This window comes from Eschrichtius robustus, chromosome X (genome assembly GCF_028021215.1).
Source record: "Eschrichtius robustus isolate mEscRob2 chromosome X, mEscRob2.pri, whole genome shotgun sequence".
Taxonomy (NCBI): domain Eukaryota; kingdom Metazoa; phylum Chordata; class Mammalia; order Artiodactyla; family Eschrichtiidae; genus Eschrichtius; species Eschrichtius robustus.
In genome coordinates, this window is record NC_090845.1 from 129,924,531 (window position 1) to 130,068,709 (window position 144,179).

At 40.3% G+C, this 144,179-nt stretch overlaps 1 protein-coding gene, 1 non-coding gene and 2 pseudogenes across 2 annotated transcripts; 3 read left to right on the forward strand and 1 right to left on the reverse strand.

The window, feature by feature from the left end:
* Positions 1 to 14,053: 14,053 nt before the first annotated feature.
* Positions 14,054 to 75,573, forward strand: FMR1NB (FMR1 neighbor; the record flags this gene model as incomplete). The annotated part of the gene is given in 6 exon segments (XM_068532708.1): positions 14,054 to 14,183; positions 17,716 to 17,856; positions 19,230 to 19,326; positions 30,490 to 30,638; positions 74,172 to 74,248; positions 75,469 to 75,573. Coding segments are annotated over 6 exon segments (699 nt in total), but the record flags the coding sequence as incomplete, so codon positions are not given.
* Positions 75,574 to 87,187: 11,614 nt separating this feature from the next.
* On the forward strand, positions 87,188 to 87,614 carry LOC137756465 (non-histone chromosomal protein HMG-14 pseudogene; annotated as a pseudogene).
* Positions 87,615 to 99,495: 11,881 nt separating this feature from the next.
* Positions 99,496 to 99,602, reverse strand: LOC137757555 (U6 spliceosomal RNA). Its single transcript, XR_011072395.1, has one exon. It is a non-coding gene; the product is annotated as a U6 spliceosomal RNA (small nuclear RNA).
* Positions 99,603 to 109,362: 9,760 nt separating this feature from the next.
* On the forward strand, positions 109,363 to 110,771 carry LOC137756949 (tubulin beta chain pseudogene; annotated as a pseudogene).
* Positions 110,772 to 144,179: the final 33,408 nt, after the last annotated feature.

Genomic DNA, 144,179 nt, shown 5'->3' on the forward strand with positions numbered 1-144,179 from the left:
GTCAGATTTTAGAGTCAAAAGGGGACTCTGAGACAATGCTGTCTTATTTTACACGTGTTGCACTAAGGCACAGCAGAAGGAAGGCACTTAGGGCCACCCAATTCACTGGTGACAAATGATGGGAATCAAATCGAAGTGATCTGAGTCACTTTTTTGTGTTCCTCACACACTCTTTGTCCTCATACTGTCCTATTGTTTCATTTATTTGTGACTCAACCTTAAGGTCTCCGAAGGCAAATACCATCTTGTTCCACTTAAGAGCTCCTACCACAGTGCAGCAACCTACTGAACATCTACCATATTCACGATCGTCACTCTTCACGTCCAGTGCTGCCCATCACAACTTTCTGCCGTGATGGAGATGCTCCTTTTTCGCCCCGTCAGATATGGTCGCCTGAGCCATGTGTGGCTACTGAGCACTTGATATGGGGTTACTGGGACTGAGGAAGAAGCGATTTCTTAATTCCATTTAATTTTAAATAACGAAAATTTACATTTAAAAAGTCACATTTATCTGGCGGTGCTGCAGTGATTGCCTGTGGTGACTGTAGAGGCTACAGTGGTGTCAGAGGACTGAATTTGAGGAGGAATTAGCAGCCATGGCTGGAGTATGATTCCAGTCCCGCTACTGGCTCAGGCCTTGGGGGCCCCGTTCATTCATTCGACAACGTTTGACAAACCCTAGAAGGGTGCAGGCCTTGAGCGGCGCATGGGCACAAGCCACTAGAGCCGGCCAGTTACGAAGGGGCGGGGCCTGGGCCCGGCACGACAGCCGCACGTGCTGCCGGGGGTATCACGTAAGCGTCACCGCCCCGGGGGCTTCTGGGTACTGGGCGGCGGACGGAGCGGCAGCCCCTCAGCTTACCGGGGACCCTGAGGCGTGCTTTTCGAGGGGCGGTTGATGCTGGGGAGGACCTGGTCGAAGACCCGGGCGTTGCGGGGGTCGCGCTGCAAGCTGAGCAGTTGTCGGGCGGGGAAACAAGAGAAGAACCTGGCGATGGGGTGGTCCACCAGCGGCAGTACCCCCGAGCGCCAGGCCATCACGGCGGACAAGCCTAAGCCGGGCCCGCAGGGGTCCCTGCGCGGCATCCAGGCCGAGACGCGCCACTCTCTGGTGAAGGTGTGGGCCCGCAAACACTCTGGGCTGCTCTTGTTCGGCGTCTGGGTCCTGCTGCTGCTGCTGCTGTGCTACTACTACCTGAGTGCCAGTGAGTGCCGCCCGGGGTACACCGGGCGAGGGCCCCTCGGGGGGACGGGAGGGTGAGGGGAGGGCGCCGAAGGGCGGGGCTCTGCGCGGTAGCGCGAAGGCCATCCGTCTCTCCCACTGCGTCTGCCCTCCCGTCCGACGACAAACAGCTTCCCTTCTTATCTCCCTTCAGAAGCACCTTCCCTCCCTTCCCTCCCCACTTGTCCTCACAAAACCCTACCCCCTCACCTCCCGCCTTTTTTTAAAAAACGGAGGTGAAATTCTCGGAACCTAAAGTTTAACTATTTGGTCGTGAACAATGCGGTGGCATTTAGATATTTAAACGTTGAGCAGCCACCACCTCTATCTCAGTTCATCACCCCGAATTCAAACCCACACCCACTGAGAATGCAGTTATTCCTCATTTCCCAGCCCCTGACCCCCACCAGTCTACTTCTGTCTCTCTGGATTTGTTCTGGACATTTCTTATAAATGGGAACATAGAATATTTGTCCTTCCTTGTGTCTGGCTTATTCTACTTGGCATAATGGTTTCGAGAGTTGGGCATGTTGTATATGTATTGGTACTTCATTCGTTTTTACCGCCGAATACTATTCTGTGGTATGAATATACTGCATTTTGTTTATCCGTTGATCAGATTGATGGGCATTTGGGCTGTTTCCAGCTGTTGGCTATAATATTGTTATGAATGTTCATGTACAGGTGTTTGTGTCAGTATGTTTTCAGTTCTCTTGGGCATATACCTAGGAGTGGAATTGCCGGGACGTATGGGGATTCCATGTTGAACTGTTTGAGGAAGTCCCAGACTTTTCCAGAGTGGTTGAGCCATTTTATATTCCCACTGACAGTGTTATGAGGGTCTCCATTTCACCAGTGTTTGTTACCACCCCCTCTTTTTGATTATCACCATCCTAGTGTGAGTGAAGTGGTATCTTATTGTGGTTTTCATTAGTATTTCTGTAGTGACTAATGATGTTGAGCATCTTTTCATTTGCTTCTGGGTATTTGTATATGTTCTTTGCAGAAATATCTATTCAAATCATTTGACCATTTTAAACTGGATTGTTTGTGGTTTTGTTATTGAGTTGTAAGAGTTCTTCATATACTCTGGATATGTGATTTGTAAATATTTTCTCTCATTCTGTAGGTTTTCTTTTCACTTTCTTGATAGCTTTTTTGATGCACAAAAGTTTTCAATTTTGAGGAAGTCCAATTTTATCTGTTTTTTTTTTTTTTTTTTACTTCTGACACTTGTGCTTTTCATGTCATATCTAAGAATCCATTGCCAAATCCAAAGTCATGAAGATTTATGCCTAGGTTTTCTTTTAAGGGTTTTATGATTTTAGTCCTTATATTTAGGTTGTTGAACCATTTTGTATTAATTTTTGTTTATGGCATATGTTAGGGGTCTAACGTCATTCTTTTGCATGTGAATATCCAGTTATTTCAGTGCCATTTGTTGAAGAGACTATTCATTCCCCATTTAATAGTCTTGACACCCTTGTTGAAAATCAGTTGACCATAGACCTATGGGTTTATTGATGGACTCTAAGTTCTGTTCTGTTGGTCTGTGTGTCCATCCCTATGCCAGTACCATACTCTTTTGATTACTATAGCTTTGTAGAAAGTTGAGAAATTGGGACATGTGATTCCTCCAGTTTTGTTCCTTACTCATATTGTTTTGAACATTCAAGGCCTCTTGCAATTCCATATAAATTTGAGGACTAGCTTTTCCATTTATGCAAAAAGGCCCCTGGAGTTTCGATAGAGATTGTATATTTTTTTAAAGCACTTTTCTATTTATTTATTTATTTGTTTGTTTGTGCCGGGTCTTCGTTGCTATGTGCGGGATCTTCAGTTGCAGCATGTGGGGTCTTTTTAATTTTTTTAGTTGCAGCATGCAAACTCTTAGTTGTGGCACGTGGGATCTAGTTACCTGACCAGGGATTGAACCCGGGCCCCCTGCATCGGGAGCGCGGAGTCTTAGCCACTGGACCACCAGGGAAGTCCCTATAGAGATTGTATTGAATCTGTAGATCATGTTGGGCAGTATTGCCATCTTAACAGTGTTAAGTCTTTCAATCCATGAACATGGCATGTCTTCCCATTTATTTATATCTTCTTTAATTTATTTCAGCAGTGTTTTGTAGTATTCATTGTACAAGTCTTTAACCTCCTTGGTTAAAGTTATTACTAGAAATTTTATTCTTTTGGATGCTATTGTAAATGGCATTGTTTTCTTAATTTCCTTTTTGGAATGTTTATTGCTGGTATATAGAAGCACAACTGCTTTTTGCGTGTTGATCTTGTACCCTACAACTTGCTGAATTTATTAGCTCTAGTAGGTTTTGTTGTGAACTGTAAAAAATATTCTGCATATATAATTATTTGACCTGTGAATAGATAGTTGTATTTTTCCTTTACATTTTGAATGCCTTTTATTTCATTTTATGTTCTAATTGCTCTGGCTAGAACTTCCAATACAATGTTGAATAGCAGTGGTAAAAGTGGGCATCCTTATCTTGCTCCTGATCTTAGAAGGAAAGCTTTCAGCCTTTCACTGTTGATTATGATGTTAGCTGTTGATTTTTCATAAATGCTTCTTATCTATTGAGGAAAATCCCTTCTATTCGTAGTTGAGTGAGTGATTTTATCATAAAAGGTGTTGGATTTTGCCAAATACTTTCTCTGCACCAATTGAGATGATCATGTGAGTTTTCTTCCTTCATTCTATTAATGTGGTGTGTTCCATTGATTTTCTTATGTTGAACCATCCTTGGATTCCTGGGATAAACCCCACTTGATCATTTTGTATATTCTTTTTAATATGCTGTTGCATTTGGTTTGCCAGTATTTTGTATCTGTATTCATATGTGATATTGGTTTGTAGTTTTCTTGTGGTATCTTTGTCTGGCTTTGGTATCAGATTAATGCTGACATCGTAGAATGAGTTAAGAAGTGTTCCCTCTTCTATTTTTTGGAAGAGTTTAAGGAGGATTGGTATTCATTCTTCTTTAAATGTTTGGTAGAAATCACCAATGAAGCCATCTGCTCCTGGACTTTTCTTTTTAGGGAGGTTTTGATTAGTGTTTCCGTCTCTTTACTTATACTAGGTCTTCTCTGAAAGGTCTTCCTTCCCCAGCCTCCTTTCACAAACTACTAAATCCCCTCACCAACTTACACAAATGCCCTCTTTCCCTCATGAATGACTTCCATCCCTCATTGCTCCTAAGGCCTTTTTATTGTTTCCCATCACAAAGTACTAATTTCCCTCACCGCACCACTCGAAGTGCTGACCTCCATCACCTCCTCTCTTAAAGCTCTTCCACCTCTAACCTCACCTTACTAACCCTCCTTACCTCACCTCTCAAATTCATTTCCCCATCACCTCCCTTCTCAAGGACTTTCCTTGCTCAATTCCTCTCACAGAGGCCTTCCCTTCTTTCATGGTTGCCTTCCCTGCCTCCTCTACCCTCGCAAATGACTTCCCTTCTTCACTTGTTCCCCTGAAAGACCTCCTTCCTTCCAGTCCTTTCACAAAGTAGGAAATTCCCTCTCCTCACATAGTACTAAACTCTCTCACCTCCTTACTCAAAGAACTTTCCTCCTTTACCTATGCTCACAAAGACCTTCCGTCTGTCACCTCACTTCACAAATCCCTTTCCTCTCTTACTCTCAGAAATGCTTTCCTTTCTTCATCACCACTCCAAAAGTTCTTCTTAACTTTCAGTCAAGGTCCTTTCATTCTTCACGTCCCCACAATGACTTTCCTTTGCTCACCTTACAGGCCTTCTCTCCCGTCACTCAAAAGCCTTTCTTCCTTATTTCACAAAGCCCTTTACTCCCCTCACTCAAGGTCTTCACTCCCTCACCTCCCTTTTATTTATTTATTTATTTATTCATTTATTTGGTTGTGTTGGGTCTTAGTTGAGGCAGGCGGGCTCCTTAGTTGTGGCTTGCAGGCTCCTTAGTTGCGGCAGGCGGGCTCCTTAGTTGCGGCTCGCGGGCTCCTTAGTTGTGGCATGTGAACTCTTAGTTGTGGCATGCATGTGGGATCTAGTTCCAGGACCAGGGATCGAACCTGGGCCCCCTGCATTGGGAATGTGGAGTCTTAACCACTGCACAACCAGGGAAGTCCCCCTCACGTCCCTTTTAAAATGCCTTCATTCTCTTACGTCACATTGTCCTCTCTCTAACCTACCTTCACAGAGCCCTTCTCTTCCTCAGTCAAAATCCTTCCCTTCCCTTCTTATTTACCCTCCTTGAGACCTTTGCTCACCCCCCTCTCAGATGCCTGTTTCAGCCCTCCAAAGGCCCCCCATTCTCCCCACTCACAGGTTTCTCTTCCCTCACCACTCAAAGCTACTCTCTCCTTCCTCAAAAGTCTTCTTTTCCTCCTTCTACTCAATGCTCTTGCTGCCTCACTTTCCTCACTCAAAGTCTTTCCCACCTCCTCCTCCAGATCTTTTTTTTTTTTAAATTTAATTAATTTATTTATTTATTTTTGGCTGTGTTGGGTCTTCGTTTCTGTGAGGGCTTTCTCTAGTTGCGGCAAGCGGGGGCCACTCTTCATCGCGGTGCGCGGGCCTCTCACTATCGCGGCCTCTCTTGTTGCGGAGCACAGGCTCCAGACGCGCAGGCTCAGTAGTTGTGGCTCACGGGCCTAGTTGCTCCGCGGCATGTGGGATCTTCCCAGACCAGGGCTCGAACCCGTGTCCCCTGCATTCGCAGGCAGATTCTCAACCACTGCGCCACCTGGGAAGCCCCCCCTCCTCCAGATCTTTCTTGCCCCCCACTCAAATACTTTTTCTTTCCCTGCAGCCTTCTCTCCTTAGCTCCAAGATAGCCTTCTCAAAAAAGGGCCTTCTCTACCTTACCTCCCTTGGCCTGCCCTCCCTCCCAGTTACCTCACAATGGTATTCTATCTCCTCCTCTACATAAAGAACTTGGCTTTCCCATAGTATTCCTCCCCCCCTCCCTCCCTCCCTCAAGCTCCAGCTTCAAGCCCAAAGACCTTCCATCATCCCCACCTCTAATCTCAATGACTTCTCTCTCCCTGCCATCCCCAGAGGTCTTCCATCTCCTCAGCCAAGGTCCTCCCACAGTCAAAGAAGGAAGCAAAAATTGGGCAGAGGCATTGTTAAGTAAAATGAACAGAGACCACTATATACTGTGTCACAGCTGCTTGGGGATGAAATTCAGTGTTAAATAAAGTATATGTTATGCATTCTTTTATCAACTATTTTAAATAAGTTAGAAAAATATTCCTACTCTTTGAAAAACATTTTAAGATGCCTTTTAAATGATCATCCACAAATCATATTACTTCGAATTATCCATATTTATTTTTCCTACTATTCATCTAAAATACAATGTATTTCTGAATTAGTTTTACTGTATTTATAAATGTTAGTTACAAATAAAGCTGGGAACCTTACAAACAGAGCTTTTTCATTCTCTGAAAACGTAATTTAAGAAACAAAACTATAAATTGTACATGTTATTTTCTTAGTCTGTGAGTTCTTCATTTTCTACTCCTATTTTGAGTAGAACTGTCATAAAAAGAGAATACTGTTATTCAGTGTGATTTCTTTATTTCCATGAGGACTTTTTCCAATATAGGTTTAACATGTTTTCTCCTAAAATAATCCATGATTCATTCTTAATGTTGTCAGATGTCCCAGATTCTCAGGAGGTAATATGTGACTGGATGGATTAAATATCATTTTGTATTTAAAATGATTTAACTTAATTAATGTAACTAAATTCATTGTGGTATGGGTTGAATTGTGTCCCCCCCACAACAAAAAATGTTGGACGTTTAACCCCTAGCACTTCAGAATGTGACCTTATTTGGAGATGAGGTCTTTATAGAGGTAATCAAGTTAAAGTGAGGTGGGCCCTAGTCCAGTATGAATGGTGTCCTTGTAAAAAGGGGAAATTTGGACACAGAGATAGACATTGTTAGTAGAAAGACTATATGAATAGACACAGGGAGAAAACAGCCATCTACAAGCCAAGGAGAGAGGCTTTCCCTCACAGTTCTCAGAAGGAACCAACCCTATTGGTTGATCTTGATTCTGGACTTGATTTTGGGCTTCTGGCCTCTGGAATTGTTGAGGCGATAAATTTCTATTGTTTTAAGCCACCCAGTTTATGGTGCTTTCTTACAGTGACCCTAGCAAACTAATACACACTGAAGGGTAAAATAATTTGGCCATGCCCCTGGAGTATTGCAGTGAAAGCAGGGCATCTGGTCCCAGAGCTAAAATTTCCCTTCTTTCTAGATAGACCTTTCTGAGTTCTCTTAGATTTAATGCCACCAAGGAGAATTGAGGTTGAGGGATCTGAATTAACTCTGGGAGAGCTCCAGGTTGTATAGTCTTTTAGACCTTGTTTTTAAGGTTACTTTTACGCATAAGGCATATAGACTAGTGGCATACAGGATGAAGAGACTAGTAGATCAGGACTAGGAATTTGATCCCACCTCCTCCACCAATTCTCTGTAACTTGTTGGATCAGTCCTTATTGCACATCCTTTTTGGGGAGATTAAAAACGAGAGAGAGAAATAAAGATTGACTAATAGGTAATATTTTCAGAATGCTTTAGCTCCATAGGAAAAAACCACGTGACTGGTTTCTATATTATTATATTAATACTTCATTTATCTGTTATTTTGGGGAGTGAGTGAGGCAGTGCACCTAGATAGGTCTGATTGACTGCCTTGTACCACACTAGGCGCCAAGTTTGGTCTTGCTTTAACCATTTGTGTATGTGGTGTAGTTGGAGGAGCCCTGATCTAGGAGTTAAGAGACCTGAGTTGTCATGATTCTGCCACTGACTTGCTGTGTGACTTTTGATGAGGCATTTTGCCTCTTTAGGCTTCAGTTATCTTGTCTAAAAATTGAGGAGATTTCACTAGACAGGTGTTTCTCCTGCCTCAGTCGTTTGTATAACACCTTCACAATTCTTTGTTATCTTAATGCTATCAGTTATTCATATTTTTCTTTAAATTGCCTCACTTTTTAAATAAATATATTTATTTTAAAAGGAAACTATAGCACCGTTATAAATGGGAAACTGGTCATATTTGCGATTAAGAGAATTATTTATAAAAATAAATATCGTGAAAACAAAGTAATGTTATTAAATTTAAAATTAGAAACAATTAAAAAATGAAAGATATATGATAAAATATTTACTCATTTTACATTGTACTAAGCACTTTGTGTATGACTTCATTTAATACTCACAATTCTTCAAAATAAATATCATTCCCATTTTGCAGATGAGTAAACTGAGGCAAAGAGAAGTTTACTGATTTGCCCAAGTTCACCAGCCAGTATGTGGCAGAGCCAAGATGCAAATTCAGGTCTATTTGAGGACAAGGCCCAGAAAAGACTGCGGCATAGGTAGACCCTCAACTTAAGTCTTAGCAGAATCCTCTTCAAGCTGATACCGTTAGCTACTGTTCGCATTCTGTCTCTTCGCCCTTTAATTCAGTTCCTCATCTGAGAGACCTCACTGCAGAGCAGGACTGGAAACATGATTTGCAAAATGAAAATGTGGGGGTCCCTTGTTCAAAATGTATTATGAATCTCAAGATGGTAGCAGAACATTAAACCAAGTGTGGAACCGTTTTAAGAGCCACATTCTGTACATTGCATAGGTCACATGCCCATGAAGCCCACAGCTTTGAGTCTGCTTTTTTTTTTTTTCCTTTGAAACGTAGTTAGGTTTTCAGTCTTTTTTTGGTAACAGGGAAATTAAAAAATAAAAATTCTTTGTGACAGGGAAACATAATTGGTTCTTTACCATTTCTTGCTGCCATTTAGGGATGCTGCCTCCTAGTCTTTTATTTGCTGAGCTTAATGAGTGTACAGATGCAAATTAGAAGCATAGGGGATGGAATTATTCTGCATATGAATAACAGTGGGGGAGGGGAAAGAGGCTGGAGCTTAATAAGGTGAAGAGGAAGCTCTGAAAAGACCTGGGCACTGGCTGATGGAAGATTTTGGAGAGAGGAAAGGACAGTTGCTTCCAGTAATGAAAGAACAGGAATGTCAAAGGGGATTTTATAAAGGTTTGCCATATGGTAAATGATGTTTGGTGTCATGGTAGTTTTGATATACTAGTCATGTACATTTTTTCTACACTTTTCATAATAAATACCTAAATAGCGAAAATTAAATACAGCCATAAATATTCAACTGTGTTCCACCTAAAATCAGCGCATGTAATGCTGATGGTACTTATGCCACACTTTGGGAAATAGTGCTCAAGTTAATTTATAAATAATTGTCTTTCAGAGTAGGGAAGAAACCAGTGGTAGAGAGCAAGTTAAACATGCAGAAGGCTTTGGGTTCAGGCTGCTGCTGATGGTGCTTTTCTGAGTAAATGTTTAGTTGCCTCCTTCTTTTGTACCCATCGAAGTGACCAAAAGATCTGTAATAGTTGAAAACCCAGAGAACCAAGAAGGGTGCTATTTTTATTTTATTTTTAAAAACATTTTTTTTAGTTAATGTGTAGTTTGATCCTGTTTTTGTTAATTTTAAAAATTATTTATTTATTTATTTATTTTGGCTGAGCCGGGTCTTAGTTGCGACACGCAGGATCTTCGTTGCGGCGTGCAGGATCTTTTTAGTTGCGGCATGCGGGCTCTTAATTGCCACATGTGGGATCTAATTCCCTGACCAGGGATCGAACCCGGGCCCCCCTGCATTGGGAGCACGGAGGCTTAACCACTGGGCCACCAGGGAAGTCCCAGGTGCTATCTTTATTGATACGCTAGAAATTTGGAGGGATTTCTGAAAGATAGAAAGAAGGCCAGGCCAGACACTAATGAGAGAAGTCGCAGCAACCCGTGTTTCACTTCAGCTAAAGCCAAGCCTGCCTGGCAGGGTCTAGAGGCTAGGGTACTTTGAGTTGGAGATGAATCTCCATCCTAGAGGGACTCCAGAGAGCACACCCCATGCAGAAGATAACCTAGTATGGAGACTCAGGTCACTGTGTGCTACTGCCAGCCAGTACTTCCTTCAGATGGCATGTTGACAAGAACAGTCAGTTGTGCAAGGGGGGCACTGAGTGAGCAAATGGCAGTACAGAACACAGGTCCTGTGAAGGCTGCTTCCAACTGTAGCTCCTTTCCTGTATAATGTAGGGCAGTGAGCCTTCTCATCTGGCAAAGTATGGCTGGCAATATTAGTCTCCCCGCTTGTTCCCTGTGCTGGAAGCACTCCTCCAAGCCCTTTGTATGGCCAGTTTCTTCTAATCTTTTTTCTTTTTTTAAGCTGAAATATCATCTCAGAGAGGCCAGCCCCTATTTAAAGTAGGTCCCCTGCCTTATATTGTATTGGTCTCCACTTTCCTCATAGCATGCATTACAATTTGTAATTTTTTAATTTGTTAGTTTACTTTTTTGTTTGTTTTCTCCACTATATTGTAAGCTTTATGAGGGTAGGGATCTTATCTGATTTGTTCACTGATGTATCCCCAAAACCTCGAATATAGTAGGCATTAAATACATAGTTATTGAACGAGTAGGGGTTAGGAGAAAACAAACAGGAAAAAATGGGTTTTGTCAAGATATTGTCAAGATATGTACTGCACAATGAAGATAAAACTGTAATGAATGAACACTTATGCATAGTGTTGAAATATATTAAAAAATGGTTTTAGAACTTCAAGTAGAAATGGACAAATCTACAATCGTAGTGGGAGACTATGATACATATATTTTAGTCCTTGACAGAAAAAATAAAGATATTGACCATTTGAATAATACAAGTTAGCTTGATTTAACATGTATAATAAAGTTCATATTCATATAATAAGTTCATATTATAATAAAGTACCCTAACAGGCTGAGAATACACATTCAAGTGTTTATGGAAGTTGGTCTCATTAAAATAAGAAAGAGAATATTATCATTGATATAAAGGAGATTTAAAAATGATAAGTGAATATTCTTATGATAGCATATTCATAACATAACAACAAAATATGTTTGACATATGGAAATAAGTGTAATAAGAACGGTACAGGGCCTATATGAATGCAACTATAAATCTATACTCAGGGAGATAAAAAGAGACTTGAATGAGTGAGATTCTTGGGTGAGATAATTTTGTACTGTTATCAGTTCTCTCCAAATGAGTCTACATTTAAGTAAATTCATGCCTAGTACATGAGGCACACAATAAATGTTTTTTGAATGACTGTTAAATAAGGAACATAATTACCATAAAAATATTATTAGGATTTTTTGATTTGACAAAATGATTCTAAGTTTCATCTAAAAAATTCTTCAGAGTTGAGAATAAAATTTTGATAATGAGGACTAATGAAAAGATTGCCAGATCCAGTTATTAAAACATATGATAATACAAGGTAAATTATAACAGTGGTATTGGTGCATGAACAGATAGATTAGTGGAACAGAATAGAGAGTCAAGAAACAAATCTATGACTAAGGACTTAGAATATGATGGTGATGTCATAAGTAGGAAAGGATGGATTTAATAAATGGTATTAGGAAAACTGGAAAACATGTGTCCCTACTTCATAACATACTCCAAAATATTTTCGAGGTGGATTAAAGATTTAAGTATAAAAAGTGAAACTGTAAAAGTGTTAGAAGGAAGTATTAGAGTGTAGAATGCTGTCAACTGAAAATATGCACAACCTAAAATTTGAGAATTATGTTTTATTTGGCTGACTTTCTGAGGACTTAAGCCCAGGAAACAGCCTCTCAGATAGCTCTGAGGGACTGTTCCAAAGAGGTAAGGGAGGAGCCAGGATCTAGGAGTTTTGGCAAAAACAAAACAAAAACAAAAAAACACCCAGATAGTCAAGGATCAAAAGATTTCTTCTAATTAAAGAAAAACCAGACATCTCAAGTTAATGAATTTAGCGCTTTTCTGTGTATGGGAAGATGCAAGAGTCTGGGCTTATTGAAATCATTCCCTTGATATGCATCTTAACTATCTAGGGCCAGTATCCTGCTTTTCTCCATCCTGAATCCGCTCAGGGTGCACCGTCTGTGGCGGCTCAGTGACTTATGGCTTGGTGGATGTGGCCGGCTACATCCTTTGTTTACTGTAATGGCAGGTGACATTCTTTAAAAGATCAACAATGCCATTTAAAACATGACCTGAAAGGCAGAAATAGTAATGGAAGAGATTGATACATTTGATTACATAAAACATTTTAAACTTTTGAATTTCTTAAAACACCATAAAAAATACAAACGTAGCTGACTACCTTGAAAACTATTTACAATATATGTGGCAGATTAAGGGTTAAGTTCTCTATTACACAACAAATATATGAAAGAGATCAGTTCACTGATGACTAAAGGTGCAAATTAAAACAAGGGGTAACATTAGTTTGGCCATCAAACTGACAAACAACAAAAAAGGTGAGGGTCCAAGAATATTGGCACTGCCTTCACTGCTGGTAGATGTATACCTTGGGGCAGCCTTACTGGAGGGTAGTGTGACCAAGGTCAATAGCCATTCCTTAAGAATTTATCCTAAGGAACTTTTCATGAATATCTGCAAATATATAGCTACAGTGATAAATCATTGCATTGCAGAGTTCTTTATTTTTTCTTTTTCTTTTTTTTTATTGAGGTATAATTGACGTCTAACATTATATTAGTTTCAGGTGTACAACATAATGACTTGATATTTGTGTATATTGTGAAATCACCACAATAAGTCTAGTTAACATCTGTCACCATACACAGTTACAAAATTTTTTTTTTCTGGTTATGAGAACTTTTTAAGATTTACTCTCTTGGGACTTCCCTGGTGGCCCAGTTGTTAATGCAGGGGGCCCGGGTTTGATCCCTGGTCAGGGAACTAGATCCCACGTGCTGCAACTAAAAGATCCCGCATGCTGCAATGAAGATCCCACATACAGATAAATAAATAAATATATATATATATATATATATATATATATTTTTTAAAAGATTTGCTTTCTTAGCAACTTTTAAATATGCATTACATTATCACAGGACTTATTTAATTGATAACTGAAAGTTTGTACCTTTTGACCCGCTTAACCCGTTTCTCCCACCCCACGCCTCTGGTAGCCACCAGTCTGTTCTCTGTATCTATGAGTGTTCTTCTAGGCAGTGTTCTTCATAATATCAGTAAATTGTAAAAAACTTAAATGTCTTTGTATGGGGAAAATTATTAACTCATTTATAATAGAGCCGTATAATGTAATACTGTAAGGTTATTAAAGATAGTGTTGGAAAATATTTAATGATATGGACAAATCCATGTCATGGGAATGAGGATGGATATCCTCTCCTCTTATATAGGAGGGAATCATGCAAATAAAACTAAAAGCAAGTTGGTTGAAGTAGTGAGGAAGGATAAGGAAGGTTTACAGTGTCTAAGGCCTTGATTTTTATTCGTAAATAAAGAAGCCAACATATTTGCCAAGAGTTTCTGTGATGGGGCCTGATTTAGTTGGAATACATACTGTTTCCAAGTTGTTAATTGATTGGGCCTCCGAATGTCAAGACTGTCAGAGGCAAGTTCACTATTGTACGTTAGTTTACAGTGTAACAATGGGATGTGTCGGCCTACAGCTTAAGCATTTTGAAATTTATTTATTTTCTAATTAATTTATTTAAACTTAATACTCAATTTTTCAGTTTCACAGCAAAAACATATTCTGATTATTAATTGTACCTAAGCTGTTACGGGTTTTAAATGCAATGTCTGTTAGCTCTTAGACTTTCCATATTTAACTTAAGCACAGGTAATTACTTTTAAAGGGTCAAAGAAAGTGATAAATACGTTATATGTTGGGATTAATAATTTCACTTTTCTTAAGGGTTCTCGAATTCTGTGTCTCCAAGTGAATATATTCTGTGGAGCAATGAAAATGCTAATGGACAACCTCTGGAAGAAACTGCTGCCTGGGAAGCTCTGTTAAGTTTTTTCTTTCCAACAAGTAAGTTCCTGTTTTATTTTATTCCTCCCAATGTCCTTGTTTTGAAAACAGTAGTTAAATGCTTAGGAGGCAGTGTGGTCTATTGGCATTGGAGTGAGACAAACCTGAGTTTTAATCCTGACTCTGCCCTTTGGCTTAGGCAAGATAACCTCTGAACTTCAATGTCTTCATCTTTAAAATGAAAATATGTACCAGAAAGAATTGCGAAGATGAACTGAGACAGTATTTTAAGTCATTCCATAAATATTTGTTACTCTTTACAGAATACTTTTCCTTTACAAATCTCTAAACCTTTCAAAATGTACCTTAATGGCATTGCTTGAAATTTAGTCACTGATCCGGTATTGTGAAATCAATGTCTTCTGTGGCATTAATCAGGGTACTGTGTAGCTCTAATGTTATGGAATATACCAGATGTTTTCCCATCTGTTTTAATGATAAAAAGTTCAGGTTTCAAGTCACATCATCTCTGTCTTTTTGTGATTCTGTATATAATGTGTTTATCAAGCACGTGACGGCCCCTGAGATTAACCACAAATAAACACATTTCATTTTGTACAGCATGTGGTGCCCTTTCAAGGAGAAGGTTCAAATAAATTGACATATGTGAATTATAAAGATGAAGCTTTTATTAAAAATCATGCAGAATTTATTCTAATAAAATTTGATGTACATATATAAGCACAAAATTGTATCCATTGTTTAATTCCGACCCTACCACTGAATTCTTCTGATTTTGCATAAATCGCTTCATGTTTCTCTAAGAGGTTTCCAGTTCAAAACAAGCATTATGACATCTGCTACCAATGAGAATAGCAAAATAAACGAACTCCTTAAATAATTTATTTAAAAATACTGCCATGGTCAAATCGATTGGAGAAAGAGAAGTCTGATAAGGTGGTATGTTGTGAAGCTAAAAGAATAGTGAGCACTGGAGTTCGTCATAAACAACAAATGATGATTTAAGCTTTAGGGCTTGAGAAGATAGCAGATGTAAACTGTCCCATAGCTACCTATAATAAGTACATTATACAAACACTGAAGCCACCTTTAAAAATAGTCTAAATAAGATATCTGCATTTCTGAAATACTCCTCCAACCTGGTGCAGTACGTTGAGTCAAAATCAATTTATGAGATGACGTTTTTGCCCCAAAAAATCAGACTGTTCCATTTTAAGAGAAATATCACACCTAGGTTGGTTCAACTCTTTCAACAGTGATTAAATATTTATAAAATATTATATACTGTATTCTTGAAAAAGAATAACTACAAGTTCATAAAATGTGAAGTACTTTTAACCAATTTATTTCCTCCCCTATATAATTAAAAATGAATATTCTTCCCACTTAAGCACTAACAAAAAGACCGTCTTCTCATCATTAGACTGTTGTTAGTAATAGATTCATCTCTTGCAGATTAAAATGATAACCTTGAGACAGACTGGCAGGGAAGCTTGAGAGGTCGCACAATCCTTCTCCCTTTGGATAAAGTCATACGCTTAAACCTGATAGAAATTGTTCTACCCTTTTTATTCTTCAAAATTAGTAATTTGAGTCTAAAAGCTAATTTTAGTATCTGGCATAAAGTCCATCAGATGCGATTTAGGTATAAAATAACAGAAGCCCAGCATTAGAAGGGACCTTAGAGATCATCTAGTCCAGTCTCTTCTATGATTTAAAATCTCTTCTTGTATGATTTTCATTCCTGGAAAGTGGTCTTTGAACAATATCTATAGTGAGGAACTCAGCACACAGGAAGTCCATCCGATCTCTGACCAGGGCCTGACAATTGTCACCCTTCCCTGAGTGTGTGATGTCCAGGACTGAACATGGTATTCTAGATGCAGTCCATCCTGGGGAGGAGAGTCACTGTGGGCCTGGCAGAATTGAAGAACAGATTGCTTAGAGTATAACAACAAAGTAGGCTAAGCTCTCACATGTCTAAAATGTTTGGGAAATGAATATCCAGGCCAACTGGTAATGCATTAAATTTGTGACCTTGCGCAAGCTACTTTGATCCTTTATTTCTTCATTTTAAAAATGGAGGTTGTAAAACTAATTTTGAGAGTTTGTTGTGAAGATTGGAAATAATGTGCGTAAAGCAAGATACCTCGCCCAAACAGGTGACTAATGAATGGTAGCTGTTATTATTTTTACCTGAGCTTCAGGAATTGCCAATCTTTAAAGTAGAGGAATATAAAAAAATATACCAAGAGGTAATAATATACTTATAACCATTCTATTATTCTTTGCTGATGTTGAAGTGCTTCAGAGTGATCGTAAAACATCATTTATTACTTTTCTAAGTCTGTAGTTGTTGATAGTATTGGAGATTGAACTGAATCTATGCTGGCCTTAAGCCATACTGTAAAGGTTTTCTTTTCAAATAAAAATCTGATATCTGCCTTTTTAGTTGTCACTTGTTTTTCATATAAAGCAGGATGTTTAAAAAATCAGCTGTTTCAGCTTGTGAATCTTACAGATTCAGATATGCATGAATTTCTTACAGTTGCATGAATCTTGGTATTCATGCCATAAATCATTGCCTATTCAAAATTATAGAGTTGTAACTTAAGGCCAAAAGGAAGAATCTTAAAACATACTGCAGTGCCAATATGATTAAGTGTTCACAGAAAGTAGGTCAATGCCAATAGTATTACTTATTTTACTCTCTAGCAGTAAACTGTGTGAATTTTACTTACATTCAGTCTCATTGATGGATTCAGTGCATTTCTGTAGCTTAGTAAAATTGAGTGAGAGGGTATCTGTGGTATTCTTTTAACAAGGTGTTAGTTTTAAGGGCATTTGGCCTGTTCTAGTTATTTAGCCCTTTCTGTGTTATATTTGTATCACTACTCCTCAGCTTATGTTTATAGTCATTTTAAAAGTACCTTACCGGGCTTCCCTGGTGGCGCAGTGGTTAAGAATCTGCCTGCCAATGCAGGGGACACGGGTTTGAGCCCTGGTCCGGGAAGATCCCACATGCTGCGGAGCAACTAAGCCCGTGCGCCACAACTACTGCGCCTGCGCTCTAGAGCCCGTGAGCCACAACTACTGAAGCCCGCGTGCCTAGAGCCCGTGCTCCACAACAAGAGAAGCCACCACAATGAGAAGCCCGCGCACCGCAAGGAAGAGGAGCCCCCCCCCCGCCCCCGCTCACCACAACTAGAGAAAGCCCGTGTGCAGCAACGAAGACCCAACTCAGCCAAAAATAAAATAAATAAAATAAATAAATTTTAAAAAACCAAAAAAACAAAAACTACCTTACCAATGATCTGTTAACAGTTTATATTTTTCTGCAGTTTATCTAGAATTGGAAATGTGTGATGTTAAGTAACTTTGTGGTAACTTTTAGTTTAACTCTTATTTTTTCAGCATTTATTACTATTTGTATATGTCATTCAATCTTTTCTTTAAATGTACAAGCTTAAGTGTTTGTTTTTCTTTTCTTTTGTCTTGCAGTAATTATTTAATTAGGGAAAGTACTTAATAACCATGCTGAATTCTCTTTCTTGCATTTTGTTTCTAAAAGCATGCATTCCAAAGGAGAATCAGGTGGTAAAGCCTTGCAATCACCTGCAAGATCTTAGCAAAAGTCAATGTTTGGGATACAAATGCTGTTATTCGTCATCTAGGACCAGTAACTTCAACTGTTTTGCCCCGCTAAAAGACAGTAAGTTAATCCTTTTACATTTATTATATTCCTGTTTTTAAAAATTGAATAAACAGGTCACGATGGCATAAGTTTAAATTTGGGTCTCTCAGCTTAACATTGAAAGGAGGCTCCCAGCCCTAGAGCAATACCATCTGTAGAAAGTCCTGAGGTGGTCAGGCCTCTATTCATGAGCCGTTTCTGCTTAGTCCTTAGGTGTGACTGTGGCAGTTTGAAATTAGTTTCATCTTTTCTTTTGCTTTAGTCACTATCTTGTCCCATAGATTCCAGGCTTTATGAGATGTAACCCTCAATGCCTGGGAGAAGATACCAGTCAGGCATGCCTTAGCTTACTTTCTCTTCCCATCTTTTCTCCCTGAGTAGAATTCTTCTCATTTATCTTTTCTTCAGCATCTCAGTATGTAACAGTAACTTGAATGTTTCCTGTTAAGTCTGTTTGTCAGTTTCTCTCTTTGTTCTTTTGTTTTTGAATTAGGTTCTTCTCTTAAGATTTTTTTTCTTTACAATGTTTTGAACACTAGACCATCTGTTTTTGCTCCTTTATTTGGATAGTGGGGACATATTACCAGTTGGTCCCTTTATGGACATATTTGATATGATTAACTACCAACAAATGGTACAAAAAAGATGCATGCAAAACAGTGTCTTAGGTTAATATAGTCCCTATTCAATTTACAGGTCTTTGTTGAATATCTAGTATTAATAATGGAAACTGAAACCTGATCATGAACATAGTATTACAATTTTAACACTGTCACATGGTGTTTATAATTCATTCATCAGTTTAGTCTTTATATTATGTGTGAAGAGACATTTGGTTCTTGTAGAGGGAAAAATTGAACCGTGACTTACAATTCCCCAATCATATTAGAATGCGTTTCCAAATGAATATAAGAATAAAATATACTTATTCACCTGCAGATTCTTGATTTCTCATTTAATATAATGTTTTATAGTTTAGAAGTAAACATTTAAGAAACCATTCCTTTGTCAAGTTAAGTATTCATAGATGAATTCACTTCCTGAGTATTCTAGGATATATAACATATGGCCAAGGAAAAAACATGCTTGGGTCATAGGAAGAAATATATATAGTCTGAATCGTAATAATCTGTTAACAAAAACAGTAGGATCATTTGGTTAAGGCTTCCATTGGGGGGAACATACTTATAGTGTAACCTTTAGTTGTATTTCAAGAACATTTCATGAACTCCTGCTACTTATAGAGTACCAGTGATATTTACCTGTCATATAAGAATACCTCCTTATTTTACTTTATTAACTGATAGTTTTTTTATAAAGACTATGAAAGAGCTCAGATTTGCTTCTCTTGCTTAAGTCATAAAAATAACAGGATATAATTAAACCACCAGAGCCTACGCAGATGTTCCGGATGTTTGGGCTTGGTGTGATCAGCATGATCATCCTGGGATGTCTGCCCATTTATTGCTGCCTGTTTTGCCGGAGGAGGTAGGCAAACATAAACTTTTATTTGCTGATTGCTGAGTATACTTGAATATTTCTGTGTAGACACATTTATTCATAGCTCCAAAAGCACAGGGATTATGTTTGGGTCCCTTTTGTTTAAAAGAAGGTAGCTTGGGAAAAACCTAAAAGTTGAGTTAACCAAATATTTCTTCAATGCATGTTATTTTATTTTTCCATAAATTTAAGACATCCTCTTGCATAGTCTGTACATTCCCTCATCAAACAAAATCCCAATGGGAAGGAAAAATAAATCAGTGAGCTGAGGATATGTGGAGTGGACGTGGTTATTAACTGCAAATCAGAAGGATTCCCAGAAGTGTTAGTTTCCATCTAGTAGATGGTCATCTACCATTGGGTCTTAAAGCCTTGATCTTCCTTCAAGCCAATTTGTATCAGATTTCTTATTAGCATCTTGTACAAAATCTCAGTGGGCTGTTGGCATGATGCTTGTAAGTTTTTCTAAATAGCTCCCCACCTACTGGGACAGAGTGGGTGTGGAGATAGAGAGCAGGGCCAGGGCTAGGGTGGGGTGAGTGAGGCACTCACTCTCAGGTTTGTGCAAGTGCAGGGTCGGCACTAGCACAACCCTGAGAGCAAGTTCCTCCTTAAACATTTTGGTAAAGAAAAGGTGCCTGTTGAAGATTAAGCATCTTTGATGTTTTTATTCGAGTTAATAAGAAGGTGATATTTGAGTTACCAAGAAATTATTTAGATTTCACCGGAAGATTTAGACTGTACATGTTACCTTATTTTCCATAAAGATCATTAAGTCTTTTTTTTTCTTTTTTGTACCTTTTCCTTGAGTCTGATGAATTTGTCATACTCATCATTGTAGTTTCAGTTCATAGCAGAATGCCTCACATATAGTGGATGCTTAATATATTTTTGTTGAATAAATGAATAGTTGAATGAATAAAGAAATACAGTGGATGGAGTTGGCTAGCCTGGAAGGCAGTCATATAGTGATTTAAACTTTCTCATTGCTTTCATCACTTTCTCAGACCATTTTGAAGACACTATTGGGTCACAGCCTTTCAACTTTTCCAGTTTGCATGACTGTCAATTCTTTTCTCAGTTTTCACTTAGTTTCCTATAATGAGTGAGTTATCTCTATTCCTAGGCTTCTTTCTTTTCTTTCTTTTCACAGGTGAATGGGAATAGGAGTGGAATTTTTGACCCTTCTGTCTTCCCTCCAAAGCTTGATTTCATATAAAAATAACCCATGAATAAAAAAGAAATATTATTTGCTAGAAATAGGTAGCTTAGGATTATGCCATGCAATTTAGAGTGTCTGTTATAATAGGCCTGGTGTAATAATTTCGCTATGGTCCCTCTATTATGCCTCTGCCAAGGAGTTTTATGGGGATGCTAAGGTACACTGGAGTTTTCTCTAAAATGAGTTCCAGAGGATTATCCTTTGGTAAGAACATACTTTCTTCTTTTTACGTAATACAAAGTGCTTGAGAGACTTGAACAATGTGAATGGTATATATATAGAATGCCATAAATTTTGGTTTACTATGGTTTATTTATTTATTTACTTACTTACATACTTTACTATTTTGTGTAAGAGTGGTATGTACCTTCAGTCATCCTGAGCTGTTTGTTGCAACCTCAGAGCAGGTGTCAGTTTCAGCTTGCTGCTTAGCTGAATTTCCAGGAACAGTGGATGGTTGAGGGTGGATGGGGCACTGTCAGCTTTTCCTGGTAAGCTGATTTTAGAAGCAAGGAGAATAATTGTGTTAGAACAAAGATCCTATCCTTGATACCAAACAAGGAGTTTAAATGGAGGCCAAAGCCTGCTAAACCCTCCTTTTTGGGGGCAAGGTATCTCTTTAGAGCTATCCCCTTAACTCACTTTCTGTTCTCCATCTCAAAGAATAAAGAGCTAGATAAACTATTACAGTAGTAAATTACAGTAGGTAAAATAAATGATCCCATAAAAGGGAAATAGATGCAGCAGTAAAATCAATGTGTAGTGGTTTAGAAAAAGAAAAGAAAGAAGCCAAACACAGTTGTTTGTCTGAATCAGAGGGGCCCACAGCGAAATGCATATCTAGAGTAACATGATCTGGGCCTCGTTGTTGGAAGAACCTTTGAGGCATTGGAAGATACTCTTTTTAAAAAAAAAAAATTATTTATTTATTTATTATTTATTATTTATTTTTGGCTGCGTTGGGTCTTCGTTGCTGCGCACGGGCTTTCTCTCGTTGCAGTGAGCAGGGGCTACTCTGTCGCAGTGCACAAGCTTCTCACTGCAGTGGTTCTCTTGTTGCGCGGAGCACGGACTCTAGGCGTGCAGGCTTCAGTAGTTGCGGCACGCGGGCTCAGTAGTTGTGGTGCACGGGCTTAGTTGCTCCGCGGCATGTGGGATCTTCCCGGACCAGGGATCGAACCCGTGTCCCCTGCATTGTCAGGCGGATTCTTAACCACTGCGCCACCAGGGAAGTCCCTGGAAGATACTCTTAAGCTCCTCTTGCTGGATCCTTTCCTATACATTAAATATACATTCCTTCAGGAAAAAGCTGTTGTAGCTCTTCTATTTTGGCCTTCAGTCATAAGCCAAACAAATGATGTTTTGACATTCCTCAACTCCTATAGTTTGGACAGTGCCTTTTATTTACAGGTAACCTAAGGAGCTAACAACTGGCAAGAGTTGGAGGGATGAAAAATGAGAAATAATATGAGTAGAGGGGAGGAATGAAAGCAGTTTACCTAAAGAGGATAATCACTTTCCAGAGACAAATGCATTTTATTCTTTAATGCCTGATTTACACTTTCTACAGTTGACCATATTCAGTCACTGTTTGCTTGCGCTAGGTATTGTGGAGGATGCAGAAATGTCTAAGAGATAGGCTCTTTTTAGGAGTTTTAAGGAGCTTGAATCTACCTTAAAATAAATCCCAAGCATGACATATTAAGAACAATATAAGATGGAATATAATTAAGGACTAAAATGAGTGGCGGCAGTAACTTATAAAAGTTCTGAGGCATTGGGGATAAGGCTGAGTGGGAGAGGACAGAGTGGGCTCCATGGTGGAAGTGCTATTTGAGCTGAGTTTTTGAAGGTAGGACAAGATTTGGGTTAGGTGGGGATGGGGCCCTCCCACAGAATTCATTACATCCAGATGGAGTCTCCTTACTATAGATCCCTTAAATGCTTATCATTTCTAAGCAGGAGTGGCTGAACTTTGCCCCTTTAATAATCTGTAACTGAATCTGTAGTTTACTTCTACTTGGCTTGAATTCAAGTGTGGTATGAACCAGGTAAACAGAAAACTCAAGCCAGCTTGAACTGGTTCACATATACAAAAGGGAGCAGAGAGCATTAGTGAAAAGCTTTCTAAGAATTTGCTACTAATAGCCTTATTAAACTTGCATATAAGATGCATTTTGAAATTCATTATGTCCTCAAGGTTATGTAAGATCTATTTTTATTCTCATTAATAGGGATCAGAAGCCTCATTAGGTTTAAGTGTCACTGGTAGGCTTAAGACTTACATAGAGATGAAGGAACAAACAGGTGGACTGGGACAAAAGGAAGCAGGGGAGGAGGCTCTAGGGCGAGAGAGGAGAAGGGGGGTGACTGAATTTTTCCTGTTACAGTAATACAGTGCCAATAACAGTAGTTTCAAGTGCAAAATTCAGCTTCTAATCTTTATCTGTTTTTATATAAAGTTTAATCTGTATGTATATGCCAGTTAAACATCTGTGTATTATATAGTGATATGATACTTGAGTGTGTACATAGCTTTAGTAAGGTGGAAGATTCAAACATTGTAATACCATGCCTAGTAAAATCAGATGAAGTGTATTTTCAATGTTCTTTTTCTTCCTGTCATATTGAATTTGTAAGTTCGAATTAAGAAAAATTCAGAACTCAGTCTGAAAATGACAAGACTACGTTTTCTTTCAACTAATAAAAAAGCCACGTTTTTTTAAGATTGTAGATCATCTGATACACAGATGATGTAAATAGCACATCCCCCATACACTTTCAATGTTGCTGCTTGCCAGATGGCTGTTACTGAAAATTTCTACATTTAGACAAATCCTGCTGAGTGATTCTCTGTATTATAATGTGGTTTTCATTATGTAGATAATCTTAATACCACTTACTCTCATAGAATGGGAGGTAAAGAATTGGGAATAAATGTGTCAAAAATTGCCTAAAAATCATCACCCATTGAATTTTAAAAATAGGCATTTACATTTTCAAATCCCTATGTTTGTGTGTCTCATTATACTGTACAATATAATTAGTAATGTTATTTTGAAAAGGATTATGCAGTAATTAGCCAACTGCTGAAAGGTTTGAAGTTCCTAGGATTATATACATATGAATTCAAAGAAAGGAAATAAAGTCTATAAATTTTGAAAGTATGGCTGGACTGTAAGAACTTTGACAAAATATGATCAGATGAGAATGTGAGCAAACTGGAACCCTTCTCTAACATGAGTCACTATAGATTTGAAATTCACATAAAGCCAGTTCTTCTTGGACCCTGCTCAAGGTAATTTAGTTATTGAAATAATAAGAGAACCTCATTATATGCGGATTATATGTCTGAGGTATTCCTATTGCAGGGACTCCAAGGGCAGCATTTTAGAGAATTCTGGGATATTAGGTACTATTAAAAAGAAGAGTTTGTTGCCAAGTAACTAATAACCTCATTGCAAAATGCAGTGGCCTTTTCTCAGTTTCCATCCAACTTGACCTTTTTGTCACAAGTACACTGTTGACTGCTCCCTTTTTGAAACTTTCCTTCCTTGGATTTCATTGTTCTCCTTACCATTCTGATCCATCTCAATTTGCTTCTCTTTGTTTTCCCAACTGTGGTTGTCTCCCAAAGCCTTATTCTCATCTATCAGAGAATATTACAAGTATGTAGTAGAAAGAATATTTTAAAAGATCTGTGTTCTACTTCTGCCTTCACTACCAGTTTTATAGTGAGCTTAACTTTTTTTGGTATTGATTTTCTCATAAAGTTAGAGTAGAGAATTGAGTTAGAAAATTTCTGAAGTCCTTTCTGAACATAATGTTCTGGGCTTCTCTGGATAAATGACTCTTAAACATACATCCTGAAATCCTCACCTCTATCTGTTTTATATTTCCAACTGCCTTCATGAATTAGGTGTTCTGTTAGTGCAGAATGCACTTCCTGCAGCACTGCAAAACTGAACTTCTTTTTCTCCCAGATCATCTCCCCTTGACACCTGTTCATTTCTGTCAGTGATTTCTTTAGTCTCCCAGGCTAGAAACCTTGGAATCATCTGTGACTATTTACTTTCCTTTATCCTTAATATGTAATTCTATTCTTTTAGGCTCCCTGTCATTTTTTTGGTTTCCTTTGGGATGAGTCTGGGATTTACCTCTTCTCATATTTCATAGTCGCAGCTTAGTCCAGGCCTTTTATGTTGTCAACTGCTGTCCTAAGTAAGTGGTTTCAAGAGAGGAGCAAAAGGGGAGCAAAATATATTAGTCTTCCAGGGCTGCCATAACAAAATACCACAGTCCAGTTGGCTTAAACAATAAACATTTATTTTCTCACAGTTCTGCTGGCTAGAAGTCTATGATCAAGATGCCAGCTGATTTGGTTTCTGGTAAGGGCTCTCCTCCTGGCTTGCAGATGGCCACCTTCTCTGTGTGTGCTCACATGGCCTTTCCATGCTGCCTGTGAGAGGGGGTAGAGAGAGAAAGAGCAAGCTCTCTGGTTTTTACTAAAAAGAATTTTAAAATTAGTTTTTATAATGACATTAATTTTACTGATCAAGGCCCCACCCTTATGACCTCATTTAACCTTAATTACTCCCTAGAGGTACCATCTTCAATGCAACCATACTGGGAGCTAGGGCTTCAAGACGAATTTTAGGGACACAAACATTCAGTCCATAACACAAGACTAGCTAGCATCCAAATGCAAAGGCAGAATTGGGAACTGAGGAGAGCATTGAGATGATATGTCCAATACAAAGAATTTATACAAGAGACACAATAACTGGGATGGGGCTGCAGGTGGCTTTTGGAAGATGGCTAGGCTTTAGGTCCTGGAGAAGTTTCCTGGCACTTCAATAGGAGTGTGTGGCTGTGCCGTTAGGAAGGAGGGAGTGAGTAAGGATGCTTGCCAAGCTAATTTGGACATATACGTGGACCCCTAGTCTACTCTCCTTCTAATCCATCCTGTTATATCCTGCCAGGCTTACCTTCCTAAAATAGCATTATTTCATTTCATTATATCATTCAAGAACTTCTAGTGCATTCAAGAATATCTGGATTCCAGGCCTTCTGTTAGGTGCTGTGAAGGGCAAAGTGGTGAATCAGATCATGCTCTGTGCTTTCAAGGGACACATAGTCTAATAAAGGGTATATACAAGTATCCAAGATAGAAAGTCACACTCAAAAGGTACAGATAAAAACAATGAGCATGTTTGACCTTTTCCAGTTTATGTGAAGTTTTCACATACATTGTCTTGTGTGACCTTCAAGACAGAGAGGTGCAGGGAGGTTTGGCTTCTTGCTCAAGATTACGTAGTGATAGAGCAAGGATTCCAATCTGTCTTCCGACTTCTCGCTCTTTTTACTATAGGAAATAGGAATAAAATTAGATAAAAACATCAGCATCTTGTTGCTTCAAGTCCACTCAAAGGGCTGTGGCTTTCATCTATATTGGACTCATTCTGTAACTCCAGTAATATTTCTTATAATACTCCATGTATCTTTTGCTCCAGCCAGGGAACTCTCTTTACTTTTCTTGGCATACCCCAGGCTTTAGTCTTGCCTCTGTTCTTTTGCCCATGTTCTTCCTAGATCTTAGGATTGTTCTTCTTCATCCTCTTCACTTGTTTGAATTCTTTCTTACCTTCAGATTGCAGCTGCCCCAACTCTTCCATGAAGTGTCCTGCAACTGCTCCAGATTCCAGTGTTTTGTCTTGTCTTAAAACCTCTTTCTGTGCTGGTATTCTTATCCACATAATCTAACATGTAATTATCCTTTGTTTCCTATTGTTTGTTTTCTTTTTCTAGCTGAATTGTAACCTCTGTGAGGACACTGGGGCCAAGCTTCATACTTCTTTGAGTCTAGAACTGGGGATACCCAAATGGGGTTTCTGCACAGGTATCATCATCATCCCTTTGGAACATGTAAGAAACGCATGTTCTCAGGCCCCGCCCCAGACCTACTGAATCAGAAACTCTGGGTTTAAAGTCCAGCAATTTGTGTTTTAACAAGCCCAACAAGTGATTCTCATGTACACTCCAGTTTGAGAACCACTGATCTCTAGACCATGTGGTAAGCAAATCAGTAAATAATTATTGGAATAATCTAGTTAGTCATTTCTGTGGATTTTATGACTATTTTGTGATATTGCAAATGATAAGTTAAGCTTATAAGCTTTCCTAGCTATAAAAGTGATGTTATGTTCTTTAACTATCTTAAATAATTTGTATTTATATTAATGAATTATAGTTTATTAAGAAACATGGAAAAAATCAACCCACTAGATCAGTGTTTCTCAAACTGTGGACTGTAGATGGCTTCTATGGAAGTAACCTTAGGAATATTTAATAATACACATTGCTGGGCTTTACCCAAGAGATTCCGATTTTGTAAGTCTGAGGTTTGGTCCTGAAATTTATATTTTTAAAGCACCCCAAATGAATCCGGTACACAGCCCATTTGGAATTGCACTAGATTCTCCAGTTCAACCGTTTATTCATTCATTCTTTCTGCATATCTTTATTGAGCTCCTACTTGGTTTAGGCACTTGCTAGGTGTTGTGTTCTCCATCTGATCATCTTCCTGGATAGCCTCGCTGTCCATGTTATGAGCCATCTAAGCCCATAGCCTTAGACTTCCCTGATGTACTCAATTCTGAGGACTCTTGCCTGCACTCTGCACTGGCCACCCATTTTTGTGCCCATATCCTGAACCTTGTCATTCATCAAAAATTGAACCTATGAGTCTCTGAAATCTTAAACTTCAAAATCCTACTCTTTGACCATGGAGCAGGGGAGTGCCTTGTTTTCTAGGTTTTTCCTTTCTTCACTTTTGCTACCCCTGTTTTCATTGAGACCTTCAGACTCTTTAACGCTCTCTTTTCCCCTGGTCTTCTACCTTTTTGACGTCATCTGATTTCTTTATATACCCTGGATCCTATTGCCTGTTAACATTAATACAGTCTTTCCAGCTCCTTTGCTTCATTGAAATTGAATCCACACCACTTCTCTGCTTCTACATCTAGGCTTCTGGGAATTCCTAGAGGAAAAAAAAAGCCTCACAACTGTATAGATATGTATCACTAGAAATTCCCAGTGGGCCTACTTAGTGTTTCCAGCCACACTATTCTACTTGATGCTTACAAACAACTTGCTGCCTTGCCACTCTGAGCTTTTCACACAGTGTACCTACCCACTGATAGAAATGCTCTCATATATCTCCCCATCTCCACTCTTCTTTATCTGGCTCACTCCACCCAGAATGCAGGCCTCATATTAGATGTCACCTCCTCTAGGAAGCTTACCCCAAACCTACTGCCCAGATCGGGTCAGGCTTCTTCCTGTTTGTCTTCTACCAACCTCTGCTTACCTCTACTTGGATTATCTCAATGTGACGTAATTATCAGCCTATATATCTGCCTTCCCTTCTAGGTTTTAAGCTCCTTTGAGGGCAGGTCCCATGTCTTACTCATCTTTACGTCTCGCTATTTAGAATAGCGTTAATTTCATAAATGAGCAGATGTGTCAGTGAGTGAATGAGTATTGGATAAGTTGATCTGTATATTTCAAGTGTGAGTATGCTGGTGACAATATATGACATTTTATATGAAAAGAAGAAAATCACGTCTAGGACACTGAACAAATAATCTCACCCTTACTTTCCCCCTTGAGCATTCTCATTAGATATTGGGTAGAAAATGTAACTTTGGATCTCAGTAATGTTAGAAGGTTGAACCTAATATTAAGTCCTCTGCAACCTAAACCAGTGCAGTGAGTTTTAAAATAATAAGGCTGTGTTGCATTTTTCTTTGTTAATTAAGGGGAAATGTACATTAAATTTAAACTAAAACCTGTGGGTAAAGAAAACATAGTCATTTTAATTATGTGAAGTAAGATATATTGAAGTCACAGCATTGGAAAAAAGTATAAGTCCCTAATTTCTTATCTAAACTTCTGAAATTCAAGAAGTTCTGCAAACCTAAAACTTTTTTCCTAACTCATTTGGCAGCAAAACCTGATCTGACCTGACCTGAGACACTTTCTAGTCATTATCTAATGCTTAGGGTGAATATTCATATATTTTGTTGTAGAAATATTACTGTTTGATCATGACATGCTGCCCCAGACCCCATGAGAGTGTCATGTAATATGCAGTACATCATGTCATATTACCTTTCTAAAATCCAAAATCTTCTGCATTCTGAAACACATGCAGCCCCAGGGGACTGAGAACTATGCAGTTGTTTCAGGTTTGGTTTGGTTTTGGTTTTGAGACTGCACTTAACAGCACTGCAATGTGAATAGACCATAGGTAAATCATATAAATGTATTGTTGGCCTTCACCCACTGTTTCATTTATGCCTGGAGACTTTTTATGATCAATTGAGAAAAAGGTGTTTATTTGCTCTATATCTGCCTTAGCTAATGGAGCTCAGTGACAACCCAGTAATGTCGTTTTAGGGGAGAAAAGTGAGTATTACCTTCAGAGTCATCATGTCAAAGTCAGGAGTTTCGATCTTTGGGCCCCACATGCACAGAACCCGCTGCTCTGTATAGCTAAGTAGCACTGTCAGGGCCAGGTATCCTCTTCTGTACGCTATCTAGCATTGAGCTGAGGATAGGAATATGTATCTGTCATTACCTCTTCATAATCTTATATGCAAATCTTTCTCTCTTTCTTTCTCTTTTGGGTTTCCATCCTTACCTCTGCTTTGGGCATTCCTGTTTCTTTTCCTTGGATTGGTTTTAGGTATTTAGAAAGGGAAAGCTCTGTAAACATAAATATCAACTAACATTTCCTGAGTCCTCACTGGGTTACCAGGCTCTGTGGGATATATGAAGTTACAAGGTAAAGAGCTCTAGCCTGAAGTTATTTCCAAGCTCTGAGGGGAAAAATAAGACAACAATAGACAAAATAGACTACAATAGCGTAGTGGGTAAGAGATTGTGCTTTAGATGTAAGCAGGTCTGGATTTGAATCCTGCCTCCAGTACTGAGTAGTCTGGTGACCTTGGGCAAATTACCTTCCTTCTCAGTGCCTCAATTTCCCTGTATGAAAAATGGAAATCATAGAAATAGGACCTGCCTCATTAACTAAATAAGATCATGCACATGAAGTACTTATACACAGGCCTTGGCATGCAGGAATTCTATCATACCTGCCGTTATTAGTCATTATTTGCTAATGCTGCAGTGTTGTCTAATAGAAAACGTCTGTACTTGAGTCAGACAGACATAGGTTCAAATACTAGTAACACCTCCATTTACTAGCTATGTATGACCTTGGATGAGTTATCTTACCTCTTTAAGCCCCAGTTTAATCATTTGCACCTTATAGGGCTGTCGTATAGAGGATTAAATAAGATAAAATATGTAAAGCACCTGGCCAAGTTCTTGGCCTGTGAGAGGCTCTCAAGTACCCACCTCCATCCACTGTCCACACAAATGCAAGGAAGAACAGGATTGAATACCCAATGATAGCAATAATGAGTGTGAGTGCGAAATTGTAAAACTGTAGATGATCATGTAATGTGAACTATTACTATTTAGTTTTGAAGTTCATAAGAGAGAGGGATCCCTATAGGCTAAGAGTGAAAGAGAAGGCTATCTAGACAAATAATATATAAGCTGGATCTTGAAGGGTCGGTAACATTGATGTCAGCAGAGGGAAGTAGGACGGCATTCCTGTTGCAGAGGATCCAATGATCAAAATAATGCTATATAGAATAATAATTATGGTTACAATGATAAATGTGATTGAGCCAAGTGTAATACTTTCTATCAGAGTTATTAAATCTGGAATTAAAACAATTAGGTGGGAATGTGTAAAGAGTTATGTGAGCAAATAGCCTTTTCCTTATAACCCACCATTGTTATTGTTCTGTCACTGTTGAGAAGTAAGGTTTCACTTTGAACTTTTAATATTGCAGCACATGGGCCAATCCTTTACGAAGGAAAGTCAACATAATTTTAAAGGGTTTGAAGAACCGAAGAAGGAAACTAAAGAGGAATGCTGAAACGTTAGGGAAAGCAACGGATGAGGAAGGATTAGGTGATGAAAAGGAGCAGGAGACCAAAGGTAATGACAATAGGATATAAAGTTGAAGTATTTAATATTTGATTCTTGTTATCATCATCTTGGTTCAATTGATGCCTATTTTTTTTTATCCCACAAATGTTTGGACCACAGGAGTATCAGCTTCTGAAACAAATATTATCACTAGGGATACTTGGATGGGAGGAAGGTGGACAAGAAATGTGCTAGGTTGTTTGGGTGCCGTATTATTTGGTATACATAGTTCAGCCCTTCAGGGAAACAAAGAAATGGAATCTGCCTGCCCTGACTCTGAAGCTCCATGATAGACACCCTTGCTAAATAATAATGACCATGGTCCTCCATGTGTGTTGACCACATGGCATATCCGGGGGAAGGAGCATAGCCTCAGGAGTCTGACAAACCTGAGATCAAATCCTGGATCCTAGGTGTACTTTCAGCTACCTGCTCCCCAAACGTACACAATCCAGTATTAGAAGAGGTTCAGAGAGGGGATCCCAGAATCACACACCAGGGGACTACCTGGGCCTCATTTCACTTGCACAGACTTACAGATCCCCTAGCCTTGGCCTGGGTCTCCTCCTCCCAAAGTAATTACCAAGGGCCCAGTAAGAATAAAATGGTTTGTGAGAAAAGAAGTCTACTTCAAGGAATAGGGTACTAGATTGGGAGTCAGGAGACTCAGGCCATTAAGTAGTGGCATTTCCATGGGCAAGTAACTTAGCCTTGATACCATCAGCTGAGAGTGTGTGTGTGTGTATGTGTGTGTGTGTGTGTGTGTGTGTGTGTGTGTGTGTGTGTGTAGCTTAAGCATATGTGAAAATGCTTTGAAAATTGCAGTACATTACTCAAATTTAAGGTGTTGATTTCTAGCCTCAGTTATGGAGAAGGAGAGGAGTGGAATAACAGACCATTAAACCGAGCGTCAGGAGACTCTGGCTTTAGTCCCAGTTCTCCTGTTATTTACGGTGGGAGTTTGGGCAAGTCCCTTAACTTTCCTGGGCTCAGTTCATGAAGCTGCAAAATGGAGATTTGGACTAGATGAATAGGAAAAGTGACTTATCTCAGAGGAAACAAAAGAAAATCCTTATACAAGGTATTATATATGTGTATGTAATTGACATATTATTTATATAAGGTAATACGTAAGTATATATAATAATAATACATGTATATTATTACACATACCTATGTATTACTTTGTATAACTTTAATGCAGTACACGCATGCACATATATTGGGGGTTGGCCAAAAAGTGCCTTCGGTTTTTAAGTAAAAGACACATTTTTCATTTTCACCAAGAACTGTATTGAACAACGTATTCACCCTTTTGTTCCACTACCTTCTGCCATTTTTCAGGCAACTTCATAATTCCATCTTCCCAAAACTTTTTATCTTTTTGAGCAAAGAAAAGTTATTTTTATTTTAAGGAAAAAAAGTTTCCACTAAGAAATAATAAACCAGTAAGTTTATGGAAAAGTTAACATAACAGTAGCACCCTGTCCCTACCCTGGTGACAACTTCAGGTGTGTTACACAGCTTAAAACATCCTGAACATGCTTCTTTTTTAACCTAAAACCTCTGAGTGATCTTCAGAAAAGGTCTCAGAATAGCTGCTTTTCTTGTTTTTTTGGTAGGTATAGCTATGTGGACTTGTAAACTTATGCAGCTTTATCTATAATATGAGAGCATGAATCTGTGGACTACTTCCTAAAATTAGGACTCTTTCCTTCCGCCTTTTAAAACACATTCCAGCACTCCTAAAGAGCTGGGAGGATTAGCTCAGTGTACCCCTCTACGAGTATCTCCCCCACCAGTGTATTTTCAAGACTCCTCTTTTCTTGGACAGTTGTACCCCCCAACCCGCCCCGCCCAAGTATAACCTGACACTCAAAATTCTGCTACTCGGCTACTCTCATTCTGACAGTTGGAGTGTCACTGTAGCACTCTATTAGCTCCTGAAGCTCATAGGTCACTAGGTGCCTTTTACAGTCCTCCATAGAATTGAAATTTTTTCCATTAAGAGAATTTTGTAAAGACCGAAATGAATGGAAATCCAAAGGTGCAATGTCTGGTGAATATGGTGGATAAATCAGAACTTCCCAGCCAAGCTGTAACAGTTTTTGCCTCGTCATCAAAGAAACATGCGGTCTTGGCGTTATCCTGATGGAAGATTATGCGTTTTCTGTTGACTAATTCCAGACCCTTTTTGTCAAGTGCTGCTTTCAGTTGGTCTAATTGGGAGCAGTACTTGTTGGAATTAATCGTTTGGTTTTCCGGAAGGAGCTCATAATAGAGGACTCCCTTCCAATCCCACCATATACACAACATCACCTTCTTTGGATGAAGACCGGCCTTTGGTGTGGTTGGTGTTTGTTCATTTCACTTGCACCACGATCTCCTCCGTTCCACATTATTGTGCAGTATCCACATTTCATCACCTGTCACAACTTGTTTTAAAAACTGGAACGTTTTTGTTATGTTTAAGTAGAGAATCACATGTGGAAATACGGTCAAGAAGGTTTTTTTCCGCTTAACTTATGTGGAACCCAAGCATCAAAGCGATTCACATAACCAAGCTGCTACAAATGATTTTCAACACTTGATTTGGATATGTTGAGTATGTCGGCTATCTCCCACGTGGTATAATGTTGATTGTTCTCAATTAATGTCTCGATTTGATCGCTATCAACTTCAACTGGTCTACCCTACCGTGGAGCATCGTCCAGCGAGAAATCTCCAGCACGAAACTTCGCAGACCACTTTTGACACGTTCCATCAGTCACAGTACCTTCTCCATACACTGCACAAATCTTTTTTTTTTTTTTGCGTTTCAGTTGCTTTTTTACCTTTCTTGAAATAATAAAGCATAATATGCAGGAAATGTTGCTTTTTTTCCTTCCATCTTCAGTATTAAAATGGCTACACAAAAATTCATCAGTTTTGATAAGTTTTTTTAAAATGCGTGCTGATATGACAGCTGTCACAATCTAACAAAATGGTTTCGAATGAAGTTCAACACAACTAAGCGCTACTAGAGCCATCTTATGGAAAAAAACGAACGAAACTTTTGGCCAACCCAATATATGCACACACATGCGTGTATGCACACATATGACATTATAACTAGACTAACGAAACTTGATTTCTGTGGGTCATTCTCTGAGGCATGGAAGTTAACTTTGTTATTCAGAAAATGTCATTGTAATGGTATTTGCTATAGTGTATTTTGTCTGTATGCCTCACTGTAATAAGATGATACATTGGCAAACTGAAAATAACTAAGTTGATCATAGCATTCAGTATATAGAATTTGAGAACTTTGTCGCAGTCAGTTCCTTCTGTAACAAAGTGTGATGTGTGTATACTAGTTTTCAAGTTGTTTAACTCTACTTTACTTTTCTCCTGTAGCATTATTTTCCCATTGAGAAGGACACGTCTTTCAGAGCAGAAGAGACTGTCCTAGTCATCCAAACCTGATGGAGTGTTTTAGAAGGATAAAAATTAGTTCTTATTTTTGTTGTGTTTATTTCTAAATACAAAATAAAGATTAATTCAGTTTTTATGCATCAAACCAGAATCCGAATTCTTATTGAAAATAGCTTACAGGGGAGATTAACCAAGATGGCGGAGTAGAAGGATGTGCTCTCACTCCCTCTTGCGAGAACACCAGAATCACAACTAGCTGCTGGACAGTCATCGACAGGAAGACACTGGAACTCACCAAAAAAGATACCCCACATCCAAAGACAAAGGAGAAGCCACAGTGAGACAGTAGGAGGGGCGCAATCAGAGTAAAATCAAAGCCCATAACTGGTGGGTGGGTGACTCACAGACTGGCGAACACTTATACCACAGAAGTCCACCCACTGGAGTGAAGGTTCTGAGCCCCACGTCAGGCTTCCCAACCTGGGGGTCCGGCAACGGGAAGAGGAATTCATAGAGAATCAGACTTTGAAGCCAAGTGGGAATTGATTGCAGGACTTCGACAGGACTGTGGGAAACAGAGACCCCACTCTTGGAGGGTGCACACAAAATAGTGTGCGCATCGGGACCCAGGGGAAGGAGCAGTGACCCCGGGGGAGACTGAACCAGACCTACCTGCTAGTGTTGGAAGGTCTCCTGCAGAGGCGGGGGGTGGCTCTGTTTCACCGTGGGGACAAGGACACTGGCAGCAGAAGTTCTGGGAAGTACTCCTGGGCGTGAGCCCTCCCAGAGTCTGTCATTAGCCCCACCAAAGAGCCCAGGTAGGCTCCAGTGTTGGGTTGCCTCAGGCAAAACAACCAACAGGGAGGGAACCCAGCCCCACCCATCAACAGTCAAATGGATTAAAGTCTTACTGAGCTCTGACCACCACAGCAACAGTCAGCTCTACCCACCACCAGAGCCTCCCATCAAGTCTCTTAGTAGCCTCAACCACCAGAGGGCAGACAGCAGAAGAAAGCAAAACGACAATCCTGCAGCCTGTGGAACAAAAACCACATTCACAGAAACATAGGCAAGATGAAAAGGCAGAGGGCTATAGACTAGATGAAGGAACAAGATAAAACCCCAGAAAAACAACTAAATGAAGTGGAGATAGGCAACCTTCCAGAAAAAGAATTCAGAATAATGATAGTGAAGATGATCCAGGACCTCAGAATAAGAATGGAGGCAAAGATCGAGAAGGTGCAAGAAATGATTAACAAAGACCTAGAAGAATTAAAGAACAAACAAACAGAGATGACCAATACAATAACTGAAATGAAAACTACACTAGAAGGAATCCATAGCAGAATAACTGAGGCAGAAGAACGGATAAGTGACCTGGAAGACAGAATGGTGGAATTCACTGCTGCGGAACAGACTAAAGAAAAAAGAATGAAAAGAAATGAAGACAGCCTAAGAGACCTCTGGGACAACATTAAACGCAACAACATTCGCATTATAGGGGTCCCAGAAGGAGAAGAGAGAGAGAAAGGACCAGAGGAAATATTTGAAGAGATTATAGTCGAAAACTTCCCTAACATGGGAAAGGAAATAGCCACCCAAGTCCAGGAAGCGCAGAGAGTCCCATACAGGATAAACCCAAGGAGAAACAGGCAGAGACACATAGTAATCAAAGTGGCAAAAATTAAAGACAAAGAAAAATTATTGAAAGCAGCAAGGGAAAAACAACAAATAACATACAAGGGAACTCCCGTAAGGTTAACAGCTGATTTCTCAGCAGAAACTCTGCAAGCCAGAAGGGAGTGGCATGATATACTTAAAGTGATGAAAGGGAAGAACCTACAACCAAGATTACTCTACCCAGCAAGGATCTCATTTAGATTTGATGGAGAAATCAAAAGCTTTACAGACAAGCAAAAGCTAAGAGAATTCAGCACCACCAAACCAGTTCTACAACAAATGCTAAAGGAACTTCTCTAAGTGGGAAACACAAGAGAAGAAAAGGACCTACAAAAACAAACCCAAAACAATTAAGAGTATGGTCATAGGAACATACATATCGATAATTACCTTAAACGTGAATGGATTAAATGCTCCAACCAAAAGACACAGGCTTGCTGAATGGATACAAAAACAAGACCCATATATATGCTGTCTACAAGAGACCGACTTCAGACCTAGGGACACATACAGACTGAAAGTGAGGGGATGGAAAAAGATATTCCATGCAAATGGAAATCAAAAGAAAGCTGGAGTAGCTATACTCATATCAGATAAAATAGACTTTAAAATAAAGAATGTTACAAGAGACAAGGAAGGACACTACATAAGGATCAAGGGATCAATCCAAGAAGAAGATATAACAATTATAAATATATATGCACCCAACATAGGAGCACCTCAATACATAAGGCAACTGCTAACAGCTGTAAAAGAGGAAATCGACAGTAACACAGTCATAGTGGGGGACTTTAACACCTCACTTACACCAATGGACAGATCATCCAAAATGAAAATAAATAAGGAAACAGAAGCTTTAAATGACACAATAGACCAGATAGATTTGATTGATATTTATAGGACATTCCATCCAAAAACAGCAGATTACACGTTCTTCTCAAGTGCGCACGGAACATTCTCCAGGATAGATCACATCTTGGGTCACAAATCAAGCCTCAGTAAATTTAAGAAAACTGAAATCATATCAAGCATCTTTTCTGACCACAACGCTATGAGATTAGAAATGAATTACAGGGAAAAAAACGTGAAAAGCACAAACACATGGAGGCTAAACAATACGTTACTAAATAACCACGAGATCACTGAAGAAATCAAAGAGGAAGTCAAAAAAATACCTAGAGACAAATGACAACGAAAACACGATGATCCAAAACCTATGGGATGCAGCAAAAGCAGTTCTAAGAGGGAAGTTTATAGCTATACAAGCCTACCTCAAGAAACAAGAAAAATCTCAAGTAAGCAATCTAACCTTACACCTAAAGGAACTAGAGAAAGAAGAACAAACAAAACCCAGAGTTAGCAGAAGGAAAGAAATCATAAAGATCAGAGCGGAAATAAATGAAATAGAAACAAAGAAAACAATAGCAAAGATCAATAAAACTAAAAGCTGGTTCCTTGAGAAGATAAACAAAATTGATAAGCCATTAGCCAGACTCATCAAGAAAAAGAGGGAGAGGACTCAAATCAATAAAATCAGAAATGAAAAAGGAGACGTTACAACAGACACCGCAGAAATACAAAGCATCCTAAGAGACTACTACAAGCAACTCTATGCCAATAAAATGGACAACCTGGAAGAAGTGGACAAATTCTTAGAAAGGTATAACCTTCCAAGACTGAACCAGGAAGAAACAGAAAATATGAACAGACCAATCACAAGAAATGAAATTGAAACTGTGATTAAAAATCTTCCAACAAACAAAAGTCCAGGACCAGATGGCTTCACAGGTGAATTCTATCAAACATTTAGAGAAGAGCTAACACCCATCCTTCTCAAACTCTTCCAAAAAGTTGCAGAGGAAGGAACACTCCCAAACTCATTCTATGAGGCCACCATCACCCTGATACCAAAACCAGACAAAGATACTACAAAAAAAGAAAGTTACAGACCAATATCACTGATGAACATAGATGCAAAAATCCTGAACAAAATACTAGCAAACAGAATCCAACAACACATTAAATGGATCATACACCACGATCAAGTGGGATTTACCCCAGGGATGCAAGGATTCTGCAAGATACGCAAATCAATCAATGTGATACACCGTATTAACAAATTGAAGAATAAAAACCATATGATCATCTCAATAGATGCAGAAAAAGCTTTTGACAAAATTCAGCACCCATTTATGATAAAAACTCTCCAGAAAGTGGGCATAGAGGGAACCTACCTCAACATAATAAAGGCCATATACGACAAACCCACAGCAAACATCATTCTCAACGGTGAAAAACTGGAAGCATTTCCTCCAAGATCAGGAACAAGACAAGGATGTCCACTCTCACCACTATTATTCAACATAGTTCTGGAAGTCCTAGCCACGGCAATCAGAGAAGAAAAAGAAATAAAAGGAATACAAATTGGAAAAGAAGAAGTAAAAGTGTCACTGTTTGCAGATGACATGATACTATACATAGAGAATCCTAAAACTGCCACCAGAAAACTACTAGAGCTAACCGATGAATTTGGTAAAGTTGCAGGATACAAAATTAATGCACAGAAATCTCTTGCATTCCTATACACTAATGATGAAAAATCTGAAAGAGAAATTATGGGAACACTCCCATTTACCATTGCAACAAAAAGAATAAAATACCTAGGAATAAACCTACCTAGGGAAACAAAAGACCTGTATGCAGAAAACTATAAGACACTGATGAAAGAAATTAAAGATGATACCAACAGATGGAGAGATATACCATGTTCTTGGATTGGAAGAATCAATATTGTGAAAATGACTATACTACCCAAAGCAATCTACAGATTCAATGCAATCCCTATCAAATTACCAATGGCATGTTTTACGGAACTAGAACAAATCATCTTAAAATTTGTATGGAGACACAAAAGACCCCGAATAGCCAAAGCAGTCTTGAGGGAAAAACACGGAGCTGGAGGAATCAGACTCCCTGACTTCAGACTATACTACAAAGCTACAGTAATCAAGACAATATGGTACTGGCACAAAAACAGAAACATAGATCAATGGAACAAGATAGAAAGCCCAGAGATTAACCCACGCACCTATGGTCAACTAATCTATGACAAAGGAGGCAAAATATACAATGGAGAAAAGACAGTCTCTTCAATAAGTGGTGCTGGGAAAACTGGACAGCTACATGTAAAAGAATGAAATTAGAACACTCCCTAACACCATACACAAAAATAAACTCAAAATGGATTCGAGACCTAAATGTAAGACCAGACACTATAAAACTCTTAGAGGAAAACATAGGAAGAACACTCTTTGACATAAATCACGGCAAGATCTTTTTTGATCCACCTCCTACAGTAATGGAAATAAAAACAAAAATAAACAAATGGGACCTAATGAAACCTCAAAGCTTTTGCACAGCAAAGGAAACCGTAAACAAGACGAAAAGACAACCCTCAGAATGGGAGAAAATATTTGCAAACGAATCAACGGACAAAGGATTAATCTCCAAAATATATAAACAGCTCATTCAGCTCAATATTAAAGAAACAAACACCCCAATCCAAAAATGGGCAGAAGACCTAAATAGACATTTCTCCAAAGAAGACATACAGATGGCCAAGAAGCACATGAAAAGATGCTCGACATCACTAATTATTAGAGAAATGCAAATCAAAACTACAATGAGGTATCACCTCACACCAGTTAGAATGGGCATCATCAGAAAATCTACAAACAACAAATGCTGGAGAGGGTGCGGAGAAAAGGGAACCCTCTTGCGTGTTGGTGGGAATGTAAATTGATACAGCCACTATGGAGAACAGTATGGAGGTTCCTTTAAAAACTAAAAATAGAATTACCATATGATCCAGCAATCCCACTACTGGGCATATACCCAGAGAAAACCATAATTCAAAAAGACACATGCACCCCAATGTTCATTGCAGCACTATCTACAATAGCCAGGTCATGGAAGCAACCTAAATGCCCATCGACAGAGGAATGGATAAAGAAGTCGTGGTACATATATACAATGGAATATTACTCAGCCATAAAAAGGAACGAAATTGGGTCATTTTTTGAGATGTGGATGGATGTAGAGACTGTCATACAGAGTGAAGTAAGTCAGAAAGAGAAAAACAAATATCGTATATTAACGCATGTATGTGGAACCTAGAAAAATGGTGCAGATGAACCGGCTTGCAGGGCAGAAGTTGAGACACAGATGTAGAGAACAGACATATGGACACCAAGGGGGGAAAACTGCGGTGGGGTGGGGATGGTTGTGTGCTGAATTGGGCGATTGGGATTGACATGTATACAATGATGTGTATAAAATTGATGACTGATTAAAAAAAGAATAGCTGCCACAGAATTTAAAAAACCATATGAAAAGCACTGCTTGCATTTCAGGTCCTAGATAGTGATGTGATTTTTGCAACTTGGGTTATGTTATCAACATGTATATACTTCTCTTGGTGTTAAATAAAGCAGAGATTTCATGTTGTTATTCACCTTCAAGCAAAGTGGCAGAAAAAACCCAGTGATCATATTTCACTGTATATGGCACTCTTTGTTTTGAGGAAAAGAGGTAAAAATATTTTTTGTTGGGGTTCTTTGTAGTTTATAATTTATAACATTATTTTTTCCACCATAAAAGTAAGACACACTCATTATAGACAATTTGGTAAAAAGGCTATGTAGAAGAAAGGAAAAAAACTCAACCATAATCCACTACCCAGAGCTGAACACTGTTATCATCTTATATTTACTTTTTGAAGAAAACAGTTGTGTTCTGTGACATACATAAAATAGATTTTTTAAAAAATTTATGTCTTTTTTTATGATTTACTTTCCTCTTTGAAATGTGTAGGGCTCAAGTTTACCTGGGCTTATTGCTCATTCATTCAACAAACATTGACTTAGCCCCTGCTAGGCTATGTACTGGGGATATAATCATGAGCAAGATAGACTTAGCCTTTCCGTCATGGAGCTCACCATCCAGCTGGGGAAGAAATTGGGTAAAGAAGTAATGACAGGGCTGTGATGGGAGGAGTACCAAGTTCTGTGGGAGCAGATGGCAGGGACACTAGCCCAGACTTCAGGAAGAGACATAAAATGAAAGGTAAGAGGGATGAACAAGCGTTCGCCATGGCATCACTGTGTGGTGGGAGGCGTGCTTCAGGTATGAAGGCCCAAATGCATGGAGTATTTGGAGCACTGCAGATAGTTCAGGATGGCAGCAACTTTATCTTAGATGTTAAATCAGAAGAACTTATAACCCACATTAAAGGGCTGGGTTTTATCCTGTGGTTGGCAGGAACCAATGAAGGGTTTCAGGCAAAGGAATGGTATGGTTAGATCTAATCCTTATAGGTCACTCTGACTATTGTGTGGAGAATTGGGAGTGAGCAACACTGGGGTCAAGGGAACCAGTTATGAGACCGTGGTATTAATGTAGATGAGAAAATATGGTATCCTCGGCTGGAGTAGTGGCACTTGTGGATAGAAGTAGATTTGAGAGCTGTTTAGCATGTAGCATCAATAGGACTAGGTGATCAGTGTGTGGGGGGGAAGAAATTAGGGTGCTGAAAAGAGTATTAATTTCAGGTTTCTAAATGATGGGTCAACTGGAAAGATGGTGCTAAGCTGGAACAGTGAGAAGAAGGGCAGGTTTGGCAGGGGGAGATGAGTCATTTTTGGATAGGCTGTTTTAAGTGCCTATGGACCATCCAGGTAGGTATGACTAGTAGGCAGATATATGGTTCTGGAGCTCAGGAGAAAGGTCTGGTTGGATATAAGAGTTTAGAGTCATCAGTATATAGATGGTAATTGAAATCACAGTGAATGATTGATTCCAACCAGAAAGAATAAGAAAAAAAAGAAGGGACTGGAATAGAATCCAGAGGAACACAAGCATCACAAGCATTTAAAGGATGGTCAGAAGTAGTGTAGCTGTCAGTGGAGACTGAGAAGTAGGAGGGTAAGCAGGAGAGAGCAATATAATGAAATCCAAGAGGGTGGTGGCACGTTTCAAGGAGGAAGGAGTGCTCAAAAGTATGAAAATTTGGATTCATTTCCACTGGATTTGGTAACATGGAAGTGAAGGGTGACTTTGGCAATAGCAGTTTCAGTGAAGAAGTAGGAGCAGAAACTAGATAACTTTGAGTTGCAGAGGAACTGGGAAGTGAGAAAGAGAAAGCAGAGAGTGTAGACAACTTGTTGAAGAAATTTGACTGTGAAAGGAATCAGAGAAATAATGGTACAGTGATTCATTGGTAGTACAGAATGGGGAGAATAATTTTTTTCAAGATAGGAGAGTAGATGGAACATTGAGTATAAAGGCTGGGGAGGTAGGGAAGTTTCAACTTGCCCTCCTGATCTCCACCTTGCCCTGCTCTGTTTCTTCCATAGCATTTATCACCTGTGAATATACTATATAATTTAGTCATTTATTATGCTTATTGTTTATTATTTGCCTTCTCCTGCCAGAATATAAACTCTCTGAGGGCAGGGATTTTTTTTAACATCTTTATTGGAGTATAACTGCTTTACAATGGTGTGTTAGTTTCTGCTTTATAACAAAGTGAATCAGTTATACATATACATATGTTCCCATATCTCTTCCCTCTTGCATCTCCCTCCCTCCCACCCTCCCTATCCCACCCCTCTAGGTGGTCACAAAGCACAGAGCTGATCTCCCTGTGCTATGCGGCTGCTTCCCACTAGCTAGCTATTTTACGTTTGGTAGTGTATATATGTCCATGCCACTCTCTCACTTTGTCACATCTTACCCTTTCCCCTCCCCATATCCTCAAGTCCATTCTCTAGTAGGTCTGTGTCTTTATTCCCGTCTTGCCACTAGGTTCTTCATGACCTTTTTTTTTTTCCTTAGATTCCATATATATGTGATAGCATACTGTATTTGTTTTTCTCTTTCTGACTTTCTTCACTCTGTATGACAGACTCTAACTCCATCCACCTCACTACAAATAACTCCATTTCGTTTCTTTTTATGGCTGAGTAATATTCCATTGTATATATGTGCCACATCTTCTTTATCCATTCATCCGTTGATGGACACTTAGGTTGCTTCCATGTCCTGGCTATTGTAAATAGAGCTGCAGTGAACATTTTGGTACATGACTCTTTCTGAATTATGGTTTTCTCAGGGTATATGCCCAGTAGTGGGATTGCTGGGTCATACGGTAGTTCTATTTTTAGTATTTTAAGGAACCTCCATACTGTTCTCCATAGTGGCTGTATCAATTTACATTCCCACCAACAGTGCAAGAGGGTTCCCTTTTCGCCACACCCTCTCCAGCATTTATTGTTTGTAGATTTTTTGATGATGGCCATTCTGATGGTATGAGGTGATACCTCATTGTAGTTTTGATTTGCATTTCTCTAATGATTAATGATGTTGAGCATTCTTTCATGTGTTTGTTGGCAATCTGTATATCTTCTTTGGAGAAATGTCTGTTTAGGTCTTCTGCCCATTTTTGGATTGGATTGTTTGTTTTTTTGTTATTGAGCTGCATGAGCTGCTTGTAAATTTTGGAGATTAATCCTTTGTCAGTTGCTTCGTTTGCAAATATTTTCTCCCATTCTGAGGGTTGTCTTTTCGTCTTGTTTATGGTTTCCTTTGCTGTGCAAAAGCTTTTAAGTTTCATTAGGTCCCATTTGTTTATTTTTGTTTTTATTTCCATTTCTCTAGGAGCTGGGTCAAAAAGGATCTTGCTGTGATTTATGTCATAGAGGGTTCTGCCTATGTTTTCCTCTAAGAGTTTGATAGTGTCTGGCCTTACATTTAGGTCTTTAACCCATTTTGAGTTTATTTCTGTGTATGGTGTTAGGGAGTGTTCTAATTTCATACTTTTACTTGTAGCTGTCCAGTTTTCCCAGCACCACTTATTGAAGAGGCTGTCTTTTCTCCACTGTCTATGCTTGCCTCCTTTATCAAAGATAAGGTGACCATATGTGCATGGGTTTATCTCTGGGCTTTCTATCCTGTTCCATTGATCTATGTTTCTGCTTTTGTGGAGGGCAGGGATTTTTATGTGTTTTGTTCAGTGATGCATCCCAAGTGCCTAGGACAGTGTCTGGCACATAGTGTGCAACAAATAAAATACCTATTGGATGATTGGATTAGAAACAGATGTTTTTGTGGTGTTCTTCATTTTTGCTATGATGAACAGGTACTTCCAAGGTGAACCGAAATCTTAGGAAAAAAAAGTCAAACCGTACAACGAATGATCACCAGAGTTCAGTAAAACAAGTGGTTGCTTTTAAGGCTATTCCCCAAGAATCTAATACTGCTTCTCTAAATTTTAAGAACTGCCTTCAGGGAAAACTAAATGAAAAAGAACAACCAAAAAAATTCTCTGGGTAGAAATAAGTAATAAGACAACTGCATAAGGAAACAAATACTTTAGAATATAAGATTGAGATTTTAGCAAAAGCTGCTGCAGTCTATGCAGAAGATAAGCATAGTCTGAAACAAACAGTACTCCGAAAGCAGTAGAGAGGAACATCTGCAACTGTTCTCTGTTTAACAAATTAGAAGCTGAGTTGCAGGGTACACTGACAGAGATTACCACTAAGCGGGTAATGGGAGGGGAAAGAATGTGAGCATAGAGTGGCAACAATTAAAGATAAATGCTGAAGCAGAGATGAAAAGTTGAAGCAGTTGAGGGTTGTTATTATTAAACATTAAAAGCCAAAGGGACCCTCACAAGAGTGGGAAGGAAATAAGGTTCATAGTGCTGTCTCCAACCCCAGTGCCTAATGCACTACTAAGTCGTGTCTGACACAGATGATCAAGCCCTACAAAGAGATGGATCGTAAGCATGTCACTAACATGCAAACCTTAACAGTCACAGAGTCATTTCCCTCAAGCCATTACCATATCTGTTCCAAATGAAAAGATGCTAGTTAAGTGAGAAGTACCTCTGATGCAGAGCCTGAACTGAAACTGATTAGCGTGACTGCTTTAAAACCAGAGGTGATAGACCTTCTCCCAAACTCCATGGGCACTGAGAGTTTAAACCAAAAATCACCAAATGGTCAGAGATCTTAAACCTGAATCCCTGGCCAACCAGAAGTTGGTAAAGAATCTGGTTAGAGGGACTTCCCTGGCGGTCCAGTGGTTGACTCTGCACTTCCACTGCAGGGGGCACAGGTTCGATCCCTGGTCGGGGAACTAAGATCCTGCATGCTGTGCAGCACAACCAAAAAATAAAAAATGAAGAATCTGTATAGATGTAAAGTTCAGTCACTTGGAAAATGAGGACAAGATCTCTCTTGAATGTCACCGTCACAGACAATGGAAGCTCTCCATAAAATGAGGGCTTCTCTTTAGTGTAATAAAGGCACATTTTATTCATTATGGCATTTTGTGACTATTTCGTTTCTATTTATGGTCTAAATGATGCACAACTTTCCCTTAGGAGGACTGGGAAACTGATAATACCTACTGTGGAATTGCCAGGCTGAATTTAGAGCCTTACATATTAGCTGTAATATGTGGACCATCCAAGTTAGCTTCTGCCTGCCCCAGATCTCAGAGACTTGCTAAGAAAACGTAGCTGTACATGGGTTATAATTTCAGGGTAGGAGAGGTGAAACTCAAAAGATATCCAGGAATAGCAGGACTGGCTATAGCATGTGTGAGGCCTAGTGCAAAATGCAAATGCAGGGCTCCATGTTCAAAATTACTAAGAATTTCAAGATGGTGATGACAGAGCATTAAGCCAAGCACAGGGCTGTTCTAGGAATTGGGCCTTGTGTGACTGCACAGGTTGCACACCCAGGTACACCTTGGGGAATAGTTGTGACATATGGCAAACCAAGTTATCGTATATGGATCCCTCCCCCACCTTCACCCCTGTCAGTGCCAAAAAAGTGATAGGGAAGTTAATGGAACTCAGTGTCAACTAAAAACCTTTCAAAGGCCTTTGGGCAGAATCAGTATATGAAGGGAAATGTGGGAGATGCCCAGGGCCTGCAGAGGCCAGAGTGGTTAGGCTAAAGGCTTCTAGTTGCACTCTTTACATTTCCTTCATTGCCCCCCAGGTCAGACCCCAATTTTTTAGGTGAATATTACTAAAATTTTAAGAACAGATACCTCCAATCTTACACAAATTGTTTCAGAAAGTAGAATAACAGGGGCTCCCCTGGTGGCACAGTGGTTAAACATCCGCCTGCCAATGCAAGGGACATGGGTTCAAGCCCTGGTCCAGGAAGCTCCCACATGCTGTGGAGCAACAAAGCCTGTGCGCCACAACTACTGAAGCCCGCGCGCCTGGAACCCATGCTCCGCAACAAGAGAAGCTACCGCAATGAGAAGCCTGCACCCTGCAACGAAGAGTAGCCCCTGCTTGCCGCAACTAAAGAAAGCCCGCACACAGCAACGAAGACGCAACGCAGCCAAAAAATAAATAAATAAATAATTTAAAAAAAAGAATAACAGAAAAAGCTGTCTATCACTTTTATGAAGCTAGTGTGTTGTAGATAGCACAGCCAGAAGAAGATAGTGCAAGGTAAGAATATTAGAGGCCAGTTTAACTTCAGGACATGGATACAAAAATCCCACAAGTGTGTGTGTGTGTGTGTACTGAATCCAACAATGTATTAAGTAGGCTTTGTTCCAGGAGTGCAAGGATGTTTCAGTGCTGGAATGCAGAGGAATAGAATCACATTAATGGGCTGAAGGAGAAAAATGTTATGATTTTCTGAAAAGGTAAAGAAGAAAGCAGTTGATAAATATCAACACCCATTTATGATTTTAAAAACTCTTAGCAAACTAGGAATAGAAGGGAACTCCCCTAACCTTATGAAAGTAAACTAAAATAAACATACTTAGTGGAGAAAGTTTAGAGGCATTCCCTTTGAGGTCAAGAACAGGGCAATGATGCCTGATATCACAGCTGCTATTTAACGTAATACTAGAGGGCCTAGCCAAAGAATCGTATAATAGAAACAAATTACTTGTAATGACTAAAAGGCAACCACCGTTATTTGCATACAAATATTATCATTTACGTAGACAATTCAAGAAAATCTACAAATAATTGGGACTAATAAGAGTCTTAGGAGTACTGGATCTAGCCCCTAGAGTCCTTATCAGGCCTGATATGCCTACAGATCCATTGTATGTCAGCTTCCTCTTACTTATTGCTCTGGGCAAGGATGGCCACTGTCCAGGTTGCCCAGGACTGAGGGATTTCCCTGGATGCAGGACTTTCCATGCTAAACCTGAGGTAGGCACTGTAGTTCTGGCTCTGATTTCTTTCTTCCCTCATGACCCCTCATGTATTTCCCTCATGTATTTAAATACATAGCTAGGCTATGTATTTCAGTTTGTTTGGGTATTACAGTTTATCCAGCATTTCTAGATAACTTTAGCATAAGGTATGGATCCACATCAGCTCAATGTGTACTTTTGCCAGAATTTTCCTTATTAAGCCTTTAAGAATAATGAAATGTTTAATGACATGAGAAAATGTTCATGTGCAGAGTGAAAAAAGCAGACTACACAACTCTATAGTTGGGTACTATTTTTACTGCAAAAATATGTCATGTATTCGTATCTTTGAAAATTTTTGAGATAGCTAGCAAAACTTCTGCAGATAGAATTGACTTCAATCTCAGAGGAGATTACTCTGGATGGAGGGAAAAGAAATCTTATAGGATGAGCAGCTGGAAAGGGGGAAGGATGGTAGGGTAGGAGAAGAAAAATGGTGAAGATTGGGAGAGGTAACACAGGGGGAATGCTTCCATTGTAGTGAGACGGTTTGTATTTTAAACACTTGTAACCCATAGCTCTTTTTTGTTTTTTCACAGTGTGACTCCTCTCGTTGGAGAGAGAAAGTGATCAAATGTTATTCCTCAGAGCCCTGGATCCAGATTACATTGTCTTATTGAGCATGTAATTAGATCACTGGAGCAGGCATTTTAAACAATCACTTACCAAGGGGATTTTAAAAAATCCATGCTTTAACCAGGGCAAGAATAGAATAAGTTAACTAAAATGTGTTTGAATGTTAAATATCCCTAGAAAGGCTCTGATATATCTCAGATTTGTTGTTGTTGTTGTTGTTGTTGTTAACATTTTTATTTTGAGATAATTGTAGATTCATATGGACTTGAAAAAATAATACAGATATATCCCCTCTTTACTCAGCTTCCCCCAGTGGTAACATCAAAAGTATGGTACAGTTATCACAACCAGGATATTCACATTGATACAATTACCGATCTTAGATTTCCCCAGTTTGTGTGTGTGTGTGTGTGTGCGTGTGTGTGTGTGTTTATTTCTATGAAATTTTTTGCAATTGACAAGGAAATTTAGTTATTCTGAGATAAACATTTTAAAGTAATAACTAGAATTATGACTTATAACATTATACCAGAACATATAAGATTTTTAGAAATTTCATGTAATGTCTGAAACATTTATATTAACATATTTCCATACAAATAACCCAATGACAGTTTACTATTAGTTGTTTTGTTTGTTTTTTTTATACTGCAGATTCTTTTTTTTTTTTAGTCTTCTTCAGCTTCCCTGAATTTTATTTTATTTTATTTTATTTTATTTTATTTTATTTTTCACACACACACACTGTATTTTATTTTTACAAGAGATAAATAGACTGACACCAAGCATTGTACATGGATGACCACAACAAAAGCAACAATGATTGCAATTACCAAACATGAAACACACTCATACTATGTCATAATATTGACATTCAGTCCAGTAATCCTCCACTGCAACAGCTCCTTTACTTTGCAGTGAAAATTGATTTGTATATTCTTTGCCTCTGAGTCCTTGTGGGATTTTTTTTTTTTTAATTCAGACAGAAAGTCACAAAAATTATATTCATCCTCATCAGTTCACTCAGTCCCATGTAATTAATTTTTTTTTTCATCTTGATCTTTTGTTAGCACTTTTATGAGTTCATCAGTTTTTCATTAGAGTTCTGAAAATGCTTATTCATTCAGTTCAGCAATACAGTCAGTTACCAGAAACCTGTACTTGTCAGAGTCTTTTCCATGAATTTCTTGAAGATGAAACCCTTTTATAGGAACATATTTGCAAAATCATCAGAGTACACCCAGAACTGTCTGTAAATGACAAAAGACTTAAAAATGACCACGGTTAAAGATTTGATGAAAGTTCATAATAATGCAGTTGACAAGAAAATTAGTTATTTCTGAGATATACATTTTAAAGTAATAACTAGGATTATTACTTATAACATTATACCAGAACATATAAGATTTTTAGAAATTTCATGTAATGTCTGAAACATTTATATTAACATATTTCCATACATGTTTCCATACAAATACAAATATAAGATTTTTAGAAATTTCATGTAATGTCTGAAACATTTATATTAACATAGTTCCATGCAAATAACCCAATGAAAGTTTAGTATTAGTTGTTTTGTTTGTTTTTTTATACTGCAGGTTCTTATTAGGCATCAATTTTATACACATCAGTGTATACATGTCAATCCCAATCGCCCAATTCAGCACACCACCATCCCCACCCCACCGCAGTTTTCCCCCCTTGGTGTCCATATGTCCATTCTCTACATCTGTGTCTCAACTTCTGCCCTGCAAATTGGCTCATCTGTACCATTTTTCTAGGTTCCACATACATGCATTAATATACGATATTTGTTTTTCTCTTTCTGACTTACTTCACTCTGTATGACAGTCTCTAGATCCATCCACGTCTCAACAAATGACTCAATTTCGTTCCTTTTTATGGCTGAGTAATATTCCATTGTATATATGTACCACGACTTCTTTATCCATTCGTCTGTTGATGGGCATTTAGGTTGCTTCCATGACCTGGCTATTGTAAATAGTGCCGCAATGAACATTCGGGTGCGTGTGTCTTTTTGAATTACGGTTTTCTCTGGGTATATGCCCAGTAGTGGGATTGCTGGGTCATATGGTAATTCTATTTTTAGTTTTTTTAAGGAACCTCCATATTGTTCTCCATAGTGGCTGTATCAATTTACATTCCCACCAACAGTGCAAGAGGTTTCCCTTTTCTCCACACCCTCTCCAGCATTTGCTGTCTGTAGGTTTTCTGATGATGCCCATTCTAACAGGAGTGAGGTGATACCTCATTGTAGTTTTGATTTGAATTTCTCTAATAATTAGTGATGTTGAGCATCTTTTCATGTGCTTCGTGGCCATCTGTATGTCTTCTTTGGAGAAATGTCTATTTAGGTCTTCTGCCCATTTTTGGATTGGGGTGTTTGTTTCTTTAATATTGAGCTGAATGAGCTGTTTATATATTTTGGAGATTAATCCTTTGTCCGTTGATTCATTTGCAAATATTTTCTCCCATTCTGAGGGTTGTCTTTTCGTCTTGTTTATGGTTTCCTTTGCTGTGCAAAAGCTTTGAAGTTTCATTACGTCCCACTTGTTTATTTTTGTTTTTATTTCCATTACTCTAGGAGGTGGATCAAAAAAGATCTTGCTGTGATTTATGTCAAAGAGTGTTCTTCCTATGTTTTTTCCTCTAAGAGTTTTATAGTGTCCAGTCTTATATTTAGGTCTCTAATCCATTTTGAGTTTATTTTTGTGTATGGTGTTAGGGAGTATTCTAACTTCATTCTTTTACATGTAGCTGTCCACTTTTCCCAGCACCACTTATTGAAGAGACTGTCTTTTCTCCATTGTATATCTTTGCCTCCTTTGTCATAGATTAGCTGACCATAGGTGCGTGGGTTAATCTCTGGGCTTTCTATCTTGTTCCATTGATCTATGTTTCTGTTTTTGTGCCAGTACCATATTGTCTTGATTACTGTAGCTTTGCAGTATAGTCTGAAGTCAGGGAGTCTGATTCCTCCAGCTCCGTGTTTTTCCCTCAAGACTGCTTTGGCTATTCGGGGTCTTTTGTGTCTCCATACAAATTTTAAGATGATTTATTCTAGCTCCGTAAAAAATGCCATTGGTAATTTGATAGGGATTGCATTGAATCTGTAGATTGCTTTGGGTAGTATACTCATTTTCACAATGTTGATTCTTCCAATCCAAGAACATGGTATATCTCTCCATCTGTTGGTATCATCTTTAATTTCTTTCATCAGTGTCTTATAGTTTTCTGCATACAGGTCTTTTGTCTCCCTAGGTAGGTTTATTCCTAGGTATTTTATTCTTTTTGTTGCAATGGTAAATGGGAGTGTTCCCATAATTTCTCTTTCAGATTTTTCATCATTAGTGTATAGGACTGCAAGAGATTTCTGTGCATTAATTTTGTATCCTGCAACTTTACCATATTCATTAATTAGCTCTAGCAGTTTTCTGGTGGCAGTTTTAGGATTCTCTATGTATAGTATCATGTCATCCGCAAACAGTGACAGTTTTACTTCTTCTTTTCCAATTTGTATTCCTTTTATTTCTTTTTCTTCTCTGATTGCCGTGGCTAGGACTTCCAGAACTATGTTGCATAATAGTGGTGAGAGTGGACATCCTTGTCTCGTTCCTGATCTTAGAGGAAATGCTTTCAGTTTTTCACCATTGAGAATGATGTTTGCTGTGGGTTTGTCATATATGGCCTTTATTATGTTGAGGTAGGTTCCCTCTATGCCCACTTTCTGGAGAGTTTTTATCTTGAATTCTTTCAAAAGCTTTTTCTGCATCTATTGAGATGATCATATGGTTTTTATTCTTCAATTTGTTAATACGGTGTATCACATTGATTGATTTGCGTATCTTGAAGAATCCTTGCATCCCTGGGGTAAATCCCACTTGATCGTGGTGTATGATCCGTTTAATGTGTTGTTGGATTCTGTTTGCTAGTATTTTGTTCAGGATTTTTGCATCTATGTTCATCAGTGATATTGGTCTGTAACTTTCTTTTTTTGTAGTATCTTTGTCTGGTTTTGGTATCAGGGTGATGGTGGCCTCATAGAATGAGTTTGGGAGTGTTCCTTCCTCTGCAACTTTTTGGAAGAGTTTGAGAAGGATGGGTGTTAGCTCTTCTCTAAATGTTTGATAGAATTCACCTGTGAAGCCATCTGGTCCTGGACTTTTGTTTGTTGGAAGATTTTTAATCACAGTTTCAATTTCATTTCTTGTGATTGGTCTGTTCATATTTTCTGTTTCTTCCTGGTTCAGTCTTGGAAGGTTATACCTTTCTAAGAATTTGTCCACTTCTTCCAGGTTGTCCATTTTATTGGCATAGAGTTGCTTGTAGTAGTCTCTTAGGATGCTTTGTATTTCTGCGGTGTCTGTTGTAACGTCTCCTTTTTCATTTCTGATTTTATTGATTTGAGTCCTCTCCCTCTTTTTCTTGATGAGTCTGGCTAATGGCTTATCAATTTTGTTTATCTTCTCAAGGAACCAGCTTTTAGTTTTATTGATCTTTGCTATTGTTTTCTTTGTTTCTATTTCATTTATTTCCGCTCTGATCTTTATGATTTCTTTCCTTCTGCTAACTTTGGGTTTTGTTTGTTCTTCTTTCTCTAGTTCCTTTAGGTGTAAGGTTAGATTGCTTACTTGAGATTTTTCTTGTTTCTTGAGGTAGGCTTGTATAGCTATAAACTTCCCTCTTAGAACTGCTTTTGCTGCATCCCATAGGTTTTGGATCATCGTGTTTTCGTTGTCATTTGTCTCTAGGTATTTTTTTGACTTCCTCTTTGATTTCTTCAGTGATCTCGTGGTTATTTAGTAACGTATTGTTTAGCCTCCATGTGTTTGTGCTTTTCACGTTTTTTTCCCTGTAATTCATTTCTAATCTCATAGCGTTGTGGTCAGAAAAGATGCTTGATATGATTTCAGTTTTCTTAAATTTACTGAGGCTTGATTTGTGACCCAAGATGTGATCTATCCTGGAGAATGTTCCGTGCGCACTTGAGAAGAACGTGTAATCTGCTGTTTTTGGATGGAATGTCCTATAAATATCAATCAAATCTATCTGGTCTATTGTGTCATTTAAAGCTTCTGTTTCCTTATTTATTTTCATTTTGGATGATCTGTCCATTGGTGTAAGTGAGGTGTTAAAGTCCCCCACTATGACTGTGTTACTGTCGATTTCCTCTTTTACAGCTGTTAGCAGTTGCCTTATGTATTGAGGTGCTCCTATGTTGGGTGCATATATATTTATAATTGTTATATCTTCTTCTTGGATTGATCCCTTGATCCTTATGTAGTGTCCTTCCTTGTCTCTTGTAACATTCTTTATTTTAAAGTCTATTTTATCTGATATGAGTATAGCTACTCCAGCTTTCTTTTGATTTCCATTTGCATGGAATATCTTTTTCCATCCCCTCACTTTCAGTCTGTATGTGTCCCTAGGTCTGAAGTCGGTCTCTTGTAGACAGCATATATATGGGTCTTGTTTTTGTATCCATTCAGCAAGCCTGTGTCTTTTGGTTGGAGCATTTAATCCATTCACGTTTAAGGTAATTATCGATATGTATGTTCCTATGACCATACTCTTAATTGTTTGGGTTTGTTTTTGTAGGTCCTTTTCTTCTCTTGTGTTTCCCACTTAGAGAAGTTCCTTTAGCATTTGTTGTAGAACTGGTTTGGTGGTGCTGAATTCTCTTAGCTTTTGCTTGTCTGTAAAGCTTTTGATTTCTCCATCAAATCTAAATGAGATCCTTGCTGGGTAGAGTAATCTTGGTTGTAGGTTCTTCCCTTTCATCACTTTAAGTATATCATGCCACTCCCTTCTGGCTTGCAGAGTTTCTGCTGAGAAATCAGCTGTTAACCTTACGGGAGTTCCCTTGTATGTTATTTGTTGTTTTTCCCTTGCTGCTTTCAATAATTTTTCTTTGTCTTTAATTTTTGCCACTTTGATTACTATGTGTCTCTGCCTGTTTCTCCTTGGGTTTATCCTGTATGGGACTCTCTGCGCTTCCTGGACTTGGGTGGCTATTTCCTTTCCCATGTTAGGGAAGTTTTCGACTATAATCTCTTCAAATATTTTCTCTGGTCCTTTCTCTCTCTCTTCTCCTTCTGGGACCCCTATAATGCGAATGTTGTTGCGTTTAATGTTGTCCCAGAGGTCTCTTAGGCTGTCTTCATTTCTTTTCATTCTTTTTTCTTTAGTCTGTTCCGCAGCAGTGAATTCCACCATTCTGTCTTCCAGGTCACTTATCCGTTCTTCTGCCTCAGTTATTCTGCTATTGATTCCTTCTAGTGTAGTTTTCATTTCAGTTATTGTATTGGTCATCTCTGTTTGTTTGTTCTTTAATTCTTCTAGGTCTTTGTTAATCACTTCTTGCACCTTCTCGATCTTTGCCTCCATTCTTATTCCGAGGTCCTGGATCATCTTCACTATCATTATTCTGAATTCTTTTTCTGGAAGGTTGCCTATCTTCACTTCATTTAGTTGTTTTTCTGGGGTTTTTTCTTGTTCCTTCATCTGGTACATAGCCCTCTGCCTTTTCATCTTCTCTATCTTTCTGTATCTGTGGTTTTTGGTCCACAGGCTGCAGGATTGTAGTTTTTCTTGCTTCTGCTGTCTGCCCTCTGGTGGTTGAGGCTACTAAGAGACTTGATGGGAGGCTCTGGTGGTGGGTAGAGCTGACTGTTGCTGTGGTGGTCAGAGCTCAGTAAGACTTTAATCCATTTGACTGTTGATGGGTGGGGCTGGGTTCCCTCCCTGTTGGTTGTTTTGCCTGAGGCAACCCAACACTGGAGCCTACCTGGGCTCTTTGGTGGGGCTAATGACAGACTCTGGGAGGGCTCACGCCCAGGAGTACTTCCCAGAACTTCTGCTGCCAGTGTCCTTGTCCCCACGGTGAAACAGAGCCACCCCCCGCCTCTGCAGGAGACCTTCCAACACTAGCAGGTAGGTCTGGTTCAGTCTCCCCCGGGGTCACTGCTCCTTCCCCTGGGTCCCGATGCGCACACTATTTTGTGTGCACCCTCCAAGAGTGGGGTCTCTGTTTCCCACAGTCCTGTCGAAGTCCTGCAATCAATTCCCACTTGGCTTCAAAGTCTGATTCTCTATGAATTCCTCTTCCCGTTGCCGGACCCCCAGGTTGGGAAGCCTGACATGGGGCTCAGAACCTTCACTCCAGTGGGTGGACTTCTGTGGTATAAGTGTTCGCCAGTCTGTGAGTCACCCACCCACCAGTTATGGGCTTTGACTTTACTCTGATTGCGCCCCTCCTACTGTCTCACTGTGGCTTCTCCTTTGTCTTTGGATGTGGGGTATCTTTTTTGGTGAGTTCCAGTGTCTTCCTGTCGATGACTGTCCAGCAGCTAGTTGTGATTCTGGTGTTCTCGCAAGAGGGAGTGCTATCTCAGATTTTTTATGTTAATTAAGGAAACTGATATCTGTGAGCCCAGGCTCAAAAGAGAGCTTTGATGAGTGTCAGGGATTTCTTGGTCATGAAAATGATGGAGGTCTGTTCTTGGAATTTTTAGGCATAAACGTGCATCAAAATAGGGAAATCCTGCCTGCGGAAGTATATTCCTTAAATAGTTAAAAATAGGTTATGTAGAGAGGAGGAGGGTGGGTGTAAGTATAAAGGAGTAGCACCAGGGAGATCTTTGTGGTGATGGAATAGTTCCACATCCGGATGGCAGTGATGGTAACAATGAACCCACACATGTGATAAAATGACATTGCACTATACACATACATTGTACCATTGTCAATTTCCTGGGTTTGTTTTTATTGAAGTATAGTTGATTTACATATTATGTTAGTTTCAGGTATTGTACTATAGCTATGTGAGATGTAACCATTGGGGAAAACTGGGTGAAGGATATGTAGGTCCCCCTTTGTTCTCTTTGCAACTCCCCAGAAATTCAGAATTATAAAAAAATAGAGAAACAGCAACAACAAAAAATAGGTTATGTAGACTAGCATCTCCCAGGAAAAGCCAACATGACCCCCAGATATCCTGTCTACTTTGTCTTAGTTGAGTACCAAGGCTGGGAGAAGAGGTTTGGGCTGACTGGCACCTGTGTGCCTTGCCAAATTATGCCTTAGACGATAGAAAGCTAAATATAGCCTTAGGAGCCTTATTCATTTTCACTTTTGTATAGGCCACAGTGTCTTGCTTCAGTTAGAGAAATGGCCTTCTAAAACATTCTTCTCCAACTGTTTTATTTAGACAGTTCAGTCAAATGACCAGTTGATTCGCTGGAGGGTGAAAAAATCACCTAATGAATTGAATCAGTCAGAATGTCAAGTCCTTCACCTAGTATAGACAGATATGGGATGCATGTCCATGATAAAATAGCTCACAGAACAGTTTTTAGGCAATTTGACTCACAGTTTTTTAAAGTAGAGGATCATATTTGAAATGAGCGTTAAAATAATTAGTACATTAGAAAATTGACCTTAACTGTTTAAGCTAAGTTTAAATACAATAAGAACATTGAGAACTAGAAAAGACCAAACATTCTCATCCAATCACCTCATTTTATATGTAGCAGACGTTTATATCTGAGTAAAAACTAAGACTCTGACATATCTAGACATCCATTTTCATAGGTTTTTTACCTAGGGCATGGGGCCTAGTTTGGTTTGTGTCTGGCTCCTGGGGGATTTTGGTTTATGTCTGACCCCTGGAGGCAGAATCTTGGTGATGAATGAGTGAACAGAGTGCCTGTGTTCCTCTGACTGGCCCCATAGACTAGGATGGAGTCCTATGGAGAGAAGAGCATCTTTATTTCTCCTTGGTACATAGCATTAAGTGCAATGAGGACTGAATGGAAGCTCCAGGTTGAGAGCACTGGAAGACAGCATCCTGAGCATAGAATTTTCTCAAGGACAAGAACAGTAGTGGCAGTGACTTTTTCTGGAAGAACTAGAGCAGATTTGTTCATTCACTCAATATATATTTATTGAGCACCTACTATATTCCAGGCACTGTTCTGGGTGCTTGGGATGCATTATGGGACACAATAAAGAGCCCTGCCATCAAGAAGCTTACATTCTGGTGAGGGAGGGGGGTAAGACAGAAGAAACAGTAGGCATAATAAATAAGTAAATTATGTGGCATGTTAGAATGTCATAAATACTGTGGAAAAAGAGTAAAAGAGTAAAAGAGAAAAAGAGTAAAAGAAGGAGAGGGGTTCAGAGTGGCATTGAGGGGAGGCACAGGTTGCACTACTGAATAGTCAAGGTAGAATTCATTGAGCAGGGAAGATTTGAGGAAAGATATGAAGGATGTAAAGGAATTGGCTGAGCTGATATCTAAGGGAAGTGCATTCCAGCAGAGGGGACAGCTAGAGCAAAGACCCCAGGGCAGGAATGCACCTGGCATGTTTGCAGAACAGCAAAGAGGCCTGTGTGGCTGATTCAGAGAGCAAGGGGAGGGGTATAAGGCGAGGAGATGAGAGTGGTGGTCGGGGCCAGAAGACGGATAGGGCCTAGTAGGCCATGGTGAGGACTTGGGCTCTCATTCTGCATGAGATGGGAGCTGGTGTGAGGTTTTGAGCAGAGGAGGGATGGGATCTAGCTTGTGTTTTAATAGAATGGCTTAGGTTGTTGTGTTGATAATAGACTGTAAAATGGCAAGAGGAGAAGCAGGGACACCAGTTATGAACCTGTTGCAGCAACGTAGGTAGCTCAAATCAGTGTGGAAGCAAGGTGAGAAGTGGTGTTAAGAAGGTCTGATTCTGGGGATACTTTGAAGGAAGTGTTGACAGGATTTCCCGACAGATTGGATGTGAGGTGTAAGAGAAAGAGTAATCCAGGAAAAACTGGAAGGATGGAGTTACTATCAATACTGATATAGGGAAGGCTGTAGGAGGAGCAAGTTAGAGCAGATGATCAGGAATTAGCCATGTTGAGTTTGAGATGATTATTAGATATTCAAGTGGAGATGTCGAATAGGTTGCTGGACATCTGAGTCAGGAATTCAGAGCTGGAGATAAAAATTTGGGAATTTAAAGCCATGTATTTAAAGCCATGGATAGAATGAATAAGATAGTTAAAGAAGAGGACCAAAGACTAATCCCTGGGCTATGCCAAAACTGATGTAGGGAAAAAGAGGAGAACCAACAAAGAAGACTGGGAGTGTCAAGTGAGGTAGGAGGGAAACCCAAAGTGTTTGGTGTTCAGGAAGTCAGGGGAGGAAAGGAGAAAGGTGTGATCCATGGTCAAATTCTGCTGATAGGTCAGTAAGATGAGAGCTTAGACTTGAAGGGTTATCAATATGGAGGTCATGGTAGACCTTGATGAGAGCAGTGTGATGGAGTGGAAGGAGTGAAAGCCTACTTGGAATGAGTTTAAAAAAGACTAAGTAGAGGAATTAGAGACAGCAGATATAGGCAACTCTTTTGAGAGATTTTGCTTCAGAGAAGAACAAAGAAATCAAGCAGTAGTTGGTAGGTGGAGGGGATTTACTGAGATCAAGAAAAGTATTTTTTAAGGTAATGTATTTAATAATTGGAAAAAAAGAGATCATTTTTTTCCCATTTGAAGTTCATTGACAAATGCACAGTTAATGCAGATTGTGTTGAATTAAGACATAATGTATTTAATGGATATAGAATTGACCTAAACACATAAGAAGATGGTCAACCTCAACAACCATTAGGGATAATGCAACTCAAAACCAGAATGTAATACAGCTTCACAGCCACTAGTATGGCTACAGTCAAAAGGAAAGAAAATAACACATGTTGGTGAGGATTTGGAGAAGTTGGGACCTTCATACATTGCTAGTTTGATAGTTCTTCAACATGTTAAACATAGTAGCACCATATGACCCAGCAATTCCAGGTATATACTAGGTATATACTCAAGAGATATGAAAACATATGCTCCTGATCTTTAGGAGAAGTATCCAATCTTTCATCTTTAAGTATGATATTAGCTTCATAGTTTTCCTAGATGCCCTTTGTCAGGTTGAGGAAGATTCCTTTCAATCCTAGTTTGTTGTTGTTGACAGGGTGTTAGATAGATTTTGTCAAATGCTTTTTCTGTGTTTATTGAGATGATCATGTGGTTTTTTCCTTGACTTTACTGATATAGTGTATTACATTGATTGATTTTCATATGCTGAACCAACCTTTCATTCTTGAGGTAAGTCCCACTTGGTGATGCTGGGTTTGGTATTTTGTTGAAGATTTTTGTGTCTATATTCATAATGGATATTGGCTTAGTTTTCTTTATTGTAATGTCTATGTCTGATTTTGGTACCAGAATAAAATGGCCTCAGAATGAGTTGGAAAGTGTTCCCTCTTCTTATGTCGTTTGAAAGAGATTGTAAAACCCAGTGAAGCCGTCTGGACCTGGGCTTTTCTTTGGGGATAGTTTTAAAACTACTGATCGAATCTCTACTTTTAAAAGGTCTGTTTAGATTTTGTTATTTCTTCTTGAGTTTCACTAATTTGTTCCTCTCTTGGAATTTAACCCTTTCATCTAAGTTGTCTAAGTTATTGGCATATAACTGTTCATAGTATTGTTTTTATTTCTGTATCCTTTTTTATTTCTGTAAGATTGGTAGTAATGTTCTCTCTTTCATTTCTTAATCGTTTGAGTTCTCTCTTTTTTGCTTGGTCAATGTAGTTAAAAATTTGTCAATTTTGTTGATCTGTTTCAAGAACCAACTTTTATGGTGTCGTTGATCTCTATTTTTCAACTTTCTATTTTATTCATTTCTGCTCTAATATGTATTTCCTTCCTTTTGACTGCTTTGGGTTTAATTTGCACTTCCTTTTCTTGTTTCTTAAGGTGGAAGATTAGGTTATTGATTTGAAATCTTTTTTCTTTTAATATAGGTCTTCACAACTATACATTTCCATCTAAACATTGGGTTTTAGCTGTATCCTGTGAGTTTTGTTAAGTTGTATTTACATTTTCATTCATCTCAAAGTATTTTATAATTTTGTTTGTGATTTCTTCTTTGATCCTGTGGTTATTAAGGAGTGTGCTATTTTATTTCCACTCTTTTAATATAGTTTTGACTTTTGAACTCTGTAAATATTTTACAGATCCAAAAGGTAAAGTCAAAAGGGATTTAAGAAAAACCTTAAGTTGAATACATACAAAAACAAATGATTTAGAATGATAACAATAATCACAGAGGAAAAAATTAAGTCAAATAAATTTGACTGTGAACAATCTCAGAAGGATATATCCTTAGGATATAAAAATCAGGTGATCATAAAATTGTGGTTTGTTCCTATACTTATTGTTTTGCTCCATTGATCTGTTTATCCTTCCCCTCATACGACACTGTCTTATAGCTATATAGTAGGTCTCAATATCTGGTTGTTTAGGCCCTCCAGCTTTGTTCTTTAAGGTTGCTTTAGCTATTCTTGGTCTTTTGCATTTCCATACAAATTTCCATATCAGCTTGTCAGTTTTCATCACAAACCTGCTGCAGTTTTTATTGGGATTTCATTGACTCCATAAATCAATTGACATATTAACGATATTGAGACTCTAACCTATGAATGTAGTATTTTCCTATGTTTGCATACTTAGGTTTTCTTTAATTGCTTTCAACAGTGTTTTCTAGCTTTCAGTGTAACGATCTTATACATCTTTTGTTAGACTTATTTCTAGGTATTTTATGGCTTTTAGTTGGTAATGTAAGTTTTACAAATATCTATTTTCTACTTAACTTGTCCTGATCTATAAAAATTAAATTGATTTTTATATTTTGATCTTATATCAACATTGTTAAATACACTTATTAATTCACATTGTAGATTCTTTTGGATTTCTTATGTATGCGATCATGTCATCTGCAAATGATAGTTTTTATTTCTTCATTTCTAATCCTTATGCCTTGTATATCTTTTTCTTGCTTGATTACACTGTCTCGGACCTCTAGTACAGTGTTAAATGGAAGTGTTGTCAGCAGACATCCTTGTCTTTTTCCTGATCTCAGGGGAAATTTTAAAAATAATTTAACAATGTGATTTTTTTGGGTAGTTACTATTTATTCAGATTAAGGAATTTCCCTTTTCTTCCAAGTTTGCTAAGAGTTTTTTTTTTTTAAACCACAAGTAGGAGTTCAGTGTTATCAAATGCCTTTCCTGCATCTATTGAAGTGATCATATAATTTTCTACCTTCTCTTCCTGCTAATATAGTAAATTATACTAATTGATTTTCCCGTAAACTCCACTTGGTTGAGATGTATTATCATTGTTAAATATCACTGGATTAGATTTACACACACACTTTTCATTTACACACACAATTTTTATTTCTTTTTTTAAACCATTTTATTGAGTTATGATTGACATGTAAAAAGCTGTACATATTTAATGTATAAAACTTGATGAATTTGGGAATAAATATGTACCCAGAAACCATCACCACCAATACCATAGACATATCCATCACCTTCCAAAGTTTCTTCCTGCCCCTTTTACCATGTTATGTAATTTTCATTTCTTAGAATGTTTTTTTCAAGTTGTGGTTATGATGGCTTCGTAAAATAAGATGGCGAGTATTCCCTTTTTTTTCTGATCTCTGGAAGTATTTGTGTAAGATCAATGTTATTTCTTCTTCAAGTGTTTGAAAGGCTTTATCAGTGAAGCCATTTAGGCCTATAGCCTTACTCTGTTGGGAGGTTTTTAATAACAGGTTTTATGTCTTTCATAGATATAGGACTCTTTCTTCTTCTGTCAGATTTATTGAGTTGTGTTTCTCAAGGAATCTGTCCACTTCCTCTAGAGCTGATTCTGACCCATTCTCTCACTTTTTTCTTTCTGGGTCTGCCAACTACACTTGCATTGGACTTTCCTACCATATCTCAAATGTCTCTTACATTTTTTCAGGAATTCCCATCCTTTTTGCTCTCCATTCTTTTTTCTAGCTATTATCGACCGACGTATCTTCTAGTGTACTAATCATGTTTTCAGTTTTGCCCAATCTGCTGTTAAACCCATATGCTGAGTTCTTAATTTTAACCATTTTATTTTCTGTTCCAGACTTTACCTTTGACTTTTTATTATATTTTCCACTTATGTGGTGAAAATCTCTCTGTTGCCATATATTTTCTTGAACCTATTCATCAGTTATTTCAAAGTCTGTGTGTGGTAACTCCAGTATCACCTATGTTTCTGTTTCTATCCTGTCTCTTTTTCTCTTGTCTTGTGTATTTGTATGCCGGTAAATTTTGATTGAATGCTCAACATTATGTATGAGAAATCGTAGAGGCTCCTGATCATGTTATCTTCCTCCAGAGAGGACTACCCTTTTCCTCTGGCAGGCAGCAGAGGATTAGATCACCTTAATTCAACTAGGGACTCTGCTGTCTCAAGGCTAGTTTGCAATCTTTATATGTCCAGGTTTAGCTCTGGTTAACCCCCACTTGTAGGGTGTAGCCCTCTAGGAATTCCAACTAAGAATCAAGATTGGTTGCTAGGGTTCCTCCTACCTGGTAGGTCATAAACTCCGGTTTTGCTCTTCCCAGCACTGTGAGCCTGTCACAAACTTGCTCTGCTTTGCTGATGCTTTCTACCTGACTTCTTAGCCTCATTCTCTGCACAACTTGATCTGTTAATGCGTCTAAAAGAAAACTGGTTCCAAGTGTTGGATTCTATTCTGTGTCCTCCTAGCTCTCTGGGATCTTGGTCTGTCAACATTCAGCTGCCTTGGCAGCTCCAAACTTCATTTTTAGTCTCCTCACCCCATGAGGTGACCTAAAGCTAATCTGCTGGCTTCTCTGTCTCATGCTCCATGCCAAAAATATCCTGAGGGAAAAGTAGTGTGCAGAAAGTAAGGCTCACCTTAATGAGCATCCCTTCTTTCTGGATCTTGTCTCTCAGGTCCTGGCTGCCTCAGTAGCCCTCTAATTCCTTCACAAAAGGTATTTCTGAGAACATGAATTTACTAGTTTTTCTTGTTAGATTATTGGTCTGCTACAAAGCTACTCCATCGTAGTTAGAAGAAGTCTTCTGAACTCATGATTATAATGTGTATGTGTGTTTCCCTTTATCTCTGTACATTGCTCAAAACGATATAGGAGCAATAACTCTCCAATAACAGTGAACACACCTAGCACTCAGATCTTTGTTTCTATACATCATTTCTCACTAAGATGAATCATATTTCCTTGAAGAAATGGCTGATTTCAAGTAAAGTACAAGTACAAGATAAGCCTGGGTATCTTGCTGTACCAGAAAGTAAGAAAATGACCAAAGAATGATGGGAACATGTCATAAGGACACAGGAGCCAACTCAAAGGGGCACCCAATGGCTAAGTCTGGAATAATTTGAACATCAAAAACAATAACGATGGTAATGGTTTGTAATACATTGAGTTAAGAAAAATTCATAAATCCATGGTGATATTTAAAAGAAAAGGAAAGGAGAGGAGAGGAGAAAAAAAGAGGAAAACTCTTTTTGTTTTTATTTTTACAGAAGAATGCCAGCTACTAAATGTAGAAAGAATAATATAATTAGAAAAGTGCTGTTTTATAACCCCCAAAGTAATAAATGGTTTGGGTAAGAATGATCAGTTGATGCAAATATGACTGGGTAAAGTGTTATTGGGAACAAGTCTGAAATGATCACTCCATAGATTACTTTTAATAAAGGGAAAAATATGCTCTTACAAGGGAAAAGTCCAGTGGTCACTACTGTAACCAAGTGGTCAAGCTTGGCAGTGCCAGTAGTGGTTTGATGTGACACTGTATGCTTTTAGTATGACTCAGTGGTAGGTACACAATGTCATTTATGTGACATTCTTACTGGAAATGTTTGACCTGAATCTCATTACAAGGAAATAGACAATTCTACAATGTGCAGCATGATGAAGGACAATTGACCTGGATTCTTCAAAGGATTTGATGTCATGAAGAACAGGGGGAGTCAGGGGGATGGTTCTGGATTGCAGGAGACTAAGGAGACACAACAGCCAAATGCTCTGAGTGAATCTTGAGTGGATCCTGGATTGGAAAAGTGGAATCCATAAAGGACATTTTGGGGACAATAGAAGAAATTTTAGTATCTACTGGATGCTTGATATTGAATTTATGGTGATTTTTTTTTAGGTGTGCTGGTGTTGTAGTTAAATAGGGAGATCTTACTCTTGGGAAACGCATACTGAAATATTTCATGGTGAAGTGTCATGATGAAAGTAGCCTACTTTTCTATGATTTGGAAAAATGGGTGTGTGGGTGTGTAGACAGATGGAGTGGGTGTAGCAAGATTGTAACGGTTGGCGAACATAGGTGAGGAGTATATGGGTGTTGAAAATTAGAAGGGGGGAGAAAAACCCTTGTAGCCTTTTCCTGTTACTCAACAAAAACCCACAAGATGGCAGTAGAGGAACGCTCTTAGAATGTGCTTCTTTGCAGCCTTTTATAAGGTGACCTTATTTTCTGATCTGAAAAGCAGGATGTGAGGATCCAACAAAGGATTGCTTTTGCTCTGTGAATACATTTATATGAAAAGTTATACAAAAGTATGAACACGACAAAATGCCATTTGGCTGTATCAGTCTATGGATTGCTTTTGTTGAAATAAATACCATTTTGTTAAATTTGATCCACAAAACTTCTGAAATGTATCTAAAATGTTGTGTAAATGAGGATTTTTCTGATGAGCATATCCACAACTTTCACCATGTCTCAGAGTAGTCAGTTATCAGTCCCCAACCCACTCGCCAAGATAAAAAGTATTTTGCAAAATATTTGGGGTCACATAAAGCAATTCCTTACCAAACAGAATCAGTCATTTGCCTCTGCTTATTTTTTACTCCCCAGAGAAAGGTAGTTTATTGGTCAATGGAGATGCTAGCCATATAAAACTTTCTCTATAAACATATATCAAAGGAGTTCATTTTTTAGGTTCATTTTTTTAGATTCTTGTGATTACAGAAAGCTTCTAGTCTCCTGTGAGTGTCACCTGTGCCTCTTGTTTTCCTCCAAGAGTTCCTGGTTTGGATAAGGACTAGGTTTCTACAAATTGCAGTGTCAGCAGCTTGCAATGTGAGAGCCAAGCCATACAACACTCTTCCCTTTTTGATTCACTAACCAAAGAGCAGGCTTTGTTTTCTGTGCAATCGAAAACAACCTGGTAGATAGGTGTCTTAAGAGCTTGTATTATTGACTTGATTATAAAAGAAAATCCCTGCTAAGCACCTTGATCTGGCTATCTGGGTGGTATGGATTTTTTAAAAAGGGTCATGTGTTAGAATCTACCAAGGGAAAATAAAATGCTCATTTAAGATGCATTGGCAGTGTGTAGTTGGCTTAAAGTATCATTTACTGAGTTCTTACCATTTTTCACTCTCTCAACTTCGTTAGTTTTGGAGAATTCCTTATTGAGGGACTATGAGCTATCAGTAGTTAGCAATGCGACTGCAAGAGAGAGACGAAATAGCAAAATGGTCATGTTTTTAGAAAGGAACTTTTAACTTCTCCCTTCTTGTATTCCCAATGGAAACACTGTGTCGTGCCATGTTGTTGGGTAGAAGAGCTTGTCTTAGGTAAAGAACAAGTGAAATAAATCATGACACATCCATATGATGGACTGTATGTAGCTGTTCAAAATTATGACATAGATTCATAGATATTGACATGGGAAGGTGTCCAAACTGAATTGTAAGAGAAACAGAGCAAGTTGCAGAACAATATGTAAAGTATGATCCCAGTTTGAAATATATATTTGCTTTTATATGTTCAGAAAATAAGATCTAGGAGATCATTCACTAATTTGCTTAAAGTGGTTTATGTTGTGAGGGAGAGAGTAGTATTGCAGTGCAGGGGGACTTATATTTTCTACTTTATATATTTTTCTACTGCCTGGATTTTTTATGAGAAAGTAATCTAAATAAATAATGATGTGGAGGGAGCGTATGTTGGCACAATCCTCTGAGACGTTCATAATGCTGAATATAATTGTTGCTCAGTATAATCAATTGTCACTCATCTTGAACAGACCAAAGCCAAAGAAAACCAATTAGTTAACCTATAAATTATATCCTTTCTACACTTGAAGCTGTTTACAATATTAAAAGACCTGAAGTGGAACAATAAAAATAAATGTATAAACTAAAAAAGGCAAATTGTTTAGAAGAAATGAGATAACCATTTAGAAGGAATGAGGTAACTGTAACAGGAATATGGAATGGCATTTCTACTAAACAAAGCACAGAGTTTAGCTCTGAGGTTTCTGGTTCCCAAGCAAAAAAAGGTAACTAGGTTGGCTCTATTGTCTGTGTTTATACTGAAGGAAGAGTATTAAAAGAAATTTATTGTATGGTGTCTTATATAAGCAACACTGAGTGACATATTGGACAATGTTTTTTATTATATGTTTACCAAAGAGACAGAAACTTCTGACTGAATATTTTCTTCACATGTCCTCTTAAAAATGCAGCCAAAATGCCAGATCATAACTCAAATCACTGAAAAAGTCTCTTTGGGGAAACTGAGGGAATATAGTTCAGATACATATTTTCCTGATGATCCAAACAAATCATTTTCAAATCTGGCTGCATATCAGAATCAACTGGGGGGAGGCTTTTAGAAGTTCAGGTTCCATGGTCTACCATGCATCTTCAGATTCTCATTCTGAAGATCTGGCATTGGGCTTGAGAACCTGTAATTACTGGTGCTCTGTGCATATTCTGGTGCAAATCCTGGTTTGAGAACCACTGATCTATGGTACACAATAAACACAGCACATTTTCCTCTAGCATATGTTTTATTCGAAGATAAGTAACGTTTTTCCTATTAAAACAGATGAATTATGAAGCATAATTCGAATTTTGCATTAATTTCTGAAATAAAATATGAGCCTTAGACATTTAATACATGCAAGGGCTCATTTGGGGCTATTTCCCAGACCACGAGGAGGTAGAGTTCATGCCTCACTACTGTTAAAGTTTTTATTTATTTATTTATTTATTTATTTTTGGCTGTGTTGGGTATTCGTTGCTGCACGCGGGCTTTCTTTAGTTGCGGCGAGCGGGGACTACTCTTTGTTGTGGTGTGCGGGCTTCTCCTTGCGGTGGCTTCTCTTGTTGCGGAGCGTGGGCTCTAGGCACGTGGGCTCAGTAGTTGTGGCACGTGGGCTCAGTAGTTGTGGCACGTGGGCTCAGTAGTTGTGGCACGCGGGCTCAGTAGTTGTGGCACGTGGGCTCAGTAGTTGTGGCTCGTGGGCTCTGTAGTTGTGGCACGTGGGCTCTGTAGTTGTGGCTTGCGGGCCCTAGAGCACAGGCTCGGCAGTTGTGGCGCGTGGGCTTAGTTGCTCCGCGGCATGTGGGATCTTCCCGGACCAGGGCTGGAACCCGTGTGCCCTGCATTGGCAGGTGGATTCTTAACCACTGTGCCACCAGGGAAGCCCCTGTTAAAGTATTTTGATGGAAAGGTTTTTAAAGCACTAAGGGAATTGTGTCAGGGTTCAGTTATAAAATCCTTGGAAGGATTAGAAGATCGGAGATCAGGAGGCAGCTCTGTGATCTCCAGAGGCTAGGAAGCTGCTGCTCCAGCCCCTGTTACCACTGCTGCTGCCTCCATTACCTCCACACAGAGCTCAGGGCTGACCAGTGACACTTGACCAACAGTGACAATAGCAGCAGGAAGATGGACTTTGCCTCCCTCCGGCCTTCCAAATCTTGTGCAAGAGCATCTCATTGGTAAAATGGAATTCACATCCAGGATCCTAGCTGCAAGAGAGCCAGGGAAATAGAGTTTATAGTTTTTCCATCCCTGTGGTATACAGGCAGGTACATGGAAGAGGATAGGAATGGATATTGAGCGTCAAAGGATGCTGTCAAGTAAAATCACGAACCAAAAATGCTAAGCAGCTGGATTTAACTGGCTAGGGAAAGCCCTGAGATTCACAAAACATGGAGATATTGCCATCTGCTTGTAACGCTGAGTGAGATACTCTTTCCTGACAGGCTAAAATGGAAATTAATTTTTCCCTTTTATAGAAGACATTCTGTAGCTGGCTCTGTTCCCCAAATGGCATTTGTTATTGGCGCTAGCATGAGTCGAATGCCTTTAATGAAGAATTTGTGAATCACATGTTTCACAAATAATAATTTGCGTATGAAAAATCTTTTCTTTAAGTATGTGTGTGACTGATTCTGAGTTATGTGAACTGCTATCCCGTCATTTTGCTTGGTGCACGAGTGTGTGTGCGTGTGCGTGCACACGCGCGCGCACGCGAGGACGCTTCCTAGGAGGCTTTCCTGAGCTAGGAGATAGGCTGGCCATTCTCCTGGTTGTCTAGACATGGATTATTCATGGCCAACTCCAGTCTGCCTGTGCTTGTGTTTGCTTGTTTGCTTGGAGTCAGAGGTGATGCTTTTCTGAAAGCATCACAGTAATAGTAGCTGTTTACTGAGCACTTGTTCTCTGCCTAACATTGTGCTAAGTGCTTTACATATATTTATTTTTCTAATACTTATGATAACACTTTGAGGTCTGTGTTACTACCCTGTTTTACAGATGAGGAAACAGGCACAAAAAGGCTAAATAATTTTCCAAGGTGACAGAGCTAGTAAGTGGTAGAGCCAAAATTCAAACCATTTATCTGATGCTAAAGCTTCCACTACCTTACATGACATTGAAGAGAACCTCAGAAAATTACTTGTGGAACTGAGACCTCTTTTCTATTTTACTCTTATTATCCCTTTAGTCCCTCTATTTTGGCCAAATGTATGACCAGACTCAGGAACGGCAATATTGAGAGTAATAGCACGTTTAGGAGGGGAAGGGACATTTTTGGTATAAGCTGAGGTGCCCAGACAAGGATGCAAGACCAAAAGTCTGTCTGGTTATTATTCTGGTTATTGAATAATCAACTGCTTCAGTGCAGACATAACACAAGATACTCCTTATCTTCCCTTATTGTGGGGTGAGACTATAGTACATTCTGTGTATTCCTATAATGCTCGGGGTCTAGATAGGGAAATAAATTGGAAAAAAATAAGAAGAAGAAGGAAGAGAAATAACCTGCATTTGTCCACTGTTTTATCTAAACAAATTCCTAGTTAAAAAGGTAGTTTCTCTCAGAAAACCTTGAGTTCTGACTGATGGGAATTTGTTGCCTGTCATTGGAGTGATGTCAACAGAATTGGAGTGATTTCTACTCATTCTTTAACTTGTTATCTCATAATTTCACCATTCCAGTCTCGTGTGTGGCACAGGACCATACATGGTCAAAGTGAAGGGGAAGAGAACAATTTCCATCCAGTATAAAATACTCAACTCAACACTAAAATAAGCACAGCTACCCTTATCCCACAGACATCTGGTACAGTGTTTCTCAAATAAGACACCATTAGTACTTTGGGAGGGACTCTTCTTCACTGGGAAAGGCTGTCCTAAGTAGATTTTAGGGCACTAAGTGTCAAGTAGCTCTGAACCCATCCCCTGGAGAAGCCAGGGCTCTGGCCTCATCCATGGTATGACTCTGAATAGGGAATGCTGCTTCCCTGTGGGCCGTTTCTCCAGGGAAAACTGCCTGAAACACAGACAAGTAATTTGCTCAAAGTAAGATCACCAGATAAAATACAGAATGCCCAGCTAAATGTTAATTTCAGATAAACAATGAATAAATTTTTATATAAGTATGTCCCCCAAACTTAACTGGGTATCCTGGATTATTATTTGCTGAATCTGACAAATAATCAAGTAACCCGAACCCAAGGTCAGTTGGCAGATCCATGACCGAATAAGTGGTAAATCTGTGACTTGAAGCAGGCCTGTTTAGTGTGACTTCAGATTGAATGAATTCTCCTGCTCTGTACTGCCTTCCACATTTGTTGAGCAGCTTTCAAGTACAAAAACCGTGCCATGCAGGATGCAAAGATAGAGTTATAATTCCTGCCTTCAAGTTATTTGGCTTCTCCATGATGAGAAAAGAGAGTTGGGAAGAACTGTATATTAGGACTGTCTTCCTAAGGGCCTACTATGTGATGAAAGCTGAATCGCTTTATATTCTAGAGGAATTTTGGAAGTTTAAACAAGCAACTCATGTTGTGCTTTTCCTCTGAGGAGTCTTGTAGAAACATTCAGGTTATTTTATAGAGTGAGAGAGCTGCAGAGACAGCACCATGAGAAGCCCTTCCTGGGACTGACTTCCTACTCTTCTTATTTGCTTCAAGGGGTGGCTGATTAGGAGGCTTGACCAAGGTCAGAGGCTTATGTTAATTAATGGGTTTCACATATTAGGCAGGATGGTCCTATGGATAAGAATGCAACCCACCCAAGTAGCTTGCTCAAGCCAACCAAGTCTTACTAAAAATTCCCAGGATTCCAAAAGCTGAAGAAGCACTTTTTGACATTAATAACTTTACGTTCCCTTTTGCCTTTATTAATGAGACTGTATATATGGAAGTGTTCTGCAAACTGGAAAAGATATTTATTTATTTACTTTTCTTTTTTTCTTTTTTTGGTAATAGGTTTATTTATTTATTTATTTATTTATTTATTTATTTATTTATTTATTTCTTTTTGGCTGTGTTGGGTCTTCGTTGCTGCGCGTGGGCTTTCTCTAGTTGCGGCGAGCAGGGGCTACTCTTCGTTGTGGTGCACGGGCTTCTCATTGGGGTGGCTTCTCTTGTTGCGAAGCACAGGCTCTAGGTGTGCGGGCTTCAGTAGTTGTGGTGCACGGGCTCAGTAGTTGTGGCTCGCGGGCTCAGTAGTTGTGGCTTGTGGGCTCTAGAGCGCAGGCTCAGTAGTTGTGGCGCATGGGCTTAGTTGCTCCACGGCATGTGGGATCTTCCTGGACCAGGGCTCAAACCTGTGTCCCCTGTGTTGGCAGGCGGATTCTTAACCACTGCACCACCAGGGAAGCCCCTGGAAAAGATATTTAAATGAAATAACTGTGAAATACTATTTTGTTATCTGTGTTTTAAATGTGATGAAACAGACATCAGAAAAATTAGAGTTACATATGAGTTAAATGGATAAGTAGATGGTATCATCCTGTACGATTATCTTTTTGCAGCTCGCTCTATTCACTCAACACTGTTTTTGAGATTTATTTGTGTTGATACATATAGATCTAGTCCATTTATTTTAACTGCAGTATAATATTCCAGTGTATGAATAAAGCACAGTTTTATTTATCCCTTCCCATACTGATGGATGATTAGGTTGTATTCACTTTCTTTTTTGCTATTGCAAACAGTACTACAATGAATATATTGTAATGTACATGTCTCCTTGTGCACATGCAGGAAAGTTTTCCTAGGATAGAAACCTAGAAGTGGTCAGTTTGATGCTAGCCATGCAAATTAAAAATCACTCAGAACAATATTATGTATTACCTATAAATACATACATATAGAGACCAGGATAAGAACATTCATGGGAAATATACACACTAACTTTGGGGGAGTGGTTACTCTGAGGAGGGAAAAGGAAGGTAGATATGGGAGGGGTTTGGAGCTTGAGCTATAACATCTTATTTCTTAACAAACGGAGATAGTTCAGAAGCATATATGGCAAAATGTTACCTTCTGTTAAATCTGGGTGGTGAGTACATGGGTGATGTTACTTTCTGTATGATATAAATATTTCATAAAGATAATGAAAAATATTAAGTTATATAACTAAAAAGATAAATTGAAAGGATTCAGGACACCAGCCCCAGTGTTGACTCCTAGTTCACACTCAGATAAAAGCTGAAGAAAATGGAATTCTCTTTCTCTTTAGCCCAGCTCAGAGTTACTTCCTCAAGTGCCAGACTCCCAAGAAACAGGGGACATGCTTGTTCAAACCAAAGCAAAGTATATCAAAAAAAAAAAAAAAAGGTACAGATACTTCCTAAACAAATCCCTATTCAGTCATATTTCATGCTCTCTGATGGAGATGAGGATCCACTCAGATCTTATGAGGTGAGCAGTTTAAAATGGAGGCATGGCATTTCTAAAGCTTGAAGAGGTAGATATTTTTCATTGTTAGTTTCTTGACAATTATAGTACAAATCACATGAGGGAGCTATTGGCAAAGGGAACTAGAAGAGGGTGCTGGAGAAGGATATTTCACCCTGGAAACAGAAACAAGCACTGTCCGATAGCCCTGTCTAACTACCTTTCTAAGGCCACTTGCTATTTGAGCAAGGGCGAATGCTCGCTCACAACTGTACAGCTGATCCGAAAATAGAAGGGCAATAGGAACCTCTGCCAGCTCCGCAATCCCAAATCCACACCAGTTCAAAACAGTAGGTAGCTAGGGCCCAAGTGCTAAATTTTGAGAAGACATTTTCCTCCCTAATTAAATACAAGGCAGTGTCACTATTTGATGTTACTGGCTAGAATTTGAAAGGACAAATTGCTGAATTCTGGCACATAGTTATTTGATTAACAAACATGATAATGGTAAAAGACAAGAACAGAAACCCAAAGACTCTATAAGGAGGTAACAAAAATCACATTTGTGCCTAATCATAAGATTATCTAATATTAATCAGCACTTCATAGTTTGCAAGTATTACCCAATCATTAATTAGTTAATGTAACCTAGCAAACTGGCAAGTAGTTTATTATGGTTTGCTGACCAGAGCCCAATCAATGGAGAAGCCATTTTACTTTAGATAATACCACACTCATGTGGAAATTTTCTGCGTTATATTTTACTGCCACATAAATTCACCCCCCATTGCATTCCACAGATCAGATTAATCTACCAATATTAATAACAGAAGTGAAATTTAAAGAGATCTCAGCCAGTCATCCAAACTAATTAACCAGCAAAGAACTAAAAAGGAGCTCTGTGTTTCCCTGTCCCCAGAACCCACACACAGCAGAGGCCTTTGTCCTGGTTGCAAATCTGACCACGTAGGAGAAATTTGCTCAAGCGGCTTTTGCACATGCAGTGGCATTATTGGGTCTGGCCACTGCTGTGCTTCTTTGCCAACAACTGCTATTGAACATTTGCCATCTTCCCTGCTGCTGCTGAGGCTCAGGATTAGATGCAGGGAGGCCAGCAACCCTCACAACTTCATCTGTTGGCTCGGCAGGCAGGCAGGAGCCAAGCAGCATGGCAGAGGGAAAAACCTTTGAAATCATCAATTTGAAGACCCTGCCTCAAATTGGCAAGTCTGGAGGGGAGGGGAATAAACAGGACTTGAAGTCAAAGGGCCAGCAATGGCTCCTGAGAGAGAGAGAGAGAGAAAGAGAGAGAGAGCGCTCTTGGAGAGCAGGTTGGGTAGAGAGGGACACTATTCTGATGGGGAGAGTGTGGGGGTCTCAACTTGGATACCATGGGTGAGATACTTCTCTGCTGTGTGGGGCTGTCCTGTGTACTATAGGATATTTAGCAGCATCCCTGGCCCTTCCCCACTAAATGCCGGTAGCACCTTCCCTCTTGCTCCACCAAATGGGACAACAGAACTGTCTCCAGACACTGCCAAGTGTCTCCCAGGGATGAGAATCACCCCTGGTTGAGAACCACTGGTGTGGCACATTAACGCCTTTTCAGCAGGCTGCAGTTTGGATTTTTGTGTACCAAATGTGGCCTAATTCACCTCTGTTCTGCGTTGAATTGAGTCTTCCCCAAAAGATGTTGAAGTCCTAACCCTTAGTATCTCAGTATGTGACTTTATTTGGAAATAAGGTTGCTACAGATATACGTAGTTAAGATGAGGTCATAGTGGTGTAGGGTGGGCCCTAATCCACGACTGATGTCCTTATAAGAAGATGGCTATGTGAAGACAGAAACCCACAGATGGAGAAAGCCATGTGAAGACGGAGGCAGAGGTTGGAGTGAACACAAGGACTGCCCGCAACACTAGAAGCCAAGAGAAAGTGCCCTGCTGACACCTTGCTCTCGGACTTCTAGCCTCCAGACCTGTGAGACAATAAATTTCTCTTGTTTAAGCTGTCCGTTTTGTGGTAGCTTTTTTGATGGCAGCTCTAGCAAACAAATGCAACCTCCCTGCTAAAGTTGGTCTGTTAACAAAAAGTCACATTTCAGGGAAGAAGTTTTCAGGCAGGGATTTGGAGCAGTCTGTCAGAGGCCTGCTAGCTCTCTCCTGGCAAGTATCAGTTTTCGCATGGCGTCCTGGGTTGGTAACTTGTGCCCAAAATGGGGTTGGGGGCTGCTTTCAAGGGCCTCGGATGAAAGACAAACAACATGCAGAACCAAAGCCCATGGAGTGTCCATCCCTATCCTTCATCCCTCGCCTGCATCTTCCTCTCTGATTATTTCACTCAAAAGCCAAACTACCACGCAGCAGAGTAAGCATCTTTCTTTCTTCCTTGACAAGCTGCGTTAGTCTACAAGAAACTCAAATCCATCCAGTCTTCTGTACTTATGGTCAAAAAGTGGCAAAGTTAGTTAGGATCTTGAGCTCGTGGCACCTCTTCTTTCTTTCAGCTTTCCTTCCTGAAAAATGCGGTTCAGTGCAAAAACTGGCTTCAAGTGAGGCTGTGCTTGCTTAAGAGACACAAGGAGATGACTTGAAGGGGATGGAGGGAGGTCGTTGACAGTTTAGATTTTCTTTTTTTAAAATTTTAGATCTAGGGAGTTTGGCATGTTCAGAACTCCCCTAGCTCTTGGCTTCAGGGTCTCCCCAGGGGTTACAGGTCTTCGCAGCAGTTCCAAGTCCAGGGAAGGTGGATGGAGCAAAGGGAGAACCTGAGGTGAGAGGCAGTGGGCCCCTGGGGGGGTCCTTGCCCCCATCCGGCATGTGGCCTCTTAATTTAACTCTTACTCTGCCTTGGCAGGGCCAGCTGGGCACACAGACAAATGTACTGTTTCAATGTGGAATTGAAGTAGCAGTGGGAGCAATTATGTGGAACAAAGCTTTACTTTTTTTCTCAAAAACTGGGGTGTGGGGACACATGAAAACAGCTCCCATTTCATATGTGCTTTTGATGTGCCAGGTGCTTCACAGACTTGCCTCATGGAATGACGACAACTACCTTTGGGAGATGGAGATCGTTAGAACAGTTTTCAGATGATGTAACTGAGCCTCAGAGAGGCAAAAGTGTTTTACTCTAAGTATGCACCACTACAAGGAGCGGAGACCAATTTGAATCCAGACCTTGCTGAAGGCAAAGGCCAGACCCTTTCGTGTCACCACACTGGTCCTGGGCAGCTAGCCCTTGCCTTTCCTGCAAGGCCTGGAGGTCTCCACATTGTGGGTGAGAGAAGCTGTCTGGAGAACCGGGATGCAGTAGGTAGAATGTCCCACCCCCGCAAAGATGTCCAGAATCTGTGAATATGTTACCTTACATGGTGTTAGGGGGTAAATTGTGCCCCCCAGAAGATATGTGGATGCCCTAATCCCAGATACCTCAGAATGTGGCCTCAGTTGGGAATGGGGTCATTGCAGATGTAGTTAGTTAAGTTAGGATGAGATCATATTGGAGCAAGGTGTCCCCTTAACCCAATATGACTGGCATCCTTACAAAAAGGGGGAAATCTGGACACAGGGACATAGAGGAGAATGCCACGTGACAATGGAGGCATTGAGACCGAAGAGATCAAAGTGCTGCGGCTGCAAGCCCAGGAACACCTGTGACTGCCAGAAACTGGAAGAGGCAAGGAAGGATCCTCCTCTAGAGCCTTCGGAAGGATTGTGTCCTGCTGACACCTTGATTTCAGTCTTCTGGCCTCCAGCACTGTGAGAGAAGAAATGTCTGTTGTTTTAAGCCACCCAGTTTGTGGCAGCCCCCCAAAAACTAACATGCACGGCAAGAGGGACTTTGCTGATGTGATTAAGGTCACAAACTTTGAGATGGGCAGGTTATTCTGGTGTATCAGGGTGGGCCCAGTGTGGTCACAAGGGTCCTTGTAGGAAGGAGGCAGGAGGGTCAAAAGCAGAGAGTGTGAAGCTGCTCTTCTGCTGGCTTTGAAGATGGACGAAGGGGTCATGAGCCAAGGAATGTGGGCGCCTCTAGAAGCTGGAAAAGGCCAGGAAGTTGATTCTCCCCTAGAGCCTCTGGAAGGACCACAGCCCTGAAGACAACTTGATTCAAGCCTACTGAGACCCATTTTGGACTTCAGACCTCCGGGACCGTAAGATAATAAATTTGTATCACTGTTTTGTTTTAATTAGTTAATTAATTAATTAAGTAATTAAATTTTTGACCGCATTGGGCCTTCCCTGCTGCACGCGGGCTTTCACTAGTTGCTGAGAGCGGGGGCTACTCTTCGTTGTGGTGCGCAGGCTTCTCATTGCGGTGGCTTCTCTTGTTGCGGAGCGTGGGCTCTAGAGTGCAGGCTCAGTAGTTGTGGCGCACAGGCTTAGTTGCTCCGCAGCATGTGGGATCTTCCTGGTCCAGGGCTTGAACCCGTGTCCCCTACCTTGGGGGACACGCCACCAGGGAAACCCAAATTTGTGTCACTTTAAACCGCAGAGTTTGTGATAGTTTGTTACAGCAGCCGTAAGTGATGAATACACTGGAAACCTCGCAACCCGGCCTCTGGCCAACATCCAGTGTCCAACATCCAGCTGCTCTCTGAGACTGGGGCTAGAATGAGGACCTGCCCTATTTCACTCCCACGTCTCTGGGTATAGTCTATGAAAAAGAACACAACATATTTACAAAGCAGACGTCTTCAGACGCTGACGTTAATATCCAAAAATATGAAAAGAGAGAGTACAAGGTGAATGGAAGTAAATGTGTGATTGATTTTAACACCTAATGTTTGTAGAGAGCTTTGCGTTTTGCAAAACTCTTTCTCTTGTTTGATTTCATTTCATTTTCATAATGGCACTGAGAGGAAGACAGGATAGGGATCCTATCTCATGGATGAGAAAACTGAGTTTCGGAAAGGTTAAGTTACCTGCTCCACATCACAAAGCTAGTAATTGCTAGAGCTGGGACTTGAAGATACAGGTTCTGATCCGAAGTAGCAGTCTTTTCTACTAAATCATGCCTTCTCCTGCCAGTATGAGTAATGTTTGGTTGAAAAATAATCATAGAATGGATACAAATTTCATAGCCCACACAACTCAGTTTCACAAGTTGGTTCACTATTTCTGTAAGTGGATTTGGCTTCTTTCTTAAGTCCTGACTTTAAATCTACTAGATGATGCAAAGTGTAATGTCGTCAGTTACTTTTCGGTGTTAGCTCACACCAGGATCCTTCTTCCCATTCTTTTCCCTCAACTGCCTTCTCGGTTATAGGGGCTTTACAAAACTTTATGGCATGGGTCATGCCAACTGCTGCTATGGTTCTTGTGCACTATCACCTCCATGGAGCATCCTCTGAGACAGTTGTGTCCCCATCTGCCTCCCACCATATGGTCCATGCCACTTTATCCAGCATTGCTCCCTCTTCGCAACCACATAATGCTTTTGGGCCCAGCAGCTCATACCTTCTCTCAGGAATAAGGGGACATCTCCCTGCTCTCTCTCTCTCACTCCCCCACCATTTGTGGTTATCACAGGGTCTAATGTTGCCCCTGTGTAATCTGTACTGTTCTAGCAGTAATGTGTACTGTTCCCATGCTGTGGTGGTACAGGGAACTCCTGCCAGGCTGTCCCCTTACAGTCATCATTTCCGTCATGGGCTTCAAAAGCTGAAATTCAAGAGGGGAACACTCTCATGTTTCTCTCTTCTACATCTCTGCAGTGACAGTCCTAACCTGAAGGCAGTGTGTGTGGAATGTTCTAGCTGTTTGGGCTTGTGTGGTGCAAGGACGTGTTGGTGTGGGAAAACACCAGTGAATATATTTCAGAATATTCTACCACCAAGTCATCTTAATTCAGTTATCAACTAGGTGGAAATATGTTGAGAGTTCGGGAAGTTTTGCCGTGACAGCACATGAAAAAATACTGACTTCAGAATAATTAATTGGTCATGTTGTATACACATAATTTAATGGCCATTATATCTTGGTGAAGTCACTTAATTTCACTTAGCCTCAGTTGCTGCCTGGGGGTTATCAAGATCAGATTCAGGTTTTGCAGGGCTCAGGCTTATACTGTTTGGGGGCCCCTCTTGAAGAAAAGTGATTAAAAAAATCACAAAAACAAAATGAGGCGTAAGAGGGGGATATTTGATTCATGGGTTCCCAGATAATCCACCCCTAGGGTAATAACGACCTCTGGGTATCTACCTCAGGATTGGTGAGGATCCCAGAGGTAGTGAATGCGAGAATGCTTTGTAAACAACGAAGTGCAGCATGGCTACAAGAGTGGAACAAACTTTAGAGTGCCTAATTTGCTGTGTTACATAGAAGTTCCTAGTCTAAGTGATTACATGTAAGATATTTTGTTTTAGTAATAACTATATATGTATTTTTAATTAATTAATTAATTAATTAATTATATTTTTGGCTGCGTTGGGTCTTTGCTGCTGCGAACAGTCTAGTTGCGGCAAGCGGAGGCCACTCCCCGCCGCAGTGCGCAGGCTTCTCATTGCGGCGGCTTCTCATGTTGCGGAGCACGGGCTCCAGGCGCGTGGACTTCAGTAGTTGTGGTATGTGGGCTCAGTAGTTGTGGCTCACGGGCTCTAGAGTGCAGGCTCAGTAGCTGTGGTGCAGGGGTTTAGCCGCTCCGCGGCATGTAGGATCTTCCCAGACCAGGGCTCAAACCCGTGTCCCCTGCATTGGCAGGTGGATTCCCAACCACTGCGCCACCAGGGAAGCCCCATGTAGGATATTTTAACTGATCTCTTTTCTGAGGTACATTCCATGTTATCTTGGAAATGATAGTTTGAATGTAAAAGGGAAATCAGTTAAAGAGGGCCTTTGAATTCAGGGATTAAAAGAGATGATGTAGCTCAACAGACTATTATAAAATAGAAAAGAAAAGAAAAAGAAAAAGAAAAATGTGCAAGTTTGGGGAGGTGGCAGTACCATTTCTCCGTGTAATGAGCATTGTTTCAGAATTGGAGTGTAGTGGAGTGAACCTGGAATTGGGGGTCAGAAGAGTTGGATTCAAGTCTGGGTTTGCCCTAACTCACTGTGTGACCTTGAAAAGGTGTCTTACCTGACCTGGGTCTCATTTTCTTATATGTAAAATGAAATAATTATACTAGATAGTCCGCAAAGTTACTTCCTCATCCATCATTTAAATTTTTTAAACAATTAGAATTGTTTTGTTATAAAGGACAATTCCTAATTATAAATAATTTAAGGAATACAAAAAAGTACAAAAAGAAAGTTAGAAAATCACCTTAAAATAATTGAAATTCAAAATTCAATGACTGCATTAGTCAGAAGATTAGACATAGTTGGAAAACAAATTCATGAACTGGAAGATAGACCTGCAGCAGTTCTCCAGAATATAGTTCAGAAAGACAGAGATGGGAAATATGAAAGCAATACCAAAGACATGGAGGATTGACTGAGAGCCTTAAAAATTGCTGAGAGAAATCAATCCTCAGATCCAGCAAACCAAAATGAATTCAAAGCAGAGAGAAAAAATCCTCATCTAGAGACATTGCAGCGAACCCACAGAACATCCAAGAAAAAGAAGATACCTTAGAAGCAGGCGGAGAGAAAAGACAGATCACCAAAACAGGAATAGCAATGGTGAATGATATTTGAATAGCAGCAATTGGAGTGAGAAGACAGTGGAATCATATCTTCAGTAGGCTGAGAGAAAATAATCATCAAAAAATAATCAGTGGGTTGTACACTCAACAAAAATATTTCTCAAAAATCAGGCAGTTAAAGATATCTTCAGAAAAACAAAAACTGGGTGTTTATTATCAAAAAACCCTAACTAGTGGAAAATTTTAAGGCTATCCTTCTGACAGGAGGAAAATGATCCCAGAGAGAAACCGTGAAAGATAATAAGGAATATGAGTAAAGATGTTGGTTAATATGTGTGTAAATCTAAAGAAACACTGATGGTGTAAGTTAGTAAAAACAATATCTAATTTGTGAAGTAAAAAACAGTACAGAAGTAAAATATCAGACGATGATAGCATATATCATGATGGACTAATCTAAGCCACTGACCCCTATGCTTTCTGGACTTAATAGTCCAGAAAGCATAGGGGCTTTCTGGACTATTAAGAAGGGGGCGGGGGGGCTCGGGCTTCCCTGGTGGCGCAGTGGTTGAGAATCTGCCTGCCAATGCAGGGGACACGGGTTCGAGCCCTGGTCTGGGAAGATCCCACGTGCCGCGGAGCGACTAGGCCCGTGAGCCACAACTGCTGAGCCTGCGCGTCTGGAGCCTGTGCTCCGCAACGGGAGAGGCCGCGATAGTGAGAGGCCCGCGCACCGCGATGAAGAGTGGCCCCCGCTTGCCGCAACTAGAGAAAGCCCTCACACAGAAACGAAGACCCAACACAGCCATAAATAAATAAATAAATAAATAAAATTAAAAAAAAAAAAGAGGGGGGGCTCATGCAACCGGCTGCTCTTTGAACACTGGGCATGGCTCCAAGCTGGTCAGCTGCACTTTATTTATTTATTTACTTATTTATTTATGGTGATCTGTTTTAGTTTTTTTTTTTTTTTCCAGCTATGCTTAATTGCAGCTAGTTTTATACTTCACCCTTGGGGTTCTATAACCAGGGCTAAGTGGAAGAATGGATATTGGGTTAGACACCTAGAAGTCTCTGACACAGCTGTATAGCTACATCTGATTTCCTCAAGTTGTGCTGGGGAGGATGAGGCTCAGAGAAGTCACAGGGCTGATGGCTAACAGAGAAGGAGCAATAGTCTGTTTTTTCTGACCGTGAGTTTGTTATCGAACTTGGACTTGGGTCCACTCGCTCGTGTGCAGTAAGGCCAATCTACTGACATGGAGGTGTGGTGAAGGAAAGTACAGCATTTATTGCAATAAATGCTGAGCTCATGCTCAAAAGACCCAACCTCCCCAGTGGCTTTCAAGGAAGGGGTTTAAAGGCAGTATGAGGGAGGGGGCTGCAGAGTGCACCATCAATTCATTCACAGTTCTCGAATTGGTTGGCATCAAGGTGAACTTTCTTTTTTGTTGGTTTTTTTTTTTTAAACATCTTTATTGGAGTATAATTGCTTCACAATGGTGTGTTAGTTTCTGCTGTATAACAAAGTGAATCAGCTATACATATACATATATCCCCATATCTCCTCCCTGCCGCATCTCCCTCCCTCCCACCCTCCCCATCCCACCCCTCTAGGTGGTCACAAAGCACCGAGCTGATCTCCCTGTGCTATGCGGCTGCTTCCCACTAGCTATCTATTTTACATTTGGTAGTGTCTATATGTCCATGACACTCTCTCACCCTGTCACATCTCACCCCTCCCCCTCCCCATATCCTCAAGTCCATTCTTTAGTAGGTCTGTGTCTTTATTCCCGTCTTGCCACTAGGTTCTTCATGACCTTTTTTTTTTTTTTTTCCCTTAGATTCCATATATATGTGTTAGCATACTGTATTTGTTTTTCTCTTTCTGACTTACTTCACTCTGTATGACAGACTCTAACTCCATCCACCTCATTACAAATACCTCCATTTCATTTCTTTTTATGGCTGAGTAATATTCCATTGTATATATGTGCCACATCTTCTTTATCCATTCATCCGATGATGGACACTTAGGTTGCTTCCATGTCCTGGCTATTGTAAATAGAGCTGCAATGAACATTTTGGTACATGACTCTTTTTGAATTATGGTTTTCTCAGGGTATATGCCCAGTAGTGGGATTGCTGGGTCGTATGGTAGTTCTATTTTTAGTTTTTTAAGGAACCTCCATACGTTGGTTTTTTTTTAACTAATTTTTATTGGAGTCTGGTTGATTTACAACGTTGTGTTAGTTTCTGATGTACAACAAAGTGATTCAGTTATACGTATACATGTATCCACTCTTTTTAAGATTCTTTTTCCCTATAGGGCATTACAGAGTATTGAGTAGAGTTCCCTGTGCTGTACAGTAGGTTCTTAAGGTGAACTTTCAAGCATCACCAATCTTCTTATTTCAACTGGTCTGGAGTCTCCATGCTTGCAGGTCAGCAGTCTCCATGCTTGCGGTCAGAAGTTTTCATCTGGTGGGAGTCGGCTTCCTCTAAAAACAACTTAGGAAGGTGTGTCAGGCCTTCATCTGTATCTTTCAGGGAACTGGGAGTTTGGCGACTCTGCTATGTGGCTGGTTTATAGTCTAAGTTGTTCCCAGTTTCCCAGCCCAACAAACATTCTTTGTCTCTCCATCTTCACATTTCCTAATCATTAACTCTTGAGCCAGCCTTTTGAGACTCAGGGGAGGCCTGGGAGACTAAAGCCAAAGCCTTTTACTTCAAAGCACAGGGACATGGGGGCTTGTATATGATTTCAGTCACCCCTTTTCTTTGATATTCCTCCATCTTGAGGGGAACAGGTTAGGACAAGAAAGGGAATAGCGTTTGGGATAGAGAGCTTAATCTTAAACTCAGCAGAGGAACTCGGTTTTAGGGGGACTCGGTGTCAAGTTTAGTGTTTTTTTCCCAGCGCCATGTAGTCTCCTTGCTTTTACAGCAAGTTATTTTCCATCCATAACTCTTTGACACAAGGGTGTTTGTTTGGTTAGAGGCTAGCATTTGGATCTGATGTCAGACTCCTGTCTGTGGATTATCGTGTCAGTTGGACCTAGTCTACAGCCACCTCAGTGGGGATGCGCTCAGGATCTCTGAGCAGATTAGGCAGTTTGAGATCCCGTCTTCATGACTTTCAGCCCACTCTGAAGGGAGCCTCCAGTGAACTGGGAAACTTCCTCCCAGGAGTCACTTCAAACACCAGCTCTCAAAGGTCTCAGACCCTTGACTGCCTGGGGGGTCATATGAACTTGGAGTAACCCAAGACAGTCGTTTGCCTGATTGACAAGAGGAGATCCTTTTAAGTTTGTGGGACTCTATAGATGAAGGTCAATTGTCTGGTGTAACATTAGAACAAGGGTAAATTTCTGTGGTAGCCTTGACACTTTTAATAAGAAATTTGACATTTGATAGGTTGGTGAAGACCTAGTTGGGGTCTTAGGTGGTCAAAACAGCAATAAAATATGGTGGTTCTAGCAATAGTTTATGCTGGCCTGAGGCAGGAATGCTGGCTGCAGAATTTAGAAAGAGACCACACGTGAGTTAATCTTCAGAGATTTCAGGAAAGGGGTCTCTCCAAGATGCCAGCAATATGACTGGCGCACTTTGGAGATAATTGCATTGGCTATATCTTTGTATTAAAAATAGCTGTTGGATGGAAGAAAAGTCTCCCCCGAAGAGACCTTGACATTCTGGTAAGGGTATATGCTCACACCACTCATTTGACTCTGTATGTTTATATCATGTATGAATTTCTACTTACAACGGGTTTTGATTACCTGTTGCTTATTCTTTTAAAAAAATTCTCCTTGCTGATTATCTCTACTCATCTTTCCTGTACTCAGCCCAGATGACACTTTTTGTAAGAAGTGTTATCAAATCTCCATGTCTGGGAGAGATGTCCCCTTCTTATGTTCTCACGGTTACCTGCGTGGAATACCGTGGTGTAATTTTCTGTTTACTTGTCCATTTGTATCCCCAGTGCCCTGTGCCTGACACACAGCCAACTTCAGTGAATATTAGTTGAATGGAAAAGTGAATAAGTGAATTGAATGGATTGCAAGTAAATTTTTGTGAGGGTTTGTAGAAGAAAGAATTTGCATCTGAGTGGATGGAATATAGGATATTCCCTAAAGCAGCGGTCCCCAACCTTTTTGGCACCAGGGGCTGGTTTTGTGGAAGACGGTTTTTCCACGGACAGGGTGGGTGGGGTGGGGATGGTGCAGGCGATAATGTGAGCGATGGGGAGCGGCAGATGAAGCTCTGCTTGCTCGCCCGCCGCTCACCTCCTGCTGGGGGGCCCAGTTCCCAACAGGCCATGGACCAGTACCGGTCCGAGGCCTGGGGGTTCGGGACCCCTGCCCTAAAGGATATATCATTAGAGATATTTTTCAAGAATATGTAGCACTTTATAAGGGGGAAAAGGCAAGAGGAATTCCAAACACAGGAAACATGGAAACCACAGAGGCAGGAGAGGTAAAGTATAATTATGTAATGGCCAGTTCACATTGGCTAGATTAGTGGTTTGCAAACTTCAGGTGCATCTGGATCACCTGGAAGGCTTCTTAAAACCCCGATTGCTGTGCTCCCCTGCTAGAGTTTTTGATTCAGTAGTTCTGTGGTGGGGTCCAATAATGTGCATTTCTAACACGTTCCCAAGTGCTGCTGGTGCTGCTGGTCCAGAGGCTACACTTTGAGAACTACTGAGCCGGAGGGCAGTACACTTGAAAGGAATGATGGCAGATAAAGCTAGATTGGGGCTGCACTGTGGAAGGTGTTTAAATGATAAGCTGAGCATCTTGTTTTATTGATTTTATTGGTATAGGGGAAGCATTGGAGATTCCTGAATGTGGAAGTAATTTGACTAGAGCTATTGCTTTAGGAGGATGAATCTTGTAGTACCCTAAAGGATGACCTGATGGAGGTGGGTAGTTGGGGGCTGGGAGGAGAGATTGGAGGCAGAAGACTGGGCAGGTGGTGACTTCAGTAATCCATTCTATATCGCTCAGATTTACCTTTTAAAATGTTAATCATTTTGGACGGCAATCTTCCTAAAATATATTTCACACTCTCTGCTCTCCTACAGAGAGAATCCTGAACATAATGCATTCTTTCGATGACTCCAGGTTATCGTTCTGAACATCGATGATTGCACTGAGTTGTAACACAGTGTGCTCTCATGGGGATGGAGGTGTGAAGAGCTTTGTGCCCAATTCAGAATGCCCTAGAACTGCTGTGAATTTTTAGTTTTGTGTCTTCTATTGATAACATTTCTATCTCTCCCTTTGCAGCTCCTCTCTCCATTCTAATTGGCTGATCCTAATCTGCAATGGGCTGGAAAACCAGCTATAATTGTGTGTAATGTAAGAGTAAACAGAGTGTGGGTGAAGTACTCTTCTATGAATAAAGTCTATATAAGCTTTGGGGTGTGAACTCTGCAACATTTATTTGGGCTGCTTACAGGTCTCTCAAAGTTCTTCCTCTTTTATGGCTCCATTCCAAGTAAGTGAGGTTGCCAGGAATATGAGAAGTAATGTGTTGTCAGTGAGAGTACCATGTATTTCTTTTTCAAATAAGAATACTTGGAAAACTTTATAAAAGTCATAATTCTGAGTAAACTGAGTTCAATAAAAGGGGGAAAATAGCATTTTAAAAGATAAATTGGTTGCTTTCAGATCACTCTCTCCCTACCCCTACCCTCCAATGTCCTCTACTGTGGTAGTCACTGAAATTACACTCTAGACCACAAGTCATTTGTGATATTCCTCTTGAGAAGCCACCATAAAAGATGAAGGAGAGTTTTTAATGTTTGAGATGATGAAGAGTGCTTGTTAATAGATAACTAATGAGAACCCGCTGTGTAGCACAGGGAACTCCACTTCGCTGTACAGTAGAAACTAACACAACATTGTAAAACAACTATACTCCAATTAAAAAAAAAAAAGAGTGCTTGTTAAAGTGATAAGACAAACCATTTCCTTGATAGACTGTTGGGAGGTAGGAAGATAAGGGAGAATCCCATTTGGTAGCATACTGAGTCTCCAAACAGCCTGCCTCTTTTCAAAGGAAGTGAGTCCCGTGAAAAGTCTTCAGGCAACTGCTTATGGGCCCTGTGGAGTTTACTAACTTGTTTTTCACCAAAGAGTAAATGTTGTAGATCCAAATAACAGCAGTTGGGGGAGGGGAAAGGAAGAGAGGGTGCTAGACCAAAATATCTATCACCACAGTGACACTGTAGAGAACTTAGGCAACATTTACTTGTAAGTTTGACTTCATATATATATATGAAATTGCTTATGAAGTCATCAAAATTTTATCCTTAAAAGAAAAAGCCAGAAAACAAGACCACAAATGACAAAACATCCTGGTTATAGCCCAGATGGCTGCATAAAATAAATAGCCATTTCCTTGATGGAAGCATAGGCAATTTGGCTGTGTGAAGCTGCAATTCCAGCAGAGATCCTTGAAACAGATGTTGATATTGGTTGTGCATCAGAACTTTCTGAAACAGCAAGATGTTCAGGTAATATGAGAACAAATAACTGGTACCTTCTTATCCTTATGTCAGTGTCACAGGGAGACATTGCTCTCCCAAAGGGAGATTGCCTTGAGATACCCACAGCAGAACACATAGGAACAAAAAGTAGGGAAGATGGAATTTTTCTATAGTTCTATTACAGACTGGGAACATCTCCCAAATCTCCATGTTCCTCCTGTTCATTTTGATCCTCCCATTCTGTCTCCCTGTGTAGCTCTGCCTCCCTGAAGTCCTGTCAGAGAGCATACTACATCAGCTGTTCCTTTGAGGCAGGACAACGGGACTGTAGGAAGGAGAGTGAAATTCTCTCATCTCAGGAGTAGTTGCCTACATGAGGGTGGTTAGGACTCTGACAATGGAGATAGGTGAGGAAGAGCCTTACAGGTAGAGGGAATGGCAGAAGCAGAGACCAGAGGTGAAAAAGAGTGGAATGTGTTCATGGGCTGGTGACCAGAGAAATATGGCTAGAATGTAGGGTTTGTAGAGGGGAATGGAAGGTTGGAAAGAAGACTGGGGAACCGCATGAAAAACAATGATTGGCAAAATATGAATTCAAAAATATTTTTTCAAGAAATCTTATGAAACTAGTGAGAAATTACTTACAGTTTTCCATCTGATATCTTATTTGGGAAGAATCACTGGATTTTAGTAACTCCGAAAACATTTACCCTTAGAATTGGAACAGGTATCAAGAATTTTAAAAGTAAGATGTATTGTCAAAATAAATAAATAAATAAAAGTAAGATGTATTTAGAAACAATTCAGTTATCAGAATAAAAGTTTTTACAAATGGAAATCGTATATCTTCTTATACCTGTCCTGTAAAATAAATATGATTGGCTATGAAAAAGATGTCACTAAAGATGCCTCAGATATTAAAAAAAAAAATAAGAAATTATTATGAGGAATTGTATGTTGACAAATTAGAAAATGTAGATAAAATGGATGAATTCCTAGAAAATATAACATATCAAAACTCATTTGACAAGAGTTAGAAACCAAAGAATTGAATCACTAATCAGGAGCCTTTCCACAAAGAAAACTCCAGGCCCAGATGGCTTCACTGGCAAGTCCTATGAAACACTCAAGCAATAAAAAATTCCAGTTTTGCACAAAACCTTCCAGAGAACGGAAAATGTGTGAACATTCCCTGACTTGTTTCATGAGGCCAGCTTAATTCTGATGGACGAAAACATTAAAAGAAAGGAAAAATGGAGGGCGATCTCATTCATTGTGATACATATAAAAACTCTAACCAAATATTAGCTAATAGAATTCAGCAATATATAAATAGGATAAATCATCATGACAAAGTAGGATGTATCCCAGGAATACAAGATTACCATTAGAAAGCCAATGTAATTCACTACATCAACAAATTAAAGGGGAAAAATCATATGATCATCTCAAAAGATGCAGATGAATCAGGTGATAAAAATCAACATTCTTTTATGGTAAAAATTCCTAGCAAACTAGGAATACAAGAAAATACCTAAGAGGCCAGGCACATGTGGTAAGCTGTAAGAAATCCTGACTTCAAACCAAACAGGATGAGATATCACTTTTAGTGAGAATAAAAACTGACATGACTGAGCAGCTCGGGCAGCGGGAGGAGCGGCAGCGGCCAGGCAGCCAGCTTCGCGAAGCCTTCGGCGCGCCGCCGTGGCCCGCAGGCCCCGGGCACGAGCCCGCCCCGGCAGCCACGCTGCCCACGGGGAAGGTCAGTTCCGCCGAGGGGGCGGCGAGGGAGGAGCCCGAGAGGAGATCGGCGAGGTTGTCAGCCAAACCGGCTCCCGCAAAAGTGGAAACGAAGCCAAAAAAAGGCGGCAGGAAAAGGTAAATCTTCAGACAAAAGAGTGCAAACAAAAGGGAAAAGGGGAGCAAAGGGAAAACAGGCCGAAGTGACTAACCAAGGGACTGAAGGAAAGTTACCTGCAGAAAACGGGGGAACTAAAAACGAGGAGAGCCCAGCCTCTGATGAAGCAGGAGAGAAAGAAGCCAAGTCTGATTAATACATCACACCCGGTCCTATCAACTGTTTTGTAAATGAAAGTTTTTTAGTAGCTCTAGAAACATTTTTAAAAAGGAGGGAATCCCATCTCATCCCATTTTTTAAGTGTAAATGCTTTTTTTTTAAGAGGCGAAATCATTTGCTGGGTGTTTACTTTTTGGTACAACCAGAAAACAGTGGGATATTGAATACAGGAGGCTTTGGTTGTCTTGGGTGTCAGCTTAACATTCCATAGATGGGCGGTAGCTTTTCTATCCTATAATACAAAGCATACTAAATGGCAGTTTGGAGTCAGTTGTGCATTTAAATGTCTTGAACACTTTAAATTACTTCTCTTCCCATGTTGCTTTTGGTAGAATCGTTTCCTAAGGCAAACCACTCACCCCTTGATCTTGGCTCTCCTGGTCAGAATTTTGTGCACTCTGTAACATCTTTGGTCGTGGTAGTCCAGTTCTTCTGGTAACTTTGTTAATGTGCTGTGAACGATTGACAATTTGAGTATGGACTTACGATGTAACAGCATGTAAATAGTGGAAGATATTGGTACTTGATATCTTGTTAAGGAAAATTTGCCTCCACATTTTAAGCTGGAAAGTCACTAGGATAACTGTTCAGAAAAGAATCACAACTACATGAATTTTTAGATTTTTGGTACATATGTTAAGAATTGGGTACAAATTGAAATGTCTGTGTACTGATCCTCAAAACAACCAATAAAATCTCAATTATGAAAGAAAAAAACAACAAAAAACTGATATGACTACTTTGGAAAATAATTTGACATTTTCTAATGAAGTAGAAAATGAAGTACAGCTGTGACTCAGAAAGGCTACTCCTATATATATTCCCTCATCAATACATGCTCATCGCCCTGGTAATGAAACAGGAGGGAAGGGGACAGGGCACAACCTTTAAAAGAATGACATAGCCCAAGGACACGGCATAAACTGATTAGAGACAAATAGGTCCAAGATGGCGCACGAGTTGACTTCCACTAGACCTTGAGGCTCATTATACGCTCATTGTAACACATCAACATGCTAAATGACACACCCACAGGCGCCATGACAGTTCCAAGGCCGACCATCAAGGTTAAAAAGTAGGCTGTGGTCCAATTTCTGGAAATCCCCACCCCTTCCCCAAAATAGCTGGAATACTCCTCCCACTCCTTAGCCTATGAAATTACCCACCCCTATAAAAAGTGACAACCCCATACCCTGGAGCCGCTCTCTCCTTCTGAGATGGCTCACGATCTATGGAGTGTGTTTCTCTCTAAATAAATCCACTTCTTACCTGTCACTTTGTCTCTCCCTGAATTCTTTCTGCAATGAGACATCAAGAACCTGAGCTTCATTAAGTCCTGAGACCAGGTGTGTGATCTCAGTTAAAAGAACGTGGGTTCAAGTCCCAGTCTGAGTTGCACGGTTTCAGTAACATTATTCCAAATTGCGAAAAACTGGAAACAAACCAAATGACCATCAATAGATTGTATAAGTAAATTGTAGAATATTATACAACAATAAAAACTGAATTAACTACAGCAAAGCACAACATAGATGAATCTTACAACTATTACGCTGAGTGAAACAAAGCAAGACCAAAAGAAACATATAGTGATTCCATTTATAGAAAATTCAAAACTATGGAAAACTATACTGAAAGATTTGGAATTGCATACATATGTGATTAAACCATATAGAAAAGCAAGGAAATAGTTACTGTACAATTTGGGATAGTGACATCCTTCAAGGGGCAGTGGTGATCTGGAGGGGATACATGGGGGCTTCTGGGTACTGGAAATGGTCTCTTAGTTGGTTGATGTGATAGTGTGATTTACAAGAAATATATATTTGGTCATTCAGATGACCAAAATATATTTCTCATATATATTTAGTCTTCTTTGTCCATGGTTCCTGGCTCTCAGCTCCTAAAACCCTTGGAATTTCCTGTGATAAGAGCCATAAAGGTATCTTTTGTTATGTTAATTAGGTGACTTTTGGAAAGCCCTTAGGTTACCTAAGGGTAGGAGGTTGGTTGCCAGGAGAATCAACCAGTGATTAGAAGGTTGGAACTTTCGGTCCCTCCTCCCCCACCTCTAAGAAGGGGAGATGGGCTGTAGATTGTGTTCAGCTGCCAATGGCCAGTAATTTAGTCAATCATGCCTATGTAATGAAGCCTCCATAAAAACCTGAAAGGACAGGGTTCAGAGAACTTCTGGGTCGGTGAACATGCGGAGGAGCTGGGAGAGTGGTGCACCTGGAGAAGGCATGGGAACTCTGCTCCCATTCCCCGTGCCTTGCCCTATGCATCCCTTTCATCTGGCTGTTCCTGAGTTATATCATTTTATGATCAACTGCGGATCTAGTAAGTAAAATGTTTTCTCTGAGTTCTGTGAGCTGCTGTAGCAAATTAATTGAACCTGAGGAGGTGGGTCATTGGAACCTCCAGTCTGTAGCTGATCGGTCAGAAGCACAGGTGATAACTTGGGCTTGAAACTGGCATCTGAAGTGGTGAGAAGGCATTCTTGTAGGACTGAGCCCTTAACCTGCGGAACCTGATCCTATCCCTGGGTAGCTAGTATCAGAATTGAGTTGCACTGTAGGACACTCAGTTGGTGTCTGGAGAATTGCCTGGTGGTAATGGGAAAGCACCTCCTCCCCACAATTTGTAATTGGCATCTGGACACTTCTAGTTGGTATCAGAACTGAGGTTAGCTATAAAAAGGTCCTGGCTCATGTAAACATGTGGTTTGGGAAGAAAAAGGATGAAAGGGTGGGGGATGAGGAACCTTTGATTCCTTGGTGGCTACATGGTCACGCGTGGTATGCAGCAGCAGCTGTGCTGCAATCAAGTACTAAGGGTAAAAGTTACCAATAGAATATAGAGGTGGATCCAACTCCTGGGAAGTTAGTTCACTGGATGCATAAGGAAATACATACTAATAAGACAACGGCAAAATATTCAGTCTCTTGGCTATTGTTATCTATAATAGCTAAACTAAAAGTAAAAGAAAATGCTGGGTCCAGCCTTGATGCTAAACCAAGCTCAGATTTGGGTCAGTCTGAGCTTGGGCCACTAGCCTCAGAGCCACCTAGAAAGGGAAAAATTATGTAGGGGCAACAGAAAGTACCTCTACGACCTCTGGTCACAAAGAAAGCCGTCATGTGGGGGAGCGCAAAACCAAGAAACTATTGAAACAAGGGGGGATAACGTGAAGGAGTTGTTTCATTTTGCAGATTGGTATCATCAGCTTACTGAGGAAACTTTACTAAAATGGATCATGAGAGTAAGCAATTTAGGAGCTGTGTCTTTGGTTTTGAATGCTACAGAGCGGAAGAGCAAATTTGGGTTGACACAGGAGGTTACAGGTCACTATGGAACAGTCACAGATGGCTACCGTAGAACCAAACTAAAATGGAGTCACTTATGTCAAGGACAAAATGGAGACAGTCAATGCACGCACATAAAGGAAACTTAACCTAACCTTGCAGGAATTGACAGCTCTTCTCAGAAGAGCATAGGACACCAGCCTATCCCCCAAAGCCAATTCTGTTCCTGTCATCTCTGGACTTCCTTGTTCCTCTGACTCAGCTCTCCTGATGCAAATAGGGAAGAAGATCACTAGGCAACCAATCAGTTGAAAAAGCCAAATAACTTCAGCATTTACCCCCTAAAAATCCCTTAGTCTGTGAGCAACTCAGAACTCATTGCTCTTGTAGCCTTGAGTTTTCTGGCTTGCAGGTCAAAAGCCTTGCAAGAAACTCATCTTTCTGCTTTGTTTGATTTAGTATGCAGACTTTGGGTTTTGACACCATACATGATCCAGACACAAAGCAGGTTATTCCCAGGGGAACAGCCAGCCTGGTGGACTGGATAAAAGCCACTCTAAGGTCTGTTCACCCTGAGAAGGGGGACTGTCACCCTCTATGAATGCCAAGTGGAATTCCCCAAATGAAGCAGCTGATACGCTTCGTATACAAGCCATGTAGGACTGGTTTTTTGATTACCAGGATATTCACCCACTGAATATGCCCTTTACCCAGGTCATGGTAAATGTTGTGTTTCTCGGCGCCCCCTTCACATGGGCACCCCATATATAACCTTATTGCTGCACAATCGAAAAACAGTTCTGGAGGATTTATCAAATTTGCCCTCTCAGCTTCCCCTTATGGGTCTTACAGATGCTAATAAAAACATTAGTTTAATTAACAAGAGAATGGGAAGAGGCCTGGGGACAGTCAAGGGACTCTTCCCAACCAGGTGGAAACTTTTAAAAGATTGTTTAGAAATAAGGTGAAAAAAGCAAATACTGAAAGGGGCGGAACAAAGAGGAATCAGAAAGGGGAGAATCACAGGACTTTTCCCAGCAGGATGGAAATTTTTAGATGGTTATTAGGAGATGGGATGAAGACAATGAACATTGATGGGGTTAAAACAAAGGTTGGGCAAAGGGAAACCCTGCTGGTCCCCCAACATTAAAGGGCCCCAACAAGCTCGCTCTATTTACCCGTGTTTGGAGAAATTTTAAAAGCTGGAAGGCAAAAATTACAAGAAGAAACCTGACCAGCAGTTGCTTGGGGCAGCGGTTTGGCTGAAGAACGACAAAAGGGCCTGGGTCCTTTGTCTCGACCGACCCCTTATAGCCGCAGGACTAGCCCAAATTGGCCCTATCCTGTTTCTAGCAAGATACTGAGTTGTTTTTCAGAGACAACAGAACAGAAGCGCGAGTCATGCAGCCAGAGCATGCGCAGAGGAGAAAATTTTGACCTCAAGTCACACCCGGAACCAAAGGACCCCCCCACCCCCCAACCCACGAACCAAAGGACCAGGACATGACCAGAACCCGAACATCGGAACCCTTTCAAACCCTTTCAGAAGCAAAGGGTCCCTTGTCCAGGGAGATCCGGTGCTAAAGCCCCCTTTAACCATACCTTACCATTAATGGCCAAGTTCCAAAGCCCTCCGATCAAAACTTGCCCCGCCAGCGCTTCTGCATACCAACCCATCCTCACCTAACCTAACTCCAGATGAGGGAGACAGCTTTGATCCCTGCCTCCTGTCTCCTTACCAGTGGACCTTGCAATCAAGCTTTTTCTTTTCTCAAAAGCCCGTGGCACAGTATTGGCTTCTGTGTGCATCAGGCAGGGAGACTTTGCTGTTAACACCCTCCCTGGGGACCCAAAGCCTTTTGCACAAGGGCAGGTCAAATAATGGTCGGGGTGGAGAAGAGAAGCTTCCAACAACTGTGGTACCAAAACCCATTGATGAAGCCCTGACTCAGGCTACAATTTGAGAGAATGTAAAAGTGTAAGAGTAAATAGGATTATGAAAGTTGGAACGTTTAAGTAGGTATTATGTACAGGAGTTGTGGCAACTTTACCTGAATATTTTATAGGCATAGATATCACATCTGGCTGGGGAACACTTCCCCTACCTGGTATTGTAAAACCCAAACCTGTTGAGGAAGTCCTAACAGAGGCTACAGTTAGGAACGTAATGGTTGATGGAATTAAAGTCAACGTTTGTAGGAGAATTGGAATGTTTGAACCGCCTTTATGTGAAGTGGTTGTGTCTCTTTTACCTGATTGTATTATGGGGATGGACGTTGTATCTGACTGGGGAACACTTCCCTTACCTAATACTGAAAAGCAGAAGGCATGTGAGTCCACCCTTCCAAGCAATATTAATTGGACATGCTAAATGGGAACCAGTAAGATTGCCAGAAGCCACACAGTGTAGCATGGAAGCTGGAGTGCTGGTGGGAACAAATTCTCTGTGCGCTAACCCTATGTGGAGTATGGACTGGGGCTTATGGCAAAAACCTGTGAGTGCCTCCGAGTGACAGCTACTGGGACTTTGGGCTAGAGAATTTCCATTGGAGTGGCATTTACTACCTCGCTGTTGGACGTTATTAATTAAAGCTACCCCCATGACGGAAGGACATAAAATGATCTTAAAACCGGAAATACAACGTCTTGGGTGATGTTAGAGAAACACTCTAATGGGGATGGCAGTGCCCAGAAGAGTTCCATAATAAAATGGAGATTGTTTATACAGGATCATGCTGCCCGGGGAATGCAAGGAGGAGATACTCACTCTAGCACGGAGCCTCTTTTCCCCCAGGACTGACTCTGGAGCTGCAGAAGGAGCTGCCGAATTCTGTTGTCACTTAAATAGTGCCCCATGAACAGCTCTTGACAAAGAGTTGCTTGGTTTGTAGACTGCAGTTCCAAGGTGAATGGACCTCCCTGTTTGGGAGGCCTCCACTCCAGTAGAAGAAGGTAAAAATAAATCGATCAGCTCAGTGGGCTGAATTGCCTGCTGCTTCCCCAGCAGTGATGGAAGAATTGAACAGTGGTAAAAGCCCACTTTTATGTTTGGCTCTTTACTGATTCATGGGCAGTGGCCAGTGGTCTGTCCATGTGGTCAAGCAGGAGGGCAGTGGAAACCTGCCCTATTAAAGGGATGCCCGTGTGGGGCACAGCCCTATGGAAATTTGAGGGTTGCATCAAAGTAGGGCATGTTGATGCCCATCAGAAGAACCCCCTTCCAGGTTAGGAAGGTGATTGGAATTGATAGGCAGATATCCCTGTGTGCTCACTTAAGGTAGCTACTTGGGTCCATGAAATGAGTGGCCACTGGGGGTCTGCAGCAATGCAGAGATGGACTGAATCTAGACATATTCCTCTTGCACCCTTTGAGGCACAAAATGCCAATAAGAGCTGTTCTATCTGCCAGCAAAAGAGACAGAGAATGCAGATGACTCTATGGCAGATTCCCTGGGGGGGGGGAAGGCCCCGAGCATAGCTGGCAGGTCAGACTGATGCTGGTAGCCCTGGGGGCTGCAAGTGGTCCTGACAGGAATAGACACTGACCCTAGACTGGGCTTTGCTTACCTGGTGGTAGATGCAGATGCTGTGAGTGCCATAAAAGAACCAGAACAGAAGATATTGCGCCAATTTGGGACAGTTAAGCGTCATTTCCTCAGACCAGCCGATCTGGTCTGAATACAGAAATAATATCGGCTGTATTATTACAACTGATAATTTCCAGCAATGGGCAGAGAGATCTCCTCAGAGTAATAGTTTGGTGAGAATTGGAACGGGTAGTTGAAACATTTGTTGTCTGAAGTGGGGGAGAAATAAAGGCATGAAGGGCTGGGTTATACGCCTTCACGAGTATGTGCTCACCCTCAACGTGAATATGAGTGGGGCTACAGGGCTGTCCCCGCTGGATAGATTCTGTTTTTCTGATTGATCTGGGGAAGAGGGAGTGAGGAAGGTCCTGGTGTACTTTCTTCCCTGTATCACCCCAACTTTTTCTTTTTTCCCTGCTTGGTGCAGTGGTCATAGAACCAGGGCTGCAACTACAGGGTCTGGAAGCAAGGATGATTCCTCAGCAAAAAATTTAGGATCCCTTACCGCAAGACAATCATAGAAGTCAAAAGATACTGACACGTTACTAGACTCTCATTCAGTCATTAATGACTATCCAATCCATCATCACATCTTATGAAAATGTCTCCCAGGGTGAGGCCACTCAGGTTTGCAGGTTTCTATTTGCTCTGGTCAGGTTCCAAAAGCAGGAGTGGTCTCAGCAATATATGTGTTTTTAACCTTTATGTCACAATTCCTAAGGGCCTGATGGGGCAGGATGTGCCTTCACCCCAAATGCCAAATTGGGACTAACAGTGAATTCAGCCATATTGCCTGGTGGTAAAAATAGCCCTCTAGTTGCACCTATGTAACCTATGTAACGTTAACGTTACTTTATGTGAACAGGAGTGGACTGGGCAGGGAGGAACTTTCTAGACTAGTATTGCTGCCTACTACTGCTTGTTATTGCTATTACTTGCTAGACTACCGTTGTTGCCAGCACAATGACCAAACCTAGTGTCTCTTCCAAAGGTGGAAAAGTTTGGGTACAAGTGGAGAAAAGGAAAAATAGTAGCTGATGAATAAATGTTATGTAATGAGGGAAACCCAGTATTACATTAACATCTATCTCAAAAGAGGATCAGAGCAAGAGATGATATTATCTCTTAGCTGGAATATACCAGGTGCCTGAAAGAGTAAAGCCATATATTGCTGAGAACACTCCTGCTTTTGGAACCTAACCTAGATGGCAGGGTAGACAGGTCATACTCATGAGTGAGGCCTTTTAATGGAGGGATCATTGCTTTTAATGTATCTAACCATTGCACTCAGAATCCCACTTGTAACTCTTCTGATTTCTAGTACATATAAAACACCTTATAAAACGCTCTTGAGGGCAGCCAGGAAGATTACTATAAAAAGCGTGAGCATTTTTCAGCACTGGCCCTAAGGAATTCTCAGGGGAGAGATGTCTGGATGTAAAGGCATTATCTTTAAGACCCCGGCTTGCACTATGTGATTTTGCCCTTTCCAGCATTCACAGTTGTAAAAAGTTCAACTGCAGATAATGCCTGCCTGTCCACTTTTAGTTTCTGATCTTCAGCTACTAAAGCAGTCCTGGGGACTGAAACACAAATGAAAACACATTTTTTTCCACCATGCAAACCTCTTGCCAGGCTGCATCCACTTAGTAACCAATCTGGTTGGCTCTAGGTGTCTTTTGAGCACAATTTCATTCTTCTTTGAATGTCCAGAGAGAGAATTATCTCTTGGCTGGGGTTAAACTGGTAAGGATTTCATGCTCTCAAGTCTGATCCCTTGAAAATCTTCGGCACATCCATAAGTTTTTTCCCTTGATCTTCAAATAGGCACTGATTAGATTTGTGATGGCGAGTAACAGGGCATGGGCAGAGGCATGGCCACGGGCAGATATAAGTTGGGGGGCCAAGCAGGGGCCATAGCATTGGAATATCCTCTCACTTCACGCCGTGCAAGCCACTAATGGAATGTGAATGATCAAACTGAAAAGAGGATGGGTCCTGGGGTCAACATGCATCCCTCACACCCCTGTCATGGCCAGTCATATTCTCCTTCTCTCCTGGGGAGATGTAAATGGATGAAAATGACTCTTAGACAAAATACACTGATTTCTTTGCTGATATCCGGTATTAGTACTTTGCTTTTTCCTCTTGCCTTTAAAAAATCCATTGCAGGACCACAGTCTGGTAGATAAGGGAAGGATCATAGGGAACTTCTAATCTGGTGGTTATCCAATTGTGCTCTTGCGAGACTTCTCAGAACCATCACAGAGGAGACTCTGGGGACACCCTCTATCCCAATATAGTCAGAACAACTCCCCTTCCTTCATTTATTCACTGAGGAGGTATTTTCTTAATGACTATTATATGCTGGTCCCCTCTCTCTCTGTATGTACGTGTTTGTGTGTGTGTATGTGAGAAGACCCAGTGGCAAGAGAGAGCACTGAAAGGTGGGTCAGGATGACTCAGTGTAGAGTAACCCTGGGGAAGGTGAGAGGGAGCAGTGAAAGTCTGTTTTATGTGGTGGATCCCAGGTCTTTGGACTCACTAGATGTCATTTTCTTTCTTTCTAAAAATATTTATTTATTTATTTGGTTGCACCGGGTCTTAGTTGCGGCAGGCAGCCTCCTTAGTTGCGGCTCGCCAGCTGCTTACTTGCAGCACGTGGGCTCCTTAGTTGTGGCAGGCGGGCTTCTTAGTTGTGGCAGGCAGGCTCCTTAGTTGTGGCATGAGAAATCTCAGTTGTGGCATGTGACCTCTTAGTTGCAGCATGTGGAATCTAGTTCCCTGACCAGGGATCGAATCTGGGCCCCCTGCATTGGGAGCGCGGAGAGCCTTATACACTACGCCACCAGGGAAGTCCCTAGATGTTACTTTCTTGGCAAAATTTGTTTGGGGACTACTGTGACTTATCCGTGTCTATCTCAATAGCCCATTATCTCAGACAGCAGATACATTATCAACTGAGCATTTGAGAGAATACCTAGGAGGGGGTGAGGTGCCTTCAATAAAAGTGATTTATTATACTTTAAAATTAAATCATGTTTAAAATTTTATTTATAACTAATTCATTTTCCTTGATTGAGACTTTATGCCCACTGATTAGTAACTTCCCCCTTTCTTGGCAACTACCATTCTATGCTTTTTTTAAAAATTTATTTTATTTAGTTTTGGTTGCGTTGGGTCTTTGTTGCTGCACATGGGCTTTCTCTAGTTGCGTTGAGCGGGGGCTACTCTTTGTTGCGGTGCGCGGGCTTCTCATTGCAGTGGCTTCTCTTGTTGCGGAGCATGGGCTCTAGGTGCGCGGGCTTCAGTAGTTGTGGCACACGGGCTCAGTAGTTGTGGCTCGCGGGCTCTAGAGCGCAGCCTTAGTAGTTGTGGTGAATGGGCTTAGTTGCTCCGCAGCATGTGGGATCTTCCTGGACCAGAGCTCGAACCCGTGTCCCCTGCATTGGCAGGAAGATTCTTAACCACTGTGCCACCAGGGGAGCCCTACTATTCTATGCTTTGATTCTATGAATTTGACTATTTTGATACCTCATATAAGGAAAATCATGCCATATTTGTCTTTCTGTGACTGGCTTATTTCACTTAGCATGATGTCCTCAAGGTTCATCCATGTTGTTGCATATTGCAAAATTTCCTTATTTTTCAAGGATGAATAATGTTCCATTGTCAGAAAAAATCAAAGCTAATAGGTTTTGGTACGGATGTGGAGAAACTGGAATACTTGCACTGTTGGCAGGGAATGCAAAATGGTGCAGCTGCTATGGAAAACAGTGTGGAGGTTTCTCAAAAAATTAAAAACAGAACTACCATATGATCTAGCATTCCCACTTCTAGGCATTTATCCAAAAGAATTGAAAATCTCGAGGCAATATTAGCACTCCCTTGTTCATTGTAGCACTGACTGTTCACAGTAGCCAAGATGTGGAAACAACCTAGATGTCCATCAGCAGAGGAATGGATAAAAGTGCTCTTGATAATAAGGAGGTAGTGTGTAGACAGGGAGAGATCTTACCCTCCAAGTCCTGGCTTCTAATGATGTGAATTTTTCAACAGTTAGTTCAAATCCAGGTATTATTTCTAGAAATTGATTCCATGGGAATCATGTGCCAAAGTGGGAATACGTTGCTTTGGAGCAATAATAGCTATTATATATGAGTGGTAGGCACTTTGCACTCATCTCACTTAATCCTCACAATAACCCTCTGAGGGACACAATATTATTATTATTATTTTACAGATTTTGCAGGGATTAATTAACTTGCCCAAAGTCCCATAGTGAGTGTGTTGCAGAGCAGGGGTTTGAACTTAGACTGTCTTGGCCTTGACAAGGAAAATACATTTTTTAAAAATGCTATCACTTCAAAAAAATATTTATTTATTTATTTATTTATTTATTTAATTAATTTCTTTATTTTCTTTATTTTTTTGGCTGCGTCAGGTCTTTTATTTAAATAAATTTATTTATTTATTTTTGGCTGTGTTGGGTCTTCGTTGCTGTGCGTGGGCTTTCTCTAGTTGTGGCGAGCGGGGGCTACTCTTCGTTGCAGTGCGCAGGCTTCTTATTGTGGTGACTTCTCCTGTTGCAGAGCACGGGCTCTAGGCACATGGGCTTCAGTAGCTGCAGCATGCAGGCTCAGTAGTTGTGGCTCGTGGGCTCTAGAGCACAGGCTCAGTAGTTGTGGCGCACGGGCTTAGTTGCTCCACAGCATGTGGGATCTTCCCGGACCAGGGCTCCAACCTGTGTCCCCTGCATTGGCAGGTGGATTCTTAACCACTGCGCCACCAGGGAAGTCCCTTTTTTTTTTTTTAACATCTTTATTGGAGTATAATTCCTTTACAGTGGCGTGTTAGTTTCTGCTTTATACAAGTGAATCAGCTATACATATACATATATCCCCATATCCCCTCCCTCTTGTGTCTCCCTCCCTCCCTCCTTATCCCACCCCTCTAAGTGGTCACAAAAAATATGGAACGCTTCACGAATATGCATGTCATCTTTGAGCAGGGGCCATGCTAATCTTCTCTGTATTGTTCCAATTTTAGTATATGTGCTGCCGAAGCAAGCACTGCGTCAGGTCTTAGTTGTGGCATGCGGAGTCTTCGTTGAGGCACGCGGGATCTTTTGTTGCAGCACGGGCTCTTTGTTGTGGCTCACGGGCTTCTCTCTAGTTATGGCGTGCGGGCTCCAGAGTGCGTGGGCTCTGTAGTTTGCCTCACGCAGGCTCTCTCGTTGAGGCACGTGGGCTCAGTAGTTGTGGCGCACGGGCTTAGTTGCCCCGCGGCGTGTGGGATCTTAGTTCCCCAACCAAGCATCGAACCCATGTCCCCTGCACTGGAAGGTGGATTCTTTACTACTGGACCACCAGGGAAGTCCCCAAAAATATATTTAATTGAAACACATGAACAGTAACAATGTCAGTAACTCCCGTACTGCAGCTCAGCGTGCCTGGTTTTCTTAGCTTGTGAGCTCAGGCAAATCTATACTCTGAAGTCTGCAGTTACAGCTGCAGAAAGACATGCACGTGGTGTCCTTGGCTGAAAAGACCTTCCATAGAGGAGTCAGTGACATTTTGGTTCTTCTGCTTTGCCTGCCTTTGGACTGTTTATGCCCCGCCTCTGGCCTGGCTTCCTGAACCTTTACCGAGGAGTGCTGTAGAGTGGTGGAGAAAAGCATGGACCCCGGCATTGGATGGACCTGGGCTGAACTCTCATTTCTGCCATTCTCAGACTGAATCTCAACGTCCTCATCTGTAAAATGGGGCTCCTTTGAAACAAAGGGCACCTTCTTCATGTGGCTGCCTTGAGAATTGAATGAGATAATATATGTAAAGTGCCTAGCATGGTCTAGAGCAGCACTGTCCAATGGAACTTTCTACATCGATGGAAATGTTCTATATTCGCACAGTCCAATATAGTAGTAATTGGCCACATATGGTATTAAGCACTTGAAATGTGGCTAGCATGCCTAAGGAACTAAATTTCTTATTTTAATGTGAATTTAAAATATAAATATAAATTTAAATAGCCACATGTAGCTACTGGCCACCATATCAGATAGTGCAGCTGTAGATACAGAGCTAAATCATCAATGAATAAATTTTTATTATTATGCAGATATTTTGCTTAGTTCACTGATCTAACTTACTTCCTGGACTCTGGACCTATTTCTTGCGTAAATGGAGTAAGCACAGGATTTCAGGGAAAACTTCATCAAGGAGGGGATGGCTGAGCTGAGTTTTAAAAAGTAAGAAGGAGTCAGGCTGGTAGAAAGGATGGTCCAAGGAGTGGCAAGGAAGGGCATACCAGCATGTGCCAAGGTGTGGGGCATATGGGACAATATGGTGTGCTCAAGGAATTGCAAGGAGCTTGGGATGGCGCCCAAGAGGAAAGGGGACAGAGGCGAGACTGGAGAGGTGGTAAAGGCCAGATCGTGGCCTTGATGCCACATCTCGAGCAACACGGAGCCACTGAAAAGTGTTTTAACCATGAGAATGACACAATCACATTTGTGTTTAAGAAAGATCTTTATGAATGTAAGGTGGAGAGTATATTGATTTCATAGGAAAAGGGCAAGACTGGAGGCAGAGAGAATAATTACGAATCTAGGGCAGTGCTTTAGGCAAGAGTTCTGTTTTGGACATATTCAGTTTTATGTGCCTACGTAACAGTAACATGGAGATATCTAGTACTCTGTTGGATATTTTGATAAAGGCTTGTAGTGCTCACCCATACCTGGTTCTCCTATTCTTATCAGCACACTGGAGGATTCCACTTGAAGATGGGATCTTGTGACTACTTCTAACCAATGGGCTGTGAGTGGTAATAATGTGAGTTGCTTCTGGGCCAAAGTATTTATTTAGCAGTGTAATTCTCCAGTCTGTCTTCCCCTGTTGCATTGACCAAGCTGGCTGAGTATCCCATCATGTGTAGGTACAGGATAATGGCATTTCCATCAGCCTGAATGCTGGAGGACAGTGCTTTTTAATGTTACCGGATCTATATTTCCCATACAGCATATGTAAGAAATCAACTTTTGTTAAACCACTGAGGTTTTTGAACAATTTGTTTTTAAAACAAATTTGTAACCTATTCCATCCTGACTAATACAAAGCTGCATGTCTAAAGCTCAGGAATGATATCTGGGCTACACATGGAGATTGGGAATCACTGATATATAGGTGTAACTGAAGCCATGGAAATGTATGGGACCACCCAGGGGGGATGAGTAGAATGGAAGCGAAATGGGCTGAGGACAGGAACAAGAACTCCAGAATTTAAGGGCAAGGTAGAGGAAGATAAGCCTACAAAGAAGAATTAGAAAGATTTGTCAGAGAGATAGGAAGAAAGAAAAGAGGAGTGTGGTGTCATGGGAATGAAGTGAGGAGAGTTTCCAGACTGCCAAACATGCAAATGATTTGGCAGCAAGGAGGTGTTTAAAGGTCTGGGTGAGACCATTTTCGGAGGAGGACTGACCTGTAGAATCTAAGTTAACTTTGAACCGGTGATTGGGAAGCATGATAGTTAATTTTATGTGTCAACTTGACTGGGCTAAGGGATACCTATAAGGCTGGTAAAACCTTATTTCTGGATGTGTCTGTGAGGGTGTTTATGGGAGATATTTGCATTGGACTCAGTAGACTAAGTAAAGAGATCCACCCTCACCAATGTGGGTGGGAATCATGCGATCCACTGAGGACCCAAATAGAACAAAAAGGTGGAGCAAGGGCTAATTTGCTATCTGTTCTTGAGCTGGGACATCCATATTCTCCTGCCGTCAGTCACTGGAGCTCCTGGTCCTCGGGCTTTCAGACACTGGGGCTTACACCAGTGCCTTCCCTCCCCTCCTCCCAGATTCTCAGACCTTTGGACTCTGATTGAATTACACCACCCACTCTCCTGGTTCTCTATATTCCAGATGGCAGATTATAGAACTTACCTGCATCCATAGTCATGTGAGCTAATTCCCATAATCTCCTATCTATCTATCTATCTATCTATCTATCTATCTATCTATCTATCTATCTATATTGGTTCTGTTTTTCTGGAGAATGCTGTTTAATATAGGAAGTGAGTATGGCAAGAAAGTAAATGTGGGCTATACATTTAGGAAGATTAATTTCAAGTGGAAAGAAAGGGGGGTTGAGAAAAAAAAAAGAGGGAGAAAAAGGATGTCATTTCACTAGCTAGAGAAGGATGTAGGGAGGAAGAAGTTGATGATACCATAGTTATTACTCATATAGTCCTGCTGGCATTGAGTTTGGGGCAGTAGTCCAATGTGGCCCTGAGAGGTTTCCATGGTGAACACTCCTGAACCAAGAGGGAGGTTTAGTAGCTGGGAGGAATCTACACAGAGGACTGATCTTTATCAAAAAGATGATCCCTAAGAAGGAGCCCGGGATCTGTCTGCCATGAGAGTAGTACCGAGGAATTTAAGGTCATGGGTTGAGAGCCAGGAAGCAGTGACAAGAATGAGCTCTCTACGCACCAAACTGAAGAGCTGCTGGGTCATACAGTTTTCAAACTGGGACAAGTCAGCCTGTGGAGGGAGGACTAGAAGGGCTGAAATCACAAAGCTTAACAAATAGGAGCAAGGGGTGAGCCTGGAACCTAACTGATGATGTATGAGTCAGAGAACAGATCAAGAAGCGGGCCAGGTAGGGACAGGAGGGGCAAGTGAGGAATGACTCATTGGAAGGAGATTTTGAAGTGGGGGCAGTGCCCTTGGCTCCTCCCTTTTTGGCTCTTAAGGTCCTGGCTCCAGGTGTTATGGCACAAGTGAAAGGCACGCAGCAGGACTGTGGAAACTGAGGACTCCGATATAGCTTTGGCATTGCCCTATAAATTAGAACATTTCCCTCAAATGTTAAAAGTTTCTGAAATAATACATAATGTAAAAATTGCTTTAAATTTTGGCCAAATTAATAATAGAAATTAGGTAGATATTCTGACTAGACCACAAGCCCCATCAGGGCAGGGCTTTTGTCCATCGGGTTCATCCCTGTATCCTTACTGCTAGGAATAGTATCTGGCTACAAGTAGGTGATCAATAAATGCTGAATGAATTAGCAGCGTGGGTGAATCAGCTTCAATGAAGAAAGGGGATTTGAGGAAGCAGTGTGAAGAGAAAATGGACCAAGATGCTGAGAGATAAACTAGCTTAGAAACAGCAATAGCAAAGCCTTCAGATGGATGTTGTGGAAGAAGGTAGGATTTAAGATCAAGAACAGGGAATTGTAGGAATTGTAGCATCTTCTAGAACAGCTGAAAGCCAGGAATGACAATAGCAGCCTAAAGCAGACCAGAGAGAACACAAAAAGGAGATGATTCAGCTAAAGCAAAAAGAAATACCCAATATCCATTCCCTTTCCCAGTAAACTTTGTGTATTTCAAGTACCATCACTGGATGGTCATATAGGTCTTTAACAATGATCTGGAGTTTCAGCTTTGGTGATCTTAAAGAAGAACGTTCTCAAGTAGGAAGTCTTAAACTGAGGAAGAGAGGGAACAGATTGTATTGACAAATGAGTGGCTGCACACGTGTCATACCAACATTAGCCACACTTGACAGACTTCGATGTGTCAGGCTCTTTATATACATTATTTCTAATCCCTTCGGCAGTCCTCCAAGGTGAATGTTATTATCCCTGTTATACAGATGGAGAAACTGTGAGGCTCAGAAGGAATAAGTACCTTGCCTCAGGGCCTGCACTAAGAAGTGGTGGAGCTGAGATTCTCAGCCACTGTGTTGGGCTCCTGCCTTACACCCAGACAGTTCTCCCACGAAGAAGGAACAGCAATAGCTGGAATCACCTCATGGATTTCCCTTGTACAGGTTTCTAGGGGATCAGCAATTCAAGAGCATGGCTATGATTGTCACAGTTGAACTTCTACTTACTTCTGAAAACACAGGGGTCTTGTGGGATAATGTCAGAGGATGGGGGAGCAAATACCAGGTTAAATCACCATGATTTCTGGACTCATCCCCCAGAGAGGCTTTCCCTACACAGCAGAGGACACTGGTGCCACATGGCACACAGAAAAAGAAAATGGTTGAAGAAGTACTATTAATCAAGAGCCCTACGCACCCACTTTGTAGAGTTGTCATGAGCATTAGATGAGTTAATACAAGTAAAGCATTTATTGGGTTAGCCAAAAAGTTCGTTCGTTTTTTTCCATAAGATGACTCTAGTAGCCCTTAGTTGTCTTTAACTTCATTCGAAACAATTTTGGTGGTTGTATTGTGACAGCTGTCATATCGGCGTGCATGAAAAAAAAAAGCTTATCAAAATTGGTGAATTTTTGTGTAGCCATTTTAATATTGAAGATGGAAGAAAAAAAGCAACATTTTTGGCATAGTATGCTTTATTATTTCAAGAAAGGTAAAAACGCAACTGAAACGCAAAAAAAAAAAAAAGATTTGTGCAGTGTATGGAGAAGGTACTGTGACTGATGGAACGTGTCAAAAGTGGTCTGCGAAGTTTCGCGCTGGAGATTTCTCGCTGGACGATGCTCCACGGTAGGGTAGACCAGTTGACGTTGATGGCGATCAAATCGAGACATTAATTGAGAACAGTCAACGTTATACCACGCAGGAGATGGCCGACATACTCAAAATATCCAAATCAAGCATTGAAAATCATTTACACCAGCTTGGTTATGTGAATCGCTTTGATGTTTGGGGTCCACATAAGTTAAGCAAAAAACCTTCTTGACCGTATTTCCACAGGCGATTCTTTACTTAAACGTAACAAAAACGTTCCAGTTTATAAAACAAATTGTGACAGGCAATGAAATGTGGATACTGTACAATAATGTGGAACGGAAGAGATCGTGGGGCAAGTGAAATGAACCACCACCAACCACACCAAAGGCCGGTCTTCATCCAAAGAAGGTGATGTTGTGTACACGGTGGGATTGGAAGGGAGTCCTCTATTATGAGCTCCTTCTGGAAAACCGAACGATTAATTCCAACAAGCACTGCTCCCAATTAGACCAACTGAAAGCAGCACTCGATGAAAAGCGTCTGGAATTAGTCAACAGAAAACGCATAATCTTCCATCAGAATAACACAAGACCGCATGTTTCTTTGATGACCAGACAAAAACGGTTACAGCTTGGCTGTGAAGTTCTGATTCATCCGCCGTATTCACCAGACATTGCACCTTCGGATTTCCATTTACTTCGGTCTTTACAAAATTCTCTTAATGGAAAAAATTTCAATTCCATGGAAGACTGTAAAAGGCACCTGGAACAGTTCTTTGCTCAAAAAGATAAAAAGTTTTGGGAAGATGGAATTATGAAGTTGCCTGAAAAATGGCAGAAGGTAGTGAAACAAAATGGTGACTATGTTGTTCAATAAATTTCCCGGTGAAAAGGAAAAATGTGTCATATTTTTACTTTAAAACCGAACGAACTTTTGGGCCAACCCAATAGAACAGTGCCTGGCACACAGTAAGCCCCCGATAAATGTTAGCGGTTGTCATTGTCATTGTTGCCACCATCATCATCGTCATTGCCAACCAAGCACAAACTGAGCAAGGCTGTACTGAATGTACATTTTTTCACTTGGCATCTCCAGCAAGGGTCCTGATTGACAGCAGCAGAGGCTTCTTCACAAGGTAAGGAAGTGCCTTGGGCAATAGGAGGAAAACCGTGAAAACAGTGGCACCGCGCCCAAGTAGAAGTGTTGGAGTGAAGCAGTGGAGAGTTCTTGCCGAGACTGAGGATATCTCTGTCGTCCTGATACTAGGAGCTTGCTGTGCAATCTTGGGCAAAATATTTACCCTCTCTGAACCTCAGTTTTTTCATCTGTATGTTGGAGATAGTTATGGTTGGCGGTTAGAATTCTCTCTGCCCCTTGAAAATCTATGATATAATTATATTGGGTGTAGATCACAGCAAGATGGATTTGATAACCAAATATGATACACTCCTTATAATGGAAACTGCCAAAATCATTTGAACTATTGATTTATAAAGATGGTTTTGTCAAAGAGCTTGAGAAGGAGAATCAAACTGAAAAAAACAAGTAATTACAATGTACTGCATTTCAAAAATGTTATATATGTGGAATAATAATACAACATATAACCTTTTGGGACTGGCTTTTTTGACTAAGCATAATGCCCTGGAGATTCATCCAAGACGTTGTATGTATTGCTGAATAGTATTCCATGGTATGGATGTACCACAGTTTGTTTGTCTATTCATTTGGTGGAGGGTATTTGAGTTTTCAGTTTGGGATTTTACAAATAAAGCTGCTATGAACATTTGTGTACATGTTTTTGTGTGAACTTAAATTTTCACTTATTTGGGGGTAAATATCCACGGATGCAATTGCTGGGCTGTATGGTAACTGCATGGTTAGTTGTTTTTTTTTTTTTTTTTTTTTTGAGTGGTTAGATTTGTAGAATTTAATTTTAATATTTTTGAAAAAAAATTTAAATTGAGGTAACTTTGGTTTATAACTTTATATGTTTCATGTGTAGGCATGTTTAGTTTTATAAGAAACTGCCAATATTTTATTCCAGCATGGCTGTATCATATTACATTCATATCATCAATGGCTGAGTGATCCAATTTCTCCACATCCTTGCCACCATTTGGTGTTGTCACTTTTTAAAATTTTAGCTATTCTGATAGGTGTTTAGTGACATCTCAACGTGGTTTTAATTTGTATTTCCCTGATGGTTAATGATGTCGAACATATTTTTATGTGCTTATTTGTCATCTTTATATCCTCTTCCCTGAAATGTCTCTTCATATCTTTTGCCCATTTGTATATCCTGGAGAACAGATTAGTGGCTGCCAGGGGTTAGGGATGGGGTGGGGTGGGTGGAGGAGGAAGGTGGGTATGGTTGTAAATGACCAACACAAGAGATCCTTGTGGTGATGGAACTAGTCTGTGTCTTGACTGTAGTGATTGTCACAAGAACCTACAAATTGATAAAATTACATAGAACTGAATACTCATGTACACACACACATGCGTGTACACACAAATGAGTACAAGTAAAATTGGAGAAATCTGAATAAGATAGGTAGACTATATCAATATCAGTATTCTGGTTGTGATCTTGTACTATAGTTCTGCAAAACATTACCATCGGGGGCACTGGGCAAAATACATGGTATCTTTCTGTATTACTTATTACAACTGCATGTGAATCTACAATTATCTCAATAAAATTTACAATTAAAACTTTAATTAGAGACAGTATCTGTATTAAATGCCTTGCTCATTTGTTCCATAAGACATCACCCTCTTACTATTAATAAAAATCTGGTAGATAGATTTTTTTCAGTGGATTAGGATCATTTGACCTAGCCTAAACAGAGATGAATAAGTAGAGTGTAGGTAACCACCTGTAATAGTTTAGGAGATCTTAGGCACCATTAATGATTAATTAATCATGTAATTTGCTTAAGATCTGTCTTCTTATGTAGCTTTTTGTATGCAAAGCCCATGTCTGCATATTTTACTTATTTATTGCCTGGCTACACGCTAGTAGACGCTCAATAAATATACTAGCTGGATGAATGAATGAATGAAAGAATGAATGGATGAATGAATGTTGTCCCAGAGAAATTTGTCAAATGCAAACGCGAACTTCCAGAGGACAATGGAGCACAAGATTAGCAATTACAATGAGACCAAGTTTATTTGGCACCAACATGACTAGCTTTCATTTTTCTCAGATCATAAAGCTAAAATATACTCATTGTAGACAATGTGAAAAACACAAAAAGTATAAAGTCATAAATAAATGATTTAATAATTTCACCACTAAGAATTACTTGTTAATGCTTTGGCTTTTTCCCTCCAGTCTTATATATGTATATTGCATACATGCGTACACATGTACACACACCTGTACACACATATTTTCTCTTTTGTGAACTGCTGTACCTGACCTTGATCTTTCTTTCCATTGGGGTCAGAGTGTTTTGCTTTTCAATTTGTATTAGCTCTTTATATATTAAGGATAACTACCTTTTGCCACATTTGTTATTAATCATTTTCTTAGTTTATTATTTGCATTTTAATTTTGTTTATGATCATGGGCATTCAGGAGTGTAAGATTTGCATTCAGGCAATGTATGGCTGTTTTTCTTAAAGAGGCAGTGCATCCGAGAGTGTAGCTTTGAGTTGGAAATTGGACTCTGCCAATTGTTAGCTGGGTGACCCTGGGCAACTAAATTACCTTATATTTCTAAGACTCAGTTTCATTACCTGTAAAATATGAATAATGATACCTCAATTATAGTTTGTCAGGGCTAGAAATAATGTCCTCATCAATAACATGGGGAATATACAGTCTCTACTTGATAGCTTTGATGTGAGAGATTCAATGAGATAATGCATACAAAAAGTTAGCACAGCTTTCAGAACCTTCCTGCCTCCGCGTTCAGACCTTGCCGCTCCAGCCTCCGGGCCCCGTCCCATCCTTCCAGCCTGCGACCAGCAGCAGAGAAAAACTAATTACATATCATTTTCTTGCCCCGTACACACTTTGAGGCGAGCAAAAAGATTACAACAAAATTTTTTTAAATTTATTTATTTATTTTTGGCTGTGTTGGGTCTTCGTTCCTGTGTGAGGGCTTTCTCTAGTTGCGGCGAGCAGGGGCCACTCTTCATCGCGGTGCGCGGGCCTCTCTTGTTGCGGAGCACAGGCTCCAGACGCGCAGGCTCAGTCGTTGTGGCTCACGGGCCTAGTTGCTCCGCGGCATGTGGGATCTTCCCAGACCAGGGCTCGAACCCGTGTCCCCTGCATTGGCAGGCAGATTCTCAACCACCGCGCCACCAGGGAAGCCCTACAATAAATTTAAAAATGAGGGAAATTGTGCACATCCAGGCCAGTCAGTGTGGCAATCAGATCGGTGCCAAGTTCTGGGAGGTGATCGGTGATGAACATGTCATTGAACCCACTGGCACCTATCATGGGGATAGCGACCTGCAGCTGGACCGCATCTCTGTGTACTACAATGAAGCCATAGGTGGCAAATATATTCCTCATGCTATCTTGGTGGATCTAGAACCCGGGACCATGGACTCTGTTTGCTCAGGTCCTTTTGGTCAGATCTTCAGACCAGACAACTTTGTTTTTGGTCAGTCTGGGGCAGGCAACAACTGGGCCAAGGGCCACTATAAAGAGGGGGCCGAGCTGGTTGGCTCGGTCCTGGATGTGGTTCGGAAGGAGGCTGAGAGCTGTGACTGCCTACAGGGCTTCCAGCTGACCCACTCACTGGGCAGGGGCACAGGCTCTGGAATGGGCACCTCGCTCATCAGCAAGATCCGTGAAGAGTATCCTGACCGCAGCATGAACACCTTCAGTGTGGTGCCCTCACCCAAAGTGTCCGACACCGTGGTTGAGCTCTACAATGCCACCCTCTCCGTCCATCAGCTGGTGGAGAACACTATGAGACCTACTGCATTGACAACGAGGCCCTTTACGACATCCGCTTCCGCACCCTGAAGCTGGCCACGCCAACCTACGGGGACCTGAACCACCCCGTCCTGGCCACCATGAGTGGTGTCACCACCTGCCTCTGCTTCCCTGGCCAGCTCAGTGCTGACCTCCGCAAGCTGGCAGTCAACATGGTGCTCTTCCCATGTCTCCACTTTTTCATGCCTGGCTTTGCCCCTCTAACCAGCCGTGGAAGCCAGCAGTATCGGGCCCTCACTGTGCCAGAGCTCACCCAGCAGCTCTTCGATGCCGAGAACATGATGGCTGCCTGTGACCCCCGCCATGGCCGGTACCTCACCGTGGCTGCTGTCTTCCGTGGGCGGATGTCCATGAAGGAGGTGGATGAGCAGATGCTCAACGTGCAGAACAAGAACAGCAGCTACTTCGTGGAATGGATCCCCACCAATGTCGAGATGGCCGTCTGTGGCATCCCACCCTGTGGCCTCAAGATGGTGGTCACCTTCGTTGGAAACAGCACAGCCATCCAGGAGCCGTTCAAGTGCATCTCAGAGGGGTTCATTGCCATGTTCCGCCGGAAGGCCTTCCTCCACTGGTACACAGGTGAGGGCATGGACGAGATGGAGTTCACCGAGGCTGAGAGCAACATGGATGACCTCGTCTCCGAGTACCAGCAGTACCAGGATGCCACCGCAGAAGAGGAGGAGGATTTCGGTGAGGAGGCCGAAGAGGAGGCCTAAGGCCGAGTCCCTATCACCTCAGGCTTCTCAGTCCCCTCCGCCTTCTTCCTCAACCGCCCCTTTCCTCTCCCTCAGAATTTGCGTTTTCTGCCTCTGTCTTGTTTTTTCTTTTTCTGGGGGGGTGGTTCTAGAACAGTGCCTGGCACATAATAGGCGCTCAATAAATATCTGTTGTTTGTTGAATGTCTCCTCTCTCTTTCCACTCTGGGGAACCTAGAGTTCTGCCATTCTGGGTAACCCTGTATTTCCTTCTGGTGCCCACTCCGCTCATCTGTCCAGTTAACATTTCCCTCTCTGTTTTCGAGATAACCTTTCAAGAAGCTGGGTCTCATCAAATCCCATTTAGAACCATGTGCTGGTAACCTGGATAGATGACCACCATCCTAGGCCCATGTGGTAGCCCAGGGGAAAGGAAACCAAGCAGCAGGTAGAAGTCCCTACCGGGAAGGGGTGGGGTTTTGGAGAGGGGCATCCAGGCTACTGAAGTCCTAGTTTCCAGATACCTCCCTGCTCCTCTCTCAGCTTCTGGGGAGGTGTTAACAGCATTATCTCCATTTTCAGTCTCCCTCCAAGGACTGTCCTGAGCTACTTCCTTTGCAAGGTTCTGGCCACCACCCTGTCAAGGGGGATCCTTCCCTCTTCCACTTTACCTCCTTCATAATGTTGGATTCCTTCCTTTCCCCTGGTCAGAAAAGGGGGTCAAGAGGAGCAAGAGAGAGACTAGCCTTGGTCTCTAAGCCTCCAGAAAGCCCCTCCCCAGCCTTATCTTTTCTTACAGAAAAAAATGAATATCAGCCCTTCTGTACCTATATGGAAAGCTATGTGCTGCCACCGAAATGTCATTCCCCAGAGAGGGGACAGGGCACCCTCCATCTTTTGGCAACATCTCATCTCTTACTTTTGCTATTGCCTTCCCCCCACCCTTGGTTTTGTCCTGTTCTACACTTCAGATTTCTATTGTGTTGAACTTGCTGCTTTTTTTCATATTGAAAAGATGACATTGCCCCAAGAGCCAAAAATAAACGGAAACTGGAAAAAAAAAAAAAGTTAGCACAGTACCTGGGACATGATGTGTTCAATGTTAGCTATTATTCCTCTACTGAATTTACCCATAGGAATTCTTTTTCATTCTGCTGGAGAATACCCATCTATATTTTTTATCATATATATATATTTTAAACTGTTAACTATTTTTTCCTTTGTCTCTTTAATCCATTTGGAATTTGTTTTGGAGTGATGTTGTAGCTCTCCCACCTGAATCACTGCACAATTTATTGAATGGCTATCTTTTTTTTTTTTTTTTGGGGGGGGGTTTTATTTTTATTTTTTTATTTTTTTTAAACATCTTTATTGAAGTATAATTGCCTTACAATGGTGTGTTAGCTTCTGCTTTATAACAAAGTGAATCAGTTATACATATACAATATGTTCCCATTTCTCTTCCCTCTTGCATCTCCCGAATGGCTATCTTTTGTTGGTTGAAATATCCCCTAGCTTTTTTGTCATTTCTGAGAATCTGAGATGTTTTGTAAACTTTGCTTCGATGTTTCTGAGAGCTGATGCATCAGAATCTGGTGTGGGTATAGATTTGTGACAAGGTCTTCATGATGGAAGTTTTTTGCAACGTTACCTCAGTAAAAATAATTGTAAATGGTACAACACATTTTCTACTCAGAAGAACTCTTTGGTAATCGTTTGGGGTTTGGCTAAGCTAGAACCCTGCTCCCCAAAATGGACCTGCAATATCAGCATAGTGTGGGAGCTGGTTAGAAATGCAGAATCTCAGGCCCTGCTCCGGACCTGCTGAATCAGAATCTGCATTTTAGCAAGAGCACATAAAAGTCTGAGGAATACTAAGCTAGACCACACTTTAATATCTATAAAGACGCACATATACACACACACACTTTTTTTTGCAAAGTAATGCGTATCATTGTATAATATTTGGAAATCCTAGTTAAGTGTAAAATAAGAATTGCATAGAATCCAACCACCTAGCGTTAGCTCCTGTGAATATTGTATTTTTCTCGAGAATTTTATTCATTATTTTTTAGATTGGCATTTCAGTGTACATAAGGCTGTGCATCCAGATAATTACCTGGCATTTCCACGTGGACCAAATATTCTTTGAAATAATGGTTTTTAGTGGCTGCCTGATGATCCATCCTATGGACAAGGCTTCATTTTCTCAGCCATAACTCCACTGTTAAACAGTCAAGTTGTTTCTATCTCTTTGGTATTGTGCTGTGAACATTCTTGTACATGCATTTTGAATAAGTATCCGCTTAACTCCTAAAGATAGAGTCGTATAGGATTAAAGAGTAGGAATGATCGTAGGAATATTGATACATATAGACTAATGGGTGCAACAATTTACCCTTCACGGCAGTGAACAAACATGCCTGCTGTGGCATCTCTTCTGGCCAGCATTTCTTTTTCTTAAGTTCTTGATTTTGAAATGATTATAGATTCATAAGAAGTTGGAAAAGTAGTACTAGAGTCCCTTGAGCCCTTCACCCAGCCTCCCAATGGTGACATCTTATATAACCATAGTACAGTATCAAAGCCAAGAAATTGAAATCCATTGGTACAGTACTGTTAATTAGACCACAGATCTTATTCAGAGTCTCACCAGTTTTTATGTGCACTTGTGTGTGCGTGTGTGTGTGTGTAGCTCTAGGCCGTTTGATTCGTATATAGAGTTGTGTAATCACCATCGTTGTCAGGATATGGAAGTGTTCTCTCACTGCAAAGGAACTCCCTTGTACGGCCCCTTTAAAGTCATGCTCATCTCCTGCTTCAGTCCCTGTCCCCTGGCAACCATTAATCTCTTCTTCATCTTTATAGTTTTGTCATTTCAAGGGTGTTATATAAATGCAAGCATACAGTATGTAACCTTTTGAAATTGGCTTTTTTTCACTCAGAATGATGCACTTGAGATCCATTCAAGTTAATGCATGTATCAATATTTCATTGCTTTTTATTGCTGAGTAGTATTCCATTATGGGTATGTAACAGAGTTTGTACCAGGGATATTTTGGTTGCTTCCACTTTTCAACTACTATGAATAAAGCTTCATGAACATTCATGTATAGGTTTTTGAGTGGACATAAGTTTTCATTTCTCTGAGATAAATGCCCAAGAGTGCAATTGTTGGGTTGAATGGTAAATGGATATACAGTTTTATAAGACACTGCCATACTCCCTTCTAGAGTGGCTATTCCATTTTACATTCTCACCAGCAATGTACGAGTGATCCAGTTTCTCCACATTCTTACCACTTTTGGTGTTGTCACTGTTTTTGATTTTAGCCATTCTGATAGGTAGGTAGTAATACCTTAATGTACATTTCTCTACTGACCAACCTTGCATACTTTTCCATGTGTTTATTTGTCACCCACAGCTTCTCTTTGGTGAATTGTCTGTTCATTGCTTTTGTATAGTTTCTCACTGGATTCTTTACTTTTTACTGCTGAATGTTAATAGTATTTATATACTCTGTTTAAGGTCCGTAGTCTAGTTCACAGTGTTTTACTGATGTCAGTTTCCTGATTTTAATATTGTAGTAGAGTTATAGAAAATGTCGCCATTGGTGGAGACTGGGTTAATAGTTCTGAGGCTCTGATACTCAAGTGGTTAACTTTTTCAGATCTGGCGTTTGCAGATATTTTCCCTGGTTTGTAATTTTGGGTTTTATCCTCCTAACAGAGTCTTTGCTCTTTAAAAACAGAGCAAAATTTTTACACAGTTTACTGAGAAGAATAGACAAGAAGCTGCAAGTGGAGTGTGGAGAGATGCTCAACTGATAGCTCTTTTGTAGTGTATGTAAGCAGACGTGCAAATATTCCTCGTCACCTTAGTGGTATTGCTCTGATCTGGCCTCATCTGCCTCGGTTGCAGAGCCCACTCTGCTTTGAGATTCCTCTCTTGGGCAGGAAGTATATAAAGTCTCCCTACCTCAGACGGCCTTCAACTTCTTGTCCAGTTCCATTCTTTCTGCTCGATGTTTTTCGATCTCTTGTTGTATAAGACTTCTGCTTGGCTTAATGCCTCCAGAAGCCTGGGTTCCCAGCCTCTCCCTGATGGCTGGCACTGGCCCAATGCCAGTCTCCTTCCTTTGCTTACTCTTCTGGTCTTGGCTTCTAACACACCTGATCTGCAGTGTCTGCTAAGCTGAACTAGAATCACCAAAACCGTTGTAACATATAGCTGCACAGACTAGTAAAATGGTGATTTTAACACTAGACATCTTAGGCTGGGAAAAAGTGAAAGATTAAGTTCCAATCTATATGACAGTTAAAGTTGAGGATGGCATCTCTGCCTCATCCATCCATGATCAAGGATAAAAACACAGAGGGTATGTGAACAAGGCACTGCATCTTATAGCGTCCCTGCCATTCTCTACTTGAAAGAAGAGAAAATGTGTGAGAAAGGCAAGCAAATCAATGGGGGACAATGATCATATTTATTCTCAGTTCAGTTGTCTTGAACCATATCCAGAGCCAGGATCAGCTTTTGTTGATGAACATGGTAAATCCTACAAGTGAACAGTCATTAATTAGAGGAAAATGCATTCCTCTTGCCTTTCTTCCAATTCCAGACTTAAAGCCGTTCTGTGGATGGAGGAAATATTTCAAGAATGCCAGCAGATCTCTTCCCAACTCTGCCTTCAGTGACATGATGTTGGTAACTTGAATCACCCATGGTGGGAATATTTACACCATGAAATCAGCAAACACTATATATCAGGGCTTTATTTTCTCTTTGGGAGTCAGTTGATCAACATATAGCAGTTCACTACTGGGTGCCTACCAGTGGGTATTGTGTGCACTCTGGGAGATGAGACACAATCTTGCTCTTGCGGACCTCAACGTCTAGGAGTCACAATCCCCTTCTGGAGCCCAAACCTCTTCTGTCAGCTCTTCTCTTCAGTGGTCTCACCCTGGCCCACCTTTTCCTTCCTTTCCCTCTTCTCAGCCTTTCCTCTTTGCTTTTGGGAGCTCCCTTTTCATTGTGAAGGAGCTTCCTTATAATCTCAGACTTTCTTTAACCATCTCTAGCATCTCCCTGCCTTGATTGAAGGTTGGATTTCTGAGGGTAACCCCCCCTTTTTTTTTTTGCAACCCTCTCAAGTGGAGCCCAGGCTCCCATGCCCCAGCCTATGGATCTCAAGGAGAAGCTTCCATTCTGTCGGCTTTCAGTGGCTGTTTCCAGACCATCATTACACCACTTTTATTCAACGGTCCCTCTTCGAGTTCTATCCAGTTAGACTACCTCCCTTTCATTAACCCAGAGAGGGAACACAGTAGGAGGAGCAGAAGATTTTGACGTGGGAGGTACTGGTGGGACCAGGTACTGGTGGGAGGTTCTGCTAGGATGTCCAGGTAGAAGATGTTCAGCCAGATATTGGCAGTGCAGCTACCAAGGGTCTTTGTAAGCCAGCAACTCTGTGGGATTTTCCTGGGATCAGTATGGGGGATTCATTTCCTCTTCCTACTTTTCTACCCATAGCACTGGATAAGGAAAAGACAATGGTCTGCCAGAGATAAGGCAAGATTTTGTTTTATTCTACAGATCATCAAGTTAAAATGAATTTATATTCAGTGATGTTTCAGTAATATATATTTTATTTTCACTTTTCAAAAATTGAGGATCCATTGGTATATGGTGGTTCACAAATCATATTGCCTTTCAGAATCAGCTGGGGTATGTATAAAACAGTTCACATCCTTGGCAACAGAATATACTTAGCATTCCCAAGTGTTCACTTAACTGGAAATAATATTTTCTGGCTATTCTGATTAATTAAAGTACACTTCAGTGCATAGGTCCAGGACAGCAGAATTAAAGATTGTACTTTGACAACCACAATCTTCCTGTTTCACCACAAATAACACAGGTAAGAAGAGAGGGAATCACAGTCTCCACTGGGACCTGTCCCCCTTTCAACACGTGCAAGCTCATCCTGAGAATGCCTACCCCAGTTTGATACAGGCACTTTAGCATCTCCCCTCTTGTTTTCCCTGGAGCACACTGGATGACATTATAACACCAAGAACTTTTTGACAGATTTCTTAGGGAAAAAATCCTCACCTAATAGCGTTATTTTCCCCATCCTACCAATTTCTGTCTAAATGCTTTCAAATTCTGAAAGAGCAAGGCAAGAACATGATACAGTTATCAGTCTAAGTACTTTCAATGCAATCTTCTGTCACCAAAGTGGTTTTTGTTGTTCTTTTATCAGCAATCCAGATTTTATAAAGTGTGTGCTATACTAATAATAGACCAGGTTGATGAGTTCCCTTGCTATCAATCCATTTACTGAGCAATCATCATTACAAACCACTTAATCTCCATTGTGACAGCTTGTGATAACGCCAGAAGAACTTCCATGATTAATTTACAGTCAGTTTGCAATCCATATACATCAAACAGATAGTGCATGTAGTAACATTTGCCACAGTTAATGAAAGAAGTGAAGGCAGCAAAACAGCTTCATTATGATGTGGAAATGCACCATTCTAGGGAGAAATAAGGATTTGAAGTAGATTCATGTATCTAGCTCATAAGGAATTCTCCCTGTATCTTTTGGGTTGTACATGCCATTCAGCCTTACACATCATTACCTCATGAATATTTAGCATCCTAAAAGATATTGACCCCGTTTTATAAGTGTAGAAATCCAGGCACAGAAAAAAGTTTGTCAGCATCCTATAAATAAGTAGCATATAACTTTACATTCTTGATGCTAAGCTAGCTTCTGAGTGGTATTGATGTGATAGAAATGTAAACCCAGACGACAGTTGTAAAGGCTTGGAGGAAACCTGGAGACATTTTATTTTTCACTTCTTTTGCAAAAATCTATTAGGATGAGATGCAGTATAAAATAGTGGTTGAGAGCATGGCCTTGAACATGACACCATCTGGGTTCAGATTTTGGTTCCAACATTTCTTAGTTGTGTGATATTTGACAAGTAACTTGATTTCTATGTGCTTTAGTTTCCTCATCTGTAACAATAGGGAAGATGGTGATAATGGTGAAGACTGCATCATTGGATTGCTAAGAAAATTAAACAGTATTTGAGGTGCTTAGAACAGTGTCTGGCACATGTTAAGTGCTGTATAAGTATCAGCTTATATATATATAAAGATTTTGCAGATCCCCTAACTCATTTAAGTGTCTTCTGATTGACTTTTGTAGCATGTCTAAACCGACTGTTTTGCTTTATTTGTCTTGTTCTATCCAGAAGAGATAGTCATTCTCATTTCTATGTAGTCCTCCTTCATGTACTTCTTCAAGTTCCCTCCTAGACTTTCTTGCTTCAAGTTTAAATAATTACAGATCTTTTCATTTTTCATTGTAGCACGTATTTTCCTATACCTTAATCATCTCTTTCTTGGGCCTCTAACTCATTCTCAGAAACTATTTTTCCCATTGAGTGAGTATGACTCTGGATGGCTTTTATAATGGAATAATGGCCTTTCAAAACTTACGAAAGGCCCATGAGAGATTGTGTAAGGCAGTGCTCCTCAAAATGTGGTGTGCGTCAGAATCTCCTGTGTCTCTCAATACAGATAAGGATGCTTTGGATCGACTCTGAAAATTCTGATTCAGGAAGTCTGTTGGGGGGCTCCGACAGCAGTATTTTTCAAAAGCTTACAGGTGATTCTGAAGTATTGGGTTGGCCAAAAAGTGCGTTTGGGTTTTTCCATAAGATGTCACAAAAAACCCGAACGCACTTTTTGGCCAACCCAATAGAAGGGTTGAGAGCCACTGCACTAGGGTATATGCTTCCCTATAGACAGAACCATCCATAACTACTGGGTTCAAATAGTCAAAAGAGACTCCTCCATGGGAAGCTGGAGCTTAATTAGTCAGCCATTACAGTCCTGTGTTCTCAAAGGCTCTGTGATTATTATCATCATTATTAACAGTATTTAAAATGGAATAATAAATGATTAACATTTATATAGTACTTAGTATGTATCATGCAGTGTTCAAAGTACATTATGTTGACATACATAAATCAAGGCATTTAGTCTCCATAACCCTATGGAGGTAGGGGCTCCCTATCTTATCTTATTCAGCAGAACTACCTACCATCCTTGTTTTCAGGTACAGAAACAGAGATTCAGAGAAGATACTAGCTAACCTTATTGACCACTGACCCTCTGCCAGGTGCTGAGCTCAGTGATTCCTGCACAGGCACTTAATTCTCACAACAATTAATGAGGTGACACCACCACGATAGGAGCCCAGGCTTTCACTGATCTAAAAGTCTGTGGGCTTTGCTTGTCAAAATAGGTTATTGGCTTTTCTTTCAATGATATGGAGAGTAATTATGGGAGTATAACTGTCACTGACTTGTAGACTCTTTCATGATGAGATAAAGGAATTGGGAAAGATGACATTGTTTGAAGCCCTGTCTTGATGAAAGTGGGAGAAGTTTCATTCAATATATTCTGGAGACAGGTCCCCCTAAGTGCGAATCCAGTAACTTAAGGCAGAAACCTCTATCATGCCTCGTTCAAAGGGGTGCTTACAGAAATGTGCTTGAAACCATGGACTTTTTTTTTTTTTTTATTAAAAAAATTTTTTTAAGATCTTCATTAGAGTATAATTGCTTTACAATGGTGTGTTAGTTTCTGCTGTATAACAAAGTGAATCAGCTATACCTATACATATATCCCCATAGCCTCTCCCTCTTGCATCTCCCTCCCACCCTCCCTATCCCACCCCTCTAGGTGGTCACAAAGCACCAAGCTGATCTCCCTGTGCTATGCAGCTGCTTCCCACTAGCTATCTATTTTACATTTGGTAGTATATATAAGTCCATGCCACTCTCTCACTTTGTCCCAGCTTACCCTTCCCCCCTCTATGTCCTCAAGTCCATTCTCTACGTCTGTGGAAACCCTGGCTTTTTAAGAGAATGAAACTGTAGAGGACGCTCCCTGGCTGAGAATTTTCACTTACTAAGTCCTGAAATTATCGTGAAACAAACCTCAGAACACATGACAAAAAGTGTTGTGATGCATCTAGTTATAAGAGGCAATACTGTTGGGTGACAAAATATTGAAATTTAGGGAAATATTTTTGATGGATTAAGGAGACAGAAAACCCTTGAACTTGGAACTGCACTGGGAAATCTATTCACTTATGCACTATTTGGGAGGCTTAGTCAGGATGAGAAGGATTTTGAATTTTTCCTCTAGGAATTGTGTGGTCTAGAGACAAGATAGGAAAGCTCTTGCTGTAGTTCTTGGAGTGCCTCGAAGACTAACGATACTGTTCTCTTGGGCAGAGTTTTGGATTGTGGGTAGCTGCATTTTGGGACTGTACATGATTCTACAGACTCAAAGTGGAAAAAATTTTCTTTGGGATACAGGCATTTGTTGTCCTCCAATAAAAATAATATCATAAAAAAGCATAGACAACATTAATAAGAAGTAATAATAGATAAATAGATATGTGGAATAGTATACAATAAATAAATAATCTGCCAATGCATAGAAGGAAGGAAGGAAGGGAGGGAGGGAGGGAGAGAGAGAGAGAGGGAGAGAGAGAGGGAGAGAGGGAGGGAGGGAGGGAGGGAGGAAAGAAAAAGAAAGAAAGAAAGAAAGAAAGGAAGAAAGAAAGGAAGGAAGGAAGGAAGGAGAAAAAAGAAAGAAAGAGAAGGAAGGAAGGAAGGAAGGAAGGAAAAGAAGCCCAACAGGGGAAAAAGAACAAATAAAGTGGCAAAGGTCACATCCATCTGTGGTGATGAACATGGGCTCCTTTGCAGGAAAGAGTGGTATTTTGGGGAGAGGGCAGACTCCTTCCTACCCAAAGTGTGATCTGCAGACTAGCCGTATTGGCCTTACCTGGGAGCTTGTTACAATGCAGAATATCAGGCCCCATCCTAGACCTACTGAATCAGGCACCTGCATTTTAACAAGCTCGGCAGATGATTTGTTTTCACATTAAACTTTGAGAAGTACTGGGGTAGAAGACTTATTTAAGGTCTCTCTTATGTTTGTGTTTCCTCTAGGAGAAAATCCCGTTTTGTGGGGGGAAATGAACCTCTTGAGTGGTGATTGTGGAGACCAATCTTGGAAAAATCATGGAAGCCTATGCTGTCTCCTTTTCTGGTCCTGACAGTGAAAGAAAAACCAAGCAATGGCTAGGCCTTTCTATTTACATTACTCTACATTTTGTAAATAGGATATACAAAGATCCTCATTACCCTCATTCTCCACAAACATCTATTGGCAAGGCTTTGTGGACGTGGCAGTTACTTGGTTGTGACAGCTTTGTTCATAGCTGAAAAGTACTGAGAAGAATTGCTAAATTGGCTTCAAACTTGGGGTAGGTGAGGAACTGCTGGGGGGAGTTAAGTGAAGTTGGTAAAGAATCATTCTGACAGGATAGGTGTTAAGACTAAACAATTGTGTGATGGCGTGGGACCCTGGAGCATTGCTGTAATTGAAAACCTGAATCTCCCTTTTGTAACCCAAGTTGACAGTGATGGCTTCATAGTTGAAAGTATTCTAAAGTTGTTTTCAGAATATATAGGGATTTTGTCTTATAGTAAAAGGCACCAACATGAAACCTTTTGTTTTTATTCAGTAGACTGTTGATAAACGGGATGTGTGTGGCTTTCTCGTCATGGGAATGAATGAAAATACCAGCTACACGGTTTGGGTTCTGACTGTGGTTAAATGTATATTTTAGTAAAAAAGTGGTACTGGCAGTAAAAAAATTCAAGGAATTTGGAATTCCCCCTAGCACTGGGAATGGAGCTGTGCTTCCAAATATGACACTATTTTGAAGGGCTTCCCAGAACCAAAGAATACCATGAAACATGACTTATACGTATAAGTCAATTGTTATATTGAGTCAGTTCCTAGATGGTATCTACAGATAATAGCTGGACTTAGGATCCTCAATAAAATTATAAAGTTTGTAGATAGTCTTGCTAAGTCTGTGACCTCCAGCTACTCAGCCAAGGCTGCAGTTTCTTAAGAATACTTTGGAGGATGAGATCAGGATTTGAATCCAGATCCAACTTACTTGAGACCTCACAATCATGTTTTCTATAAGAGATTCATGAGCAATGAATGAATGACCTTATTTGGTTACACCTCCTGAAAAGAACTGAAGAATTATCTACTTACATCTAGGAAAACCTATCAGTCAACCAATGAGCCAATCTACCAATTATCCAGCCAATTTACCTGAATACCAATCAACCAACCAACCAACCAACCAAATCAGTTGAATCCCACAAGACAAATTCTTAAGCTCTTAAGATCCCTGCTCTTGAGGAGGAGGTAGACATTTGAAGAAATCAGCATAATATTATATGATAAATGGTAAAATAGAGGAAACCGTGTTTTCTGCCTGAAAATAGTGGTGAGGTAGAAGGGGACAGGTTCAGGTAAAACACAGAAAGGAGATGACATTTCAACTTTGCTTTGAAGAATGAATCTGAATGGTGAGATAAACCTTTTAAGACCTAGGTGACTGCATGAGCAAGATCATGGAGGCATCAAAGCCCATGGTTTAGAGAACAGTGAGGATTGTGGATAACATGGGTGTGAGAAAGTCATGTCCTGTAAGTGTCAAATTCCATGTGCCTAAATAGGTTAATCTGAGCTCACACTACAGCTGTTCTATGGCTGGATTTCTCTAGAATAACCTAATCAGGCTTGAAAAATTGTCATTTCCCACATGGAAGGATTTAGACACCTACTAAGCCAAGTGTCTTCATCTGAATATTGAGGGGTTTGAGTAGCTAGATCAACTCGAAGCGCTCTTCCAGCCCTGCCATTTTCATACAAGTTTATGTATGAAAGGTGGACAATTGCATAGAAACACTTAAACCTTAAAGGAAGGAAGGTATATTTCAAGCTGAAATGTATCACTAGACGTTTGAATCTGTTCTTGATTTCTGTCTCTGTGTCACAGCCCTAAGATATTAGTTTGAACTCTTTGGTAGTTCTTAACTTTTATAAAAATGCTAAGGAGTGTGTATTGCCAACTTTTTTCTCTATGTTTTGTTTACTTTTTCTGGTTTAAAGAATGGGTTGTAATGAAAATATATTCAAGTGTCCCTGGTGTGTATGGCATTGTGCTGATTTGCAGGAGACCTCTTAGCTGCATGATGATTAGAAATAAGAAAGAACTCAAGGCCATAGAATAGAGAGCTGTTATAAAATGTCAGTGAAGATGATTCATCATAGCAGATGACCAGGCTTATCTTCAGGCATATTGACCAAGAGGAAATTTACCTGTGATACCTTCTAACTTCCCCTTTCTATACTGTTGTCATGTTCATTTTCACTTCCCTTGGATAGTACCATGTAATCATCTGGAGAGAAGAGATATTTTTGGTAAGGAATACATTGGAATCACTTGAATATCATTACATGGATAACTACTTATTATACCTACTTACATGTTGAGCCTTGGAGAGGCTGACCTGCTTACAAGATAGTCAGATGTCTTGAAAAAGATTCCCTCCTTAACCAGACTTTGATCAGATTCCTCTGAGCTCTCTTCTCCATTAGGCCTTGACCTTGGCCTGCCTAGCCCAGTTTTAGCAAAGAATCTTGCTAAGCCAATTTATCGAGAACACCCTCATTTTTGATATCTAATCAAGCTCTTTTCTCCCATCCCTTATGTATGATCAGGCTCCTCATCCTCCACCCTCTATATCTAAGTCTTTGGCCTGCCTTTAGCAAGAATTCTATTAAGTCAGTTTAGTAAGAATCTCCCTACCCTTGATATCTAGTTAAGTTACTTAGTAATTTATCCACTGACCTCTTCACTCTTCTCATTGGCTATAAATTCCCAACTGTCTTTGCTGTATTGGGAACTGAGTCCAGTTTCTCTTCCTTATTGTAATAGTCTCTCCCCTATTGCAATAATCTTGAATAAAGTCTTCATTACTATTTTAACAAGTGCCAGAATAATTTCTCTTTGACAGTCTGCATGAGTCTTTCCAGTAGGCAGAATTCTAAGATTAGCCTCCATGACCTTCACCTCCCACCCCCTGGATGTTACTACCATGGTTATATTGTCACATGGCAAAAGGAATTTTGCAGGTGTAATTAAGGAAGGTTACTAACCAGTTGACCTTAAGATAAGGAAATTGTGGAGGCTGGCCTAACCTGATCATGTGAGTCCTTTAAAAGCAGAGAGTTTTTTCCATCTGGTAGCAGAAGAGGAAGTTGTACAGATTCAAAGAATGAGAAAGGATTCAATGTTCTACTGCTGATGTGAATATGGAGGAGCTGTGTAGAAAGGATCTGAGAGTGGCCTCTATGAGCTGAGAGTGGTCCATGGCCAATAGCCAGTAAGAAAATGGGACTTCAGTCCTATAGCTGCAAGGAACTGAATTCTGCCAACAACTTGAATGAACTTGGAGGTAGATTCTTCTGCCAGAACCTCCAGATAAGCGCCCAGCCCAGCTCACCTTGGTTTTCCAATTGTCGATACCTTGATTTTGACCTTGGGAGACCCTAAGCAGAGAACCCAGATGAGCCTGCCTAGACTTTTGAATTACAGAACAGTGAGGTAATAAATGGGTGTTGTTTTAAGCCACCACGTTTGTGGTAATTTGTTACACAGCAACAGAAAACTAATGTATCTTGTTCATGTATCAGGGAGAGGATTGATTGACTGCCAACTTCCAGTCAGCTCTGCAGTCCTCTCTATATGGCATGAAACCATAAGGCCAGGTTTTCCTTAAATTCAATCATCTCAGCTCCCTTATTTAAAAGATAGGTAAACTTCACTGTCTAGGATTTCTTGTGGCATGAGACATTGAAAATAGAAGTCAGCCATGTTTATAACAGAAACTCATTCACTGAAGAAATATTTATTGGAGGTCTACTATGTATCAGTACAAAGTGCTCAGTGATATATAAAATCATTCAGGATATGATTGGGGGTTTTATAGGCATTTAATATCTTATACGTGCTTTTTTTCCCAGAATTGGAACCAACATGAGGATACTTAGCTTTTTGCTAGATGCAGCCTACCCTATCTCTATTAGTCAGGGTTATCCAGAGAAACAGAACCAACAGGACTGAGATATAGACATAGAGATTTAGATATAAATATATATCTAGATAAATTTAGATTAATATTTTAATTTATTTTTATCTCTATATCTGTATCTACCTGTCTGTCTGTCTGTCTATCTATCTATCAGGAGGTTTATTTTAAGGAATTGGCTCATGCAGTCATAGAGGCTTGGCAAGTCCAAAATCTGCAGGGTAGGCCATCAGGCTGTAGATACATGGAAGAGTTGCAATTCAAGCTCAAAGGCAGTCTGCTGGCAGAATTTCTTATTCTTTTGGGTGAGGTTGTTCTTTTTCTCTTAAGGCCTTCAACTGATTGGATGAGGCCCAGCCATGTTATGGATGGTATTCTACTTTACTCACAGTCTACTGATTTCAATGTTAATCTCATTTTAAAAATACCTTCACAGAAACACCTAGAATAATGTTTGGCCAAATATCTGGGAACCATGGCCTGGCCAAGTTGACACATAATATTTACCATCACAATATCTATCATGGGTAGAGCAGCGGAAGAAGAGCAAGCTTCTGCCTTTTCCTAACAGTCAACAAGGAGAGCCTTGCTTTGTCTGCTTGCCAGAGAGATAGTAAGAGAATCCTCTTAACACAACACTGTTAATCAACTATACTCCAGTATAAAATAAAAATTAAAAAAAAAAGAGAATCTTCTTGTCTGCACAGTGACTTCTGTCCCATACTAGCACCCTGATGCTCTTCCTCCTTCCTTGGGGAGGATCAAGGGAAGGGCTGGAGAAAAGGATGGAAAGTTTCTCATAGGCTCCTGAGACAACAGAAATGTGCTGACTGAGACAGGAACTTGGAGGAAAGGAAAAGAAGAGTTCTTCCTAAAATCCAGTGCTTGCCTTCAAAGAGTTTATAACCTAATTGGAATAATACAGAGAGAACTGGGTGACCCTTGTCCCCTTTGTTCTTTGGAAGAGAAATCAAAGAATTTGTATAATCAACATTATAACTCATGTAGGGGAGAAATAATTCCAACTGTAAATTGCAAACTCGGTGGTTCTCAGCTATCAGTTAGGACCCAGGAAAAGGACCCAGTGCTACTGTGTTCAAGACCAACAGTCTTGGGTGTAAGAGCCTGAGCGCAAACAAACTTGAGTGCACATAGCAACTAGGGCCACCTGCTACGTGTGTATGTGTGTCTAATCTATAAAACAAGGGTATGCATATCTACCTTGCAAGGCTTTTGTGAAGATGGTTTGAGATAGCGTATGAAAAGCACTTCAAACAGTGCCCAGAATATAGTAGGAGATCTATAAACTGGAGTTTCTCTTAAGTGAATTGTAGCAGCACCAGCAGGAGAGATACCAGAAATGGAGGGCGCGTGAAATGAGTCTATTCTCTAACACCTACTGATGAGTGTGGGCTTATTTATAGGCCCACTCACCTTTGCCAGTGGATAGCACATGGGGAGCAATGGATGTTTCCTCAATCCTTCCTTCTTGTCTCATAAGTGACATTAATAGGACCTGTACACAAGAAATAAATATGAAAAATCAAAAGTATATGTATAATTTACCCGTTACATTATTTGCTGCCTTATATTGTGCCATGACTTTTGTATCAAGCTCTGTGACCTTGAATGAAAACGGCAAGTTACTTTGGATTTAATTGTTATAATTTATTGCTTTTTCTGCCTTCAGCTGCTGACTGTAAATTTTTGCAGAGAAACACAAACTCGTTTCCTGTTCTTGACACATAAAGGGCTTTTTTCCCCTAGTTATGTTCATAATTTTTTGTTGGGTGACCTTTGCATCTGTGGCTTGGTTTCATGATTTTAAAACTGTGCTTTGGCTGACAGACAATTCTGGAAATGATTTCCTTTTACCTAATGCAAATTGCCTGAGCCCAAGACATAACGCAAGTTCCTCTCTTTATATTTCCTGTTAGTATTACCAGCATCGTGCTGACTATAAATCAGTTAATCTGCTCTGGATGAGAAGCTCAAGTCCTGTGAAAACTTTGCTTGAGAAAATACCTTTGTCTCTACCAACTTTCATTTCCAACATGGAATTCCTGTAAAATCACATTAAGGGCAGTTGGAAATGAAAAACCAGCAATTCATTTCTTGTTTAGATAAAAGGCTCTATTCTGATCCATAACAAGGTCTGTTGGAGTGGGGGAGAAGAATTCTGGTACTAACAGTACTTGCTTGTGTCTGAAGCTTTACCCTCTCTCTCTTCTTCTGTTGTGTGTGAAGAAAAGGAAGTATCATAGGTAATGGTTATGTGTAGCCCCACTGGCTTTTGATTGTGAAACACAGTCCAAGGCCTGAGCATCTTGCTGACTCAGTTGAACATATGGAAAGCATGGAGATTCACCCTCATCAGCAGTTTAAATTTGGCAATTTGAGGTTATGAAATTTAATATGCATATGAATAAATAATAAGGAAAACACATATTTATTCCCAACAAACTTAAATCTTTTTCCTTTCACAAAAATGCAATAAAAGCAAAATTAAAAGAAGTATTTTATTTCCTCATAAGCACTAATGAACAAGGGCAAAGTGGTCCTGGACTAGGAACTGTAGCTCATAAGTCCAGCTTAATGCCTATCACCCATAACCCCTTAGCAGGCCAATTTCCTGTTGAAATCCATGGGGAATTCACCGACTTCTGGAGGAGAAGATCAAGTCCTGGAGAAACTTCTGCTCGTGAATTCGTTCACTCCCCTCTCCTCTTTTTATGGTACATATATATGATGATCACTTGTTATTACTGCTAGAACCATTTAAGAGAAAATAGGCTGGCAGATGATAAAGGATGACCGTGTCTAATGATGAAGTTAGTTGAGGATATCTCAAAGGCCTTGCAAAGGCACAGTGCTAACTTGCCCACAGACTCATGGGATTTTGCATTCATTTTAAAATATATTATACACTTACATGCGGAACAGAATATGAAAATAAGGGGGTAAAGCAGACATTAAGGGGTTGAAAACAGTTTCATAGCAGTGTCTTGTCAGCTTTCCAGCATCCTCTGACTTATCAAGAGCCAAACACTCACAGCTGGTGCACATTTTGATGCCAAATGACTGGATTGGCTGGAATTGGAAGTCACCACATCTCCCTGTTATCAGTTTAGTCTCCTCATTGCCCCATGTAACTTCAGAACATAAGTTTGGAATTTAAATAGAAAAAAAATTTTTGAGGCTTTTTGAGCTTAAGTCTAGGCCAAGTGGATGTATGGCTGAGAAGTAAAGTGAAATGAAAATCCCTCTAAGTGCCTGCTTTAAAGTTGTCAGCCAGGGATGTGCCAAAGCTATTGGCAGAATTTCAGGCTTTTCCAAACAAGGGCAACCTACCAATCCAAGAGCCAAGGACAGCAAAAGAACTATGTGCTTGCTCTCTCCCCATATGGCCCATTTAGGTTTGGGTCACCCATTTTTTAAAAAAATTTTTATTTATTTATTTTATTTTTGGCTGCATTGGGTCTTCGTTGCTGCCTGCGGGCTTTCTCTAGTTGCAGCGCGCAGGGGCTACTCTTCGTTGCAGTGTGCGAGCTTCTCATTGCGGTGGCTTCTCTTGCAGAGCACGGGCTCTAGGCTTGCGGGCTTCAGTAGTTGTGACACACGGGCTCAGTAGTTGTGGTGCACGAGCTTGCTCCACGGCATGTGGGATCCTCCCGGACCAGGGCTCGAACCCATGTCCCCTGCATTGGCAGGCGGATTCTTAACCACTGCGCCACCAGGGAAGTCCAAGCATCACCCATTTTTTTTTTTTTTAATTCACAAGTTAGTTTTTTTTTTAAATTAATTAATTAATTTATTTTATGGCTGTGTTGGGTCTTCGTTTCCGTGCGAGGGCTTTCTCTAGTTGCGGCAAGCGGGGGCCACTCTTCATCGCGGTGCGCGGGCCTCTCACTATCGTGGCCTCTCTTGTTGCAGAGCGCAGGCTCAGTAATCGTGGCTCACGGGCCCAGTTGCTCCGCGGCATGTGGGATCCTCCCAGACCAGGGCTCGAACCCGTGTTCCCTGCATTGGCAGGCAGATTCTCAACCACTGCGCCACCAGGGAAGCCCGGGTCACCCATCTTTTGTTTTTTTTTTTTTTTTAAATGATACTCATTTTTAAAAAATTAATTAATTAATTAATTAATTAATTTTTGGCTGTGTTGGGTCTTCGTTTCCGTGCAAGGGCCTTCTCTAGTCGCGGCGAGCAGGGGCCACTCTCCACCACGGTGCGCGGGCCTCTCACCGTCGCGGCCTCGCCTGTTGCGGAGCACAGGCTCCAGACGCACAGGCTCAGTAGTTGTGGCTCACGGGCCCAGTCGCTCCGTGGCATGTGGGATCCTCCCAGACCAGGGCTCGAACCCGTGTCCCCTGCATTGGCAGGCAGATTCTCAACCACTGCGCCACCAGGGAAGCCCCGGGTCACCCATTTTTAATAGGAATCATTCTCCAGGTGCTAACAATATCCACCTAAAAAGAGCATGCCCAAATTTAGGGTTCTTAAGGGCCATTAGGAGGACAAGGGAGCAACTACAACAATACCAACAGAGTGGTTGAGCTAGATGGAGACAAGAGTTGGGGTGTATGTATCTGAGAAAGGTGTTCTGAGTGTCTGTGATTCACGGAGTCAGTTTGAATAGTGAGAATGAAAGCATAAAATGATTTGGGAGGTTTCCAAATCATATGCACACTCATGATGTCTGTATTTACAAATGTGTGTATCTCATGATGTCCTGATGATGTCATCTTTTGGAGAGAAATATTTTTTTTCAGCTGTCTATGGGGTTTTGAATGCTAAGTCCCGTCTAGTTTCTGAGCCCCTCCAATGTGAGCCGAGCCAAAAGATCCTTGTGGTTGCTGGATGCTAGAATTAGCCTTATTTTTGTTGACCCTGAACATCTAGTGTGCTTGGTGGTATTCCTTGTTCCCTCCGCCAAATCACATCCTTCCCATTTCCACCATGTTAGTCTAGTCTCTCTGCCTGAGTTCATGTTTCAGTTTCCAGTTCCCCACTGGGACTAGGTTCATTTTGAATAGTTGCCCACTTGGCTGGGTTCTTATACCTAGGTATTGACACTTTCCTTTACCAAGCCATGCATTTAAGAGCTCCTTTAAACTTAAGGCATTGCTGTAATAAACACCCTGCAGTTGGATCAGTGCCCCCTTGCCCTGGTTGAACGTACTACAGTCTTCTTTTGCCTACTTACTTGAACAGGTTGAAGAAATCTTAGCGTGCCATTCACCTGAGACTTTCTGTTTGATGGCAATCGACATCTGAGAGTTCATACTTTGACAAAAAAGGGGATTTTTGGGTTAGAATACTTTGAAATGTCAAAACGAATAAAAGTATTTACTAACCACTAATCTTAGTGTGTTGTAGTAATATATAACCTAGTCACATATAATTCTTTTTTTAAAACAACTAATCACTAGTCTAATGTCTACTATCCCTAGTTCTGGCTCTGATTTAGTGATTAAGAATATCATTTCATATCAATTCCTCCATTTTTATATGTTACAAACTTTATTGCAATGCTCACAAGCAATAGTTGTCATAAGTATGCAAAAATGAGGTATATATTTTAATTAAATCTTTCACATATTTGTAATTAATCAAATAAAACAAGTAGGAAACATTGGTTTTATATAAACCAAAATTTAGAATTTAAAGAATTTCTAAGTTGGCGTTCTTCAGAAATGTACAGACCCGGGGGGCAGGGGATTAAAAAGATGAAGGAGTAAGGGCTTAATTATGATGACTTATTTTATTATCAGATAATACATTTCCCCATCATTTCTCTATTTTTCGGGGTTTTCATGTCTGTAAATATACCAAATGTGGTAATTTTATGGGCATGCCAGATTATAAATAAAACCTCGTAACATTGCTAAACAAACAAAGTACTTTTAAAATCTGTAATCAATACTAAAATATTACTTGTATTTCCATTTTCCCCAGATTAATCACTTGTTGCCAATTATTGCTAAAATCTTACAGAGGGACATAGATTTTCTAAAGACCCAGAAGAAGGTGGGGTGTTCCAGAGCTACCAGATTTGCTTCTTCGGGGTCTCCTTAGGCATGGGAGGGGCTGATCAAGCAGGAAAAGTAACGAGGCAACTCTGGAGCCCAGCAGCACAGTTACTTGTGCTTTCTGCAGAACAATTTTTTTTGGTATATTTTATTTTAATTTTAAAAAATTTAATGCAATTTTTAAAGGTTACTTTCCATTTACAGTTATTACAAAATATTGGCTATATTCCCTGTGTTGTACAGCACACCCTTGAGCCTGTCTTACACCCAATAGTTTGTACCTCCCACTCTCCCCCACCCCTATCGTGCCCCTTCCCCCTTCCCTCTCCCCACTGGTAACCACTAGTTTGTTCTCTATATCTGTGAGTCTGCTTCTTTTTTGTTATATTCACTAGTTTGTGGTATTTTTTAGATTCCACATATAAGTGAGATCATGCAGTATTTGTCTTTCTCTGACTTATTTCACTTAGCATGATGCCCTCCAAGTCCATCCACGTTGTTGCAAATGGCAAAATTCCATTCTTTTTTTTTTTGGTTGAATAGTTTTCCACTGTATATATATAGAACACCTTCTTTATCATTTACCTATTGATGGACACTTAGGTTGCTTCCATATCTTGGCAATTGTAAATAATGCTGCTATGAACATTGGGGTGTATGTACCTTTTCGAATTAGTGTTTTCTTGTTTGTTTGTTTGTTTGTTTTTTCGGATATATACCCAGGAGTGGAATTGCTGGGCCATAAGTTAGTTCTATTTTTAGTTTTTTGAGAAACCCGCATACTGTTTTCCACAATGGCTGCACCAATTTACATTCCCACCAACAGTGTGAAGGTTCCCTTTTCTCCACATCCATGCCAACATTTGTTATTTGTGGTCTTTTTGGTGATAGTCTTTCTGACAGGTGTGAGGTGATAACTCATTGTGGTTTTGATTTTCATTTCCCTGATGGTTAGCGCTGTTGAGCATCTTTTCATGTGCCTTTTGGCCATCTCTGCAGAACAATTTTTGTGTACTTTGCCATAAAACCCCTGCTCTCTGTGTGTATATATTTACTTATTTAAACTATTTGTATGTGTTGTTGATTAAGAGGAGCTAAAATTAAGATTAAGTGGGGCTAAAATGTCAAGCTGAGACATATCCGTGAGCATGGAATTGTACATGTGAGGTCACTACTCTAGTACATGTGTGTTGGGCTCAATTAAATGTCAGGGGAGGCTCAGGTACATGCTCTCCTCCAGGTGCGAGGGGAGGAGAAGTTGTATAATAAGAACAAGAAGGTGGTAGTACATCCCATGGTGATAAAATAACATTTTACCAGTTAGTGCTGAGGCCCGTTTGGGATACTCTCGTCTGAATTTTAATAGGCAGAAGGAACCTGGTTAGGCAATCTGTGCTTATATTCTTACAAGGCTTATGGTTGTAATTTTAGCAATGAAATGAAAACCTAAAGTTGGAGTTATTATGGAAAACAAAATAAATTTGGCTGTTTTGAAATTTCCGGGGACTACCTGATAGATAGGCGCTGAAATATCTCATATATTTTTAAAAGGATGCTGTCAGAACAAGATATATCAGGAAACTAATTTTGCCAAATAGTGAAGATTTAAGCTGGTTCTGAGTTCCATTCATTGTTTAATTCCATATTTAGCATTTTTCATTTCAGGGTTTCTAGCAGTTGTTACATCTTGTTGGTGATTCAACTTCCAAAGAAGCATTTCCTCCATAGAAGGCAATGTACCAAAGTGGTTAAGAGCACAGATTCTAGCGCCAGACTAGCTGTGTCACCTTGCATATATTTCTTAATCTCCTTTGTCTGTTTCCTTATCTTTGAAAAATGGCGACTTTAGAAACACCTACCTCATTGGGTTATTAGTAGAATTCAGTGAGTTAATATACACGAAGTCCTTAGAAAAACACCTGGTACATAGGGAATAGTTTGAGCAGTAGCTATTATTATCACCCACTGTTCAAGCTTCTGGATCATTTTAGTTGAAGTATAATGCTGACATTTCGAGGTGACTTTTAAAGAAAGCTATGTCATTTACAGATTTACATTTACATTTCATTTATCTATATGAATTATACTTTTCTGATACTAGGCAACCAAAGGAAGTCCAGAAACCAATTAGATATTGAGGCAAATGTCAGTTCAGTTGACAACCATGACCCCAGATTTCAAAACTTCATGTATATCCAGACAGTTTCATTCTTGTCATTAACTGACTTAATAATAAAGAAATAGTTACAGCTTTGAACTTGTACAATACACCTATGCTAATAAAATCAGTTTGACATATTAAAGTTCCATGCAAGATTCTGCTTAAAAAAAAATCCCACTGTTAAAAAACTAAAATGGTTTAAGGCTCACTGATCTAAAGAAAATAATGTCTTTTACTGTAATGATAATGATGATAATAATAATATTATTTTTACAAAGTATGATCTTACCTATGATTTCATCTGTTACAACAGCCCGATAAAATAGGTAAGGTGGGAATTATCATTCCTATTTTAGTGATGAGAAAATTAAAGCTCAAAAAGTTAAAATTACTTACTCAGAGTCACATGGCTATTGTGGCCCAAAGCCGGGATTCCAATCCAATTCTTGATTCCTCATTCAACGTTTTTTACCCTACTTGTCTTACAGCTAACCTGCCTAAATATTCCCATTCCAAAGTGGCGGACCTTTTTTTTCCTGGGTGCCTTTGATGCTATGGTTCACGGGGAGGTGCGCCTCTCTCCCCCTAACATGAGGGAGATTCTTGGTGCCCCCTGGTTCTGATTGCCCAGTGCAGTGAATTGGGTGGTGCCACGCTGGACTTAAATGGTAATGTGAGCATAAGATGAGAAGTTAATTAGGCCTTTCGATATCTAATGAGGTTTCACGTAATTTATCACCAGTAGGGAGCACTATAAGATTAGAATTAATGGCAACCCTTGCATGAAGAAAGGATTGTTTGTATCATGAATGTATTACAAAGGTAGATTTAAAATGATTGATTTTAAGCAAGCATGATCTGCCCTTGTAATAGTAGATCATTTCCATCAGTTGAATCTTTAGAGAGCAGTCATTCAAAACTTGCATTTAAATGTAAAATCAGGGCTTCCCTGGTGGCACAGTGGTTAAGAATCTGCCTGCCAATGCAGGGAACACGGGTTCGAGCCCTAGTCTGGGAAGATCCCGCATGCCGCGGAGCAACTAAGCCCATGCGCCACAACTACTGAGCCTGTGCTCTAGAGCCCGCGAGCCACAACTGCTGAGCCTGCGTGCCACAACTACTGAAGCCCACGCACCTAGAGCCCGTGCTCGGCAACAAGAGAAGCCACTGCAATGAAAAGCCCGCATACCGCAACGAAGAGTAGCCCCTGCTCACCACAGCTAGAGAAAGCCCGTGCACAGCAATGAAGACCCAACGCAGCCAAAAATAAAATAAATACAAAACAAAATAAATAAATTTAAATGTAACATCAACATTAAAAGAAGCATTGCTTGCTTGCTGAAGTTAAATTGAAGAGGTTCAATTCCGAATCAGAACCCAGGCTCGCCTGCTTTCTCCTGAATATCTTGCTTCCAAACCACTGTTGGAGTGTTCATAGCATAGAGCTCCTTCTCTCTCCCAGCTCCTGGGTTGCATATGGGACTTCACACACACAGAATAGGCTCTAACATCGGTTGGTTGAAAGTATTACAGGGCTTCATTCCGATTGCCTTTATTTCTCTCGCTTGGGATTTGCGACTGTTGGGTTTTCTTAAAACATTGTTCTGCTTGTAAATACAAAATGAAGATTCATTTCATAAGTAGCCTTCAGTGTATTCATTCATTGTATTCATAGAGTTTAGAGACATGCAGTAAATACAAATCAGTGCCCACAGTCGATGGACTGAAATATTGGCATTTAGTTGCAACCCTATTACAGTATTTTACTACACACTCAGATGCATCACACAATGACTTCTGTGCTGCAGAAAGCTTTGAAATGGATCTGCCTTAAAGATAGATGCATTTACACTTCATATGTTTTCCATCTTTTTTTTTTTTTTTTTTTTTTATCATTTTGCCAGTTCCCCAAACTAGCTGTGTTTAAACAAATTCTTCCCCCACAGCCATTTTGGTCTCTGGTTTCACCCTGCCGTGAAGTCCAAATGTGAAATTGGCGATAGCATGATTGATCAGTTAGCTGACAGCATAATCATGAGCACGGGGTAGAGACTTAGCTTCACATCCAGTAAGAGGAGAAGCCGGAATGCAGAGGTATTAAAATATGAATATCTCAGACGAAAACAGAGGTAACCTGAGAGCTTTAATGTTTGAATAAATCTTTTCCCCCGTGATAAATTTGCTTTCCTCTTCAATTTTGTTTCAGTACTCAGGTTTTCTTATAAACAGTATATTTATTGAAAAACGCTCTCTCCCTTTACCCCCTCCTCTATCACAGCAGTAAAAGAATGACCCCCCCGGCCGCCGCCTTGCAAAAAGAGCTTGCGAATGCGCTCTCCTCTGAGCCCTAAGTGACTTGCAAGGGGCACGTCTGGAGTAATATTGCATGTTGGATGAGCCCCATTCAGAAAACAATCACAGCCAGGTTTCTGTTTATACAAGTGCCATTAGGTGGACTTACTGTCACAGTCAGAGGTTAGTTAGCTAGCTAGCCAGGTGTACTGCACATGGAAGTGAGGATTTTGCATTTTAAAAAGTGCAGAGAAGCTAGCTGCAGGCACGAAAATCGGGTCCCCCAAACATAGGTTCTATTGTTTTATTTTCCCAAAGAGGCTCTACCCACACTTACCGCAGTATACTGAGCCACTATGCCCATTGTTGCTATTGAGTACCAAGTCCGTTAACAAAGATTTTTATGGCCTCCAACAGGGCTTTCAATTGAGGGTAGTGGTTGTTTTTAATTTTGCCTTTCCTGTAAGGACTGGCGTTTTAAGGCTACTGTGAAAGTTAATTTACTGACAGTAATAGATAGCATCTATGAAATACAGAATACATTTATCTAGAAAATGCTAGTGTGAATATCCACATATCAGAAGAATGTATATGAAAAGTTGCAAATTATTTGTGTTAAATATCCAGTGAGATAATGGCTACGAATGCCCTGTATATACTCTAGAGTGCCACCACAACAAGATAGTCTTTTTTACAATGATTTTTCGATCCTTATATATTTTGAATTTATTATTTGGGACTGACAATTTTATGTATAAATGAGTGTCTCTGAAGTGAAGGTGTGATCAGAGGTTAACTGATAAGCCGACATGGTAAATTCTAGGCACATCCTTTCAGCCTGTGTGAAGAAAGAGGGTAAGGAAATCCAGAAGGTATTGCAAGGCTTTCTGTAAGGTTCAGAACCCCTGCTCTTTCCAGGCCCTTTTGAATTCACTTTTCCTCTTGTTCAAGTCGTTCAACAATTGCTTACTATTTTTGCTTTATATTTGACTTATTGTCTTGTTTTCATAGTGAGCTTATAAATGATAAATTAAAAGCATGAGCAGAGAAACTTACCAGAAGCTTCCGTCACTGAGCAGAAGCTCGCGGATTTGGGGTGTGGTTCACTTGTTTCTTTTATGTAATTTTTGCTCTCTTTGCAGGCCAGCCTGGTTCCCCCAAGAACTTGTGGTTGCTGTTTTTTTTAAGTAATTTCTTAGTTCAGGTTCCAGCCATACACATGTGTGGGCCTTCTTGTGCCTTACCCTCTAACATACAGCTCAAAGTCCCGGGCATCAGGAGCAGTGGATGCGCCTTGAGACAGCTCAACTTTTTTCTTGTCTGGAAGACCTTACATTACACGATAATATGAAAGTAGAAGATTTGGAATCAGAATACGACATACGGGTCTCCAAATATCATGTGATCCTCTCTATACAGTACATAGCATGGAATTTGGCATTACACACCTTGGACCAGGTCCAATGGTGTTCAGTTACTGGCAGTGCTAGAAACAATTTGGTGAATCATGAACTTGCCACTACTAAGCAGTTCCATGGCTCTGACCCTAAGGATGGTATAACAGTGGAACTTTAGTGTATCATATAGAAGGAAAGACAGAAAAAATATATATGGGAATGTAGGGAATGATCTTGTCTATCTCCTCCTTACTTCCCACCCCGTCCTCCACGGGGTTTAAACACATTCTTTTGTTTAGTCATTCACATTTGTAGACTAGTATTTATGTTTGTTTCAATGACCCTATGACTCTTAATGTTCCCTCAAAGTCGACTTCAGGAAGAATCTGTTGCATCATTCTGCCATCATAGGCAGGGCCACATAGTAGGTACTCATTAAATTTTCATTTTAGTAATTAATGAAGGCATCTGTCGAGATGAAAGCAAGAATTTCCAAACTAGATGCGTTTTGTTGGTCTTTCACCTTTCGTACCTCTAAATTACTTTTCTCCTTTGAAAGATCAGTCTTAAGCAATATTATTGCTGTTTCTAATTTAAAATGATCCACCTCCTATGTTAACTGAGAAAATGTTTATGACGTGCCTGGCACAAATCTTGACAAAAGGTAGGCAGGCCCTGTTAGAATGAAAGTTTGTTGAAAATAATGTGACTTCTACTGGTAGGTTCAACTACATTAAGTAAAATGAAAAAACATAAAAGGTTCCTGATTATGGCATCTAGAAGCTGTAATGCAAACAAAGGAATTGTGGGGCTACAGATACTATAGAGAAAAAAAGATGAAAAGGAAGAAAAATCCAAGAAGAGGAAAGAAAAATTGTTTCGACCTCTTATTGATTAAAATTCCACCTCATTTTACACAAAAATATTGTCCTTTCTTTTGACATTTAAAAATGTGATAAAATACACATAACATAGACTTTACCATTTTAACCATTTTAAAGTGTACAACTTAGCAGTATTTAGTAAATTCACAATGTTGTGCAACAATCACCACTATCTAGTTCCAGAACATTTTTATTACCCCAGAAGGAAACCCATACCCATGGAGCAGTCACTTCCCATTTTTCCTTCTCAGTCCCTAGTAACCACTAATCTGCTTTCTGTCTCTATGGATTTGCCTACTGTGAATATTTGATATAAACGGAATCATATATTATGGGAAATTTTGCGGCTGGGATTAGATAACATGGGAAATTTCAGATATATATATATATATATGTGTGTGTGTATATATATATATATATATATATATATACACATATATATGTATAGGAGTGGAATTGCTGGGGTCAAATGGTAACGCTATTAAAAGCTTACTGAGGAACTACCAGAGTGTTTACAGCAGCTGAATCATTTTACATTCCCACCAGCAATGTATGAAGTTTCCAAATCCTCCACATCCACATCCACACTTATTATTTTCTATTTTTAAAAAATTGTAGCCATCCTAGTGCATGTAATTCTTTCTTACACTAAATGTTTTCCCATACACGCACGTCAGAAGTGTGTAGTATTGTACAGGGCACGCACGAGGTAGTACAGTTGGCCCTCTGTATCTGCAGGTTCTAAATCCTCGGATTAAACCAAGTGTGGATCAAAAATATTTTTTAAAAAATTCCAGAAAGTTCCCAAAAGCAAAACTTGATTTTGCTGTGCTCTGGCAACGACTTACATAGCATTTACATTGTATTTACAAGTATTTACATAGCATTTGCATTGTATTAGGTACTATAAGCAATCTAGAGATGATTTAAAGTATACAAGAGGATGTGCGTAGGTTATATGCAAATACTACAGCATTTTATAGAAGGGACTTGAGCGTCTCGCATTTTGTTATCCTCGGGGGTCCTGGAACCAATTGCCCCCGTGGATACCAAGGGATGACTGTATATACCATCAGTGCTGGCTGAGGGCAAATGGTGAAGGTGGCATTGTTTGGCTTTCATGCCTCTACATCCATATTCTGTGTCCTTCCTTTATCCACCTTCATTGGTGCCTCTTCCCTTCTTTTTTCAGGTGCTTAGTGTCTGCCTTGGTCAAGGTCTGACATACTTCAACAGACTTGTACAGCACCTCACTCACTAGACACTCCAGTGTCAGTCAGTAGGCACGCTTTTTAGGAAGCAGGGAGTAGACAGTGGACTTGCTATGAGTGACTGTCATATACACTGGTCATGAGCTCATAGTCTGTTGACTGGATAAATGAGTGATGCCCAGTGTGAACAAGGCTCACACCACAAAGCACAGAAAGGAGTTTTGGTCAACTGTCAGGAGAGCAGTCAGTCATTCATTGAATAAGAATTGGCTGAATGCTTACTTTGTGCCAGGAACTGGGCGACACACTGCTGGTCGAATTTGTGCTGGATCCTGACCTCAAAGAGTTTGTGTTAGACTTGTTTTTACAAGCAGGAGGGCTGGTGTTATGGGTATCCACGTTATCCTCTGATAGGGCTGCCTTGTGATTTGTGGAGAACACGTGTTCAATGACTAGCCAGGTATACAAATACAGTCTGTGCCCCTGGAAAAAGCAAAATGAACTCGGCAGTACTGTGCACCTGTGACTGATACAGCAACACTTTGACCCCCATTTCTCACACCCTAGACAGGCACTATCCAATGCAGTAACCTATGTGGCCTTTGAGCACCTGAGATGTGGATAGTGCAAATGAGGAACTGAATTTTGAATTATAACTAATTAAAACATTTTAAACTATACCATACAGTGTTATCAACTATAGTCACCATATTTTACATTAGATCCTCAGACCATATTCATCTTATAGCTGGAAGTTTGTACCCTTTTACCAACCTCTCTCCATTTCCCCTACCCCTCAGCTCCTGGCAACCGCTTTTCTACTCTGTGTTTCTATGAGTTTGACTTTGATTTAGATTCCACATATAAGTGATACCATGAAATATTTGTCTTTCTCTCTCTGGCTTCTTTCACTTAGCATAATGCCCTCAGGGTCCATCCATGTTGCCACAAATGGCAGGATTTCCCTCTTTCTCAGGGCAGAATAATATTCCATTATATATAAATCACATCATCTTTATCCATTCGTTCCCTGACAGACACTTGGGTTGTTTCCATATCTTGGCTGTTGTGAATAAGGCTGCAATGAACATGGTAGTGCAGATATCTGTTCAATATCCTGTTCTCATTTCCATGTAAGTAATTGTGATTAATTTAAGTTTTAAAACTGGTATTTGATTCAGTTAGTGGAAAACTTTTATATTTAGAACAATTATATTGTATATTTAGAACAATTTGGGTACGTGAATCTCCTTTGTCAACTGTAAATGTTATGAAATCTAAATATAGATCAAATATTTCTGATGAGCATTTAGCATCTGAATTGGGGTGTGTTATAAAAATAGACTCCAGGTTTCAGAGACTTAGTGTGAAAAAAGAATGGAAATGGTCTCCTCAAATAATTTTTATATAAATTACATGTGAAATGATAATATTTTGGATATATTGAGTTAAAGAAAAAACAAAATTAATTTCTCCTGTTTCCTTTTACTTTTAAAAAATCTGGCTACTAGAATATTTAAAATTACTTCCGTGGCTCACATTGAGTTTCTACTGGACAGTACTGCTCTAGAAGAACACTAGGGTCATCTAAATCTAATATTTAATGCAAGTATATCTGGAGTAAAACTCCCCTGTGGAATTCCAGCTTCTTCCATCATAACTTCCAAGGGTACCGTCACCTTACCAAGCTTCTCAAGGCTGACTTCAAGCAAAATGACAAAGAAGTGAAGCTAGGTCCGGGGCTTTCTCAGAGCCAGCTCTCTGAACGTATCCTTTCCCTTTCAGTCCATGCCCAGGCTCACTTGTAAGTCAGTCCAGTGTGCTTAAATCAAGCTCCCCCAGGCTCCACTTTGGTGACAAAACCATCCAGTAGGGTAATTCACACTAAAATGATCTTAGTTGAATGTGTTGTTCCTCACAGGGATATTTGCATTTTAAAATTTATTGCCATGTTGTGACCTCTAAATTTGAGAGATACTCTGCAGAGGGGACCTTCCTGACCAGTTTCCTAGTTATAATCAAAACAAACAAAATCCCAGGTCTTCCTCAAGATTCCCTTTCTGTCCCACCTCCTGCCCCATGGGTAAGTAGCCATTGGTAGATAAATGATCCTTTGCTGTAGATAAATTTATCTTTTTCGTACTGATAAGTGGGATATTTATGCCTAATCAGAGGCAAGATGTGAAATAAATTAATGTGCCTTTAATTTCTTGCTTTGTTCTGGAAAGGATAATGATGACCAGTTTTCCTTTCATAAGACTGCCAGCTCCTCTAGGGTTGATTGCCTGGAACTGAAAATTCCAAATAAGTATTCAGTCAATTCATTTGACTTTACTTTATTATGAGCTCATTTCTAAAAAAATACATCTAATCTCAGTGGAGCCCAACCTGTTAGCATGAAGAATTCAGGGGAAGGTGATGGTCCATTCTTTACTCTTTCCAAGGTGATTTATGGCTGGAAGAACTGGACAACTATTTAAACTATAACCTACAGCATGGACTCTGTCTCCATATTTTATTAGGGAATATGTGATCATAGATATGACGAAATGGATATCATTCCTCCCAGTGTAGGATAAATGTGTAATCTAATTATGTATGTGAATTTCTCTTAGTTCCTTAGAACTCTTTCTTTGGATGGAAGACTGATCTTTTGTATTTTTCTGTGAGAGTTGACAGAGAATGAAAGAATTTATGTTTCTCTTCTTTGAGCTGAAATGGGGGGACCAGTTTGAACTGCAAAGGGAGGAACAGTCTTAGGACTTTGTGGTTATATTGTACCTGTCAAAAACACAAGAATGTGATTTGGCAGTACCCCTGGGAGTGTTCATTTTACTACCCCATTGCCAGTGGAGAACTTGAGACAGAATAGGGTTAAGCAGTTTCCCAGTGTTCCACAGTAAATTGGCAGTTGAATAGGGATTAGAATCTAGGTCTCCAAACCTTGGGGACTTCTCCATTAGCTCAGATCATGTACGGCTCAGCAGTTTCTTTCACAAGATCCTCCTGACATGACACATGCCATCAGTCTTATTCTATAACAGATGTTTTGAGGGTGGAGCAGATGGTCTCTTCCCTTCACCCTCCCAGCCCTTGACTCCAGAGAGTCAGATCATGTCAGAGATGGCACTCACAGCCTTCTTTCCCCAGAGGTCCACCTCCCCTTCTGCTCGTCCTTTTTCGTGCGCTCATCTTTCCCATGCTCAGGAAAACACTGTTCTTACTGTTTCTTTTTCTTATGAGGCTGTGTACTTTCCCTTGAAGCTTTTCCTGTCACTCGTGTTCTTGTTCTGACTCTTCTTGAGTTTTCGTAGTCTAGTCAATGGGAAGATCACTGACCTCTAAGACATGGGGCTCCACATCCCATCATGGCTCTTGATGTAATGGGTGACATGTGACACGTTGCTTTCTACCTTTATGTCATGTACATTTTGGACTAACTTTGGATCTGTGGAGGACCCCTGTGGATACCACTTGGGGAGCCCCTGTCCTAAAGTACTTTGAAATTCAGAGAAAAAGAAACAAGGCTTCACCTACAAGTTCCTGATGATCCATTGGCTGTTTCAGCCATTGTTTACACATGGCTTACTTTTGATCTTGAATGTCATTCTTTCTACATTATTCTTCTTGAACATCTTAAAATGACCTACTGACATTCATTTACTTTCTTTTTTGCTAACCAGTGAACCTCACTTTGTCTTGAGGGAACCCAGTGTGAGATTTTGTGTGTGTGTGTGTGTGTGTGTGTGTGTGTGTGCGTGCGCGCACGTGCATGCCTGCATGCCTGCATGTTCATGTGTTCATATGCTTCTACTCATTTCAGGGGATTGTGTTTAGTTGTAGAAACATTGACTCTGGAGATGGCTTTTAGTGCCCATCTTGATACTCACAAGCTGTGTGCCTTTGAGAATGTCAGTTTTCTTCTTGGTCCTATACAGGCACTCAGGACATTGCTGCTGTTGTGAGGAAGCAATAGAAGAAACAAGTTGTATTAGGAAACCATGCAAGGCAAAGAGAGGAAAAAGTTCCTCATTGGTGAGCCATTGTCCCCAGTAAGGAACTACTGTCCACTCCCCATCCCCCTGCCGCAAAGTGGGCAGTCCTGAGTGGATTGAGAGGCTAGGTTACATGTGAACTTGTTCCATTCTGAAAACTCCTCTTAGAGAACTAGTCAGCCTTTCTTTCAGTACTATAGACACACTGTCTCATTAACATTTTAATGCAAGCAGTGGTTGGAAATGATGGCCATTTGCCTCTGACCATAACCAGACTCATTCAGTTTTTAAAAATTTCGTTATGTTATTACAAACAGAACAACCTTATAATTAACCCCAATGTACTTTTCTGTGTTGGGCTGAGTGGATATAATCAGAATGGGGACGTTGAATTATAAACTGAAAGATTCTCATTTTCCTGGTGAGTCTATCACAAAGCCCTCCTTTGCCCCTTTGTCTTAACATACTGCAATACTTTTATCTGCAGCCAGTAATGGGCCTTGTTTCTACTCTCTTCTGTCCTAACTTGGGATTCAGTTGCCTTTTACTCTCTGCTTATCTCTGTTTGAGGAAGTGCAGAATGCAGATGGAAAGTGCTGATTCTCCTTGGACATAACCTTGAAGTTGGACCCTAGAGGGTCCTAGGAATTTTCCAATTATTTATTCCAGTGTTAACACGTTTTATGATCTCCCTGGGCTCTTCTCTGCTCATACTAACTCTGTTTAGGAGATTGGATTAAGTGACCTCTCATTAAGTGAATACCATTGCCCTTGGTTTCTTAATTTGGCCGCTAGCCAATATCTGTTCCTTTCTACCTTTGGGTCTGAAGTGTGTCAACTTTGGGTCTGAAGCTGACTCTGGAATTATTTCAAGTAAGAAAGGTTTGTTTAAAACAATTGAAGGGATCAATCATTTTTAAAGACTTCATATTATTTGGTCATTGCTTCATCCTCTTTTCAAAGTCTTTTTAAAAAATTCTGGTATAATGGCAGGGAAACCTTGTGGTAACATTGACTCTCCTGAATGTACAGCCACCTTGAAATATACTGATTTTTGTATGATCTTAGAACTAGAGGAAACTTCATGAGATCACTGAAACCAGATTCTGCTTTTAAGGCCTCTTCCTAAATTCTCCATGATAGATGATTGCTCTCAGAGTGTATAAAATTCTATAAGAACATTTGATAGCATATTCCAATGTCTGGGCAGTTGAGGAGTGGAGACTCCTAAAATCTTGTTGTGTTGCACTAGAAATTAAATGAGATTCTTGCTTTCCTAATTTCTTTGAGCTAACAAAATACCAGCCAGCATTCTACTCACAGAGCCTCAGATGTGAGGGTTGTGACGTCTATCACCAGAGTTGATTCAGCTGCTCTAGCAGACTAAGAGGCTGTCCTCTTCCTCCCTCAGTGCTCTGGGCTCAGCCAAAGAGGACAACCTTCCTAGTTATTTGCAGTGTCGTGGTAA